The sequence below is a fragment of the Quercus lobata genome, chromosome 8 (assembly GCF_001633185.2).
Source record: "Quercus lobata isolate SW786 chromosome 8, ValleyOak3.0 Primary Assembly, whole genome shotgun sequence".
NCBI lineage: Eukaryota > Viridiplantae > Streptophyta > Magnoliopsida > Fagales > Fagaceae > Quercus > Quercus lobata.
The window spans coordinates 44,717,408-44,845,078 of NC_044911.1; the positions used below are offsets into that span (position 1 = coordinate 44,717,408).

At 33.6% G+C, this 127,671-nt stretch overlaps 4 protein-coding genes and 1 pseudogene across 6 annotated transcripts; 4 read left to right on the plus strand and 1 right to left on the minus strand.

Moving 5' to 3' along the window:
• The first annotated feature begins 46,840 nt into the window (after positions 1-46,840).
• Positions 46,841-47,601, plus strand: LOC115957920. Its single transcript, XM_031076260.1, has one exon. It carries the CDS (start codon positions 47,006-47,008, stop codon positions 47,348-47,350), a length of 345 nt encoding a protein of 114 aa, XP_030932120.1. The 5' UTR covers positions 46,841-47,005; the 3' UTR covers positions 47,351-47,601.
• A 1,408-nt stretch (positions 47,602-49,009) lies between these two features.
• LOC115957919 lies at positions 49,010-52,524 on the plus strand (annotated as a pseudogene).
• A 10,602-nt stretch (positions 52,525-63,126) lies between these two features.
• Positions 63,127-77,544, plus strand: LOC115956042 (gamma-tubulin complex component 2). Of its 2 annotated transcripts, none has more exons than XM_031074500.1 (22): positions 63,127-63,262; positions 63,354-63,486; positions 64,295-64,353; positions 64,629-64,674; positions 65,408-65,542; positions 66,189-66,320; positions 70,261-70,344; positions 70,418-70,516; positions 70,832-70,923; positions 72,561-72,633; positions 72,705-72,857; positions 72,988-73,107; positions 73,253-73,306; positions 73,586-73,669; positions 73,813-73,887; positions 73,969-74,100; positions 74,518-74,643; positions 74,730-74,837; positions 75,996-76,058; positions 76,273-76,347; positions 76,924-77,105; positions 77,196-77,544. In XM_031074500.1, the coding sequence occupies exons 2-22, from the start codon at positions 63,391-63,393 to the stop codon at positions 77,320-77,322; spliced, it is 2,115 nt and encodes a 704-aa protein (XP_030930360.1). In that variant the 5' UTR covers positions 63,127-63,262; positions 63,354-63,390; the 3' UTR covers positions 77,323-77,544. The 2 variants fall into 2 exon arrangements, with proteins under 2 accessions (XP_030930360.1, XP_030930359.1); XM_031074499.1 differs by having other exon boundaries at positions 63,132-63,262; positions 63,367-63,486.
• A 1,615-nt stretch (positions 77,545-79,159) lies between these two features.
• Positions 79,160-97,598, minus strand: LOC115955002 (tobamovirus multiplication protein 1). Of its 2 annotated transcripts, none has more exons than XM_031073020.1 (13): positions 97,187-97,598; positions 92,351-92,401; positions 90,314-90,347; positions 89,152-89,238; positions 88,989-89,040; positions 87,449-87,623; positions 87,228-87,323; positions 85,577-85,637; positions 84,698-84,762; positions 83,375-83,449; positions 83,199-83,274; positions 81,424-81,590; positions 79,160-79,766 (listed from the first exon to the last, which is right to left on the minus strand). In XM_031073020.1, the coding sequence occupies exons 1-13, from the start codon at positions 97,313-97,315 to the stop codon at positions 79,743-79,745; spliced, it is 1,092 nt and encodes a 363-aa protein (XP_030928880.1). In that variant the 5' UTR covers positions 97,316-97,598; the 3' UTR covers positions 79,160-79,742. The 2 variants fall into 2 exon arrangements, with proteins under 2 accessions (XP_030928880.1, XP_030928881.1); XM_031073021.1 differs by having other exon boundaries at positions 90,314-90,367; positions 97,187-97,228.
• Positions 97,599-117,969: 20,371 nt separating this feature from the next.
• Positions 117,970-124,009, plus strand: LOC115955624 (conserved oligomeric Golgi complex subunit 5). The gene is made up of 4 exons (XM_031073827.1): positions 117,970-119,149; positions 121,192-121,665; positions 122,505-123,589; positions 123,682-124,009. Exons 1-3 carry the CDS (start codon positions 118,067-118,069, stop codon positions 123,435-123,437), a joined length of 2,490 nt encoding a protein of 829 aa, XP_030929687.1. The 5' UTR covers positions 117,970-118,066; the 3' UTR covers positions 123,438-123,589; positions 123,682-124,009.
• Positions 124,010-127,671: the final 3,662 nt, after the last annotated feature.

The window sequence follows — 127,671 nt, forward strand, 5'->3', positions numbered from 1 at the left end:
ATCCTAGAGCAAAAAACCATTGATCAATTTCACCAAAACAGGTTTGAATCATCAAAAACCCCAATATATAGAAAGTGCCGAAAATACCCACAACAATGCATGAAAAATGCATGAAAACAATAAATAAAATGCAAAAGGAAGGACAAAAGAGACTTACCGGCCTTCAAGGACAAAAACCTTGCAAAAATCTTGGAGGAAAACGACAAAAAATCATTGGTGGAGCCTTAGCCAAGTCGGAGAGAGAGGAAAGTTTGAAAATCTTTTTGAAAAATGCCTTTGAAAAGTCCAATCTGACTTTTTAAAAAACATGTTTCACGAGTTTCGATCGATCAAAAAACAACCACGATCGATCGAAACAGACAGAAACTTTATCTAAACAATTTGAAACAAGTTCGATCGATCGATGATAGTTTTTAGACTCCTTAAAAACACAATTGGATAAACCTAGGTAATTAGCCAAGTTGTTACTTAGTCCAATTAAACAAGTCTAGGTTATCACAATATCAAAGATCAAATCATGCAAAGCAGTAGAAAAAAAAAACACAAGATATGATCACCCAGGAAACCAAACCGGTAAAAACCTAGGGAGGATTTGACCTAGATATCCTTAAGGTAAACTTGAATCCACTATCTTGAAAGAATCGAAATTTATATAATAAAACTTACAAGTCCCCATGCTCAACTTCTTATTGCTGCCAATCAGTAGAACTTATTTACACGACCACGTGCAAGCTCCGAATCCACAGACTCCTTCTTTCTTGGATTCACCACCAGATACAATCACACCCGCTTGTGTTTTCTTTAAACTTCAATGGAAGAAACTGAATTGATCATCAACGCGTAGATAAATCTTCTCCTTGAAAACTCTAAGTTTGTGTAAAGGAAAGTTCCTCTAGATCTCACAAGAGATTTACACAAACCGCAATTATGAGCAACACTAAAACGTGGTTAGGGTTTGCCTTTTATACTTAGGACAAATAAAAAACCCTAAAAACATTTTAAAACACCTAGGACTGAGTTGGACAAATCTGCAAAAAATCATTCTGCCCGAGCTTTAATCGATCGAGTCTGTCTTTCGATCGATCGAGCCAGGCCGAAAGGCACATTACTTTCTAGCTTTAACTCGATTCCAACTTTACATAAAAGCACAACTTTGAGCTAGACTAAAACACTTCTAAACACATTGTTTTGATCATGGTTTGCCAACAATACAAATTAGAGTTCTAAATACATAAAATCCTAAGACTTTAGAACCTAACAAACTCCCCCTTTGGCAATCTGTGACAAAACACAACGAGAAGCTCAAAGTTTACAAAATAAAAAGCCCTTTACAAAATAATGCTCATAAAACAAATTCAATCCCAACTACTATCCATCAGTTGCAAGTGTAAACAGCAGCTCAATTGAATCAACCTGTATATTTCCTGAAATACTAAACAAAATGCATAAACGCATGTGTGGAAACAATACAAGTAAACAAATTAACTTCTTGATTTCAAACAACACATAAATAAAGACATATATCAATGAATAACTCATAAATATAAATCAATAAGCAGTTTGAAACAATAAACATATAAAGTACCAACAAAACATAAAACTCCCCCTAACATGAATATCTCATCAAAAACATGGCAAGAGCTAAAAATGTAAAGTACAAAGTGAAGCACCTAGATACAATCTAAACTCCACAAGCTCCAACCAAAAACATATACTCCCCCTGAAAGCAAAAACTCTACAAAGTACTCTCCCTTTTTGTGACGGAATGCCAAAGAGCAAACAGAATCTATCATCAAAAGGGAGGTGGTCTAAACTACACCAACTCCGCACGCAAGGCACGGATCTCATCGAGCATGTCCACCAAAATCTATCCATAAGCCGTCTGAACAGTCAAGACATGATCCAACATGTTACGAATGTCTGAATCATCTGAAGCAGTCGGTGGAGGAACATCATTATCAGCAACAACACTGGATGTCTTAGCAGCATCAGTACCTGTAGAAGAGGGAAGAAGGGGAACACCACTAGATGACGCACCTCAAGGACGAGAAAGAGCAACTTACAAGTGAGCAGCCCTCTGACGAAGAAAGGTGGCACCTATGGGAGCAACAACATGAACAGGCTCACCAAATGGAAAACCATCTAGACCTAAAAAGAGCAAAATCCTATGAATTAAAATAGGATGAATCAGCGAATGCCCTACGGCAAAACTCTTATGAACCTCATTCAAAGAACGAATGAACAAATGAGGAAAGCTGATAGATGCTCCAGAAACAAATGCATACAAAAACACACATCGCTCGAAAGGGATGGTGTGGAAGTGAGAAATAGGCCAGAATGAATGACACACTATCCTAAAGAAAAGATAAGCAGTCTCGATAAATTCAGCGGACGTGATCCGAGGATCAAAACCCCATTGGATAGATGACCCAGTGATGTATGACATGACTACATCTAATAAGGGTGACTTATCATAGGGATAGATAGGCTCCCGAATAACCGGCACCCCAAGAGCCTCAGACACTACCTTAGGGGTAATGGTGAACTCAACACCTCGTATCCAACTCCTAACAAGGGTGTTGGAATCATAGACGTGGCAAGAGAGGTTCGAGAAGAACTATCTAATCAGGGCGGTCGGGGGTGGATAATCTATCCCTAAGAGAGGCAGCCAACCTCTAGACTCAAAATTGGCCCTAATGGACGGATCAAGCCCATTTAAGACAACAACTCGTTCAGTCCAAATCTTACGCTTACGGTTTAAAGTCTCATAGGCCTCTCTGCACTTATCATTCCTAAACTCCTTAACCCTAGAGGGAGATATAGAGGAAGTGGAAGGGGTCCTATTGGCTCTAGTTTTCCTAGGCATGGTGCTAAGATAAGGACCAAAACACAGAGCAAAAAAACAAAACACAAAACCAAGGGCAGACTGCAAGTTAGCACAAAAAAAATATAGAATTAAAATCTATATGATGGATGACAAATTTAAATGGTATGATGCATGTTCTAATGTAGTGAATTAAGTCCAAAAAGTTCAAATTCATAAAATTGACTTGAACATAGAGATATTAAGACAAAAACCCCCAAAATTTGGAAAACCACTTGATCATTTTGAAAAATATTGACGAATTGATCATCACACATGATAGAATTCAAAAAATAATGACCAAATACATCAATTTGACAACTCAATTTTATCAATTTAACCCAATTAGACAAAATCCCCAATTCAGATCAATTTCAAACCCTAGAGTTTCCAATTTTTCAAAAACGAAAAAATTGATCAAATTAAACTACAAAAATCATCATTATAGCATCCTAGTACAAAAACCCATTGATCAATTTTACCAAAATAGGTTTGAATCATCAAAAACCCCAATATATAGGAAGTGCCGAAAATATCCTCAACAATGCATGAAAAATGCATGAAAATATGAAATAAAATGCAAAAGGGAGGGCAAAAGAGACTTACCGGCCTTTAAGGACAAAAATCTTGCAAAAAACTTGGAGGAAAACGACAAAAAATCGATGTTGGAGCCTTAGCCAAGTCGAAGAGAGAGAAAAGTTGAAAAACGTTTTGAAAAAGTCCTTTTGAAAGAGACAATCTGACCTTTTTAAAAAACATGTTTCACAAGTTCCAATCGATCGATATAGACAGAGACTCTATTTAAACAATTTGAAACAAGTTCGATTGATCGAAAATCAGTTTCGATCGATCGAAACAGACAGAGGCTCTCTCTATCAAATTTAAAAATTTTCGATCGATCAAAAAACAGAATGGATCAATCGAAATGGCAGAGGCTCACCAAATTTGAGGAAAAAACACAGTTTTTGGAAAAGACATTTGGAATCAACTCAAAGTATTGAAATTTAAGAACAATAATGCATGAGTATAAGATGATATGATTTTCAAAAACAAGAATTTTAAGCCCAAATTCCCCAAAAACAAAATTTTTTGCATTCTCTACAAATTTTCAAGTAACAAATTAATTTTACACAAAATTCAAGGTATTTGCCAAACTTGGTTGGTTAGACCATAAACACACACAATAATATGTACAAAGTTTAGCAAAGAGTAACTCGTGTAGTGTGTGTAACTAGCAAAAGTTTGAGATACATGTAAGGTGATATGTGAATAACAATCAATCACAAATGTAAGGTTGAATTTATTCAACCATCTAATTGGCTTTATTCCGTGCCAAATTTGCTTGTAATTCAGCATTTAGTAACCCTGTATTTAGGTGGGTTTGATGTAAGGGTAGTGAGTGAGATAGAGTGAAGTTTGCTCAAGAGTGTGCAAGAAAACAGAGTCTCGCGGCTGGGTCTCGCGGGTGACTCGCGGCTTCAAGCCGCCAGAAGCAACCTCACGTGCCAAGCATGCTGGAAGGTGAACAGTCTGCTAGCTGGAGCACTACAGGACAAAACAGGACAACTGGCCATACGGTTATCTCGCGACTGGATCTCGCGACTCAGTCAAGCCGCGAGGTCAAGCCGCGAGCCACCCCTGTTTTATAGAATTCTGACGTTTCACATTCCTCTCCACTCCAGTATAAATACCCCTATTACCCACGATTGAAAGAGAGCTTCCAGAGAGAATTTTGAGAAAGAAACCCTAAAGAAAAGCCAGATTGTTTCACCCACAATCTCTACCTTAGAATCTCTTCAAATTCCTCATCTCTCTTCCTCTCCATTGTCAAATCCTTGAGAGGTATTATACCAAACCTGGTTCTCACCATCATCATCACTGTGAGACAGTTGTTTGGATTTCTGGGAAGCAGTTAGGAAGGAGCCAATCTTCATTGGTTGATGCTACGGTCTAGTAGCGGAATCCGGGAAGCTAGAAAAGAAAAAGGTTCGGCGCAACCTCGTTGGAGCAAGAAGCTTGGAGGGCTTAGGTGCACTGGGTAGATTAGGCTTGGAGGGTCTATTGCTGTCCTTGTATCCCAACTATATTTTCTAGTGGATTGATTACCGCTTGGAGGGCGGCGGAGAGGTTTTTCGCCGAGGACTTCGGTTTCCTCTTCGATAACACATCGCGTGTTGTCTTTGTGTTTGCATCTTCCTTCCTCTATCTCTGCCTTTAAATTATCTGCTGTGGATTTTAATTTGTTATGGCTTAGATAGTATTTAATCAATTTCGTATGTTAGCATATGTTAAGTTTCCGCACACTTGTTGTTTGACATATTGTTTGAATTGATTAAGTTTTATTTTGGGGGTCTAAACGTTCAAAGGTGTTTTTTTTTTACACGTTATTGAACTTTCAACAAAGTCTACAAAATTCATCACAAAGAATTAAAGAGACTATCACATAAAGAGTTACATCATATAACTCCTACATCTCCTAGATCATAAGCTTGTAGTCATGTAAGTTTCTTGTATTTATACCTCATAATATACATACCAATTTTAAGTCATGTGAGTATGGCATCAAGCCTAATAGTACACACCAATTTTAAGTATTAAGTAGTTTAAACCGAGGCTTCACCTTATGTTCTTTTTGGGCATGTGCTACACTTTCTTAAGCACAAAATCTTAAGATATGCACTAAGGTGTTCATGATTGGCTAGTGAACAGTGGTGAGATGGTTATTTATGCCTTTCTCTAAAAGTTCAAGTTCAATATTCAAAAACATGTGACTTCAAGATTAAGACAGTATAATCAAAAACTATAAACATCTTTCCACCACAACATGCACTACAAAGCTTTAACTAGTAAAGTGCAATAAGTAAACTCATCAAAGCTAAACAAGGTACAAAAGACATGTTATGTGAAAATAAATTGACCAACCTTGTTTTCAAAAACCAAGAAGAATGGTACAAAACAAAATTTGCTTCCTTTTTTTTTTACTAAAAAAAACACCTAGAATGAAATGCATGAATGTTATGCAATGCAAATCCTAGAAAACAGAAACACAATAAAACCAAAGAATAATGGTCACAAAGGATAGAGCAATGAAGCACAAGGACCAAGAAGACAAAGATAGATCAGGGACACAGAATCACACCAATCACTTGACGAAGAGTCTCAAACTTACTTCTATCAAGAGGTTTGGTGAAAATGTCGGTATTCTGACGTTCAGTAGGAATATACTCGAGACACACAATCTTTCTTTCAACAAGATCCCTAATGAAGTGATACCTAATCTCTATGTGCTTAGTCTTAGAATGTTGAACAAGGTTCTTAAATATGTCAATAGCATTAGAATTATCACAGTAAACCACCATGGTATCTTAGGATATCCCATAATCAGTTAAAATCTTTTTCATCCAAAGAAGCTGTGAGCAACAACTTCCAACAGCAATATATTCTGCCTCGGCAGTAGACAAGGACAGAGAATTTTGTTTTTTTACTCATCCAAGCAACAAGATTAGCACTAACATAAAAACACCCATCAGTGGTGCTTTTTCTATCATCAGCATTACCAGCCTAATCAGAATCAGAAAAACCAACAGGAGACAGATTAGACTCTTTACTATAAAATAATCCATAATCACAAGTTCCAGCAACATATTTAATTATTCTTTTGACAGCATTTAAGTGTGAAATTTTAGGATTAGATTGAAATCTAGAGCAAACACCAACACTAAATGCAATATCAGGCCGACTAGCCGTCAAATATAAAAGACAACCAATCATACTTCTGTATAATGTAACGTCAACAGACTTACCTGATGGATTATTTGTTAATTTTGTATTGGCGACCATTGGTGTTCTGGCATGGGCAGCATTGTCCAGTCCAAATCTCTTAACTAGATTCTTTGCATATTTTGCTTGGTTGATGTAGATCCCTGAATCCGTTTGCTTCACCTGTAATCCTAAGAAATAATTTAGTTCACTAACCATACTCATTTCAAACATCGCCTTCATTTCATCTGCAAAAGAATGAGTAAGAGAGTCATTAGTATTACCAAAAACAATATCATCTACATAAATTTGAGCTACAACAAAACTGTTCTTATGAAGAAAGTAGTGTTTGTAAATCCCCTTTTGAAGCCATGCTCAGTGAGATATGCAGTCAATCTATCATACCAATCCTATAGAGCTTGTTTCAAACCATATAGTGCTCTCTTCAACTTATACACATCATTCGATATGTGAAGGTCAACAAATCCTTTAGGTTGTTCAACATATACTTCTTCTTGCAGCATTCCATTCAAGAAAGCACTTTTGACATCCATTTGATATAGCTTGAAGTTCATATGACTAGCTATAGGCAACAATATCTTGATGGATTCCAATCTTGCTACCGGAGCAAAGGTCTCATAAAAGTCAATCCCTTCCACTTGTGTGTAGCCTTGAGCAATAAGTTTTGATTTATTTCTGATGACAGTGCCATGTTCATCTGACTTGTTCCTAAAGATCCATTTAATTCCAATTACATTTACACCCTTTGGTGTAGGAATTAATTCCCATACATCATTCCGAACAAATTGTTGAAGTTCTTCATGCATAGAGTTTACCCAATCAGCATCTTGAAGTGCCTCATCTACCTTTTTCGGTTCGAATTGGGACAAATAGCATGAGTGTGTAGTTACACTTAAGGCTTTTGACCTTAATCTCATGTTGTCATTCAGACTTCCCAATATATTTGAGGAGGGATGATTAAGCCTTACTCTAGAGGAAGGACCTTTAACTAGAGATGTGGATGTACCTTTCTGTTCTGATGAAGGACTAAACTCATATTGAACCTGTTAAGTCTCATGAATTGGAATGGATGGTTCAGGACTAGATGGCACAGAAATTGCATCATTTAACACCATTAGCTCCTCATCCCTATGTTTCCCAACATAATCAACAGGAAGAGAGTCATTAACCTCCATAGGCTTATCTTGAACCTGAGTAGTACTTTCTGAATGTGCTTCTAGACATACTTCATCATTGATCACAACATTTGACAATTCCATGACAGTTTTGGTTCTCAGATTATACACTCTATATGCTCTACTAGTAAAGGAGTACCCTAGGAAATTACCCTTGTCACTCTTTGCATCAAATTTCTCTAGATGCTCTCTATCACGTAGAATATAACAATCACTGCCAAATATCTTGAAATACTTAACGACTGGCTTCTTTCCTCTCCAAAGTTCATAAGGAGTCTTCTTAGAATCAGGTCTGAAATACACCCGGTTAAGTGTATGGCAAGCATTGTTAACTGCTTCTCCCCAGAAAGATTTTGGCAATTTTTTATTGTGTAACATGACATGTGTCATCTCTTGAATGACCCTATTTTTCCGTTCAACTATTCCATTTTGTTGCGGTGTCTTGGGTGATGAGAATTCTTGATATGTGCCATGTTCATTGCAGAAAGTAGCTAGCTTGGTATTCTCAAATTCTCTTCCATGGTCACTTCTGATTCTGGCTACCACAATATCTTTTTCAACATGCAATTTCTTACACAAATGTATCATCTTCTCAGGAGCCTCAGCTTTATCTTTCAAAAGCACAACCTAAGTATATCTGGTAAAGTCATCCACAACCACTAGAATATACTTCTTTTCTCCGAAACTCTGAACTTGAGCAGGACCCATAAGATCAATGTGCAGTAACTCCAAAGGTCTTGAAGTTTGAACACTAGCCATAGACGGATGTTTAGATTTTATCTGTTTACCTATCTGACATGGTCTACATATGCACTTATTTATCTTCTCAAACTTAGGTAAACCAACAACAGCATCACATTTGGAAATCTTTTCTAACTGCTTATGACTTGCATGCCCCAACCATTAATGCCACAAATCAACTTGATCAATCTTTGTACTAAAACACTTGTTGCTTATGCTTGGTGTCAATCCATAACAGTTGTCCGCTGTCCTTACACCAACACACATACAGTCACCTCCTCCATTAAGTATCTCACATTCATACTTAGTGAAGAGAACATTTAGTCCATTGTCACAAATCTGACTGATGTTGAGTAAATTTGCCTTCAATCCTTCAACATACCAAACATCTTCAAAGATCGGTAATCCTGGGATGTCCACAGTTCCAATGCCTTTGATGATAGATTTGCTTCCATCTCCAAAAGTGATTGTCCCAATCTTTCCTTCAAAGAGGGTCTTGAATAATCCTTTGTTTTTTGTCATATGCCTAGAACAACCACTATCCAAATACCAAAGACAAGAATCACGTGTCTTTAAGGTGGTTTAAGGCAGTATAACACAAATAATTATTACCACATATGATAAGACCAAGACGTTCAAGAAAAGATTTAACAAACTCAACAAGAGACAAATACACAAAGTAAACAAGTTGATGAATAAGCAAAAAGAATTTCGAAGAGTCCATAACAAAGGGGTCAAGGATCAGCTCAGTGATAAAAGGATCAACAACAAAAGAGCTACCCACTCTGATACCACTTGATAGTTTTTAGACCCCTTAAAAATACAATTGGATTAACCTAGGTAATTAGCCAAGTTGTTACTTAGTCCAATTAAACAAGTCTAGGTTATCACAATATCAAAGATCAAATCATGCAAAGCAAGGAAAATAAATAACACAAGATATGATCACCCAGGAAACCAAACCGGTAAAAACCTAGGGAGGATTTGACCTAGCTATCCTCAAGGTAAACTTGAATCCACTATCTTGAAAGAATCGAAGTTCATACAATAAAAATTACAAGCCCCCACGCTCGACTTCTTATTGCTACCAACCAGTAGAACTTATTGACACGACCACGTGCAAGCTCCGAATCCACGGACTCCTTCTTTCTTGGATTCACCACCAAATACAAGCACACCCACTTGTGTTTTTTTTAAGCTTCAATGGCAGCAACTGAATTGATCATCAAGGCGTAGATAAATCTTCTTCTTGAAAACCCTAAGTCTGTGTAAAGGAAAACTCCTCTAGATCTCACAAGAGATTTACACAAACCGCAATTATGAGCAACACTAAAACGTGGCTAGGGTTTGTCTTTTATACTTAGGATAAATAAAAAACCCTAAAAACGTTTTAAAACACTTAGGACTGAGTTGGACAAATTTACAGAAAATCATTCTGCCCGAACTTCGATCGATCGAGCTTGTCTTTCGATCGATCGAGCCAGACCGAAAGGCACAATGCTTTCCTGCTTTAACTCGATTCCAACTTTATATAAAAGCACAACTTTGAGCTAGACTAAAACACTTCTAAACATATTGTTTTGATCATGGTTTGCCAACAATACAAATTAGAGTTCTAAATACATAAAATCCTAAGACTTTAGAACCTAACAATCGAAAATTAGTTTCGATCGATCGAAACCGACAAAGTCTCTCTCAAACATATTTAAAAATTTTCGATCGATCGAAAAACAGAATGGATTGATCAAAATGAGCAGAGGCTCACCAAATTTAAGGAAAAAACATATTTTTTTTTTAAAATTTAGAATCAACTCAAAACATTGAAATTTAAGAACAAAATGCATGAGTATGAGATGATATGATTTTCAAAAACAAGAATTTTATGCCTAAATTCCCAAAGAATAAAATTTCTTGTATTCTCCACAAAATTTCAAGCAACAAATTAATTTTGCACAATATTCAAAGTATTTGCAAAACTTGGTTGGTCAGACCATAAACACACACAATAACATGTACAAAGTTTAGCAAAGAGTAACTCGTGTAGTGTGTGCAACTAGCAAAAACTTGAGATACATGTGAGGTGATATGTGAATAGCAATCAATCACAAAGTTTACAAAATTCATCACAAAGTCTACAAAATTCATTACAAAGAATTTAAAAGAGACTATCACCTAAAGAGTTACATCATATAATTCCCACATCTCCTAGATCATAAGCTTGCAATCATGTAAGTTTCTTGAATTTATGCCTCATAATATACATATCAATTTTAAGTCATGCAAGTTTGGTATCAAGCCTAATATTACACACCAATTTTGATTTTCAGAATTAAGCAATTTAAACCGAGGCTTCACCTTATATTCTTTTTGTGCATGTGCTACACTTTCTCGATCACAAAATCTTATGATATGCACTAAGGTGTTCATGATTGGCTAGTGAACAGTGATGAGATGGTTATTTATGCCTTTCTCTAAAAGTTCAAGTCTAACATTCAAAAACATGTGACTTTAAGATTAAGACAGTGCAATCAAAAAACCATAAACATCTTTCCCACACAACATGCACTACAAAGTTTCAACTAGTAAAGTACAATAAGTAAGCTCATCAAAACTAAACAAGGTAAAAAAGACATGTTATGTGAAAATAAATTGACCAACCTTGTTCTCAAAAACCAAGAAGAATAGTACAAAACAAAATTTGCTTCCTTTTTCTTCCTTTTTTTTTTTTTTTTTGAATAAAAAAAAACACCTAGAATGAAATGCATGAATGTTATGCAATGCAAATCCTAGAAAACAGAAACACAACAAAACCAAAGAACAATAGTCACAAAGGGTAGAGTAATTAAGCATAAGGACCATGTCAGAAAGACTCAATTAGTTCAAGTCTTTTGCATCCAAAACCTTTTAGATGCACTATGAGCATTGGAGTTCTTATTCACATGAGAATGATTACCAACTCCAGGATTGGAATAAAGGTTTAAAGCCTTTACCAATTCACTAATAAGTACCATAGGATCTTATGCTTGAGGCACAGATACTTTTGGTTTATTTACTCTCTTTGCAGCTTGCAGCTTGTAACAGTTTGGACGAATGTGTCCAGACTTTCCACAAAAGTGACAAACCTTTGCAGGCTTATCATGTGTCTTGTCCTTAGATAGGGTAGACTTTTTAGACTTATACTCTTTCAGATCAACCATAATCTTCCTAGATAATGAACCTTCTATGGGTTTAACAACCTCACTCATAAGGGCTTGACAGTTTCACTCACTATCTCACTCACAGAAGGTTTAGAAAAAGATGAAGGAATGAACTTTGTGGAATGGGAAGCAGACACAGAGATGCTTTCAACATAACCTAATCCAGTTTTGTCAGAAGAAGACTTTTGAACACTCAGCATTTGATCAAGTTTGGAACTAGCAGATCTAGCAACAGATAAATCAAGTTCCAAATATTTAACTTTATCAAGCAAAAGCATATTCTCAGTTTTCATATTGTTTAAAAGTTCATTAGCATCAAACAGTTTAACAAGAAAACTCTTCTTTTCAAGCTCAAGAGATTCAATTTTTTCAGGACAAGTTCAACATTCATAGCATCCTTTGCAGCAACTTTGTAAAGTTTATTATAGGTCTCTTGAAGATCTGCATCTTCAGAGAGTTTCCCATCAGAAAGGTTCTCTTCAACAGATATGCTCTCATCGACTACAGCAGTAGCGGTGAAAGTAATGAAGTTTCCATCCTCATTACAATTAGACTCATTATTAGAAACTTCACCATCACTAAAGGTTACAGCCATAGTCTTACCCTTTGACTTCAAATAGGAAGGACATTCAGATTTCATGTGTCCATACCCTTGACATCCAAAACACTGAGAGCCCAAAGAATTATTGGAAGATTGACCTACTTTTTCTCTAGGTTTATCATTATTGTTAACCTTAGTGGGATCATACTTCCTAAAGTTTCTAGGTTCAGCAGTGTTTATGCCTCTTGCCTTTCTATCACTATTCTTAAGAAAATTTCTAAAGTTTTTGGCAAGGTAGGTAATCTCTGTAGCAGAAAGCTCATCATCAAATCCACCACCTTCAACATCATCAACTGACTTAAAAGCCATTGATTTGGATTTGATAGTTTTGGGTAGATCCAACTCATAAAATTGAAGAGATCCTACAAGTTCATCAATAGGGATGGAGTCCACATCCTTGCTTTCAGTAATGGCAGTCACCTTGAGTCTAAAGTTTTCAGTTAAAGATCTAAGAATCTTCCTAACAATTTTAGGTTAATCATAGATTTCACTCAAGTTAAAAGCAGAATTAACAATATCATTCAATTTAGCATAGAATTCATCAAAAGATTCATCATCAAACATCCTAATACTTTCAAATTTAGAAGTCAATTGCTGCAATTTATTGATTTTGACAGTCTTTGTGCCTTCATGCACAGTCTGGAGGATATTCCAAGTAGTATGAGCAACCTCAACATTAGAGATTCTCTTAAATTCCTCCATAGAAATAGCGTTAAAGATCGCATTCATAGCCTTGCTATTAAATGCAGCTGCTTCTTTTTGAGAAGTTTCCCACTCACTAACAGGAGTAGTGGGCTTCTCCCATCCGTATTCAATGGAGTTCCACACTCTCTCATCAATGGATTTCAGGAATACTTTCATCCTTACTTTCCAATAAGCATAATTATTCCCATCAAAGTGAGGAGGAATAACTAGAGAGTGTCCGTGTTCCATGACAACAGGAGTCAAGGATTAGCTCAATGATCAAAGGATCAACAACAAAAGAGCTACCCACTCTGATATCACTTGATAGTTTTTAAACCCCTTAAAACACAATTGAATTAACCTAGATAATTAGTCAAGTTGTTACTTAGTCCAAATTCCAAATCTAGGTTATCACAATCAAATAATCATATCATACAAAGCAGCGGAAAATAAATAACACAAGATATGATCACCCAGGAAACCAAACCGGTAAAAACTTAGAGAGGATTTAACCTAGCTATCCTCAAGGTAAACTTAAATCCACTATCTTGAAAGAATCGAAATTCATACAATAAGACTTATAAGCTCCCACACTCGACTTCTTATTGCTACTAACCAGTAAAACTTACTGACATGACCACGTGCAATCTTCGAATCCACGGACTCCTTCTTTCTTGGATTCACCACCAGATACAAGCACACCCACTTGTGTTTTCTTTAAACTTCAATGGCAGCAATTGAGTTGATCATCAGGGTGTAGATAATCTTCTCCTTGAAAACCCTAAGTTTGTGTAAAGGAAAACTCCTCTAGATCTCACAAGAGATTTACACAAACCGCAATAATGAGCAACACTAAAATGTGGTTAGGGTTTGCCTTCTATACTTAGGACAAATAAAAAACCCTAAAAACGTTTTAAAACACTTAGGGCTGAGTTGGAAATGTTTGCAGAAAATCATTCTGCCTGAGCTTTGATCGATCAAGCTTGTCTTTCGATCGATCGAGCCAGGCCGAAAGGCACAATGCTTTCCTGCTTTAACTCGATTCCAACTTTACATAAATGCACAACTTTAAGCTAGTCTAAAACACTTCTAAACACATTGTTTTGATCATGGTTTGCCAACAATACAAATTAGAGTTCTAAATACATAAAATCCTAAGACTTTAGAACCTAACATATAATATAATAAGTGGGTCCCAGTTAGTTCAACTGGTAAAATCTCTGATGATTGAATAAAACCTGAAGTTCAATCCCTGCCTACACTAAAAATCAATTGATGTTTTGGTTTGATGATAAAATATCTATCATTAAGAGCGGACGTCATAGGTTGAAAGGAAATTGAAACTCTCTCACAACAAAAAAAAAAAAACTGTAAGATAATAAAATTTAGTTTAATTATGCATTTAGCTTTGTTTGGGTCCAACTTGTTGAGATTAATTTTTAGGTACCCCCGAAGCATGGTGAGTAGTGCTCCTTCCTCTCACACATAAGATGGGTCCACTCATTAAATTCATAGTAGGGTCCACCATGAATGTAAGAGGAGTGACCACCATTTCACTATGCTCCAAGAGTACTAAAGTATTTTCCGCTTTTTGGCTAGTTTTTAGCTTTTATGTACAAATTTTTGAAACCTCACTTTTTGTAACTTTTTTCCAAAATAGAAGCATACTTTGGCACACATTTAAAGTGCATTTGGATAGCTTATTTTTTGCCAATTTATTTTACTATTCAACTTATTTTTGCAACTATTTATGAGTCATACTACACTTTTTAGTATTATTTATGAGTCCCATTGTACTATTTTAGCTAAATTTTACATTTATATACAGTACTTTTAGTAAAAAGTTTTTAGTTTCAGCAAAATAAGTGGATCCCAAATAGACCCTTAGTAAAATATATAAATTTTTTTTTTAAAAAAAAAAAAGCTAAGTAAACTGATCCCAAATGCAAGAGTAATCCTCAAATTTTTATTGCATATTTTAAGATGGTATTCATCTTTTGAAATGTATCTTTTTTTTGTTGATTCTTGCTATGATATGAGTAGTATTATAGATATAACAAGAAGTTTCAACAATTTCACAATATTCTTAAATTAAGATGCCAACTCACACATGAACTCTCCACAATTTCTAATTTAAATTATGTGGCATGTTAGTTTGGGAATATTGTAAAATTGTTGTAACTTTTTGTGTTGTGTCCATTGCATTCTATATGCATAGATCTTTTCACTCAAATAACACCAAGAACACTTTTAGGCTTTCATTATAGATATTCTTTTCTTTGGCCACCAAGGGCTAGACTAGCCTTTAATAAGTCATCCCTTGCCCTATTTCTTATGCATGCACTATGTGTGTGTGTGTGTGTTTTATGAATGGTCATTGTCCTCATTTGACAGGGATGGCTTTCAGAGCTTAAAATCGAAAAAGAGATGAGGATGGGTTCAAAATCATTTCCCATTAAAGTAGGGCACAATATTATGGAGGGGTTTAGGAGATTCCCTTTCTAAGCATCTACCTCCAACTTATGTCATTACTTTTCCACTTGTTGAAATCAAAGTTTCCAAATAATTTTGACGATGTTTACATCATAGTTATTAGGCTGGAGGGTAACCTGTATAAAGGGTACATTAATGATTGGGCCACCCTATCTATAGTCAATGGATAGAGTTAGACCTAGTAAATGGTTTGGGTCAAGCAAATTCAAGTTTGATTTAATTGGGTTTAGAGCATAAATGAGCTAAGCCTAAATGGGCTTTAATAATAGTTATTCGATCTTTCACAAATTGGATTTACCTATTTTTTTTTTTTTCAATTTAAAAAAAAGTTTAAACATATTCTTTTATTTTTATTTTTTAAATAAAAACTAGTATATAACCTGTGCTTACACATAGGAATCTATATCTATATCTCTAAAAACTGAAACATAATATTTATTATTGCTACACTTCAGTTGGGCAACATCGGCATCCATGTCATTTTCTTTTTTCTTTTCAATTTTCCTATAATTGTTTTTAACTTTTATTTTTTTAATGTTTACACTTCTCCAACCTTTCTCCCTCCCTTACTTTTTCATCTCCTAACTACCTCTCCAACCTTTCTCCCTCCCTTATCTTTTCATCTCCTCACTACCCTCTACATTAATATCATTCTTCATCTTTCCCTTCATCTTTCTTTATTTTTGTCTTTTCTTATTCACACCCTTTTACTATAAATTCATCGCTATTTCTTCGATTTTATGCATAGTTTTCCCTCACAAAAAAGATTCTCTCTCTCTCTCTCTCTCTCACAATTTTTTGATGGATTTTTTTTTCTTATATCTCTGCTTTAGATTGATAATTTTTTATATTCTTTAAAACTCTAACTTAGGTTAATGCAATTTAGTTTTGTTTTTTTTTTTTTTTTTTTGGGTTCTCTTTGACTATTAAATTTTATCCTATTGCGTTATAAAGAATTAAATATAGTATATAAAAATATAATATTATTCTATTACATAGCATGATTTGAATAATTTGGTGTTTATATTAATTTGGTATTTATTCTATTACACATCATAATTTTTTATGGTGCTCAATTTAGATATTAAACTATTAGACTTTACTAATTTTTGTTTCTTTTTTATCCTTTGTGGTGGATAACGTACTCTTAATAATTGTATTAGAAGTACTCTATAATGCCCTTTATTTAGAGAAAAGCAAAGATTAGCCCAACGAAAATAATCAAATGGGTGACAAATTTTAGCTTTTGCAATTTTACTTTAATTTTTATTTTTATTTTATAACAATGCATATATAGAAATTTAATTCTTAGATTTTACTAATAATTGTTTATTTGATAATATGCTTTGGGTGGATGAAATTACAATTTCCCAAAGAAAATAACCTTAATAGATTATCAACAACATATTATTTTTCCTAATTGATCCAATTAATCATTGTTAAGTTTATTAATCAATATATATATATATATATATATATAAGCAGAGGCCTCATACGGGAGTGTATGAGGTCTTGCCAAGAGGCACTCTAATTTTGCATTTAGCATTTTTTTACCTTTTTCATTAAGCTTTTCTATTTCAATATGTGCTATGATGGTTCCAAGCATTTTCACTTTTCAGTTTTCTATTAAAAAGTAAGAATACACAATTTGACCAATTCACCAATATTTGATACTTTTTTTTTTCTTTTTTGATGAAGTTTCATACTTTTCTCACAACCCATAATTTTGAGAAAATTTTGTGTTATAGAAATTTTCTTAGCATAATCCTTCAAACGGTCCCATTATTTTTTTTCAAAGAAGACCTTTCTTTCGAAGAAATTGTATTAATGAAATCCTTCTATGTACAACTCTCTCTTCTTCCTTTTCCCTTCCTTACTTTTTCCTTCCTTCTTTCCCTTTCATCTCCCTTACAACCAAACAGGATATTAGTTTCCAAATTCAACTAATAAAAAAAAAAGTGTTTTGAGGATATTAATAAAAAGAGTCTGAATTTGGTAAGAATAGGGTGTAAAATCCAATAAGAGATGTTACCTCAGCTTTTTACTTAAAACTTAATACATCATACCACAATTGATAACATCTTAATAAACTCCCAATATGGTTGAATTTATCAGATGAGTATTATAATTAATTGAGTGTGATTGTGCTTATTCTTTAATACATGATAAGATGATGTAGTATGTTGAGATTGGAGGGTGTAAAACTTGGGTTTTAAACCACATCCTTATAGAATTTAATCTTTAATAAAAATATGTAAAAAACATGTTTGATTACTATGTATCAAAATGGTTTTTAACATCTTACACGTGTCAATTTTGTTTCTAAACTTCTAGTATTGTGTCAAAGTAATCCTTATTATTAAGCGGTACATGAAAAGAATTGATTTATCTAATATTAATATCAAAATAATATTTTTATGCCATCTAAGCTATCCTTTGAATTATCATGTGTCCTTAATTAGAAAATAAGATAAAATATTTGAAAATATATTAATTGCATCTCCATAAGTAAATGAGATGTCATTTTATTAGCCGAAATTGAAATTTTCTTTTCTTTTCTTTTTCTCTGGTTTCTCAGCAATCAAATGGGGTTTAAGTCTTGACTTTTAAGTTAAAGTGCTCATGAAGATCATCTAAGAAACATACTATTTACCTAATTTTAAAATGAAAATTTAAAAAAAACAAAAAGTCAAATGTCAATTTTTTATATTATCATTTTTTTAAGAAGTTAGAGTTATTACCAATTATATTATAAAAATATTGTAAACTAAAATGGTAATGAATATAATTAGTGTCATGTCAACAAGGTAATAAATCAATTTACTAATTATTTTTATATTTTGTGTTTAAAAATTGATACATCCATTAAATAAAAGTAGTGTGTAACTCCGTGCATATGCATATGTACATTTAAAAACAATCATAATTATATATATATATATATATATATATATGATTTAGAATCTAATTGGATCTAGACTCTTCGATTTTTGTACCAAATAATTCACTTGCTACCAAAATTAAAAATTAGACGGGATACATGGCGCAAAATTGAACTCCAATTAAAATTCAATTTAAATTTAGACTCTTTGATTTTTGCATCTAAAAATTCACTTGACACATAAATTTAAAAATTAGATGAGACGTGTGGTACAATTGAATAGTATTGTGTTTATACTTTTTTTAAACTACAATTGATAATTCATAAAATGAGTAAACAACTTATTGAGTATTGCAAAAGATACAAATATGAACATTAACATGAGGATGAACATGAAGGGAGATTTCTATTCATTTTCTTGAAGAAAAAATGTACTTACGAAAAATTCCAAACTTTATTAGGTAAAGAAGAAACAAGTTATAGACAGCAAAATCAATAAACCAAAAATTTTAGGAGCCTAAGAGGAGACATTGCTCGTTTTAAACAACCCAAAATACTCAAGGACTAAAAAAAAAACAAATAAAAAAATAAAAAAAACCATCCACTCTACACTTCCATCGCAACTGCTTTAGCTCAAGCAAAACAATATATATATATATCCTTTTTTTTAAGAAATAATTACAATATGTATACTATCCCTGCAACTTAAATCTTTTCTCCCTAATTCCCACAATTTGAACATTTTCTCCTTTAAACCCTAGACACTTTGTGTTTGGTTCTAAAGACTTAGGTATTTATGTATTTAGAACTCTAATATGTATTGTTGGCAAACCATGATCAAAACAATGTGTTTAGAAGTGTTTTAGTCTTGCTCAAAGTTGTGCATTTATGTAAAGTTGGAATCGAGCTAATGCAGAAAAGTTTTATGCATTTCAGCCTGACTCGATCGATCGATCGAAGCTCGGACAGAATGTTTTTTATTACAGATTTTCCAACTCAGCCCTAGTTATTTTAAAATGTTTTAGGGTTTTCTAATTTGTCCTAAGTATAAAAGGCAAACCCTAGCCACGTTTTAGTGTTGCTTATATTGCGGTTTGTGTAAATCTCTTGTGAGATCTAGAGGAGCTTTCCTTTACACAAACTTAGAGTTTTCAAGGAGAAGATTTATCTACACCTTGATGATCAACTCGATTGCTACCATTGAAGTTTAAAGAAAACACAAGCGGGTGTGCTTGTATCTGGTGGTGAATCCAAGAAAGAAAAAGTCCGTGGATTCGGAGTTTGCACGAGGTCGTGTCAGTAAATTCTACTGGTTGGTAGCAATAAGAAATCGAGCATGGGGGCTTGTCTTATTGTATGAACTTCGATTCTTTCAAGATAATGGATTCAAGTTTACCTTGAGGATAGTTAGGTCAAATCCTCCCCAAGTTTTTACCAGTTTGATTTCCTGGGTGATCATATCTTGTGTTATTTATCTTTCCGCTGCTTTGCATGATATGATCTTTGTTATTATGATAACCTAGATTTATTAAATTGGGCTAAGTAACAACTTGACTAATTACCTAGGTTAAATCAATTGTTTTAAGGGGTCTAAAAACCATCAAGTGGCATCAGAGCGGGTTGCTCTTCTGTTGTTGATCTTTTGATCACTAAGCTGATCCTTGACCCCTATTGTCATAGAATACGGACACTCTCTAGTTATTCCTCCTCACTTTGATAGAAATAATTATACTTATTGGAAAGTAAGGATGAAAGCATTCCTGAAATCTATTGATGAGAGAGTGTGGAACTCCATTGAATACAGATGAGAGAAGCCCACTACTCTTGTTAGTGAGTGGGAAACTTCTAAAAAAGAAGCAGCTACGTTTAATAGAAAGGCTATGAATGCTATCTTTAATGCTGTTTCTTGGAGGAATTTAAGAGAATCTCTCATGTTGAGGTTGCTCATATTGCTTGGAATATCTTCCAAACTGTGCATGAAGAAACAAAGGCTGTCAAAATCAATAAATTGCTGCAATTAACTTCTAAATTTGAAAGCATTAGGATGTATGATGATAAATCTTTTGATAAATTCTATGCTAAATTGAATGACATTGTTAATTCTGCTTTTAACTTGGGTGAAATCTATGATCAACCTAAAATTATTAGGAAGATTCTTAGATCTTTAACTGAAGATTTTAGACCCAAGGTGACTGCCATTACTGAAAGCAAGGATATGGACTCCATCCCTGTTGATGAACTTGTAGGATCTCTTCAATTTTATGAATTGGATCTACCCAAAACTACCAAATACAAATCAATGGCTCTTAAGTCAGTTGATGATGTTAAAGGTGGTAGATTTAATGATAAGCTCTCTGCTATAGAGATTGCTTACCTTACCAAGAATTTTAGAAACTTTCTTAGGAATAGTAACAGAAAGGCAAGAGGCACAAACACTGCTGAACCTAGAAACTTTAGGATCCCACTAAGGTTAACAATAATGATTAACATAGAGAAAAAGTAGGTCAATCTTCTAATAATTCTTTGGGTTCTCAGTGTTTTGGATGTCAAGGATATGGTCACATGAAATCTAAATGTCCTACCTATTTGAAGTCTAAGGGTAAGGCTATGGCTGTAACCCTTAGTGATGGTGAAGTTTCATATAATGAGTCTGATTGTGACGAGGATGGAAACTTCATTGCTTTCACTGCTACTGCTGTAATCAATGAGAGCATATCTGTTGAAGAGAACCCTTCTGATGGAGAACTCTCTGAGAATGCAGATGTTCAAGAGGCCTATAATAAATTTTGCAAAGTTGCTGCAAAAGATGTTATGAATGTTGAACTTGGCCTGAAGAAAATTGAATTTCTTGAGCTTGATAAGAAAATTGTAAAACTGTTTGATACTACTGAACTTTTGAACAATGTGAAAACTGAGAATATGTTTTTGCTTGATAAAGTTAAACCTTTGGAACTTGATTTATCAGTTGCTAGATCTGCTAATTCTAAATTTGATCAAATGTTGAGTGTTCAAAAGTCTCCTTTTGACAAATTCGGTTTAGGTTATGTTGAAATCATCTCTGTGTCTGCTCCCCATTCCACAAACTTTGTCCCTTCATCTTCTTCTGAACCTTCTGTGAGTGAGATAGTGAGTGAAACTGTCAAACCCCCTGTGAGTAAGGTTGTCAAGCCCATAGAAGTTTCATCATCTAGGAAGATTAGGGTTGATCTGAAAGAGTCTATGTCTAAGAAGCCTACCCTATCTAAGGACAAGATACATGATAAGCCTGCGGGGGTTTGTCACTTTTGTGGAAAGTCTGGACACATACGTCCTAACTGTTACAAGCTGCAAGCTGCAAAGAGAGCAAACAAATCAAAAGTACCTGTGCTTCAAGCACAAGATCTTATGGTACTTATTAGTGAATTGGTAAAGGTTTTAAACTTTTATTCCAATCTTGGAGTTGGTAACCATTCCCATGTGAATAAGAACTCCAATGCTTATGATGCATCTAAAAGGTTTTGGATGCAAAAGACTCGAACTAACTGAGTCTTTCTGACATGGTCCTTGTGCTTCATTGCTCTACCATTTGTGACATTTGTTCTTTGGTTTTGTTTTTTGTTTTCTAGGATTTGTATTGCATAACATTCATACATTTCATTCTAGGTGTTTTTTTAATAATAATAATAATAAATAAATAAATAAAAAAGAGAAGAAAAATTAAGCAAATTGTGTTTTGTACTATTCTTCTTGGTTTTTGAAGAACAAGATTGGTCAATTTATTTTCACATAACATGTTGTTTGTACCTTGTTTAGCTTTGATGAGCTTACTTTTTGCACTTTACTAGTTGAAGCTTTGTAGTGTATGTTGTGTGTGAAAGATGTTAATGGTTTTTGATTACTCTGTCTTGACCTTGAAGTCACATGTGTTTGATTGTCGGACTTGAACTTTTAGAGAAATGCATAAATAACCATCTCACCACTGTTTAATAACCAATCATGAACACCTTAGTGCATATCATAAGATTTCGTGCTCGAGAAAGTGTAGCACATGCACAAAAAGAACATAAGGTAAAGCCTCGGTTTAAATTGCTTAATACTTAAAATTGGTATGTACTATTAGGCTTGATGCCAAAATCACATGACTTAAAATTGGTGTGTATATTATGAGACAAAAATTCAAGAAACTTACATGATTGCAAACTTATGTTCTAGGAGATGTGGGAGTTATATGATGTAACTCTTAATGTGTTAGTCTCTTTTAAATTCTTTGTGATGAATTTTGTAGACTTTGTGATTGATTGCTATTCACATATCACCTCACATGTACCTCAAGTTTTTGCTAGTTGTACACACTACACAAGTTACTCTTTGCTAAACATTGTACATGTTATTGTGTGTTTTTATGGTCTAACCAACCAAGTTTTCCAAATACTATGAATTTTGTGCAAAATTTAATTTGTTGCTTGAAAATTTATGGAGAATGCAAGAAATTTTATTTTTGGGAAATTTGGGCTTAAAATTCTTGTTTTTGAAAATCACATCATCACATACTCATGCATTTTGTTCTTAAATTTCAATGCTTTGAGTTGATTCTGAATTTTTTTTAAAAAAAAACTGTGTTTTCAAAAAAAAACTGTGTTTTCTTAAAGTCTCTGTCTGTTTCGATCGATTGAAGATGTTTTTCGATCAATTGAAACTCGTGAATAATGTTGTTTTAAAAAGTCAAATTGGATTGTTTCAAACTTATTTTTTCAAACTTTTCAATCTTTCCTCTCTCTCTCTCTCTCTCTCTTCGACTTGGCTAGGCTCCACTAAGGATTTTTTGTCGTTTCCTCCAATATTTTTGCAAGGTTTTTGTCTCCCAAGGCCGGTAAGACCCTTATACCCTTCTTTTGCATTTATTTTCTTGTTTTCAAGCATAAACTCATGCATTTTAAGGGAATTTTCGGAACTATTCATTTTTGGGATTTTTGTTGAATCAATCCTCTTTTTCTGAAATTGATCATTGGGTTTTGCTTGTATATTGTTATATTCATGATATATGTTGGTTAATTTGATCAATTAGGGGATTTGTGAAAAATTGAAAATTCTAGGGTTTGTAATTGATCCGAATTGGGGATTTTGTTCAAATTGGGTTAAATTGATGAAATTGGCTTGTTCAATTGATGTAATTGGTCATTATTTTCTAAAATCTATCTTGTAAGATGATCAATTAGTCAATATCTTTCAAATTGATCAAGTGGTTTTCCAAATTTTGGGGTTTTTGTGTTGATACCTCTATGTTCAAGCCAATTTTGTGAATTTGAACTTACTTGGACTTAATTGCACTACATTAGGACATGCATCATGCCATTTAAATTTTTCATGCATCTTATAGATTTTGTTCTATATTTTTTTATGTACTAACTTGCAGTCTGCCCTTGGTATTTTTTTTTTTTTTTTTTTTTTGTTCCTTTACTTTGCGTTTTGGTCCTTAGCCTAGCACCATGCCTAGGAAAACTAGAGCCCATATGACCCCTTTCACTTCCTCTGAGTCTCCCTCTAGGAGTGAGGTGTTTAGGAATGATAAGAGCAGAGAGGCCTTTGAGACTTTGAATAGTAAGCGTAAGATTTAGATTGAGCGTGCTGTGATTTTAGATGAGATTAATCCGGTCATTAGGGCTAACTTTGAGTGTAGAGGTTGGTTGCCTCTCTTAGAGATAGATCATCCACCCTCGACTGCCCTGATTAGAGAGTTCTTCTCAAACCTCTCTTGCCACATCTATGATTCCAACACCCTTGTTAGGAGTTGGATACGAGGTGTTGAGCTCACCATTACCCCTCGGGTAGTGGCTGAGGCTCTTGGGGTTCCAGTTGTTCGGAAGTCTGACTATCCCTATAATGAGTCGCCCTCCTTAGATGTTGTTATGTTATACATCACTGGGTCATCTATCTAGTGGGGTTCTGATCCTTGGGTCACGTCCGCTGAGCTTACTGAGATTGCCTATCTTTTCTTTAGGATAGTGTGTCATTCGTTGTGGCCTATTTCTCATTTCCACACCATCTCTCTAGAGCGATGTGTGTTTTTGTATGCTTTTGTTTCTGGTGCATCGATTAGTTTCTCTCATCTGTTCCTTCGTTCTTTGAACGAGGTTCATAGAAGTTTTGCCATAGGGCATGCGCTTATTCATCCTATTTTCATTCATAGGATTTTACTTTTTTTAGGTCTAGATGGTTTCCCGTCTGGTGAGCCTGTTGATGTCGTTGCTCCCATAAGTGCCACTTTTCTTAAACAGAGGGCTGCTCACATGCGAGCTGTTCCTTTGCGTCCTAGGGGTGCGTCATCTAGTGATGTTCCCCCTCCTCCCTCTTCTACATGTGCTGATGATGCTGAGACGTCTGGTGGTGCTGCTGCTGGTACTGATGTTCCTCCACCGACTACTTCAGATGATTCAGACGTTCGACGTACGTTGGATCATGTCTTGACCATTCAGGTGGCTCATGGACAGATTTTGGTGGACATGCTTGATGAGATCCGTGCCTTGCGTGCGGAGTTGGCACAGTTTAGACCACCTCCCTTTTGATGATTGAGTTTGTTTGCCCTTTGGCATTCCATCACAAAAAGGGGGAGTATTTGTAGAGTTTTTTTTTTTTTTTTTTTTTTTTTTTTTTCAGGGGGAGAGTATTTCTTTGGTTGGAGCTTGTGGAGTTTAGATTGTATTTAGGTGCTTCACACTGTATTTTACCTTTTTAGCTCTTGCCATGTTTTTGATGGGGTATTCATGTTAGGGGGAGTGTTTTTTTTTGGTTCCTTATATGTTTCTTGTTTCAAACTTTTATTGATTTATATTTATGAGTTATTCATTGATATATGTCTTTATTGTGTGTTATTTGAAATCAAGAATTTAATTTGTTTACTTGTATTTTTTCCACACATGCGGTTATGCATTTTGTTTAGTATTTCAGGAAATATACAGGTTGATTCAATTGAGCTGTTGTCTACTCTTGCAACTGATGGATAGTAGTTAGGATTGAATTTGTTTTATGAGCATTATTTGTGTAAAGGGCTTTTATTTTGTAAACTTTGAGCTTCTAGTTGTGTTTTGTCATGGATTGCCAAAGGGGGAGTTTGTTAGGTTCTAAAGACTTAGGTATTTATGTATTTAGGACTCTAATATGTATTGTTGGCAAACCATGATCAAAACAATGTGTATAGAAGTGTTTTAGTCTTGCTCAAAGTTGTGCATTTATGTAAAGTTAGAATCGAGCTAATGCTGAATTATTTTATGCATTTCAGCCTGGCTCGATCGATCGATCGAAGCTCGGGCAGAATTTTTTTTCTACAGATTTTCCAACTCATATTTGTTTTAAAACGTTTTAGAATTTTCTAATTTGTCCTAAGTATAAAAGGCAAACCCTAGCCATGTTTTAGTGTTGCTCATATTGCGGTTTGTGTAAATCTTTTGTGAGATCTAGAGGAGCTTTCTTTTACACAAACTTAGGGTTTTCAAGGAAAAAATTTATCTATACCTTGATGATTAACTTGGTCGCTGCCATTGAAACTTAAAGAAAACAGAAGCGGGTGTGCTTGTATCTGGTGGTGAATCCAAGAAAGAAGGAGTCCGTGGATTCAGAACTTGCATGTGGTCGTGTCAGTAAGTTCTACTGGTTGGTAGCAATAAGAAGTCAAGCATGGGGGCTTGTAAGTTTTATTGTATGAATTTCGATTCTTTCAAGATAGTGGATTCAAGTTTACCTTGAGGATAGATAGGTTAAATCCTCCCCAGGTTTTTACCGGTTTGGTTTCCTGGTGATCATATCTTGTGTTATTTATCTTTCCACTGCTTTGCATGATATGATATTTGTTATTGTGATAACCTAGATTTGTTAAATTGGGCTAAGTAACAACTTGCTAATTACCTAAGTTAAATCAATTGTTTTAAGGGGTCTAAAGACCATCACTTTGTGTATTGGGATGTGCCAATTCAATTACATGGCCCTCGACATATATATATATATATATATATCATTAAATAAATATAGAGCTTCCTTAAAAATAAATTAATATGTTTATCATAATTAAGGAAAATCCTAATGGGTACTTCACTTGAGCATATGTGAAAAAGGCATATACATATCACAAATAGTAAAGGAGAAAGAAAAAGTTGCTAATCCTTTTCAATATGGTTAATTTCTTTGCCTTATTTAGTCACCCAAACAACATACCATTTATTCATACCACAATCACAAATGACAATGCAACATTGGTCATCGGTAATTGCTAATCTGAAAGTAAAGATTTCTTTAATAGCTCTACCTTTGTTTCTTTTGGCTAATATTGCTTTACTAAATCAAAATCAAACCACAAAAATCATAGAAAAATCACCAAATTAGAGTTTAAAATTATAATTAAATTTTTAAAAGAAATCTAGGCACAATTGCACAAAAATTCCATGTAACTAAGTCACACTTAGGAATATTGGACCCTTTTTCCTTTGTATAAATAGGGGGGGTCCTAATGGGATGAGGGGGCTAACAATTTTCTCTCCAAAACATTTATTGTAGGAACATAAAAGTTTTCCATTGTAGACTATTCACACTTAAAGAACATGACTTGCCAACTAATCAAACTAGAGTTTTTAGTACCTACAGCAATTTCACAACATCAAGAACAAACCCTAGTGTATACAGTTTCAAACTCCATAGTTTCTTGATACATCAAATGAGTGTTTAATTTTTCAAGTATTGAATAGTAAAGCTTTTGGGCCATAGTCTCAACTACAACTCTTAATCATGTTAGACTTGGATGACACATTTCCACAACGTATCATTATGAGATGCAGAAAAAATTTGGAGTGTACACAACATTTAGTGTGGATGGGAGGAAATTTCATCCTATTCCAATTGGTTAGGTCAGTAAGGGACCTATTCCAATTTAATGATCCTGAAATTTTGTATAGAAGTAATAATCAAGGAAACTTCCGCCTAAATAAGTTGAACTTTTGGCAAGAGAGAAAATTGATGTCTAGACAAATCAAGCTAAGGCTGACCGAAATGGACCGTATTCTTAATTTCTTATCTCAATTTGTTCCATGTACTCAATGCTTGGTGTATAAAAGTTGAACATCTTATCTAAAGTCCATCCTCTGAAAGCTTGAGAAAAAATTCATTTAAACCAACACAATATATAAGTTATAAAGGAGTCAAAGAAAAATTGTCAAAAATAATGAAAATTTAATCTATGGTTAAATTATTATAAGGATGAACACAATAGCAATATCTTTTTTTTCAAAAAAATAATAATAATAAAGATAAAAAAAAATATATATATATATGTGCTTATTTTGTACGTATGATAAAGTCCTATCACAAAGTTTTTTTAGACTCTTGCTGATTAGTGATTAGGGGTTATAAAGGAATAATCATCAATATATATATATATATATATATATATATATAAGCAGAGATCTCATGCGAGAGTGCATGGGGTCTTGCCAAGTAACACTCTAATTTTGCATTTAACATTTTTTTTTACCTCTTTCATTAAGTTTTTTTTTACTATTACTCAAAAGTCTACATTAACTTATTTTACTATTATCTCATTAATCTCTCATTAATTGCCTAAGCTTACATCATACATTTCTCTCTTTTTCATATCTTTTAGCATACCCACCATTTTAATATATTTTTTAAAAAGCAAAAAAAATGATAATTAAGAACTAATAGTAATAACTAACTAGGTGAGACCTTGAAGAGAGATAGAGAGACAAAAAAATGTTGTGGATTGTTAAATAAAACACATTGTTTCAATACATATTACCAAAATAAAAGACCTAGGATTGACAAAACATTTGAAAGAGAGAGAAAGAGAAATTTGAGGGGCCACTGCCTCCATCATATTGGTCTCCCACCTCCATCAAGACGTCAAAACCCCAATGGGTTTTTTTTTTTTTACTTTCTTTTTCTTTTTGAATTACAGGATTAAATCTAATTTAGGTTTGGGTCATTTGGTTGGATAGTTTTTGTTTTGGGTTATATTAGTAGAGAAAATACTTGGTACGCAATGTAAAGCCATATTCCACAATGGTTTTAAATCATCTATAAGACACATGCATACACACTTGCCCACACCATATTTTAATGTTGCACTATCGATGAGTCGAAGACCGTGAGAGAGTTGGAGATACTTTTATTTCATAGTATTAAATATGTGAACACAACACAAATTAGTTGATTTTCATGGTCTCGTTACTCTTTTGCATTTATTTTTGGTTTCATGATTTAAAAAAAAAAAATTAATCTTACCTTGAAAAGGCTATAAATATGTAGTGATACTACTAAATTAATTTTTAATATCTCAAAATGTATATGTTTCTTTACTCTAATTTAGTTTACTTTTTTTTATAATATATGTACAACACTATCTAAAACCGTTTTATATAAAATATTACAAAATTATCCGTACATCATAGGCAACTAACTAGTTTTCTTAGTTATGTTAATCAGTCTATTGGATTGTAAGCAGAAAAAATAAGGTTTGAGAAAATTTGTTTAAAACTAAAAGAATAATTTTCAAATTTTATATTCTTTTTAATGATTCACAAAATTTTATAAATAAATTTTATTAAAAAATGAATAATTTTGTTAACTTGCCTTTTGAATTTCTAAAAAAAATTATATTGTTTTCATTTTGGTACCACAAAATTTATATTTATGATTTATGATTATTCTAATATTACATTTTTTGATGGTTCTTATAATAAATAAAAATATGATTATGAAATACATTATTCTTTATTAAATTAGTTTAAATTGTAAAAAAAAATTTAATAAAACCACCATAAAAATGAATATCACGCACAACGCGTGGGTTTGCGGCTAGTGATAAATTATAATGGTGCTAGTGATGTTAGTTTAGGTTATTAAATATAGGTCGACATTAGTTCGACTAGGAGATTTGAAAGTACTAAAATGATTTTCCCTTGCAATTACGCCAAGTTTCTTATTCTACCATAGAGAACAAACATAGTTTACTGTTCAAAATTTTTCATGTATAAATATATGTTGCTTAGACTTTAAGAATGAAGAATAAAATTTTTTCTATTATACACAAATCCCACCACACAGTCTCATTAAAATTTTAGTGGTCTCTATATACTTGAGCATCATACTTTAATAAATTGAACCATTATTTTAGTACTCAGTATGAATTAAATTACACTTTCTTTGTATCATACACATTTATTTGTGTTGCGTTATCACGCTAAGGGATACTATGCTAAAGACTATGTCATGGATGCATCCACATATACCGTCTATAAGCCACAACAAATTTTATACATTTGTGGTTAATAATATTTGTGAACTAGTTATAGGCCCGTACGTGGTACGGTTTTATCAAAAAATTTATAAAATAAATATATAAATAATTATATATTTTAATAGATTCAATAAATAATTATCTCACTAAAATAAGGGGTAAGATTTCTTCCTAAAACTAAATTAAATTGATTTCCAAATTGAATTTTAAATTGATAATTATTTAAAAAAATACTAAAAAATTGATAAATCTAAAATTAATATAATCTTGATAATATTATAAATTAAAATTAAAGTTAATAATTCTAGAATACATGTGTAGAACATCTTGATAATTTGATGTAACATAAAAATCAAATAAGAAAATTGTTAAAATTAATCTATTAATTCTAACTATATTTAATCATTAATTCTAAGACCCTAACCCTAAGCATATAAATTAGATCAAAGCTAAGAAAATTAGTTTAAGCAAAAGGCAACCAATACACAAAACCTAATCAATTAAATAAAAACAAAATACAAAAACAAAAGATTAAAAACTTGACAATGTTTTGCAAGCTTTTATGAAAAAACTTATAAAATATACGTATAAATAATTATATATTTTAATAATTATTATAACAAAATAAGAACTAATTTGTTAGTGACTTGAAGTATTGTTAAAAAATAATATCGATGATTAAAAAATGTTAGAAGTATTTTTTTCCTTTGGAAAATCTTTAAATACTTATTTGTACACTATGTTTTTAGAGTATCCTTGTTCTTCTTTGTCATTGTTCTTTTTTAAAATTTCAAGACATAGTATTATAAAAATTGGCCACTTTTAAGAGATAGAACTATTCGAAGAATAATAACCTTTAATTTGTTCTAATTATAGAACCTATCATAATTTTTGCTTCCTCTATGTTGCACGATTTTATACATAAATTCATATAATACAAAATTTATTTGAGAAACAAAAAGCAAATGAATAGTTTGAATTATAAGAGAGACACTATGTGTAAATGAAAAAAAAAAAATTGCAGAGCTCTACATATAGATTACACATCTTTCTTAGGATCCTTGGAATCTTTTATGACAAACCTGGAAAACAAAATCAAGGAAAAAATTAAACCGAGTTAAAAAAAAAAAAAAAAAATTGAACCATATAGATTGTAAAATTGCATGAGTCTATGACCATTTAATACCAGGCTTTAAAATAAATCTTTTTCTATAAAGAGCTATCATTTCCACTTTGATTTTACTACTTTAGTCAAATAAGTTCCATAATAGCAAGGAAAAAAAAAACCTATTTTATATAATGATGGTCCAAAATTTTGCAATTTAAAACCAAAAATATAAAAAGATTAATGAAGAATTTGTTGGGAATAGAAAATTATACTAATAATTAGCAAAAAAAAATATTAATTAATGTTGCAAATGGATACATAATTCTATGCACACTTTACATAAATAAATGCTAATATTCAAAATAAAAAGTAAAAAGGAAACAACATGAATAAATCATACTTGGAAAAATTTATTTCATTTTGTTTGATAAATTATATAAAATAAATTCTATTAACTTAGTTTTAGTGTATTTAAATGATCTAGAAAAATAATGAATCATATACTTTTGAGCCTAATCACATCTAGCAAAATAATAAAGCATTCAAAATATTGAAAGGCAATTTAAGTTCATCTATGCTTGCATGAGATACGTACCTATTCATAGTAGCAATGGAAGCCTCATCTTTGAGATGAAGAATCAATGTAATGCTAATAAAATAAAAAATAAAAAATAAAAGAGAAAGAGAATAAAATATTTTGATAATATAATTAAATTTAATAACAAATAAACTAAAAAAATAATTAATTCAAAAAATTAATGGAGATATTTTGATTTGTAACTTGATATTCTGATAAAATAATATTAATTTAATAATAACAATAATAATTATTAAAATTTAAGTTGCAACTTGAGGAAAATATAATTTTAGAATATAAAATAGATTAACATTGATAGAGTTTAACAATCAATTAGTAAAAGGAACTGTAGGGGCACAATTTCAGCGGCCCAATCCTTGTCGACCAAGGCTTGGCCCAAGAAATCCCATACAATGAATTTTTGTAGAGTATGGGCTAAAGAACTTGGTTTCAGTTAGCTTAAACGGTTTGTTGCATAGGTTAAGGAAAGACAGAAAGAAAAACGAAAAAGATGGACGTGAAGAAAGACCCCTCTTAAGTAATTAGGCTCGAAACTTCATTCATAGGCATACACAGTAAAATTTCTCTTCCATGTTCCTTCCCTCTATTTTTTCTCTGTCCCCTTCTCTTGGGGGACTTTTACATATTATATAGGCCCTCTTCTATCATCTGGGCTTTATACTTGTTGATCATCCAAACTCCTACTTGAACACCTGTCTCATCAGACACCCTTATCAGTTCTTTGTGAGTTGCAATGGCCAAAGTAGCACTGTTTATGGGTCTTCTCTTCATTAATGCGGCCAGGAGAGTAGCTGTGGTGCATTTAATGTGATGGTGGCAGCCTTTGCTAAGATATTTTGGATTTCCTTCCTTTTTACGTATTTGGTGGGTGGACTACAATGGTTGGGACGCACCTTTGATCCGGATTTTGCAAGGTCCGAGGAGGAATTTCTCCTCAAACATGTTCTCTTTGCCTCAGTGGGCCTAAATAAGGATTCTGGGCCACGACGTCTCTTCAGAAGGACTTGTCCTCGGACGGGCCCAGGGCCCAGCCAACCTATTATTCTGGGCCGACCCCCACAGGAACTAATTGAAAAAAATAAATTAGTAAAGGGATTTTGGGTGTCCCATGTTTTCCTTCTTTATATTAAACTTCCTTTGACATAAGATCCATGCATGCAACTTCTGGAAAAAAAGAAAAAGAAAAAGAAAAAGAAAGTAAGATTAATTTATTAGATCAAAGCTATAATATAGCTATACATATTAGATCAAAACTATCAAATACAAATACATATGCTTAAGTTGTTAATTAAAATTTTTCAATTCTGATAATAATTAAAATTGAAAACATAAAGCACCACAATACACACAAACATATGAAAAAGCCCTAGATTGAACAAATAAAATAAAATCCATAAAATAATTTAAAACATGATTAAGTAAAAGCTTCAATTGCAAATAATAAACAATATAAAATTCTTAACAATAAAAAAGGTTGTTGAGTTAAGAAAAGGGGGACTTGAACACTCCCTTTTGATGCAATGAACATGAACAGAATGTAATTCGTGATGTGATGGGCTAAAGAAAGAGCTTTGCTTCCTTGCCTACCACTGAAGGTGTGCAATGGAAAAGACTTCTCAGTATTATGAACAATCTGAGAGCATTAAAAAAAATAAGAACGATTTGAGAACGATTCTAAAAAAAAGAGAGCAATATGAGATTGAGAATTTTTTTTTAATCACCACATGGGAAGAGAGAGCCACTGTATTAATAAAGAATCTGTATGTATAATGTTATGATTAATCGTAGTATTTAGATGGAATGATTAGCATTGACAATCTGTTGTGATAGACATTGCCAAGTAATAGATATCAATACTTTAAATGAAGCTAACATGATATAAACAAATAAAGATTCCTATATGAGTAAACTATTAATTAAAAGTTAATAGTAAAATTAAAATATAACTTAAAACTATTAATTTTATTTAATGATAATCAATTTAGAAATTCTAGGAGAAGAAAATAAGGACAAATATATATATATATATATTTATATATATATATATATATATATATTTTTTTTTTTTTAAATCTAAAAAAATTTCGGCAATTTGGTCAAACCACTTGGCGTAACCATAGCGTTTAAGCTCAACTTTTATTATATAACTGTGGGATGAGATTTAAATTTAGAAATTTTTTAAAATAGACTTTTAATTAGAGTAGAATTAAAATTTTCAAAATTTAGATGAGAAATATTATCTAAATTAAATTTTTGTATGTTAAATATTAACCCTTAATTTAAGAAATATATCCTAACAAATAAAAAATAATAATTTTATTTGATGATAAGAAAGAATTAAAGTCCTGATAGTATACTATTCCTTTTTAGTTCTTTAAAAATCTAAAAATTTAACAAAATTTCTGCAATTTGATGAAGCCAGGTGGCATAACCATGGCGTATAAGCCCAACTTTTATTATATATATAATATGATATGATTTCTTACTTGACAATGTTGCTCCAAGTCTAACACTTTGCGCAGTAAAAGTACTAGACTTTTCACTAGTGTAACTAGATGTTAGGGTACATTTTTTTTCTACACCTAATTTTATTTAAATACCACCTATTTATTTTCAGACACCACTCATAAGTTATTGGGCTTTCCCAAATATTTTTTGCCCTATTATTATGTTAACCACAAATATTTCATATCTTATCATCTAAATTGGGTCATGATATAAACTATCACAAAAACTCATATCTTATCAAATTTTATTATTCTTATTTTGTTTAAGCCCAAAACCAGCCCTATGAGCCCAATACACATATCCCATTCTATTTAAAGCCCAAGAATACTTATGCTTGGCAAAAAAGCCCATGATTCAATTCTATGACAAAACAATTTTATCAATAGAATTCAAATCTATAATCAAAACCCATGATTTAAACCCATGCAATTTTATCAATGGAATTCAAAGCCCATGGTTTAAACCCATTACAATTTATTTATCAAAAACTCAATTCACATTGGCAACATCATCAAAAACCCAATTCTCATTGGCAACATCAAAAGCCCAATTTTCATTAACAATATATAAAACCCAATTCTCATTGGCAATATAAAAACCCAATTCTCATTGGCAATATTAAAAGCCCAATTTATATTGACACTATTAAAAGCCGAAACTAACTACTTGGCACTATTTTATCAAAAGCCCAAAGATATTAATACTTGGCAAAATACTATATCATAATTATTTCACTTAAAAGTCTAATAATGAACAATACTTTAAGTTCTTAAACCTATTACTATAATATTATAAGCTCATGGAATTTATGGCAATTATCTATTCTCAACCCATGGCAATCATCTTATAAAAGTCCATGGAAAGTTATGATTATCTTAAACCCAAGACATTTGTTTATTTATATTGTATTATAAACTCATGGAATTTATATAAGAACCCATGGTCACTATTTATCTTATACATTCTTAATATCTATTTCCAAAACTCATGATAATTATTCACCTTATTATGATTATCTATAAATATATATATATAATAAAAATAAAAATAAAAAAACCATGAGAATATCACATTACTCTACTATAGTGGTTGTTACCATATTTTATTTGAAACTCATGGATATTGCCTCTATTTAAAATCCATGGTAAATATTATTCTCAAGAAATATTGGAGGTCATTATTTAAAAACCCCAAAGAAAATATCATTTACAAAATAATCCATTGCAAAAATTATGAGAAACCATTCAAATTGTTATTTGAAGCCCATGTAAATCAATACCCAAAACCTATCATAAATATTTATTAACGTTCATGAATACATTTCATTTTTACTAACAACTAAAGCCCATGTGGAATAAAACTTCATGGCAATATGTGGTAGCTTTGTCCATTTTGTAGGGCTCACAAAGAGAAAGCAAAAGGATAGGTCCAAGTGGAGAGAACTACCAAATCAGAGGCCCACCAAAGTGCTCAGCCCTCATGGCCAAGCCCAACATGAAGTGTCAACCAAAACAGCTCATGTGTGCAAACTAACCCAACTGGAGAACTCCATTCAATTTTGCCTTCCGCTAGAGGTCACCTTATGAACAACTAAGCTCACAAACTAGATTAGGAGCTAGCCACTTGTCCTAGCAGCCTTTCTACCACTGCCAATTATGATTTGAACAACACTAAAGGCTGGGATATCACCTAAAAGCTAATGGGCAATAAATACCCTTCCTCTCCAAGTTTTGGTCACAACTCAAGGAAACCATAACCAAGGTCTCCAAGCTCATGAAATCTTCAACTAAATAGTTTATTTCATTACTAAAAATGTATGTAATTGATTCATGAACCAAGCCCATGAATCCTAAAGGGGAAAATTTGGGAACATGTGGTTTGGAGGGCATAAAGAGATCTTCAGCAAAACCCTCTGAAGTGGGCTTAAACTTTGACATTTGGCTTGGGGTGTTAAATCCTACTTCCTAGGGTTCAAATCTCAGTTGCAGCACTAGGATTCCTCCTTAATATCTACCTTAATCCCATTGGCTAAACACAACCTCATAAATTGTAGCATTTAATGCAAGATTACCCCAAATACTCACCATGTGTCATATTACCCAAAGTAGCAAAGCAGCCCTAAAAGCAAATCTCCCATTTATGGCCAAATCCTAGGATAATTAAGTCTATTATTTTGCCCCCTGTTCAGTCCTATGTTTTTGGACTTTTGTTAATTAATACATTCCTCACCACTATAAAAGGGTAAGCATACCAGCCCACAAAACACAGACCAACCCCTCTAAAATTTCTGATTTTCTTGTCACTTTGCTTGTGGTTCAACTCTCCCTAAGCTCATAAATCATTCCCGTTAGTCCACACTCACTTAGCCTTAGACATTCCTTTTACTTTTCTACATATTCCAAGCCCATAAATGCTTCCTAATCAGTCGCAAACAACCCTTTACCCATTAAAGCCTTAACTTCAACGTTAACTCCATCACACCACCACAAGCTTAAATATCCACTCACTCAAAAATAGCCTACATTCCCCCCCACAAACACACAATTATATATATTCCCCAAAAATCTTAGTTCAATATATGTTGCACTAAGCTGGAATCTCTCTCTCCCTTCATTCCATCCTATTTTTCCTCTTTTACTCGTAATTATGAAGCCTTTAATCCTTGTTTATTATTATTATGATGAAAGCCATAATGTCTTGAATGCTATGAAAGTGTTCCCTCTTGTTGGCTTTTTTTTTTTTTTGATAAGTTGCCATGTATTAATCAAAACAGAGAAGACACAAGGAAGGCCTCTTCCTTACAAACATCAACTAGACAATGTGGAAGGTTGGCCGAATTGAAAAAATAAGACGAATTTGAAGCCAGAGCAAACTTGGCTATAGTATGAGCAGCAAAGTTGCAACTTCTACAAACCCAAATAAAATCACAAGCTACAAAATTAACAACTAAGTCTTGGATGTTCACGACGAAATGGGAAATGGACCATGCAGAGCATGGATCATTGGCAATAACAGCTTCATAACAAACTTTAGAGTCCTCTTCAAATTGGATGTGGGCCATTTTTCATAGCTTAAGTTGGACTGCCCAGAGCAACACCATGGCTTCAGCTTGGAATGGCATGAACTTAGGGGCTATCCTTGCCCATACTTTTACAACAGCTCCCTGAGGGTCCCTGGCTATGATTGCTAGTACTAATTTGGAGCTTGAAAAGGTAGCATCCGTGTTGACCTTGATAAAATTTAGTTGGGGGGGGGGGGGGTAATCACCTTGGGACAGTTGGCATGGGGTTGGGATGCTTAGGCTGATTAATGATGATGAAAAATTCATAAGCCCTTGACTAGATGCTATGGATAGAATGGTGTAAGTGTACCTTGCCCTCTTGTTGTAGAATAGCATTTCGGTTATGCCAAATCTCCTCGATGGTGAGAGCCATATAAAGTGATACAATCCATTGATCCTGGGCTTGGCATAGAGAGGCAGGGGGGCTAAGGATCAGATTAACCATATTAAGTTTGGAGTTCAAAGTTACCTGGTCAGATTTAAATCCCTAACAAGTAGCAAACCACAGGGCTTGGGCAGCAGAGCATTTGAAGAAAAGGTGGATGGGTGATCGAGATCATGATTACAAAGTAAACATCCTGGATTGTCCAAGTCCATTTTGACCATGAGGTTATCTCTTGTGGGTAAGGCGTTGGCTCCAATTCTCCATAGTAGCATCTTAATTCTTTTCGAGGCTTTGAGCTTCCAGAGCTTTTTCCACTCTATATTCGTAGAGGGCAAAGTGGTATCTTGGGTGACTATCTGTTTGTAAGCTTCTTTAACAAGGAAACACCCTTTCATACAAGCTTGTCAGGTCTTGGTCTGATGGGATAGGTATGGACAGGATAGCCTGAACATCTTGTGGGGTGAGCAGCTCATGAATTAAAGGAGCTTTCCAATAATGAAATTCATGATTTATAAGTTGGAAGACTAGTAGAGGTGTTATGGATGGTGAACCGATCCTAGGGGATGGGATAAAGTCCTGAATCCATGGCACCCATGGGTCAAGCCAAACATCGACAGATTTGCCATCCCTAATCATGTAACAAGCTCCTTTTTTGATGATGCTCTTTGTGCTTTCAATAGCTTTCCAAATGGGAGATGCCTTTTTTAAAGCATCCGCTCGAAGCCAATCCTTCTTGACTTTGTATTTTGATCTTAGGATCCTCATGCGCAGGTTGTCTCTATTAGATGCAACCATCCAAGCCAGCTTTGCTAGGAGGGCTTTGTTGATATTTTTGACCTTTTTAAACCCGACTCCACCCTCTTTAATTGGGCAACAAAGGTGATTCCAAGCTTTCTAGGTGATAAACTTGTTGTCTTGTTGTTTTGGTTTCTACCAAAACCTTCTTGTGAGGGAGTCAAGCTTGTCACATACCTTGTTAGGGATGTTAAAGGTGGACATTGTGTAATTTAGTAAGGTTTGTGCCACTAAGTTAATCAGGACCTTTCTACCAGCCTAAGATAGGCTTTTACTTCTCCACCCCATAAGCTTTGCTTCAAGTTTGTCTTGGAGAAAGTGAAGTCTTTGGAAGGTGCTTTGATAGGAACACTGGGGCACCAAGGTAGATTGCATCTTTTTTCAAACTCCTTACTTGTAGAATGCTTTTGACAGCCCTACGAGTGTGGCTTTGGGTGTGCTTAGAGAAGAACACACCGGATTTGTTCCTGTTAATGGCTTACCTTGACCAACTGCAGTATTTTCCTAAGACCCAAACCAGATTTGAAGCATCTCTCCTGGTTGCCTTGGTGAACAGAATAACATCATCCGCGTACATGACGTGGGTGATGGTTGGGCTGGAAATGCTCATTCTAATGCCACTTATGTTTTTCGATCTTAGCTCATAGTCAAGCAACCTGGATAAGACCTCTTGTCCCAATATGAAGAGGTGTGGCGATAAAGGATTGCCTTACCTAACGCCATGACTAGGCTTGAAGCTTGCTATTTTACCTCCGTTAACAAGGACCTCGAAGGAGACTGATGAGATGCAAGAGATGATTCAGTTTGTGAAAGTGTCATTGAAGCCGAAATGGAGAAGAATGGCTTGAATAAACTTCCAATTCACCTTGTCATACGCCTTTTGAAGATCTAGCTTGATGGCCATAAGTCCCGAGTTTGTTTTCCGAGATTTAAAGCTATGCATAATTTCTTGGACAATGATCTGGTTCTCGGCTAACCATCTGTTAGGGATGAAGGCAGATTGCGTAGGAGAGATGAGTTTGTCGAGGAGAGGTCTGAGCTTGGAGACGAGCAGCTTGGAAATGATCTTGTACACAACATTGCACAAACTCATAGGCTTGAAATGGTTAGCAGATGTGGGGTTAAAGACCTTAGGAATCAGTATAACTAGGGAATAGTTTACTTCCCTCGGCATAGAGCCTCTTAGGAAGAAAGAGGTCATTACCCTGATTACGTCGTTGCCCACGGTAGACCAAAGTTTTTTGTAAAATAAAGCCGAGAATTCGTTGGGGCCAGTAGCTTTCAAGTCATGCATCTAGAATAAAGTGGATTTGATCTCCTCATAGGATGGGATTTGCATTAGAATGTCGTTTTCATCCTTTGTGATGCAAGGGAGGATCAAATGCTCCAGGTGGTCAGGAAAATATGTGGCTTCCTCTCTAAAGAGGTTGGTAAAGTTGGTGCAAAACAAATCACGAATTTGTTTTGGGTCATGTAACCAAGAGCCATCTTCTGCCTTAATTGCATCTATGCTATTACTCCTTCGAATGATAGTGGACAGGTGGAAGAAATTAGAGTTTTTGTCCCCAAGCTTAAGCCAAAGCTCCCTGGATTTTTGGCACCAAAGAATTTTGCTTTTAAAGAGCCATTTTGTGAGCTCGAACTATAGTGCCTGCTCTATGAGTTCATTGGTATGAGATGGAGGCAAACCTTGAATGTGCTTGATTTTTTGGATGAGCTTGTTAATTCTATCTTGATAGCGGCCAAGAACTTCTTTATTCCATTTTTGGAGAGCATCTCTAGTTGAAGCTTGTTTTTTGTAGAGCTTAATAAACTCTGAACCGGATGCTTCAATATCCTATGACTTGCTAATTACTGAAGAGTAGTTCTCATCTCTTAACCAGGTTGCTTCAAATCGAAATGGTCTGTGAGCGAAGCTATCTATTGGATTAGTGTCGAGGAGAATGGGGGTGTGGTTAGACTTAATGGCACTGAGTTGGGTAATGGAAGCTTTTGGGTAAGCCAATCTCCAAGAAATACTTGCGATACCCTTATCAAGCCTCTTTTTTATTACAGCACTGCCCCATTTTCCTTTGGCCCAAGTGAATTTATTCCCTGAGTATCCCAAGTCTACAACATTAAATTCAAACAGTAATTCTTTGAGGAAGTTTATGGCTGAGGTGCCTCCCTTTTTGCTTCCTGATTTCTCCTCATCATTGATGATGAAATTAAAATCTCCAATACAAGCCCAAGGGCCATGGTAGGCTTCCAAGAGAGCAAACAAATTTCCCCATGCCTTCTTCTTTTTGGAATGATAAGGGGGTCCATAAAAACAGGACTAGAAGACAATCAAGGGCAGAATTGGCTATTTTGACAGCTATGAGATTCTTGTCAAACTCAACTTCCTTTATGGACATGCCATTCTTCTAAAGAATGCATAAGCCACCTGCACTTCCTTTAGACTCAACCACTAGCTTATTATCAAACTCTAAATAACTTCTAACATATTCCATATGACTAACATCAACTTTTGTTTCAAACAGAAAAATAAAATTCGGCCTACTGCCTTTTATTTGAGCCCCAAGGGCTTGAACTGTCGAGGTGTTGCATATGCCTCAGCAGTTCCAACCAAGGATCTTCATGGGAAGGTTGGGGGCATGATAAGGCCCGCCTTTTTAGTCGTAGAATCAGTATAGAGAGTGCTAACAGAAGCAGAAATGCTAGGTAGGGTGGAGAGGGACTCATCATGGTGGGATGACTTTTCCTTTTCATTGAGGATGAAGGTGTCAAGCCTTGATTGTGGGATGAAGGTGACAACAATGGGGTAGAAATACACTGACTCGAGACGCTCCATAGCTTTCCTTAGTCTTTTGGAGAAAATCTCTAGGTCTAGGGTGCCAATCTTTCTTTTTTGGTTACAATGGGGAGATGATGGTAACTATTGATTTAGGGATGGGAGGATATTTTGAGGATTATGTTTGCTTTGGGGATTTGGCGTGTCTGGATGTGGTGGAACTGAGACATGCTAGTCATAAGGTAGGTTATCTGTTGAAAGGGTGGGTGAAGATGAGCTAACGAATGGGATGTTGTTAGGAATTGGGCTTGCTAGGGTGGATGTGGGCTAGGGAAATGGGTCTGAATTCACAATTGGGTGGGATATGTGGGTTCTGCTTGGTCCAACATGGGTTAAAGGAGAGAGGCCAATTATTATAGGGGTTAAGAGGATAAGATTGCGTCTAATAGCGTTAGGTGTTGAGCTTGGCACGTGGGTGGGAGCAATGTATGCATCAGGTGCTGCATGTACAGAATCTAAGTCTACCTCTTTGTCAACATTCTTTGTGCTGCCCTTTACTGTTGTCTCAATGTTGCTATGGACAGGTTGTAGGCCAGTAAGCTGCCACGTGGTGTGAGGGTTGTATGTGTGGTAGTTGTGGAGGCCTAATTGTGTTAGAGTGGTAGGGATCGCCAGGGAATCCTCCTTCACGATGGAATTTTGCTGAGCATTTAGGGTTACTGAAGCACGGGATATGCCAAAGCAATCTTCAAAGGCCCCCGGCAGGATATCCTCATTGTCTATACATAACCAGGGCCTCGCTGCTTTAAAAGGCTTACCTGAGGAGTTGTAAAGAAGGAAAGGCTCGGCAATGCAGTGGTTCAAATCATGACCAACAACTTCACATTTGTAGCAGAGGTCAGCGATTTTTTCATACTTTAGGCTTATCCATAAATCACTTCTTCCTGGGCAAGGAAGAAGTATGCCTGGAAGAAGTGGGCTGGTTATGTCTACTTCGACTCTAACCCCAATGAATTTCTTCCAAGCGCCACCAAAGTCTCCGATTAGGTCCACATCCACTACTAAAGCCGATTTTAGAGCCTATTTTCTTTGGGTTATCCTCTATTCTCTAGAGGTTTGGAAGTCCATGACTCTGGATCTAGATTATGGATGTCGAAAAATCTACCTCTTGCCATGTTAAATCGGAGCTCCACTTCTTCAGCACAAGATGTCCACCTCTGATGGACCAAGGTCGCTTATGATAGACGTTGTAGAGGTCTACCTCGTGACCAAAGGAAAACATGAGCTAAGCCTCTTGATCTCCATTGGATACGCTGGCTTCCATGCTTTTTGAGTGACTTCTTTAACCACATTGAGGCTGATGTTTGTCGACTTGACTCATGCTAGCACCAACCTCCACAATGGAGGTGTCTAACCTAATATCTCGCATAGAAAAAATATCTTGCTAGGACATCAGACTTGAGCTCCCTCCAAACCAAAAAATGAACCCAGCACCGGAACTCATACTCCTAGCCAAACTTTTCACCACTAAAAACATCAGCCTCAATATGGTTAAAGAAGTCATTCAAAAAGCTTGGAAGCCAGCATATCCAATGGAGGTCAAGAGGCTTAGCCAAAACATCTTCATGTTTTCCTTCAGTCATGAGGTTGACCTCCATAAAGTCTATCATAAGCAATCTTGGTCCATCAGTGGTGGACATCTTGTGCTAAAGAAGTGGAGCTCCGATTTAACATGGCAAGAGGTAGATTTTTCGACATCCATAATCTGGATCCAAATTCATGGACTTCCAAACCTCTGGAGAACAGAGGACAACCTAAAGAGAATAGGCTCTAAAATCAACTCAGTAGTGGATGTGGACTTGATCGAAGACTTTGGCGGTGTTTGGAAGAAATTCATCAGGGTCAGAGTCGAAGTAGACCTAACCAGCTCCCTCATGTTGACTTGATAATAATAAAGAAACTATATGATTTTTTTTATCATGTAATCACATTTATTGACTAATCAAACGTTACTATGGGAGGTTTTTCATATTCACTGCTGGACCATTTTTCCTCTTGTGTACTTGTTATAACAGGCCCACTTTTATATTAACCAACTATGGAGGAAATGCATAATTTTTACTATGCAAATACATTTATTAATTTTGCAAACATCTACCGCTAGATGTTTATCTTGTTTACTGGTAGATTATTATTTAAGCACTTATTGCGGTGGGTCATCTTTTGTGCTAGCTTACCTTTATAGGAGATATTTTTGGGGTTTTATTATGATATTTGTTGGATGCAACTCGTACCTTGAGCAAAATGAGTCTTTCACACTTCACCAATAGCCTTTAGGCCATATTCCAAGCCCAAAGTCAAGTCTCGGTCTTAACTCTCCTAACATCGTTTGGGTGACAAAAAACGCCCTGGACACTAGACTAGCTTGACAATACCTATATTTTCGAGTCTCTAAGCTTTAGAATAAGAACTTGTCAAGAAGAACCAGCCAAGAAAGAGATTAAAAAAAAAAAAAAAACTCTTAAGTGGCAAAGGGGAATATAGCCAAAAGTTGTGAAAATTCCATTGATATCACAAATGGCGAGTCAAGCCCCAATAGCTTTGAAGCCAATATCAACCAAACAAAAAAGAGATCGTTGAAAAGAAATTAGCTTAGAAGGGTACTAGAATTACCACACACACACATCTAAATCACTTGCCATGTGAGCAAAGTGGTTCTAAGCCAAGCATGCTTGTTCTAAGATCTTTGCAAAGTTGGCCTCAAGATGTTCAATTTTCAAGTAAGATAGGCTCAAACCATGATAGGTCATTCCTCTAATCATCAATAAATGAGAACTTCACCTTTCATGTTTGAATAGGGCAACAATGTGGACTAGTTTTTACTTCTTCAAAAGACTGAAACAAAAGAGATCTAGACCTTAGACATGAAATATCATGTTAAGCTTAAAAATATTAAAAGAGCAATGCTCATCAATAAGATCCCAGCAATGAAAAATCTAGTTCCTGCACTTACAAAAGAATGAAGTAAAGTAGATCTTGGCCACAAACATGAAATATCATGTTAGGCCTAACATGGAAGATATCTTAAAGGAGGGAGAGCCCGCCAAGAAGACTACAAGAATGAAAAGATCGAGGTATGTACAAAATATTATTGAGATTTAAGGTCTTCTCTCGAGGTAACTCATTTATTTATTTCTTTATAATTAGCCATGTGAGATATTATCTTATTGGAACTAAATACATATCAAGCTTGCATGATTATTTACAAATAGGTATATATAGAATATGTTGAAAATATTGCTATAAAAATGTTACAAATTATCACAACTAATACTTTTTCTATTTTTTGCATTCTTACTTTTCAAAACAACCTACATCAAATTATCTATTTTACACTACAATTTATTAAAATATCAATAAAGAAAGAAAGAAAAAAAAAATCAAATTATCTCTTTCTTCACACACGACTACTATCCACGCTTTTTTCCTTCATCTTTGAGGTATGTAAAAAAAAAAAATAAAAAATAAAAAAAAAAAGTAAATGCAAAATGAATAGTACTGGTGTAAATATACATTGTTATTGTAGCATTATTGTTGTTTTATATAATTTCCATAACTTGATGTGGGTGAATTTTAAGCTTAACTGACTAAAATGTAAACACTTTCCTATTACACAAAGAACTTATGCTAGTGCTCTAAAACCAACTAAATGTTGGCGTTTGCTCACCACTAATGGTCTATTTGGAATCCATTTATTTTGCTAAAATTAAAAATTTTTTGCTAAAAGTACTGTAAATAAAGGTAAATATTTGTTGAAATAGTACAATGGGACCCATGAATAGTACCAAAAAAGTGCAGTAGGGCCATGAATAGTAGCAAAAATAAGCTGAATAGTAAAATAAATTGGCAAAAATAATTTTTGCTAAACACATACTAGTGTGTGCGTTTGGTACTATTCATGAGTTTCACTGTACTATTTCAACTTGCTTTTACTTATCTATAGTACTTTTAACAATAATTTTTCAATTTTAGCAAAATAAGCGGTATTCAAACACATCCTAAATGCGTGTTTGGCAAAAATTATTTTTGCGAACTTATTTTACTATTCAACTTATTTTTGCTATTATTTATAGGTCCCACTATACTTTTTGGTACTATTTATGAGTTTCACTGTACTATTTCAGTTAACTTTTATCTTTATCTATAGTACTTTCGTTGAAAAGTTTTTAGTTTCAACAAAATAAGCGGATCCCAAACAGACCATAAATAAGTCATATTTGTTACTGAATAAATTGTGCTTTTTTTTTTTTTTTTTTGGCTAAATAAAAAGGGGGGTTTCCGTAGACACGTGACGGTAATGAGTAATACCACATGTACTACACGGGCCTTACTGGGGCTGTCACTTAAATCGCTCCTCTTTGAATACAGAACAAAAACTCCTACCATTAAGCCAAACGTCGTCTGGTCTGAATAAATTGTGCTTGCGATTGAATAGTTCCTTGTCAGAAATATCATTCTCGCTTCCTTTACCGCTCAAATATTGTCCGAGCCTACAATTAATTATGAACCTGCTTTTTTAAGTTGAATTAGGTCCAGGAGGCCCCAGCATTTCATCTATGTGATGTATTCCTTGTCAAAAATATAATTCTCGCTTCCTTTACCGCTCAAATATTGTCCGAGCCCACAATTAATTGTGAACCTACTTTTTTCGTATAATTAGGTCCAGGAGGCCCCAGCATTTCATCTATGTGAAGTATTCCTTGTTAGAAATATCATTCTCGCTTCCTTTACAGCTTAAATAGGGGTGTGTAGAAAACCCGACAACCCACCAAACCCAACTCGACCCAACCCAACCCGTCGGGTTGGGTTGGTTTTTAAGGCTTGGTGGGTTGGGTTGGATTACAAATTTTTTTTTTTTAATAGCGAGTCGGGTTGGGTTTTGGTCATAAAATTACAAATCCGTCAAACCCGACTCGACCCACCCATATTTTAATATATGTTTAAAATATATTATATATTTAATAAAATAAAAAAAAAAAAAAAAAAAAAACCAGCTGTAGAGCACTTCCTCGGTTCCTACTATAATATATAATATAAAATCCTATTAGTTCTTTTAATATATATTTAAATATATTATATAATTCATAAAAAAAATTAAAAATTTTAGATATATTTTATTTATAACTAAGTTAGGAACTCATGTATATTTTGTTTATAAGTGAATTAAGATATTTATCAACTCAGTTGGATACTTAAACATATTTTGTTTACAACTAAGTTGGAATATTAGTTTATAGATTAATGTATATTTGATTTATCAACTCAGATGATAAGTGTGATATATTTTTTTTCTTAATTTAATAATAATAGTAATTAAAAAAAATTGTTTAATCTATAGGTTCAATCCGATCCAATTCAACTCATGTGGGTTGGGTTGAGTTGGATTAGACTTATGTGATGGGTTGAGTTAAATTGAATTTTTTTTTTTACCCACCATAATGGATTGGGTCAAAAAATTCCCCCAATCTAATCCAGCTTGAGCCATACACATCCCTACGCTAGCTCAAATATTGTCCGTGCTCACAATTAATTGTAAACCTACTTTTTCCGTAGTATTAGGTCCAGGAGGCCCCAGCATTCCATCTATGTGAAGTATTCCTTGTCAGAATTAATTGTGAACCTATTTTTTTCCCTAGAATTAGGTCGAGAGGCCCCAGCATTAATTCATCTTTGTGAAGTAATATGACAGGACCCTCTAGTCTGTTTCAAATACTAATTGAATGAAAAGTTGAAGGGCAAGGACAGATTGCTCTACCCCAAGGTCTAATCACGCAATGCAATATGCATGAACGCGTGGTCCACAACAGACAATAAATATGCTTTTCAAGTCCGGTACCAATGAATGTGATTATCTGGTGAAGGGAGATCACTGATCGCTCACTTTTGTGGTCTTATCCTGCTATTCCTTTCTTTCTGTTACACTCACCTTTTTATTAACTATAAATGTAATCACTCAAGGTCAGGGAGGACAGTGTATACGGAGGGAGATCACTTGCGAGAGTTGAAGGAAAACACAAATGAAAAATGGAAGCTTATAATATTAAGGGAGGGATTATTATATATTATCCTCTGGCATTGTTTGCGATACTGATTCTGAACGCATATTGTTGTTGTGGTTCTCCTGTCATTGTTGAGAGCAACACCACTAATTTCCTGGGCAATGACGTCCTTGGTGAATTCCTGACTGACGACGACTCGGAGTTCCCGGTGCATTCCTACATAAGTCGGATGCTTGCTGGCTCTCCCAATGCTCCACTGAATCCCAGAAAACCAGCACCTCCTTGTGGGCAATATAACGACGGTCGTTATTGCGTCGATTCTTCCCGTAAAATACCGAGAAGTGTGTACGATCGCTCAAAGGGTCGTTGAAACTTGGCAATGTGTTTACTTTCAGCTGTGCACTTGTTCTTCTCTTTATAACCCATTCTTCTTGGTTTTTATTACTATTTATATATATATATATATATATATACTGTATTTTAGATCCAATAAGGATGGTGAATCCGTGTATATGCGCGTTAGTGAATGTATCGTTTGTCGGAAACAATTCCTGACTAGCATAATGATGATTAAGGTAGATTGAAGTAATAGTAGTTTAATGAAAAAATGGTTGCGGAGGAGCTCGGTTGATTCTTTTTTTTTTTTTTTCCTTCAATTAACAGCATGTTTGCTGCTCAACCAAGAGTACATTAAGAATAATAATATTTAGGTCGAATGATAAACTATACTCTTAAAGGTTAGGAGTCTTTTAAATTTTACTCTTTGAAACTTCAGAATTATTAGGATATGTTGCTTAGATCATTACCCGTCCATTCATTTTTTTGCTAATGTGCCCGTTAAATGCCATGCCAAGTTGTCATGTGTGTTTCGTTGATCCAATTAAATTGTGACATATGGATTTTAGAATTAAATGTAATTAAATAAATCTTAAAAATACTTAAAGTAAATTTTCTAAAATGAAAAATTAAATAAATTAGAAACCCAGCATTTTTTTTTTTTTCATTTTCCTTGATTTTCTTAGCAACCAAACAAAAACACAAGCATCAAAAGCATAATTTACAGGCATTCAACACATTTTTTTTTCTTTTCATTTTCCTTATTTCTTTAAGCAACAAATACATAAAAAGATCCAAACTTTATGAGTTTATCAACAGCCAAGCAAAACAAAAAACTCGGATAGAAATAAGCAAAAGGAAGAAAGAAAACCTCTAGAACCCATCCACAGTCGAGAAGGTGTAGATGGATCTTGCCTTATTAATTTATTTATTTTTAAGTTAAAATACACTCACTTACCACGTGGTTTGGAACAATGCCAAGCAAATCTAAAACTTCTTTAAAATAACCAATTTGGTCCTTGAAGACAAGTCATTTGTGCACGGGGAGAAAATGCACGAATAGCCTTACACGCCGTTAATGTTTAAAGGACCAAATCAGACATCTTAAATAAATTTTGGATATTTTTGGCATTATCTCAATTCTCAGGTAGGTTATTGTATTTTACCATTTATTTATTTATTATTATTTTTGTGATTGGTCACCGTGTGGGAGAGAGGCAAATGGCAAATACTCTATATAAATAGAAGACATTTTTGCTAACCGTGGATATTGAGAAAATGGATTCAAAATCGAGCATTCGTTGTATATTTTGTGAAATTGTAATCACTGAGTTTCAATTGTGTTTTTTCACAAATAGCAAATAATAAATTCATTGTATTTGAGATATTTTTGAACTCTCTACAAGTACCAATAAGTTGTCCCAAACCTAATTTCCAAGTTAACTGTTCAAATGGTAGGTCCAAATACCAAATTGATGTTAACATCAAAATTAAAAGGTAAAATTTGTAAAAGTCCTCACTTTGTTTTCACGTTCTAAAATATCCCAGTTTCGCAGAAACATATATAACTTTCTGATTAGGACAACAAGAAAACCTCCAAATGTTTGACCGAGTCCAAAAGGCAAGGACTGGAAGGAAGCACAACTATTTATTTTTAGTTTTTTAAATTCTGTATCACACAAGGCACAAACAACTTCGCAGTCCTCACTCTTCACCCCACCCTTTATTTTTCCGGCATATACCAGTCTCTACAAACCTAGCTACAAAATATTGGGGGAGATAGCTTGATCGAATAATTCAATAATTTTGATGCTATTATCTTTCTATTGTTGGAAGAAAGTAGCTTTTCCTCTAATTTTTCTCTCAATTTGTTGGAGTCAGTAACCTCTTTCTACCATGAAGACCCACCAAATCTTCTGCTCATTTGTCATTCTTTGTCATATCTTAACCGTAACCTCCACACCTCGTTACATTGCTGAAGAAAATATTACCATCAACTGTGGCTTCTCTGGCAACTCAAAGGCGGATGATGAGCGTGAATGGATCGGAGACAGGCTCCAAGTTCGCTCCCACAGAAGAACCCAATCACAAATCTAATACCTCTACAGCCGAAATCCAAGGCACCTCTGTTGCTGTCCCCTACATGACTGCCCGTTTATCTAACTGGCAATTTACATACGTGTTTCCGGTCACCCCTGGCCCGAAATTTGTTCGGTTGTACTTTTACTCGGCTTCTTACACAGGTTTTGAAAGGTCTAAGGACTTTTTCACTGTCAAAGTGGGTTCCTTCACCTTACTTGCAAACTTCAGTGCTTCCATTCTTGCTAATTCATCGCGCCACAGTGATATTTATAAAGAGTTTTGCATCAATGTCGATAAGAGTCAAAAACTGAATTTGACCTTCATCCCTTTCTCTAGTAATTACTATGCTTTCATTAATGGAATTGAGATAGTTTCCATGCCTGAAGACTTGTACTATAGGCCACATAATGTTGCTAATGGTGAAGAACTCATCCCTGTTTATGTCGGCCAAGCTCTTCAGTTCTACATAAACGACAGCATGGCACTCGAGATGGTTTATCGATTAAATTTTGGTGGGGGCTCGATATCACCAAAGGAAGACACTGGCATGTTTAGACAATGGTCCGACGGCACTATTTATCGGTTGAGTGAAGGTGTAAACCCTCGTTTAGTATCTATGACACTCCATTACTTATATGTACCAAATTACACTGCACCTGATGCTGTCTATCTGTCTGCAATTTCAATGGGCCCAAACAGCACTAGGAACTTGATGTCTAATTTGACATGGGGATTACTTGTTGATACGGGATTCAATTATCTGGTGAGGCTCCATTTCTGCGAAATAGAGCCTAACATATCCATCCCCGGGGTAAGAAGATTCAACATCTATATAGACTGTCAGCAAGCTGAAGAAGCGGCAGATGTAGTATTGTGGACTGACAGTAACTATAGGCCTTACTTCAAGGACTACGTAGTAATGATCAGAAACAAGGGTGAGGACAAGCATCTTCTTTCCATTGATCTACAACCTAGATCAGACTCTATTTTGTGGGATGCCATTTTAAACGGTGTGGAAGTGTTCAAGTTGAGTGATCAATATGGAAATCTTGCCGAACCCAAAATGGTGCCTCCACTGCTGGATCAAGAACCTGCTCCAGCAGCCAACGAATCCAAGACAAAGAAAACAATATTCATTGCCATTGGAAGTGGTTTGGGCATCTTAGTCGTGCTCACTCTAGTGTGTTGCATGGTTCTCTGTAAACTGAAGAAGACTAGGCGTTTTGGTTCTTGCCATCCTCTAGCAAAGTGGTGGTGTCGGTCTAGGCTAGATCCTTACAAAAGAGAGTTCTCAAGGAGAGCAGCTTCATCACTGCCTGGAGAACTGTGCCGCTACTTCAGACTAGATGAAATCAAAACAGCATGCAACAACTTCGACGAAGATCTAATTATCGGTGTAGGTGGCTTTGGCAATGTTTATAAGGGTCTGATTGAGCAGGGTAATGTATAATGCCATGATTATCTTTTATTTATAGCTTTTTTTTTCCTGAATTTGTCCTAATTGCAGTCTATTTACATATAATCAAGATTAGTGATACTATATTTTATAGAGATGTTTAATAATTTGATAAAATCCGATTTGTGCTGTGTCCAGTTCCTATACGTATTGGACATGGCCATATATGAAGGGAAAATATTCTTTTAAACTCATTTTACATAAACTATTTTAAATAATATCCAAGATCGATGTGCTGATATACACATTTTAGAAAATAAAGAAAAATGACAATATTTAAACATGAAAGTGGATGTGGCAGTATCATTGCCCATATATATGAGCAATAAAATGTAATTAACATGTCCTATTTTAGGACATGTCTTCACATCTTCTAGTTTCTAAATACATAGAAACTAGACATAAGTCATACCCATTGTTTACACACAATAATACAAGAGTGGTGCTAGAGATAATAAAAATTTTAATTTTATTACATAAAATTTATAAGCTGATTTGCTCCCATAGGTATTAAGATCTACCGATTGCATTCATGGCAATATTTATTGGGTTTTAGAAACATAATGATACAATATTCCATCCTTCAGGTAATATGATGGTGGCAATCAAGCGCATGAAACAGGAATCTCAACAAGGTGTTTGTGAGTTTTTGACAGAGATTGAGATGCTTTCTCAACTTCGTCATGTGCACCTTGTGTCTCTCATCGGATACTGCAATGAGGAGGGTGAGATGATACTTGTTTACGAGTACATGGCAAATGGTACCCTCCGCCACCACCTCTATGACACCCTTAATGATCCCCTCACCTGGAAACAAAGGCTCCAGATATGCATAGGAGCAGCACGTGGTTTGCATTACCTCCACACATGTTCAAAGCACCCTATTATCCACCGTGACGTGAAGACAACAAATATTCTATTGGACGAGAAATGGGTATCCAAGGTTTCCGATTTCGGATTATCCAAAATTGGTTTAGATAACACTGCGGTTAGTACACTAGTAAAGGGGACATTGGGGTATTTGGATCCAGATTATGCTAGGCGCCAACGATTGACTGAGAAATCCAATGTGTACTCATTTGGTGTAGTGATGTTTGAAGTGGTATGTGCCAGAAAAGCATTGAATCCGAAACTCCAAGAAGAGCAGCGAAATTTGGCAAGCTGGGCTCAGAAATGCATTGATAGAGGAACCATCAGCCAAATCATTGATCCGTATCTAACGAACAAGATAGCACCAGAGTGTTTAAAGGTATACATGGAACTTGCAGAAAGTTGTGTACGTGATCAGGGAATCCAACGGCCCACGATGAATGATGTGATGGAAAAGCTAGAGTTTGCATTTGAACTCCAGGAGAATGCAGAAACAAGAGTAGAAGCAACCAAGGATACTGATTCAGAAGAGGTATCATTATTCCGTGTTGCGACTACCAATGGAGCTCCTTGGTTGGAGTCGACTAGTGGAACTGAGTTAAGTACAATTAGTAGTGGATTAAGTTACCCTAGTCTTGATTCTGTCACTACTATTAGTATCACAAATCAAGATTTGTCCTCGGCCACTAAAAACAGTAGTTCTTAAGCTCTTTTACTGTTTTTAAGCTTTTTTTTATTTTAATATTTTAGTATTGTTGTCTTTCTAAAGTCGGGAATACTTATGATATGGTGTGAATGTTATTGACATATTGTTCTAGAAAAAAGAAACATTAGAAGAAAAAAAATACTATGAAGTCAAAAAAATTTCCCATTTTTCGGATTTTTGTCTAATAAGTTAAAATTAATATTGGGAGACAATTAATTGACCTGTTTATTACGGTACATGACATTTTTTTTTTTTTTTTTTGGTAAGCGGTACATGAGATTTGAACTAAATGAAATGTTGTTTTTAATTAAAATAAAAGTTCCTCATATTAATATAAACTTCTTCTTTTTTTTTGGTTTTCTTGAGGAAAATATCTATATCTTATTCTTAATTGTTTAAGATGGAGAAAATTCTTTCAATCAAATAAATAAATAAATAAAAGATGGAGAAACTTCTCGGTTAGCACATATACAACAAAGATAAAGGCTACCATTGCTAGTTGCTACCATTGCTTTGGATGATTTAACTTATCCTTCACGCTCTGTTTGTTTCAGAAATTATGTTTTCTAGAAAATGAGTCATTTTTCAAAAATCATTTTCTATAAAACTATCTCATTTTCCAATGTTTGGTAGCAACTTTAAATGAGTTGAAAAACAATTTCCTAACTTCCCTTATTTAGCTTGCTATGAGATAGAGTTGTTTTCCAAAAAAATTTAGTGGAAAACAATGTCTAAAAATAAGCCATACTTTTTATGTTGGCCAAAGATAGTTTTCCTTTGACTCATCTTTTTTATGCTACCAAACACTGGAAAACACAGAAAACTATCTTTACACAAAGTTTTCCATCGACTCATAAAAACTATCTTTTTTATGAGTGCGTGTTTTGCACGTATTTGTTGAATCTGATTTCAAACCTTTACTAGTTAATTCGATTTAAACTATATAACTTATTCTAAGGAACTCATATTGTTACTAACATACTAATCTTTTCGAGGTAAATCCATAAATGCATATCTGGTAGGAGTTTTTCCTAAAATTTCAGTGAGGAAATTTTGTGATGATATTCTGAATTGCGTAAATAAATAATTATGAGCTTCAAATATGATTATGCTTTCAATTAATGCATATTCCTTGCGGCATGACACTTTTTCTCTCATGATGATTCCGTTCTCATCCAATCTATTTGAATTTTCTAAGATAAAAAAATTAATGGTTTGTTTCGATTGAGGGAGAATATAGTAGAGTAAATAAAAATTGGCCCAAAATTAGTCTGTTTTCAGCCAACTCTACTCTACTCCCTTACCCTCCCTCCTCAATCCAAACAAACCCTTACATACACCATGAACATTGATTTTAATGACCAATGTTAACATATTAATGTACTTAGGAAAAAAAATTACTATTGTTGTTGATATTAAAATAATAATATGTTGGATCAATTTATAAATAATAAAATAAATTATACTTCACAATTACATAATAAGCTCACAACAAATTATATAAACTTTCACTTTTTTATATATATATATATATATATATGTATGTATATTAAAATTCAAACCTCTGAGAAAATTAAATTAAATTCCAAATTGAATTTCAAATGGAGTCCAATTAGGCGTCATTTGTTCCATATAATTTTTAATTTTTGTGCCAAGTAAATTATTGAGTGTAAAAATCGAAGTGTCAAAATCCAATTAGATTCTAAATTAGATTTCAATTTTGTGCCACGTCTTAATCTAATTTTTTAATTTTTGTGACAAGTGAATTATTGGGTGCAAAAATCAAAAAGTCTAAATCCAATATATAAATAAATAAATAATAAGAAATCATTACATATTTTAGAAATTTATGGTTTAAAAAATATGTAAGTTAATACCATGTATAATTTTAACTTTTTCTCAAAAAAATATATAATTTGAACCATGTAATAGTGATTGTTTTTAATTGTACCCGTGCATATGCATGGGTTACACACTAGTTATACTAATCACTCAAATAAATAATCACATATAATGTGCAAATAAACTTGAAATAATGTGAATAGTAAGATAGATACTATCGTGATACATGGCTTGGAGAAGGGGTGACACTCACTCTCTTTAAGGCATTTAGCACCACTGTGGGAGGATATTAAAAAGACATCTCAACCAATGCAACGGGTTCACTAGCACAATGCCCCTAGGATATAGCAGCCCAACCACGTACATTGTAGGCTCCTTGAATATGCACTACTTCATTAAACAAAAGCTCCACTAGAAAAACATCCTTCTTTGTCAAAATATTCTCAAAATATGTATAATTATAAATAACTTCTTACATATTGTTATACATATAGTATTGTTATCAACATATGAAGAATGGTGTACATAGGTCTATATATATAAGTTCATTACTCAAGAATATGAGCGTTATCACCATATTTATTTTCACAAATATAATACTTATTATTTTAATGGTAGAAGTTTCTAAAATTAAAGATTGAAGTTATTTCTTTACAATAACTTTCCATTATATTTGAAACTCATGCACCTTTTCAATTACCACAAAAATCAATATAAATAAATTGTATAGAAATATTTCAGTTCATTTGTCAATTAATATTATAATGCACCAACGTAATATAATTATTTATGTTCTAAATCATATTTTAAAGAAATTAAATTATGTAAAGACATGGTGTAAAACTCATATTTTACCCTTCCAATCTTAACATGCTACATCATCTTATCACATATTTAAAAATAAGCACAACCACACTTAATCAATTCTAATACCCATAACCATCGCACATCCTTAGTGCAGTGGTCACTCCACAAGCAAGTATAAATGCTTGTGGAGTGTGGGGGGCAAGGGCCAGGGGTTCAAATCTCTAGGAGGGAGCTTTACATACATATATACTTAGATTAGGTTAGAGTAAAAATTCTATTTTGTATAAAAAATAAAAATAAAAATAAAAATCTAATATCCATATATAAATCCAAACAAATTAGGAATTTATTGAAATGTCATTAGGTGTAGTAGGATGTATTGAATTTTAAGTATAATGTTGATGTTGCAATCTCTTATTGGATAGTGTAAAACATGAGTTTTACACCCTATCCTTACCAAATTCGGACTCTATTTTAAACGATAATCTTACAGAAGCATGATACCCGGTTAAAGGAAATTTAACACCAAATGATATTTTCAACAAATAAATAATTCTGCAGAGAAACAAATAATAAAGATAAGCCATAAAGCCGCACAAACAAAGGACATATGTTGGATTTTTCTTTTTTAAACGTATGTCGGACTTGCCTAATGGTTTGCTTTAGTGAAAAAGAAAAAAAAAAAAAAAAAAGACATCTACATTTATTTACTAAAATTTTAAAATAAATAAATTATTAAAACAACAATCAAGTAAATGATTCAAATATGTATAATAAACCAACATTTGGGTGGCCTAGTTAGTAAAATATCGGGCCAACAAGTCTCATGACTTGGATTTGAGTCTCAAACAACTAACTGTATATTGGTGCTCCTTATATCTCATCTCCATTTCAAGCAGTCGACTAAAAAAATAAGTGAGTTCCTCACACAGACCGAGAGTATGGAGTCTTTTTCGAGAGCAAGTAAAACTGATTGGTGCATATGACTTTTTATTTAGACCGTTTGTTTAGACTGTTTGATATATAATTTATTCATAGACTTTTCTATCTTCATAGATGAGGCAAATTAAGTGATGAGAAACGTATGAGTGACAAGACTTTTCAATAGGACAAAGACCCTGGACCCACAATCTTGGAGACTTTTGTAAGGGACAAAAACCTAGATCACATCCGCATAAGCATAATAAGCCCAGACTAAATGGCGATACAATCAAGACAGGTAAGTACACTACACTTACCACTACAAATATGCAACATGCATGATCATACACATCTCAATTAATACACAAGTGGATGTAGTTTTAGCACGTGGTGTTATTCACAATCACATCACAGGGGTTGATCCTAATGACCTAATTATGCAAGATGAAACATGTGAGACAAAGTCTAGTGATCGAGTCCAACCAAGCCGACTTGAAGCTATAGAGGAAAGTAGAGAATGGAATCATAAGGGGGATAAGATATGTTAAGCAATGTGGGCTAACTACATTAATAGGAGACGTGTAAATTTGTTCATTTATGTTGTTTAGAGTTATTTGTTGATGATGAATTACACCTATCTATGATTATCTACTGTCAAGTTTATTTGGCTTTGTATCCGGTTGCTAACAGAGTATAAGTAGATATCTTGTACGGTTTTTAAAATGCAATACTTGATTATTTTTGTGGGCAAATAGTTAATATTGTTATTTGGTTCCTCAAGTTCTAGTCAACATGGCTTTGCATTGTTTTTGGATGATGAATTTTTTGTCCTATAGCTTTTGTAATAATATTTTAGATTGTTATTATCATATTGGTTGGAGAAATTTGTCAACAAAACCTTCTAACTTGAAGTTGTTGGATATGTTTTGTGATCCATGTTAGTGGTACTATGGTATTCTTTAGGTTATTAATAATTGTGGAACAATTCCATATTTTGGAAGGTTATGTGTTAATGTTAGCTATACTTTGGAAGGTTATGTGTTAATGTTAGTGGTACTAGGGTATTCTTTAGGTTATTAATGTATGATTGGATTTTTGCGGTATTGATGTTGTCACCATTTGATGATTGTTTGTTTGATTTAGCTTCTAGGTACTCCCACATCTGCTTAGAATTTCTTAATATCATATTTCTTATGAGTTTTGCCCAAATAAGTGCTGAGTGTCAATCGTGTGTGTGTTTATGTATATAGTGAATAATTGTCATATGTAGAATATGTATGTCTGGTTTGTTTTTTCCTCTTTATGTCTAGTTAAGCTTTCATAATTTGGAATCATATGTAGAATTCAAGAGAGGCTCAATTGAGAATCTGTTGAAATTTTACATGTACATATATGCAATTACTAGGATAGTGATTGAGTGGGGGCTTTATGTTTCAATTTGTTAGAGATTTTAGGAATTTCTAGCATATTTTTATTTTATTTTATTATTTAATTTTTTTCCCTAGTGTAGCACTTGATTTTCAAGAATCAAGATAGTCCTCTTTGTAGTCCTTGTAGAACAAAAGTGTTTTGTCTTCAATCACAATGGTTTTAAGATAGTCCTCTTTGTAGTCCTTGTAGACATTGATGCTCCCTCATTCGTCTCTATGTATTTTTTGGAAGTTAATAAAAAAATATTTTAATTTTTTAATAATTTTTTTTTTTTCATTTTACATTGCGTCAAATATCGAAATATATTTTACACAACATTTTCATGTACACAGCCAAACACTGTAAAATGAAAATATTTTCCTGCAAATATTTTACATATAAAATATTTTACCTCTACAAATATTTATGTCGAAACAAATAGAGTTAAAATACACAAATTTTAAATTGTGTAAAAAATTGCATATATTCAATATACACAAATTTCCAATTCTGTATATTCAATGTACACAATTTTTCAATTTTGTACATTCAATGAATCCAATGTTTAGAAGAATGTACACAATTTCGTATAATCAACATACACCATATTAAAAAGATCTACACAATTCAAAGCATTCGACATACATAAATTTTCAAAGAATGTAAACAATATTGTATATTCATTGTATACAATATTTCAATTTTTTACAATCTTGGAACATAATTTTTAAGAGATTGTACACAATTCTATACGTTCAATGTACACAATTTTTCAAAGAATGTTATTTTCAAGAAATGTATCCAATTATGTATTTTTATCCTACACAAATTTTTAAAGAACGTACACAATTTTGTATACTCATTGTACACAATTTTCCAAACAATATACACAATTTTGTACCTTCAATATGTACAATTTTGTTTATAAAGGTAAAGATTCTGTTTATTCAATGTATACATTTTTTCAATTTTGTAATATCATTATACACAAATTTTCAAATTTTGTACATTCAATGTACACAATTTTTGAAGCATGTATACAATTTCGTATATTCAACGTATACCATTTCAAAGAATGTACACAATTATAAGTATTCAAATTACCCAAATTTTCAAAAAAATATAAACAATTTTGTATATTTAATATACACAAAATTTCAATTTATTACATACCTTAAATACATTTTTTCAAATATTGTACACAATTCTATACATTCAATGTACACATTTTGTTAAAGAATATATAAAAAATTATGTAGATTCAAAGACTAAATTTTTTTTCAAAGAATGTACGTAATTTTGAACATTAAATCAACACAAATTTTCAAAGAATGTACACGATGGTTGTGTTTGAAAGGTTATAAATCAATTGGCAAGTTCAATCCCAATATCTTGATTTCTAATGGAAATGCATCGTGGGCCCATATATATATAAATATATATATCATCTGCTAATACACGACCAATTGTATATTCAAAGTACACAATTTTCAAGTAATATACACCATTTTGTATATTCAATGTAAGAAAATTTTCAAAAAGCGTATATAATTTTGTATATTCAATGTACCCAATTTTTCAAACAATATACACAATTTTGTACATTTAATGTACATAATTTTTTTAAATAATGTACAAAATTATGTATGCATTTGGAACGCACATTTTATGTGCGTTTCAGCGTTTTGTTGAAAAATGGTGGGTCCCGTGTACTGTTCATGGGACCCGCAAGTACTTTTTTCAGCAAAAACAACTTTAAAACTAAGTCCCATAACACTATTCACACATTTAAAAATTATTTTGCTATAATATTTTTAATTTTCAGTAATAAGCGGTATTCAAACAGACCCTATATATACTCAATGTATACAATCATGTATATACAATATACATACTTTTTCAATTTTGTACATCAATGTACACAAATTTTCAATTTTGTGCCTTCAATTTACACAATTTTCAATTTTGTATATTCGTTGTTATACAATATTTTGATGAATGTACATAATTCTAAATATTCAATGTATACCATTTTTCAAATGATGTATACAGTTTTTAGCATTTAGTGTACACAAATTTTCAAATAATGTCAAATATTTTTATATATTCAATGTTCAAAATTCTTCAATTTTGTACATTCTTTGAACTCAATGTTTCAAAGATTGTACACAATTTTATACATTCAATGTACACAATTTGTTAAAGAATATAAACAATTTTGTACATTCAAAAAATAAAAAATTTCAAAGAACGTACATATGAGAGATTGGGATTTGGTTGGGCTTTGAAAAGAGACGTGGTACCTCTTTGGGTTTAATTGTGGAATCACCACTTATTTTTATTTACAAAAAATAAGAAAAACATAATTAAATTTGAATTTTATTGAATGTATCAAATTTACAATTAATAAATAATTTACATCGCTTTGGTCTTAATTACAATCTAAGTAAAAAGATACAAAACTTTGATCCTAAATACAATCTACCAAAGAAAACAATAAAACACTAATCTTGAACCAAAAATCTTAGGTTTGAGGGCTAGGTTATAGAATGAGAAGGTATTAAGCACTTATGTTGCCAAAACAGAGTTCGGTCTTCTAGACGATGGATGACCATTTATGTACCCGCAATTAACGACATATGATACATACAACCATGAGATGCAACATGAAATTTGTTAGTTTCCCTAGATCTATGGTTGAAATTTATTTAGAGATCTTAGATCTACATCTTACTCCATGCAAAAGATTTTAGAAAAAAATGTTTAATTTATAAAAAGATGACTATTTTATGAAAAACGTTTAAATTTGTTTTTTTTTTTTTTTAATACAAAGCATGATATTTTTGACAAAAATAATCAAATCTGATGTTTAATGTAAAAAACAATGTTTTGAACGAAGAATATTCATATATGATATTTATTATGAAGAAAACTATGCTTTAAGTGAAAAATAATAAAATCTTAGAATTTAGAGATCTTAGATCTACATCTTACTCCATGCAAAAGATTTTAGAAAAAAATGTTTAATTTATAAAAAGATGACTATTTTATGAAAAACGTTTAAATTTGTTTTTTTTTTTTTTAAATACAAAGCACAAAAATAATCAAATCTGATGTTTAATGTAAAAAACAATGTTTTGAACGAAGAATATTCATATATGATATTTATTATGAAGAAAACTATGCTTTAAGTGAAAAATAATAAAATCTTAGAATTTATTACGTGAAAAACAATGAATTTTGATGACAAAGTATAAATTTGGTTTTTAATGTGAAAAACAATGAGTTTTGAATATTAAAAAAAATACAGATATGGTTCTTAATGTAAAACAATGAGTTTTAATGAGAAAATACATATATGGTTTTTAATGCAAAACAATGAGTTCTAATGAGAAAAATTGTAGATCTAGTTTTTAATGTAAAACAATGAGTTTTTAATGAGAAAAATTGTAGATCTATAACCTTTAATAACAAATAATAATCATAGATCTAAGATTAACATTTATGAACAACCCTAGATCTACATATTTGAATATATGAATCAACAAAACATCATATTCTCACATCAAAAAAAAAAAAAAAAAAAAAAATATATTCTAATCATGGGAATCAAAATCTTAAAAAAAAAAAAAAAAAAAAAAAATCATGCAAAAGACTAGTATCTACGTATTAACATGCATGTTATTAAAAATAAAATCTATAGTTGCATGAATTAGAGAAAACAAAATGATCTCTTTAGAAACTGGAGAGAAAGGATTTCTCTAATCTCTAAAAATGGAGCGATAACAATAGAAAAAAGTTTGAAGGAAACTTTCTACAGAAATCATGGTCTAGTGAAGATCATAATAATGGTAAAGCTTCAAAAGTCTCGCTAATGTTAAAAGGTTAAGGGTACTTAATGATGGGTGTTTCCCTCTAATTATAGAGGTGTGAATGGCTTAAAAAATAAGCTAAAATTTTAACAGCTAAAGTAAACTTCAATTCTCTACAATTTTGCCAAAAATCGCCTGGTCCGAATTTTGATGTTTATTATGTCAAAATCGTTTTACAATGTGAGTTTGAAAACTGCTACTTGATTAGCATGTTTTTAAGTGTTTTTCAAGTCTGAAACTGTATTTGGATGAGTTTTTAATGTATTTTCATGACAAAGCAAATTCCTAAGTGGTAATTAGGATCTTTATAATAATTATCTTGAAGATAATTACTTTAAAATCGTATTACCTGGCAATCTTTAAATCTTATCATCTAGCTTGTTTTAATCTCATGCAACAAATTATTTTTTAAGAGAAAAATACTTAATCAATCACAATAATTCATTTAATTCATTTTTATTAACAACCAATCAAAATTGATTTCAATTAATCTTACGTGACAGGTTTCACTCAAATGAATACATACATACCATTAAAACTTGATCTTGCAATATATTTCGATCCAATTGTTCGATTTGGAAACCGAACGTATTGTTGTAATCGTTGAAACCTCAAGATCATTTTCATGATAAGTGATGAATAAGTTAGTGAATAAAAGGCAACCATGATTTTTGGGTACATAAAATGACCATTTTGCACTCTTTCAAGATTAAATTATGGTTGAAAAATGAAGTATTTATAGTACATAATTTTGTACATTCAATTTACATGATTTTTCAAAGAATGGACACAATTATGTATATTTAAAGTGCACAAAATTTCAAGAAATATACACAATTTTGCATATTTAATATACACAAGTTTTCAAAGAATGTACACAATTTTATATATTTAATGTACACAAATTTTTAAACAATATACACAATTTTGTATGTTCAACATACAATTTTTTTTAAAATAATGTACAGAATCCTGTATATTTAACATACACAATTTCATATATTTAATATACACACATTTTCAGTTCTATACATTTGATGTACACAATTTTTCAAATAATATACATAATAATGTATATTCAACATACTCAATTTTTAAAATAATGTATAACATTATGTATATTAATGTACAAAATTTTGTATATTTAATGTACAAAATTTTGTATATTTAATATACAAACTTTCTCAATTTTTTTACATTTGATGTACACAAATTTTCAATCAACATACATAATTCGATACATTCAACGTACACAATTTTTATATAATGTAAAAAATTTTGTATATTCAATGTACACGATTCTGTATATTTCATACACACAATTTTTTTAAATATGTACATAATTTCGTACACCATTTTTTGAAGGTGTTCACAATTCTTAGCATTCAAAGTACACAAAATTTTGAAGAATGTAAACAATTATGTATGTTTAATGTATTTAATTTTTCAATTTTGTAAATTCTTTGAATACAATTTTTCAGAGGTTGTACACAATTTTTTAAAGATTATATACAATTCTATACTTTCAAAAATCACTTGACCACATTTTTTCTTTATCTTATTTATTTATTTATGTTTGAGGCATTTGGCTGGAAATTGAGTGAAACAACAAAATAAATTAATAAAAACACCATATTCTAACACAATTAATTATTGAACAATGATGCTGTTGAAATCATAGTTTTATAACACGTTTCGAAGGATTGTAATTTTTTTTCTAAAATCGTAATTTGAAATCACAATTTCAAGTGCTGCCTTGTTTACTCATCATTACTGATCTGACGGATTTCATTCTAACCTCGTGATTTCAAATAGCGATTTCATACTTTCCTTTTTCTTAAGGATTTAAAAATTTTGAAGTTGCTCCCCTCCCCTTTCATTTCCTTTTCTACACACACTCTCTCTCACAAGCACCCACTCACCGGCCGGCTGAATCTCCGGCAGAAGCTCCTTCACCGGCGACCAACACACATTATCAAGGCAAGTTTATTTTATAGTCAAATGAATCAAATTTTGCTTCAAAATCTTTTCTTTTTTGTTTGAGATCACACACTGATGAGGATACGAACAGTGTTTTGTATCAGTTAAGGGTTTTGTTTTGGTTGGAAATGGAACCAATGACGACGACGACGACGACGTCGTCTTTCCCCTCCACTCCTCGCTGGAACATCGATCGCCCCTTCCTCACCGGCCGATTCCACCAGGTTCACCTCACCACCGCCACCACTCTCTTTCAAATTGAATTCAATGCTTGTTATATATTTGTGGAGAGGGAAAGTTATTTTCTTTGATGTTAATGATTCGCGGAAAGTTTTTCATGAATTTGCAACTCTAGTTGTACAATGCAGGGGTTTTTTTTAGAATAGGCACTGCTAGTCTGAGTGAAATGCCATGGAAAAAAATTGATAATGTGTGTTTGTGAAGAGTTAGGGTTTGTGAATGTATGAATTTTGATGTTGAATTAAACAACCTTAGTGGTGTGGTCCGTAATTTGCGTTTTTAGTTGTGCAAGCAAGCACAAATTTTAGGCTCTCTCGATATTTGCGGAGATTGCCAACTAGTAATGTTGCCGAACTGCCAAGAGCTTTATAGTTCAATTGGTATCTCCTGGTTTCCAACGGAGGATGATCTATTGAATTATCAAAAATAAAGTAATGTGGCCGAACTTGTATGCTAGATTTTGTACATACTCATAGTGTGTTAATTTTCTGAAGAAACTGAATTCTTAGGCTTTTTGTAGCATTTTACATTTCGTGAATGAATGATCTCTTACATCACCAAGAAGAAAAGACAAATTTTTTTTTTTTTTTAATTGTGGTTTTGTTGATAAGTGGACCTATTTGATCTTGGAGTTAATGTGTAATGGGTTGTCTTTCATAGCTATTTTTAGTGATGCAATCCTGGCTACATTTGATCCATGTAATAAAGAGTAGATAATTTCCTTTCCCCTGTTTTAATTGGTTACCAAATGGTGAATTTCGAGCACTGAAGATCTGATTTTGGGTTTTGTAGGAAGCAAAGGCGACGTCTCGGTTTACAGAAGCAAAGGGTTTTTCAATGGATTCCTTTAGGTATGGATGTTGTGCTTTTTGTTCATTTGTTTTAAATTTTATATAAGGGTTGGTAAGTTTCAAGTACCTGGTGGGTTTGAGGTGCCATTTGAACTAGAGTTCATTGGCTTAATTAGGCTTTAGTTGGTTATATTACCATTATTACTCTCTTCATACCAGTTAAATTTTTACTATAAGTTTTTATTGAATAAGTTAGGTAAGGAAACTATAATCATTTCAGAAACATAAAAACAATATTTGATTATACGTTTGTGATTTTGCATGTACATAAGCAGTGCTGGACCGGACAAGGCCATTGGCTGTTTTGATGCTGCAGTGCAGGTATGTTTTACACATCCTAAGATAATGTGAATGGTGTTGCATGCCTTTTTTTGTGCTTATTTTCTAAATTTTCTTCTTTAAAAAAATATAGTGTCACAAGTATGAAATAAAAACTAAAATCAATGTCAAAAAATGGTGAAGAGTATAAAGAGATGTTTTCTGGAAATTATTTATATTACCCTCTGTTGCATAAAAGCTCTTGCATTGGTCCATGCCAAATGGCCTAAATGTAAAATTTTGGCCAATCAATGTTAAAAATCACCCACTTATTCATTCTTTGCGTTTGCCAAGGATGAAGGAAGAGAGTGAATGGTGGTTGTGATGTGTGAAGAGAGAAACAATTAAAAAATCAAGAAAATTTGATATTTTAATAAAATAGACAATAGAATAGATAATCTAATGTGAGTGTTTTTGAAAAGTGGTCATGTAAAATAGAAAAAATAGGTTCTTATGTTAAAATAGACAAAAACTTTTGCAAAAGCTGATGCAAATGCTCTAAGATTGGATAGAAATATTGGAGTTTGACAAGGGTAGAAGGAGTTGGTGGTTGAATTTCTTGGAAATAGTATTAACTTCATATAGATTCATGCACACACAAGCACACCACTCCACTTTGAATACTTTCTCTTTTAAACAGCCACTGATAGTATAGAGATATTCTAAGTTTCATAAGCTGTTAATATTGTTTGAAATTATATATGGATTTCAGTTATTAGTCTGTTCCGACATGTAGGAGCTTATTGTTATTGATGATCTCCTCTCTGCTATGGTCGGAATTGAAGGACGATACATCTTAATCAAAAGAGTTCGTGGAAAGGAGGATAATGTTACCTTCCAGGTTGATCCATCTATGGATTTAGCATTACAGGTATGAATTAGTGAGGCCTCTAATTTGTTTCAACAACCGTTTTTTCTTGTAAGACTTCTCTGTTATAGTGTTCTGGTTGATTCTTTTTTCATCACTTGGGCATGCTATGCTGTAGCTTTTACTGTGAAAAGAAATGTGGCTTTGTTAATTCTGATTGTTGTATTGGGGTGGTGGTTGAAAAAAACTGGAGGGCTTGAACTGAACTGAGTTGCTGTGTGAAATGATTTGAACAAAAGGGGTTTGTTCTATGACTTGGATTTAGATTTCTGCCTCTGTAGTAGTGGAATATATCATAGCTTGCAGAAGTATACTAAATTTCTTTTCCACAGATTAATGATAATCAAATTATGTTCTAAAATAGAATTGGAGTATACTTGGTGTCTTTGGAAATGGATTTGACCATTTTGCGCATGAAAGTTTATAGAATTTTATAAAATTGGCAAGGTGCTTGAGAGAAGAAATGACATAGCTGATATAGTATTTGTAACCTAAAAGGGTTTGCTGTCGCTGGTCCCTATGACTATAATAGTTTTATGGGTATTTTAAAAAGTAGAGAATTTGATCATGCATATTATGGTGTTATCAGATTTGAGCATTAGCCTTTCAAAACTGTTTGAAGTTTGAATACCAACACATATTATTGCAGGAATTGGCCAAGAAGATTTTCCCTTTGTGTGAGAGCTTTATGATGATTAACCAGTTTGTTGAGTCGAGGTCCCAGTTCAAGAATGGCCTAGTGAATCATGCCTTTGCTGCTGCACTCAGGGCACTCCTTCTGGTAGTTTCTTTCAAATCATGTGATTATTCTATGTTGCTTTGCTTTTGAACAATGTTTGTTTAGTTCAATATGTGAGTGAAATATCAACTTTTTTTGCCATTTATTTGTTTTCTGTTGACTTATTAATTATTATAGATTTGAATAGCCATTTTTTTTCCCTGATCTGAATACTGCCTTTTATTACATAGTCCAAATACTTATAAAAAAATCTATATATTCCAATCAGAAGTTAACAGCATCTAAAATGCAACTTTAATGGTATCAGTTTTCAATCAACATTCTACTTGGAAAAGAACTCTAAAAGGTAGCACAATCAATTGGGGAACACACCTCATGAAGCGGAGGCCACTAATTTGAATCTCTCATTTCCCTTCCCCTTGGGCCAAACTTATAAAAAATAAGATCTACTTGGTAAAAGAAGAAAGACAAGAGGAAGAATGAAAGGGAGTCCCTCAACATGTATGAATATTGGGAAGAGACAGTATAAATTGAAGGCGAGAGAAACAATTAATGAAACCAAGAAGTGTATATTCTTCATTGCACCTACTGTTTTCTATCCAAGGTTCAAAATGGTCATGGGTGTGTATACCATCCTCTCAATACAATTTTGCATCTAGCTACTGAGAAGTTGGATAATTTGGTTCTGAATGAATGTCAAAAAAAAAAAAAAGTATGTGTTGGTATTTGAACTATAGAATAGGAAAATGTCCATCACTCTAACTTTGCTGTTACTATGTCTTTGGATTTTTTGGTTTGTACCTTTCAAGCCCATAATACTTTATTAAGTTAGCTGGTCATTTGAGATATGCTGGTGAAAAATCAGCTGCTGGGCTTTCCAAAGTCCTTTGGTTTGGATCTATGGAAGAATATAGTTCTTACTTGTTTGGTTGGAGAGGTCTTCAATAAAAGCAGATGTGTTAACTCGTTGTTTTTTTTTTTCTATTAATTTGGAATTCTTGAATTAATGAGGATGGCATGGCCACAACTTTATGATTGTTGTGCTAGCAATTGTAGCTGCTGATGGAACTCTTTTACCCTCAAAATTTGTGTTTTTTTGCCTAAGAACGATCTTTTTCTTCTTTAGAACCCTCTGGTTTGTTTTTCATCTGGATGAACTTGATATATGGTGCAATTAAATTCAAATGTTCATCATTCTTTTTACGGTATGGATGCCTTTGTTTGGAAGATGTTCAAATGGATCTTTGTAAATTTCAAAACTTTTGTTTATTATATATTCAATTTTGAACAATCGTTTTAATCCCATTGAACAATAGTAGAGGTAGTTAAGGAGAGTGTGATTGCTTTAAAATTCAGGGAGGAATGGGGCGGTGGTTCTCTAAGTTGCGTAGCAGGTCACATTGGTGTGGTTTATGGTGGGTATACAAAAAGGTTGGGGTTGGGAGAGTTTTAGTAAGTTTGTTTACTTTGAGATTGGGATGGGAGGTAGGGTCTGGTTTTGGCATGACTGCTAGTGTGGAGATCACCCGTTGAAAGTAACTTTCCTAGCTTCATTTGAGATTGCTGCTTATACGGAGACATCTGTGGCAGAAATGTTGGTGAGCCATAATATGGAGGAAGGGATGAAGGGTGGAGTTGGGATATATGGTTTCAGCGTGATTTTAATGATTGGGAGATAGAATTGGCGGGGGCCTTTTTTCACACCTTGGAGTCACAAAGTCCTCCAAGTGTGGATGGGGTTAGGATGAGGTGGTGCTTAGGGTTGAAGGGGGAGTTTGACACCAAGTCCTTTTATGAGGTGGTCCTTTTGTTTGGACAAGTTGCATGGGCGAAGATTCTCACAGATGATCATTTGAGGAAAAGGGGCTTCACTATTATGGATTGGTGTTGCCTTTGCCGAGGTAGTGGGGAGAGTGTTGATCATCTCTAGTTGCATTGTGGAGTGGTATCTAGGTAATGGAGTTTTGCTTTTAGATCATTTGTTGTTACTTGGGTTTTACCTAAGAGGTTTAATAATTTATTGGCCGGTTGGAGGAATTGGTTTGGCAAGCACTCATCATATATTTGGAATTTGGTATCAAATTGTGCGATGTGGATTATTTGGAGGGAGCAAAATATTCGCATTTTTGAAAATTTGGTGCTTCCTAGAGACAAGCTCTTAGCTTTATTTGCTAGAACCTTGTTTGATTGGTCACGTGCATGAGGATTCCCTTTCCTCTTAGCTCTAGGGAACTAGAAAGCACTGATGCGGCTATAGGGGTGCCGCACCCCGCCTCGGACGCGGGGTGCAGTGGACAACGCTGCTGCCTGCACGTTGGTGCCGCGTTGGAATTTTTTTTTTCATTTCCAGATACTCGCCGACTCGGGCTGATTCGTGCCAAATCGTGCCGATTCGGGTTGAATCGGATCGTATCAACTAGATGAAACCAACCAATTCAGGCCGAAACTGGCTTTGAATCAAGCCGAAATTCAAGTAAAAATTATATATTAAAAAAAAAAAAAAAAAGAGAGTGCAAAACGCACCGTTTGAACTTGAACATCTTTAAACCAAAACAAACCTCTAAAATCTCTCATTCTCTTCTCACTGCCTCCTTGCCTCTTGGCTCTCTGCCTCCCTCCCTGTATTCTAATTTTCGAACATCATGGAATGTTTTAGTTTTCAAACTTGTGGGTTGTATTTAATTTATGAACATCATGTTTTAGTTATTATTTGCTATTGCTCTTAAATTTGGTATATGTTTATATAATGTGAAAAAGTATGCTAGGCAATATATAGAAAATATAAATAAAAATATTTTTAATAATTTTTTAATCACCGCACCCCGCCGCACCCGCACCCTACTTTTTCAAAAATTGCCGAGTCCTACACCTGCACCTGCACCCGAATCCAGAAACACACCCATGCTTCATAGCTAGGGAATCCATTCAGCTGTTCTTAGATTCCCTTTCCTCTTGTACATAATTTTCTGTTTCTGTTTTTTGATGTTGCTTGTAAATATTTTCTTTGCCTACTTCATTTTTTTGATGGAGTAGTCTTCTATTTATATAACTCTTCTTACCTATCCAAAAAAAGAAAGAAAGAGTAGAGGTAGTTAAAAAGGACATGTCAATTAAGAAAGTAACGGAGACTATGACTTCAAATAGAATAAAATAGAGGAAATGAATACATGTGGCTGGCCTTGACTAATTTGTTGAGGATCCATAGTCGACCTGAAAATTTGGGACTAAGGCTTTGTCATTTGTTTAATCCCATTGAAGGATTAGGTAATGTATTCTGGATGTCTTGTAGATTCACCAACTTATTCAGTTTCTTTGGGTGCAATTTAGATGCCATGGACATCCATTTCATTTCTCACCCCACTTTGATTATCTTTTTAAATAAATGATAGGATTTACCACCAATTTCCCAAGTAGTTAAATTTAAACTTTATTGAATGAAGTTGATTCAAACATTGAGAGTTCAGTTTGATTATATTAATTTTCTAAGGTTCTGTGGCCGTTCTTACTAATTTCACTTTCATTTATTCATATTCTTTAATAAATATAATGTTGAGGAAAATAATTTTTTGTTTAAAAAAAAATTACAAATCATATTCATGAAAAGTTTTATTTCAGTATTAAAATGTCTACTAGAGAAATTAAGTATAGAATGTTTACAAGCAAAATAGTAATTCTTTTATATCCTGTAAGAGCAATACGTACATCTTTAACTGTCCTTTGTAACCAATATTTAAGTTAAAACACCAAGTATATTTAATCTTGGTACTTATCAAAAAAATATATATATATATATATATATATTTAATCTTGGTTTTGCATGTTAATATTTGCACCTTCCTTGACTTAGTCATTTACTTAACCAGTTCTTTCAATTCCATTTCATTTTAGGGCACCATGCTGTTTCAGTTAAATGTCCTTTTCTATTTATGCTATTTACAATGAATCTCCTTTATTAAAAGCTTCTTCAAAAATTTCTTATCAGGATTACCAGGCCATGGTGGCACAGCTTGAGCACCAGTTTCAACTGGGAAGACTTTCCATGCAAGGATTGTGGTTTTACTGTCAGGTTTGATTTTGTCTTAAATGTGCTCAGCCATTCCTAGGATGCTCACTGAAGGAGTTTTCACCATTTGTTGCAGCCTATGATGGGGTCTATGCAGGCATTATCCACTGTAATACAAAAGGCTTCAACTAATAATTTTGCAGGTTCTGCAGTTCTTAACCTGTTGCAAAGCCAGGTTAGACCTTATATCTGAGTTACCTTTGTTTTTGTTTAAGTAGTAAAACTGCTCTTAGATGGCTTTTCTTCTCAGCAGTTAAACTTCGCAACTTGTTTAACATTAACTCTCTCCTCTATAAATGTTTTCCACTTTAGAAAAACACAGTTCGGAAAGTTGCATTAAATGTTATCTCAGTTACTTGTGCACAGAAATACTCTGACTTTAAAAAGGAACAAATATAATGGGTCATCCAGAAATGGAAATGTTGACCATTATCATGGCATGGGGGTTATATGTTTTCTTAGTTCTTTACATTGCTTTTCCTATATTCAGGCTAAGGCCATGGCTGGTGATAATGCAGTGAGATCATTGCTTGAAAAGATGACACAATGTGCAAGCAATGCATATCTTGGCATATTGGAAAGGTATAATTTGCAGCATCCCTGTTTGTGCTTTTGACAGCCTCTGCTTCCGTACTATAATGAACTCTAAACATTAGCTTATTTGACCAAAATTGCACAGATACTTATCTATATATGCTGTTTGTTTTTAGCATAGGTACCTTGTTAATATTGTTTAAACCCATGGACTGTCTTTTTATAAATTGATGGTTTATTTCTTATCCTTTTGCATAAATATTCATATAAAGGGAAAAATGCCACACATTTTTTTATTCCCTTTTCATTATAAGTTTTTGTAGGGGACGGAAATCCATAGCCCAACCCAAGTTAAGTGGGTAATTACTATTTTAAGGCTCAATACAATTAATTTGTAGAGGTAGGTTTTCAAGGTCAACCTTTTCAGGCCTCAATAGTTTCGTTAGGGAATTTAAAAAGAAGTCCAATTCTTAAGTCATTAGAAACACGAAAGATTACTAGTAAGAAAGGCAAAAAATTTTGTATTAACTCTTCCTTAGATTAGTCCGAGGATCACTTTTTATATAACATTCAATTCTCGGTTACAAAGCTTCTCATTACACTTTACCTTCTCCTTTCCAATTTTCTTTCCCCTTTCTTAAGGGAGCCTCTTTCCTTTTTATAGTAGTTGGGGCCTCATCCCAGCCCTCCACCTGGGCTGCTATGGATCCTTGCTTGGATACTTGTCCCATCAATGCCTTGCTGGTGGTGGTAAAGTAGGTTGCAAGCTCTAAGAACACTGTTTAGGGGTCATTTTGCCATTAAATGAGGTAGGCTGAGTTGTTACAGTGCATTTAATGCGGAGGTGATGGGTGCTTTATTAGAAAGCTTCCGACTTCTCCTACATGCATGTCTCTACTCTCTTCCGCAATCACCTATCACGTTGGTTTTGGACTGGGACCTCGGTTCCTTGGGGTAAGCTCGCTCCTCAGACTGAACATTTTATTCAGTTTTTGGCATTTGGCTGCTTCGTCTGGCTGAGCCCAATCCGATGAAGAGTGAGGCCCAACTGTCTCTTTGGGATGTCCTAATGCTTCGTACCTTTGCTCCTTGGATTCCTCTCTTCCACAGTTTTGAATCTAGGATAATTCCAATGTCAGCTCACCCTTTATTCTTGAGGTAAAAAAGGCCTTAAATATTATATTACAATTTTCCTGTTATCCAGGCTCTACCTGTATTCTTTTCCTTTTTCTTTTTCTTTTTTAAATTAAAATTTTTGGGATAAGTCACTAGTATTCTTTTTATTGTTTGTCTCCACTTGTAAAATAATCAATAGGTGTAGTTCATACAGAAACACGTAAACATGGACAACAATATGTTACTATTGTGTACTATTTTCCCATGAATTTCCCTGTTAGTGTGTCTCTGTGGTGTCATATCGATTTCTCTTGTTCTTGTCCATACTTCATAAATTCAAAGTTCAAAGTTAAAGCTTAAGATATGAGGTCAAAAGTTAACTTGGATTGTGTTTTGTTTAAGTTGAGTTTACTTACCACGTACTCAATGACCAGGGCATTTTAGACATTTTAAAAAAAAAAAAAATTCTTCAGTAACTTGCAGCTCTCTCTACTTCTGTTTTCTGCATTGTGGTTTTATGATTCAGTCTAATTCATTTTCTTGCTCAAATGGAAAACAAACAATTTTAGGTGGGTCTATGAAGGAGTGATTGATGATCCTTATGGTGAATTTTTCATTGCGGAGAACAAATCTCTTCAAAAGGTATTTTGCCTTTATTTGCAGAGTTCAACAAAATCTTTCTTTGGATGCTTACAACCATTCAATTTTTATAGGAGAGCCTCACTCTGGATTATGATGCTAAGTTTTGGAGGCAACGATACAGTCTCAAGGATGGGATTCCTAGTTTCCTTGCAAATATAGCTGGAAAAATTTTGACCACTGGAAAATATCTAAATGTCATGAGAGAATGTGGGCATCATGTTCAGGTTTCGTTATGAATAGACCCTTGCAATATAGACTATTAATGTTTTTTAAAAAACAACAATAATAAAATAAACCTTCTGGTCTTCTATGTGGTTGCGTTAGTACATGCCTTTGATCTGTTCTTATTTGTAGGTCCCCGTATCAGAAAATTCAAAATTAATGATTTTTGGCTCAAACCATCATTATCTTGAGTGTATAAAAGCTGCATATGATTTTGCAAGCAGTGAGCTCTTAAATCTTATTAAAGAAAAGGTGAGGTTTGGTCAGTATCACTAAATAATTTTCTTGCCTATAGACTCAGTTGTTTATGGTTCTGCTCATTTGCTTGTCATTTATGGCAATTGGTCTACATTATTGCTTAATCTTCTGTTGACAAATTATGTTTTTATCATTGTAGTATGATCTAATTGGAAAGCTGCGTTCAATCAAACATTATCTTCTTCTTGATCAGGTATTTGTATCTTATAAATTTATAATCCATTTGGTCTTTTACTTTTATTGTTCATATGCCTATATTTGTACATATATTGCTTTGGGAAATGGAACTCAAATATGAATGCAAAGCAATTATTTATGATTTGTGATGTGCTATACTATGCTTTCTTTTCGACGCACTTGATTTAACTAGGCCTTTTTTGTTAAATATTTTAATGTGGGAACAGCATGTAGTTTCAACACATGGGAGATACTTCTTTTTCTAATACAAAGTAATTATGTGATTATATTACAGGGTGATTTCTTGGTTCATTTTATGGATATATCTCGAGATGAACTAACAAAAAAGATTGACGAGATTTCTGTGGAGAAGCTGCAGGTTGTCCTTTTTCTCTTTTCTTTTTTATCATTAAGCGCCTTGAGGCTCATAACTTTTCTATAATTATATTAGCAACTTGAAGAACCTTTAATTATAAGAGCTATGTTAAACTTAAATCTCTTTCTTTTTTCCCCCCTAAATAGTCCCTACTAGATCTTGCTTTACGTACCACAGCAGCTGCTGCAGATCCCTGTAATGAGGACTTAACATGTTGTGTGGTAAGCCACTGGCAGCTTCTGTGAGTTTAAATTTGTGGAGTTGAGTTTGCCTTATTTCTCATTTTGCCTTTTTGATTTCAGGAAAGATCATCACTGCTTAAAAGATTGGGTGCACTCAAAGATCTTGAAGCTAGCAGGACTTTCTCTGATGGTAATGATTTAGAGGAGCCAGTGAGCGTTACTGGCCTTGAAACATTTTCTTTGAGCTACAAGGTATATTCTTTCGGGATTTTTTATTTTTTATTTTTAACTTTTATTTTTAGTTTTACTTTCCATTTCTAAGTTTGTAATATATGTCAATGATGGTCTTAGATGGGCCGTCAAATGTTTATGTAGTTAACATACACACAAGTTGACCTACCATTTGGTGAACCTGAAACTCTCAAAGAAGATATGCTTAGAACAAGTTCCATCCTTATTGTTTTTTTAACTGCGTCAGGCCCTCTTTTCTGATGTGATGTAGTAGATGGATCCTTGTAGTTTCTTGATCACTGTATTTTTGGCCAAATGTTCTCGTTGGTGTCATTCTTCTCAATCAGAGGTTCATGTCTCTAGATGATGCTACTCTATACTAATCTAGCCAATGGTATCACTGCTAGTTTCCAATATATATATTTGCTTTATTTTCAGGTACAATGGCCATTGTCTATAGTTATATCAAGAAAAGCCCTAACCAAGTATCAGTTGATTTTTCGGTTTCTTTTTCGCTGTAAACACGTTGATCGCCAACTCTGCGGGGCGTGGCAAGTGCATCAGGTACAAATAAATTTCCTTTAATTTATCTTGAGACATTACATGCCTCTTTGTGCTTTTCTAATTCAATTGCAATATAATTTTTCCAGGGTGTTCGTGCCCTTAAGATGCGAGGAACTGCAATCTCCAGATCATCATTGCTGTGTCGTAGCATGCTCAAATTTATTAATAGCCTTCTGCATTATCTAACATTTGAGGTCAGTCTTACCTTAACCTCTACAGCAAATTTTGTTTTAAATGCTGAAGACATCATTAATACTGCTTCATATATGCCTTTTGTGTTTATTAGTCTGTTTCTTGTTATTGGATTTTTTTATCTCATTCCAAGGTCTTTGTTTGAAAGTTGAAATAACATTACGTCAGGTGGTGTGTTAAACAACATTACATCAGGTGGTGTGTTATTGGACCTTTCAAAATAGTGAAGTTTTTGGGAAACAGTTGAATCTGATGTTTGGACCTAGTACTGTTTGTAACATAGTTACATAGGTTTAATTGTACTTTTGTTCTTTCTCTTTTTGGATACATAACTTTTACCTCCCCTTTGGTTTTCCCTTAATCTACCTTGCGACACTTACGTTTCACCCATGGTTGGAGAAATGGGATAAATGGCTAACACCATTAATAAAATGTTTGGAATTACAACTATGTTCTCCTTCAAATTTCCTATTTTTATCTGAATAAAGGAATGATCCCTCTATTTGAGACGTTTCTCTCTCTCTCTCTCTCTCTCCCATTTTAGCTGTCTAGTGAGGTGATGAAGGAATTTTGTATCATTTTCTCTCACATTTCTGATCATATCCACCATGTGCATATCGCATCCTATATTTCCTTTTATGTTAACCCTAAAGTGTAATGGAGATAACTGCAAGATGTTTAATTGTCACAAAATAAACCACTAATGGAGCTCCATGTTTTAAGGGACAAACCCCAGGGGAGATAAAGATAATTTTCCCTTTCTTTCCTATAATGTGGTTAGGCCTTTTTTTTTTTCTTTAAAAAAGTTCCCCTGCGTGTTTTCCCCCTGCCCCCCCTGCCTTTAGACCTTGAATGTTGCATGCTCTTGCAAGTTCTCTTAGCAGGTAATAAAATGGAAATCTACATAATCATCTCTGACCTGCTAAAACTGTCTTGTCATGCTTCAGAAGGTTTCTGGTCAGTTGAGGTGGTCTGAGGTTCAAATGTTTTCCTGTTGATTGGGGTGGGGCCAGTATGTGCCCTGCACCGGGAAAGGGGGGAGGGAGAACATATGTTCCGACCCTAATGTGAATTCCTTTTGGTTTCTATATTACTTTCTAAGTTCAAAATTTTTTTTTCACATAATTTTTTTAAAAGCTAAATGTACTTATGTGTGTCAGGTTCTTGAGCCCAATTGGCACATAATGCATAGCAGACTTCAGACTGCAAAAAGTATAGATGAGGTATGGTCTTCATTTACTAATATGTTTATTTCCCACAGCCAAAGGAAGATTCTATAGGACTTGAATGTCCTCCAGATGTACAATTTCTTAAGTAAAAGTTGCATGTGCATAGTTCTTTTAGACAGAGAGCTGTGTATCATCAATTATTTTGTGCGTTGCTGTTTTGAGTAAGGGCTTCATGTGTGTATATCTGATAATACTCTTTTTGAAACAGGTTGTACAGCATCATGATTTTTTCCTTGATAAGTGTCTCAGAGAATGTTTGCTTCTTTTGCCTGAAGTGCTGAAGGTTAGTCTTGTTTTTATTGGTGATCCTCCAGTGCTAGTCCAGTTACCTTTTGGATTAATTCCGAGGATGGTTATTAAATATTACATATCTATAATCTTAAAAGGTAAAGGAAGAGGAAAAATGTTGGGGAAAAAAAATCTTGTGATGTAAAAGTGAAAATGTGATAAAACTCCTAATCAGCGTGTTAAGCCCAAGAAAACTTGCAAAAAGTGGCTCCCTATTTGGTACAAATACCCCAAATACCACATATCTAAGTAAAAGAATTGTGGAGAGAAGAGAAATCACAGTGTCTCAAAATTCAAGCCATTTAAAGGTTTTGTTTGCATGCTTATTATAAATTACTACTGGCTTTGACTTGAGATGTCAATGCACCTTGATAAAGACAAGCTTCTAATCAGAATCTGAAATGTTCATTTAGAAAAGTAATCTGATGATAACTGGGCACCACCATTGAAGAACACTGTTGAAAGGAGGAATAAAAAATTAATTTGTTATGCCAATGTTCAGAACTTGATTTCCAGCTTTCATGGGCCATCTTTTAGGTTTATTCTAATTAAGCTAGATTTTGAAATGCAGAAAGTGGAAAAGCTGAAATCACTGTGCCTACAGTATGCAGCAGCAACTCAGTGGTTGATATCATCTTCCATTGACATTCCTAAGCTAGGTGAATTGTCTGATGGTTCAGTTGGGAATTCAAGAAGTCCATCAAGGGCACTTAAATTAACTACAAGAAATCCTTCAGTTGCTGATTCTATTCTGTAAGTGACACATGCAGACCTTTCTTTTTTCTCTCGCTGTGTGTGTGTGTTCATAGCTGTCTGTCTCTTTCTCATTCACATTTATTGCAGTAAATTTGAGAAGGAATTTAATGCTGAGCTTCTGAGCTTGGGACCAATATTGAGCAGTAGTTCTCAAGCAGAGCCATACTTGACTCATCTTGCACAGTGGATCCTTGGTGTAGGAAAAGACCAATAATTTCTGATATCAGGAGTTTCTTTGGACAAAAAAAGTGTAAATATGTTCAACACGCAATATATGTTGGGTTTGCAATTTGCGTGTACATACTTTTTATAGATAATGTTTGTGTTTAGAGGCTGCTATTTTTTAAATATCTGCAACAAACACGAAAATCTTTAGTTTGTACAGATTTCAATTATTGTTGTGTATTTGGTATGATATATGTGTTTCATTCTGCAAGCCACGTTACATATCTAGCTGCTAATGAAGATGTGTCACCTTTATCCTTGTTATGACGGGCTGCAGTGGGAGAAATGTGTTTTCAAGTTGATGCTAAACATGGAGAATACAAATCAATAAAGTACATTAAAAAAATATATATATCGTCTTGTGTATTGACAGATTAATTTTGGCGACAATCTGAGAAGTCAAATTGAACCAAATAGATAAAGGGATGGCATACCACAAACTACACTAAAAAATCATGGTAACTTTTATGACATGTTTGGATTGAGGGCTTCCAATTACTCTCCCTCATTCCAAACAAGTCATTAAGGGAGTGTAGGATAAGTTATATTACATGCAACATACTCTCATACTTTCTTAAGCAAAGTGGGACAATTATTATTATTATTATTATTATTATTTTTTAATTATTTTTGAGAAACAAACTCAAACACTCAAGGGAGAGGAAAAAAGGGATTTAACACATTGTGTGTGTTTCCCAAAAATCTCACATTACTTAAGAGTGTATTGTGTTATGTGAAGTATAACTTGCCTTCTCTCACCTTAAAAGCTTTTATGTTTTTTGAGTGGAGTTTGTGGTGTGCTTTTGTGTTAGAACATATATTCCTCTCTTTTTTGTGTATATGTGTGTGTTTGTTTCTCAACAAAAAAAACCAAATAATTTTTTTTTTTTTTTTTGCCTCCCATCTCAACGAATAAAAAAGCAAAAAATTGGTGCAATTACAAAGTCTAAATGTCAATGAGAGCATGTGATAAGAGCAATGATACATACACATGAAAAATTTGACAATAGTTGAGTTGGTAAGCTTATACTTGAAATCATAATTTTTGTTTTTGCCTCCTTCCTCAAAGAATTTAAAATAAAAAATTTGGCACAATTACGAAATCCAAATGTCAATGGGAGCATGTGATAAGAGCAATGTTACGCATGAAAAATTTGACAATAGTTTAATTGGAAAACTTATATTTAAAATTACTTTTTTACTTACTATTAACGATCAGTCACATTAACAAATGTTAAGGTTTTTGTCTATAGACTTTCTTATGCGATAATATTGCACCACCACTCAAAAGCAACTGAAGAGTGAACCCACTACATATTGACTAAGAGCTTTCTTTCAAGCGTTTAGAAAGATCTCCGTTTTTTTTTTTTTTTTTTTTTTTTTTTTTCCAAAAGAAGAAAAGAAAAAAGAAAGAGCTATGTTCAAGCGTTTAGGGGATCCAAAGGTCAATTAAATTGGACAACTTTGGCTCTTGATATAAGTCACCATATCAAGAGCCCCACTATGCTAATGCGACAAAAGTAAAATACATACTAATGGTTGGTTAAATCTAGACCAAATTTATATAATTTTTTTTTGAGGAAAAGGTATCTTGATTGAAGAAAATAAGTAATTACAGAAGTATTCATGTTTGAGTCCACCATGGAACCAATAGAATGATGAAAATCCTCTATCCAAGCTTGATATAATTTATGACTAAATTATCTGATCTAGAAAAAAATTATTAAATTCAAACTAATTTTTTAACATATAAACCAAGACTTACAAAAAAGAAAATAAAAAAATAATAAAAAAATTATCAGCATATGATTACTTAGAATCTTCAATCTGTAACCAACAGAAACTTAAATTTGTATGAAAATTTTGGGTCAAATAGAGTTCAACAATTAGCTTGGACAAAGTATTCCCACCCTTGATGTATGAGAGAGAGAGAGATTTCTTGCAATGTCAATAAACTGATAGAGAAGGATACATCACAAGAAGTTTGCAAGTCTTATTTGTTTCCGGCTTCTATACAATACCAATTTACCTTCTATTTCCTTCACTATCATGTTATACAAAACATTTACTTTGTGTTGTATCCATACATAAAGTGGATGTATCCAACCATTATCAGAGGATGATCTACAACATGATGGGTAAAATCTAGAGCTTCCATTGGGAAAAGTGGACTTCTTTTTCCCCTACATCAACCTGCACTAGCAACTATGTACATGAACTGAAGCTGGAAAAAACATAGGATTGTGTTTCACTGCTTGTAAAGAACATTGAGCCACCAGCTTCTTTAGATATTTGGAACGCACCGTCGAAGTTCCAACTCATTTTGAACACTAGGTTTGTGTGTCCAACATTTCTTTTCTAGGCCTGGCAAAAGCATGGCACAATGTTTTCCAACTCCATTAGATTTCCTTATATGGGACTTGCTCTTGATGCCTGCAATGTAAAGCAAAACGACTTTGATAATGTCTTCTCCACTTTTATCATCATGTAATACACATTATGGTGATAATAAACAAAACATACTGAGAAGTTGAGGACATAGCTCTGTTCCTACTTCGACCAGGATATCATAGCTCTAAGTAACATATGCATGGAACAAAATATTGCTACTCAGTCTCTATCTCTACTACCGGGTCAACAAAAGGAAACTGCAATTCGAAATTTGAACAGTGAAGCAGGATGCCATCCTTTCAAATCTAATCTATGTGACTTCTTTTTTTGCTAAGCAACTCTCAAAGAATAAAGTTTTCTTGAACCCATTACATGAAGATTCAGTAGACTATCCATTTACTTATAAAAAAAAAGAAGATTCAGTAGACTATCCACATGTATTTTAATCACATAACTCATTAAGTTTTCTAAACAAGTCCCATGACTATCAAACAGGTTATGTGATTGTAAGTACACATGGATACTCATTTGAGTTGCCATGTAGGGGGGGTTGGAGGAAAATTATATCAATCTAGATATGTGACTAATGGGATAAAAGGATTTCAGACAGTATAAGATAATGTGTTGTGTTCAGTTAATTGCACAATAACCAAAGAATTTCTTCAGAGTAGTGGGGCAATAATGTCACACAAGAATATGTACTAGGTATGAAAAAGTCATTTTTTTTTGCCTCCTATTGGCATCTAAAGGAGAGGTTAGTAGTGGTGAAGGTTCATTTTACCATAAACATGAAAACATATTTAAAATAAATAAAATAAAAACTAATTCTGGATAGAAAAAAGCATCTCTGGATTTTAAATTTCAATTTATTCAAAAGCTTCATCGTATATTTGCTTCAGTTTTAAAGATTCACAGGGCTAAAATGACATGTGTAGCAATCACCATAGAGAGTTGAATGGAAGCAAAGTCCCTATGAATAAGAAAGCAGGAAAGCTTCAAATCGAATTTGAATCCTACTGGAAAATCCTTGGGTGTCCAGCCTAGGGATTTATCACCATAGTTGTCTGTTGAGTATTGGATGAGGGAACAACACATGCCCATGAGCTCAAAATTTATTGTGAATAAGACACTAGACTTCGATAATCAACCTGAGGTGGCAAGATTAAGTATGAATATTTCCAATGAACTCAAGCTGAAATGCCATCTCCCCCTTGAAATTTTTAGGAGCAAGATGGAGGGTAGGTCATGAATTCAATAGCATTGGGTGTGTATATTTTACCAATAAAAAAAAGAACTAAGTACAAATTTAAGTCTATAAACTTAAATTTCATATCAAAAATGAAAAGTTATATATTATTATTATTATTATTGATCAGTCAAGCAATATACAGAGGATAATGTTAAAATACATTGTGGAAGGGAAATAAGACTTGCTCAGATATTTACCTACAGAAAAATAAAACAGGAAAAAAAAGGAGAAAAAATGCCCCAGAATTCAATACATTCTCAATCACAAAAACACAGCCTAAAGGTCATGTTTTGGAACAACTCAAATAAATAAATAAATATTTATACATATATATTTATTTATTTATTTATAACATAGGGAACCCTGCTAAAGAAGAGTCCTTTGGACTCGCCTCACCTTAACTCAAATAAATAATTATATTCCAAAAGAAACAGTGGGTAATGGATAAACCTGATTTTTTGAACTCGTTGCATTGGTCCAACGCTGAGGAGGATGAGTGGCCACTGCTCCATGGCTGATAAAAGCGATTGCTCTTGATTGTTCTTGTTTATGAATTTTGATTGGTGGTGGCAGTTCTCTCATATTCCATAATACAACAGCTGAAGGCACCGAACAACCTAACAAGGATAACCTCATAACTTAATTAAAATGACATAAATGCTAACTCTTTATTGAGAATGGCAAATTTAGAAATGCAAGCAATAAACACAGAATTGTGTCCCAACAGCAATAAATAAAAACTATTGTATTTATCAAAAAATAAAAACTATTGTACTATACACAGAAGATACACACACACATGCACCATATATGCACAGTAAGAAATGAAAGTTCCCTTAAAAGTTCCTATTGGGATAAAGCTTAAACTAAATTGAAAAGAATTTCAATAGCCTTCTTCATTAGATATGTTGAAAACCAAAGTTCCACCAAGTTGTTTTACAAGCTCATAGAAGCATATCCTCACTTCATATGAGTACACTATATGTGCATCAATGAAATGTGTTTGATCAGCTCACTATCCGACAATCACTAATTCACAAACAATAGGTTTCATTTCCATCTCATGGAAAAACTTTTGCTCTGCTTAGTGATATTGTCTGTAGGAAACTATTTGGCCAAGCAACTATTGAAAAAACTCTGGTGCTCCTTTGGTTGCAGCATTTCTGAACAAATTCCCTAGTGACAATCTTAAAGGTTTTTAAATAGTGATAGTGGTGGAATTGATGATAGTGACAGTATCGATTATGACCTTGATAAGCTGGAGTTTCTACTTACAATTAATGAGCTGGCTATGGGTAATGATGATTGATATAAACTGATTTTATATCACCTTCATTTTGAAATATCAAGCTTCAACTGGATAAAATTCTCACTCACATTTTCTGAAAGGCTTAACAAATGACATTATAAGCAAGAAAGGCATGATAACCATCTTTCCACAAACTTCAGGGGAACTTCCTACACAATCCGTGTAATTATCAATTTTTTTTTCTCAACAGAGTTGATACTCTCCACCACAAATAATGTACATTTACATATACATATATGCATATAAATTGGATGTTTGTCTGTAAAATAGCTTTTTTGAGCTATAACAAGTAAAAATTTTAAAAAAAAAAAAAAAAAAACCAAATAATGAGGATTAAGAGTGAGAATATTTTTACAATTTCAGTAACATATAAATGAAACAAATAATCATGGCACTATCTCTAACTCCACTATTCTCACAGTTCCAAAATGTTCAAGGGAAACAGTATGTGTGTGTGTGTGTGTCTATATATGTATTTATGTATGTAATACAGCTTTTTTGAACTATAACAAAAGGAAGATTCTAAGTAAAACATAACCAAATAATGACGGTTAAGTGCAAAAATATTTTACTAATCCAGTGACATAAAAGAAATGAGTAATCATGACACTATCTCTAACTTCAACTATTCTCTTGGTTCCAAAATGATCCAAGGGAAACAATGAATGTACAAATGAAATGACATATGAACAAATAGAAAAGAAACTTAGCTGATAACGTTGATATACAGGTTCATAAGCTCCAATTCAGTTTGGCAACGATATTAATGTCAAAAAACTTACAAAGCACAGGCTAAGGTAATGTGTATTATGGATACTAATGTGAACCAAGCTTTCACAAAACCATAATATTCAATTTTTTATAATGTTCAAATATTTATTAGCCAGCTTGATCCACAAAAGGTAGATGAAAGTACCTATAAAGTAGTATAGAATCAGAAGAACAACTTCTTTTACTCTATTTATTTTCTTCAGATGCCAGTGGTAAAAAAGCTGCAATAAGTTTAGAGTGATGTCAGAAAGGTAGTATGCATGCTAAAATCAGGAATGCAATCAAGGGAATTGTAGAAGGTCTATGGCCCAACAGTCTTACAGGAATATCTGTCAGAAGAGCAACTGACGCACTTGATGTAAAGCATACAACAGAGACAATTGCTAAACCAGCAACCTGCATGTCGTATCAAATTTTCCAAGACTTCAAATCAATATATATATATATATATATATATAAAAGCAAAGACCTCACGCGGAAGTGCATAAGGTTCTGCCATGTGGCGCTTTGTATGAGTACTTTTTTGTTTAGCCTTTCACCTCCCATCTTCTTATCAATGATTAGTTTAAGCCATAAATGTAGAAAATTAAAAGATTTAGTTTTACTCCCTTTTCCAACTTCTTGAACACTTCCACTTTTAATTTCATTAATTTAAAAATTGAAAGGCTTTCTTCATTTAATGTTAGTTTTCATGTTCTTTTATATATTCCAGTTTCACAAAATATCAAAAGGCCAAAAGAAAAATAAGACTAGAGAGAGAGAGACAAAGAGTGAGAAATTAGTGTCAAAAAGAGTATGAAATTGGCTTTGATTTCAAGCGCATATGATCTAAACTTCTTAACTACACTATCAAAGCTTGATACAAACATATGGGGTTTCTAAAAGGTATGTGTTTTTTGTCTTTATTTATATTTTTGGAAAGTGTTTAATCTTTTTAAGTGATTAAGGTACTTAGATTTAAGTAAAATTAAACATAAGATATGATAGTATAAGTTTATATTTCCCTGTTCAATTATTGATTTATTTTTAATCTCTTGGCATGTATATTTAGTTTTGTGAATTAGAAATTATAAACCTTAAATCTTAGATGTTTAGCCTTCAAAAGTTCACTTGTTTTCCTTTTTTTTTTTTTTAAAAAAAAACTTCTAAAAAAAAAAAACTTCTAAAAAAGAGAAAAGGAAATAATAAAAAATTTTGCATTGGAAACGGTCAAATGTAAGAACTAAATATACATGTATTCCTGATCAAACAAAAAAGGGCATATAGTGGCATTTTTAGAGTAATTAATTATGGTTACTTGTGGATATATTGTGTTACAATTTTTTTTCATTCATTATTTTAGTGGCGTATAATACATAATCAAAATTAATTTTCCAAATAGTATAACACATATGAGTATTATAAAATAACTAATAACAAACACACGCATCGCGCGGGACATCCACTAATTTATTCAATAGGTCTGCCATTTTATGCAAGGCTAAAATTTATTTTCAGGCAAATGAGTATTGCAAAGTCCAATAAAGTAAGCACAATATTAAGTTTTTGACAAGAAATTCTATTAAACTAATTGAAAAACATAATATTAATAATAATAATAAAAATTTGGCTGAAAATAATAATAAATAGTTTAAAGTAGAATACCTTCCACACCTCTGACGAACCTTTCTCAGACCGTACTTTCTTCAATTTAAGGAATAGCATAAGACCTGAAATATTATAACGAATCAAGAAAAAGGAATGAAGTTAAATCACTGACAGCACTCAAGTTCTTATTATCAACAGGAACAAAATATCACCATTTACAAATCCAAATTCTACAAATTGGAGAAACAAAAGAAAAATATAATAAAGTACTAGGAGCGCTGAAATTGGCATTCAAAATTTCAAGGGTACTTATGTAGAGACCATCCAATTTAAAATGCAGATAAATACGATATCAACATTCTGTCACCCCAGATATCTTATAATAAACAGAACTATTTGACCTGTCAAAATTTTCAAGTGAATCATATAAGCCACCATAGCTTCCCATGCAGTCCAATAAACTTTCACCTGAAATAGCTATTTTTGCATCCCGAAAACCATGACATATTTTGCCATAATAGAAAGTAGGATTAATAAACAAGAACTAAACCAGAATCAACACAAAGATAGATTAACATATAAAAAATTTTGGGCACTATAAGGTGCATGATTTGAGCATTGTGATTACCAAGATTGCTGTTGTGTTGCTTAAAAGAGAGAAAAATAAAATAAAAATTACAAGTTGAAACTGACATTTAGACATTGCAAAAGTCATGACCATTACAGAATATATTAATGCCTAGATTAAAAAATTTAACCAGTCTGCCAGAATGCTCTGAAACAGCAAGTCATTGAATCAACAAGCCCACATAAAGAAATGTGCTTATAAAAAAAGCGGATGCTTGCAAGGAATTTAAGGATATAAAAGTATGAACTTCCTATCAAAACAAATGCACAATGTACTAAAAACACAAGACTCAGGTGAAATTTACTCACCATAACAACCTAATGCTCCTCCCAGAGATAGGGAAGTTACAGCAAGAAAATCCTCAAATACCTGCACAACAATTGCAGTTATTGTCCAATAATAACCAGTCATACCAAAAGAATACATAAAAGACGAAATCCAAAGATTTAATAAAGATTTTATTGAAATAACAACTCAAAAAAAAAAACAAAAACGTCTCCTTGTGCCAGCCAGCATCAATGTTAAGAATCACCCATTATGCAAATAAAACTATTAAATTACCAATTGTCCCAAAAGCCTAAACTATTAAAATATGGTAAATTTAATCATTTAACCACATACTTTTAACAAAAATTATGCACTGCTCAATATGTTTTAGCACAAGCAAGAACAGGGAAGAATATATAGTCAAACACAAAAATCAAGAATGTACTAGACACTTAGCTCGAGTAAGGGTTATTAACTAAATGAATCATAAGAGGTATCACTGAATCACCAATATCTATATGCACTTGTTGATTCATAACTGAAACATAGACTGATGAAAACATATACCAAAATAGCACAGCAAAGCCTGAGGGTTTGTATGTACAAAAAAATTCTATTAACTTCCAAAAAGAAATGATGCTACACCGTGAGAAGACAAAGAATCACCTTCATAAAAATTAGTTTCTCTCATATGCTGATGTTAAGAAATAATCAAATGACAAAAAGCTGTCCACATAAAAACGCTGGTAATAAAGGAGAGAAGCTTTTAGTTTTTCTTTTTATATATAATTCACTGAAACAAGAAAACTGTGATGAATTTTTCTTAGAAGATTGTGCATGAGAACTGTGCTACTCTAATCATGCTAAACATTTTATATGTTGTTATCACTGATCACAGAATATCAAAAGCTACTAAATTGTATAGCTTATAGCTGTATAGCAGTACTTTGACACCAGATTTAGGTTCCTTTATTAATAAAGTACAAGATAAATATTTAATTTCATGATTGATGAATTACCAATTGTCCAAAAAATGTAAGCTGTTAGAAAATGGTGAATTTAATCACTTAACCATAATTCTAACAATCCCCTCACGTGTGGGCCTAAACTCCAACTTAATAACTAGGGCCCAACACATGGGAACATTTTAAATGGGAGGTAGAAGGAAACAAGGATCAAACTCAAGACCTACTGCTCTTACATCATGATAAATTACTGAATATCCCAAAAGTTTAGACTGTTAGGAAATTGTGAATTTAATCACTTAACCATAATTCATTAATTAGTTAACCATAATTCTAACAATGACTATAAGACAAGCAGTGCCTGACCCATTAACATTAGTCGGTAACCCAATGAAGTCGAACTTCAATTAAATGATGCCAAATAACTTATCTGCAAAGCTGATATTAACATAACTAAATCTTCAAATCCCAACATTATGTGTAATGTGTAACAAAATCTGGCAAGCTTTATTGGTATAAGTCTCTCTCCAACTAAGTAAAAGGACCTGGCTTCAACTGAACCATATTTACTTAAATTCATTAAACCCTTATTGCTTGATTATATGTCATAAGCAAGCTTCATGGTTTAAATTGTTCAAATTTAGGTAAAAATATATATAGATTCAATGGACTTAGTAATTGCATGTTAAGGCAATTTCACACATGATAAACAGAAAAATATACATACCCGAGCAACCACAGAGGAGTCAATAGGATTCTTTCCCGCACCAATCCAGATTATGACAGCAAATGTCATCATTAAGACAAAAACAAGCACAACAACCTAGAGGGAGAAGAAGCCCCAAAATTAGGTGAACGCAAAAAAGGTGACAAAAATATTCCACAGCAAGCGACTAATATAACCCAAGAAAAGGAGAGAAAAACAACCGAAAATTTCTATTCCATTACCGTGATCACAAATTTTTGCCTGGTTCCAATATGAATGCCATGAAATGAGCAACATCTCCAATGACTATCTGTGTTTGATGATCTAGGTTTACTCAACTTTTCTAACAAGGTCTGCTGAATGCTAGTCTCATCATCATCATCCTCTTCATCATTTGCCTGATGGCAGAGGTCAACCCTATAAAATCATTATGCATAGAAACATAATTTCATTGCATTGTGTCAAGTATAAAAATTTGAACCTACTAGCCCGAGAGGGATAAAGTTCATATAGACTTTGCAGATTGTATCAATATGATTCATAAATATGCACCACTACATATTTAATTTTCTATTTTATTGATGCAATATGAACATGAGATCAAATATAGACTTCAAAAACCAATTTTCTTTCTATGCTAAATACTGCCAATGATGAATTTGAAATGTTGAAGGCAACATCATACAATATAGACGTTAAAATTATGGTTAAATGATTAAATTTACATTTTCTAATAGCTTAAGCTTTTGGGACGGTGATTTATCAAGTTATCAGAGCGGGTGGTCCTGAGTTTGAACCTTGTCTTTGTTTTACCTCCTATTTAAAAGTTCCACGTCTTGGAGCTCATTTATTAAGGGGGAGTTTGGACCCACATGTGAAGGGGATTGTTGAAATTATGGTTAAAAAATTAAATTACCATTTCCTAACGATTAAAGCTTTTGGAACAATTGGTGATTTATCAATAAAAAAATATCCAAAAGCAGTATAACACTCATGATAAGCTTCTAATGCTAAGATACAATAAGATCAAAATTTACAACATGTACAAACAAGAGAAATCTAAAATGATAAAACCTGATATCATTCAAACACTATTTACTAATGAAAAGGTAAAGTTTGTTAATCCTTTAGAATGGTAAACTCATAACATATCAAGTCCTCTTGTCTGCAAAACTTAATTTTACTTCAGTTCCAGTATTAATTATGAAAAGTATAAGTATATAGTTAGAACCATGAACGATACCAATTAGTTTCTTATATGATTACCAGTCCATCAATTATATAATTACTAAATCCTTAATACAGGGAATTTGCAATATTAACAATAAATGTGTGATTCATCCTTGAATGTTCATTTGTCTGGAAATTCTGATATATGATTTTACCATGATGAAAGATATAGGATTCAAGAAGTACAATGGGCAAGATGCTTGAATGCAGAGCATAAGCATTATGCCAGTCTGTTGCCAAATGTACAAGCAATGATATATGTTGATGGAAGCACATAATTAAGGAAAAAAAATCAGAAACACAATATTGATAAAGACAGAGATTATTGCTAATTCACAATATTGAATGACAGAATTTCTATGATGTCCTAATTGTACTGACATCATATGATAATAAACTTCATGAAATTCTGCTCACATAACTAACACATACAGTTTTTAATCCAACAGAAAATGCAAAAAATATCAAGTAATGTCAAAATTAATATTACAAAAATATATAGCTTCCATTATCCGAAAATAAAATTGTAATTTAAAATACAATAAAACTTACCAGAAGGATAGGACGAGGAGAAATGTTGCAAGAAATAGAATTTTGGGAAAAGCTGCAGCAATATTTTCATCATTCAGAACCACCAGTAAACCCTTAATTAAAGGACTTCAAAAGAAGATATTTATGCCCACATAATAATTTCAAATGACTAAGGGACACATACCCAAGAGCAAAAACCCGCACACATTAGACCAGCAAATCCACCCTTCGCTGGTAGCAACAAGTGCAGATATAAAGTATACAAAATAACCTGCCAAAAGATAAACCAGATCCCATGACTAAACTATGCCTACAATATTTAGGACAAAAAAAAAAAAAAAAATACAAGCATGACATGTCAGATAATCTTTTATGGGCTCTTATTCAAAAGTATTCTGCCATTATTACAAGGTTTACATTTCTATAAACTGGTTAAGTGTGTCTAAGAATCAGTAGAAAGAAGATTTCAAAGGGAAGCTATGGCTGGTCATGAAGGTTATCTTCATGGGATATGTTTTCAACACACTACATATTGTTGCCAATGAGCTATAGCTAAACTAACACTTCTCTTTTGGTAAGGTTGTCAATGCAAGACCCATTCATTGTGTTTAATTTAAAAGGTCGTACCTACTGCATAAAACTCCTACTTTTTTTGTGGGGTCTAGGAGAGGTGATTGGTAGGTAGTCTTAGCCCCATATTTTTTGGAGAGGCTAATTCTCAGACTTGAATCCGTGACAAGACAGTTTCAATGGAAGGCACTTGCCATTGCACCAATGCCTAACCTCTTGTGTGTGTGACTTATCAATGCAAGGGCCTGACTTATTGTGTGTGTAACTTATCAATAAAAAAATAATAATAATAATAATATGAATTGAAGAAAAGTACATATGTGTGTGTATAACTTTTTCTTCTCTTCTTTGTCGTACTTTTCTTTCATGTCACACACACACACACATGTATCAATCCCCAAGTCTTTGTCATGGGTATGTCAACAGAACTAGGACAATTGTCCAATTCTATCATATAGCAGCATCCACGAGAAGAGGATTTAACATGCTCAATGCATTTAGTACATTAATTCCATATTTGAGTGGAAAACTTAAGCTTGCTACTTAATTACATCAACTCAATCATACATCTAAAATGACTGATGCTCAGTTCGAAACTGAGACTTAACATCTGATTAACCTATGCAAGGCTATGTTTTGAAACATTTCTAAAATTCCAAAATATCTTTAAAATGACCCAATTCAATCCAAATTAGGGTTCAGAACCTTGTTTTTTATTCCAATCAAATGTGACATAAGCAAAATTATCATGATATATGCCATGACCTCATCCTTACCCAAGTTGGAAGAGCCGATCATGAGATGGAGTACCTGCAAATGAACATTCATTCCTGTAAAAGAGTATTTCTAAATAGTGAAATGATATACGACTAAAATCACTATAACAATACTAATGATAATTATACTACTACAACAACAACAAAAACTATAATCAAAATAATAATAATAATAATAATAATAATAAATTGCCAAAAAATGAGACCAAAAAAACAAGAACAAAAAAAATCACCTCAGTCGCAAGCATATAATTCTAGTTTAAAACTAAATAGGCATAGAACCTAAAATGTCACCAGATAAAAAGTGGACATTGAAAAATGAAAATCTATAAAATTGTCTCTTAAATACCTAGAGTTCCATGTGCTATAATATATTCATTTGTAAAAATAAACAACAAAAGTCCAACAATTTAATCCAGAAGAGACTAACCTTTTTGTTCTATATGAAATCATGCAAAAGAAAGAGAGAGAGATATAAGAATCATGCACTAAGCTTACAGATATGTACAACTAGAATAGCGAAAATCAGATCTTCAAATTACTCATTAACTAGTAAATACTCAAAAAGGATCTTTACAAATTATCATGAAGAGTAGAAGCAATGTTATACCCAATTCTTAAACACAGCCCTTGCTATTAGCCCGTGGGCTTCCAACTTTTTTACTTTAATAAGAAATCATATTTATTCAAGGGTACAAGAAGGGTTACAACTCAAGTAGACGGGAAATTTACAAAAGAAACCTCAAAATGAGAAAGATTAAAAGAGAAAAGTAAATTAGGACCTAAAACTCAAAGAACAAAACAATAAATGCAAGAAGGGAGGGAGAAGCAACTAGATGACTTAGTAAAGCAATCTAAGAAATACAGACTTCAACTTAATCATTGAAAGCTCTATGCTGTCATAAGTTGAGCTTTCTTTTGTGCAAGATTCACCATGAAATGCACAATAAATAATGCTTAAAAATATGAATACAAACACCACCTACCATAGCTACCTTTCCAAAACTCTACCACAGTCTTTATAACCCACAGAATCATAACCAAGGAGAAGACAAGAGACAAGAGCTCCCCAGCCCCGCTTTTTTGATGAAGTGAAAATAATTTCATTAAGACAAAGGTAGCAGTCTGAATACAGAGAAATGCATACAAAACTACACCTAGAGAATTAAACTCGTGTTTAAGGAGTCTACAAATCATTTTTAAAAAATGACAAAATGAATACTACCAAGGGCAGTCATCCATTCATACAAACATCCCAGCCTAGACTTTTTGACAACATGGCTAGGATGCTTGACCCCTTCAAATGTTCTGCTATTACACTCATGCCACCAAATAACACATAACAGAGCCATCTTCCATATTTTTCCGCCTCTACAAGAGACAAATCCCAGGGGCAATGAAGTAAAAGATGGCCCATTATCTCCCCCACTACATTTGCAAAAACAACACAACTCTGAGAATATATTTTCAATTTCTTAGATTATCCAGCATTAGGAACATACCCAGGGCCACTGACAAATTGAAAAAAAGACCTTTGGGGAAACTTTAACTTGCTAAATTCTTTTCCAAGAGTATCTGGCACCCTATTTTATTACTCATTGCATCTCTATACCCTACAATAACAAAATTTCTAAGAACGTGTCTTTTAAAAGGGCGTTCCTACACCACAAGTCATGGAAAAATTGAACTCCACCACCATCGCCTATTTCAAATCTGATGATTAGTGCCTCCATGCCCCTTCTAATACCCTTCAACACATCCCAACCACATGCAGTCCCCTCACTTCAACCAAACACCACTGTCCCCACCCACAAGTCACCTCACCTACCTGCCCATAGAGTTCCTCCTATGTACTCCAGAAAGTGAAATTCATAATTGCACTCAACAAAAGTCCAACTTTACGCTTTTAAAAGTTCAAATATCATGTAGTGATACTAAAAATGTTACTTTATTATACATTTCATTCTCCCCACCCCCCCACCCCCCCTCCCTTTTTAAACAAATTAAGTCTGAGAAGTAACAAAAGACGTCACTTACTTTTTGACGTGTCCATCCATTTTGTTGACTCCGCAAATGAATTCTGATGAGCTGGAAAAACAAAGAGCAAAATACATCACAAGATTTGAAACAAATAAAATTAAAACAAAATAATACTTTTGAAGCATTTAGTGACTAAATTAGCAGATGAATTGGTATCTATAGCATCAACAACAACAATATGAAACAAAAATTTCCAAAATTTACCACTAATAACATGGATTGATTGGCCACTCTAATCTATACCTAACAAGGGAATGAACATTAGAACCAAGACATTAGCACTTTTCCCACCCAATAGAAAGCCCCTTGTCCTAACAAAAATAAGCCAAACTGGTAAAATTAGAATTAATGGGAACTCATAGGTAGGTCGATGTTGAGATGGTTGACGGACCTCTTCTGCATCCCCTTCAAAACAAACTATAGATTTGATCCTAGGCATGGTTCAAGTGGAAAAGAGGTGGGATGGGATTAATATACTTCTTCAATTCTTACCAATAAAAAAAGTGCGTGTGTATGTTGGGAGGGGTGTTAACTATAGTGTTCTGCTTCTAAAGGGAAACTCTTTACTTATATCCATCGTCCATATGATCAAAGACTCCACACTTAAAATGCATTCTAGCTATCCATCCCAATTGCACACTAGTAGCAAATGTGATTAATTATGCAAAATAGATTAATTGAAGGAAAGGATAACACCATGAGTGGTTTTTTAGTGAAGGGCTAAAGACACCTCCATTCAATGGCAAAGGCAGAAAATTTTTTCAAAGGGTGACAAGCTTTTATATTGATTTGAGAAAATCTAGAGTTAGTTACTTATCTACTAGTCTATTTCAACAATTTATAGACTAATGAAAAGGAGATAAAAGTCACAAACTAATTTAACCTTACGTATGTAAGCATGAACGTAAATTAATGCATACTTTCCTAGTGTGCATAATTAATTTAAGAAGAAATTGATGTCACCTCACATGAAATATAAGCAAAATCATTGTCAAAAACATTTTACAAAAATTTTTAACAGTGTCCCACATTTCATGATATATGCATTTTGGCTTTAGAAGTAAATGTCAAGAATAGAGTTTGTGAAAGGTTTGTCAACATGCTTATTTGTGAAAATAACATCATTTTCAAATAGTTCTGCACTTATAGAATGTAAATCACATGACACATATAATGGCGAAATATGAATTTTTTTATTATTATTTTTATAAGTAATGAAAATATATTAAAAAAAGAAAAAGGGTATCACTTGAGTATACAGTAAATATACATGAGGGACAAAGAACAAATCAAGAGCATAAAGTACAAAAGTCCATAAAATCATGAACTGGAAAAATAAAATAAAATAAAATAAAAAAATAAAAAAATGATGGCCTAACACTACAACCTAGTCCAGAAGAGTCTTAAAAAAGAAGAGTTTAAGATCTAAAACTTTTTCCTCAAAATGCTAGTTATTCCTCTCCTGCCAAATGCACTACATCAAACAATGAGGGACAACCATCCAAATAGCACTATTCCGATAGACCAAAACAAGGTAAACACCATAGATTTGCCAAATCAAAAGCAAGAGGGCAATGGATAAGGAGGTGGTCTACTGATTCCCCATTTCTTTTACATATACAACACCAACCTAAAATCAAAATCCTCTGATTCCAAAGGTTATCAATAGTTAAAATATTCCCCAAAACTATAGTCCAAACAAAAAAAAAAAAGCAACTCTAGAAGGGACCTTGGGCTTCCAAATAGTCTTCCATGGGAAGGACTGATCGGTACTGTTTGTCCAAATCTGGTAATATGAGTGAACTGCAAAACCTCTTCCTTTATCAGGATTCCAATAATTCTTATCGTCCCAACCCCCCTCAAAGAAACTCCATAAATACTATCCAGAAAATTGGATAAGGACTCTAGTTCCCAATCTTGAATGGCTCTTACAAAATTTAAATCCCAAAAGAGAACACCATTTGAGAACCTCCTCAAATCAGCCACACAAGTCTCCTTACTTCGACTTACAACAAATAATTCTGGATAGCTCAATATCATAAGGGTGTCCCCAAACCAAATGTCCTGCCAGAATCTAACTAAAACCCAGCCCCAACCACAAATTGGATGTGACAAGCGAAAGAAGGCTAGCCACGGCTAATAGACTTCCACAAACTCACTCCACGAGGGCTAGTAATGGGAAGAGAACACCAACCTCCCCCTTCACAACCATACTTTATCCCTATCACTCTCGTCCACAAGGCCTATTGCTCATTACCAAATCTCCTTAACCATTTTCCAAACAACACTTTATTAAAATTTCTCAAACTTCTAATAGCCAAGCCCCCAAAATGAAGAGGAGCACAAACCATAGCCCATTTCACCAGGCGAATTTTTTTTTTTTTTTTTTTTTTAATCATCCCCATACCACTCCAAAGAAAGTTTAGTTCAATACAGTTTGCAACTTCCACCGAGATAGGAAAAAGAGAGAACATAAGTTGGAAGATTGGAAAAAGTACTCTTAATTAAAGTAACTTTACCTCCTATTGAAAGATACAACCATTTCCATCCCGCTAATCTCCTCTCCATCTTCTCAATAATTGGATTCCAAATAGAAAAATCTCTGACATTTGCACCTAACAGAAGACCTAAATATTTCATCGGAAAGGAGCCTTGCTTGCACCCTAGCACATTCACCATATTTGCTATATTTGGAACCACACCTACAGGGACTAATTCAAACTTTCCCATATTAATTTTCACCCCATAAACAACTTCAACCAAAACATCACTAGCTGAAGAAATAGAATTTGACCAAGACCAGCATCACATAAGACCAAGGTATTATCAACAAAGAGAAGATGGGTCACCTGGAAAGAGTTACCCGTGGGACCCACCCTAACACCAGACATGAGATCATCCCTCACTGCCTTATCCAACTTTTTACTAAAAACATCCATAACAATAACAATAAAGGGGATAACGAAGCACCTTGTCTTATACCTCTAGAGCTTTCAAAGAAACCACAAGGAGAACCTTTAATAAGAATAGAGAATTTAACAGTAGAGATGCAAAAAGAAACCCACCTTCTCCATTTTTCAAGAAAACCACAACAATCTAACATATAAATGAGGAAATCCCAGTTCACATGATCATAAGTCTTCTCTACATCCAGCTTACACAACACCATGGGAACTCCTGATTTTTGCCTACTATCCAAGCATTCATTGGCAATAAGAACGGAATCTAAAATCTGTCTTTCTTTAACAAAAGAATTTTGAGACTCATAAACAATGTCCCCAAGCACCATTTTCAACCTGTTAGCTAAAACTTTAGCAATAATTTTGTACACCCTCCAATCAAACTAATAGGTCGGAAATCTCTTACCTCCACTACATAAGATTTTTTAGGAATTATGGAAATAAAAGTGGCATTCAAACATTCAAACTTTTATCAAACTGAGCATTATCAGGAAAAAAAAAAAAGAGTCCAGAAGATCCGTTTTGATAATGGCCCAACAAGTCTGGAAAAAAAGCCATGGGGAAACCGTTAGGCCTATGAGCTTTATCTCCATTAAAATCCATGACCACCCCAAAAATCTCGGTTTCCTAAAAAGGTCATTCCAACCAGCCAGCCTTATCCTTAGAAATCCTAGAAAAATTTAGCACATCCAGATGAGGGCGATGGAGCTTATCTTCCGAGTAAAGACTCTTATAGAACTGAGCAATATCATCTTCAATAACTTCTTGATCTGATGTCAACACTCCATCAATATTGAGATTGTCAATACTGTTATTTCTTCTATTACAATTAGCCATCCCGTGAAAGAATTTCATATTGCTGTCCCCCTCTCTTAAACATAGCATCCTTGATTTTTGTCATGGTATGAATTTATAATGACATTTTATAATCCCAAATGATAAATAATTAGTTATTAGTTTTGAAAATGAACATGCATAAAAAAGTATATCTAAAAAAGGAAAAAAAAAAAATCAATTTAAATTATAAAAGATTATGAAAACTGTAAGAGAGGGGCCTCCCTCCGCCATTTCTTCCTCCATTAGCTCACTTATTTTTCCTTTTTTTTTTTTTTTTTAAATAATCTGCGATTTAAATTAAGGAGAAAAACTAATAGAGGGTAATCCCCCTTACAGACAGACTCTAAGATACGAGGTAGATTGCCATTATAGAAACAAAAAGACTTAAAGACACCTAAAAGAAAGCTTACTTCGCAATTTATTTTACTATGCCAAAAAAAAAAAAAAATGACAAATTTAAAGTGCCTACTTGCTGTATTGTTTGGGAAAGCATGACGTTTTGAAGTCCAATTTCTGGTTTAATTCACATGAATCTTCTACAATCAAGTCGGCTACCATATATACCAAGATTCCCATTAGGTCACTACCCCGCTGTTTGATGCTCGTTTCTCAATCAAGAAATGGTTCTCTTTTCTTCTCATTAACCTACTAACTAATTCTTTCCTAAAAAACCAAAACACACACAGTATAATGCTCCATTTAATTGCCCACAAGATAGTAATCAAAGAAATGGGAATTGGGTATCTCTCTATAAAGAGGGGAGAAAAACGCTTCAAACTGTCAGAGCAGGCCCTTGTAAAATTCCAGAACCGTTCATTCTACTATACTCTTCCTTAAAAACCAAACATAGCACAAAATTCAAATATAAACCATCTAAATTCAATTCTATTCAAAACCAGGACAAACATATGCACAACATTTCTCATCAAGAGACAAATAAAGGAAAGAACTTTTACATCAAGAGCCTAACAAAGCCAACAAACAAAGAGAAAAGAGAGATTACAAAAGAGAATTGGGTGTGCAAAAGAAAAGACACCTGAGAAAATGCAATAGTAGCAAGAATGCCATTGATGGAAGCCAGAACAATATCGAGGATTAGCAACAAGTTCCCATGAAAACAATCTCTGGTTTGCGCTTCTGCTTCCAAGTCCAACAACATCATCATCTTCTTCCTAGCTCAGGAACACACGCACAGAGAGACAGAGACAGAGACACAGTTTTAGTTTGGTTTGGTTTGGTTTATAGTTTGTTGTGTTTGGTCTAAATAGAAGATGGTGATTATAAGTGTGTAATGGTAGACAAGACAGGAAAACTGAGTTTGTTTTGTGTTTTGATTTGTGAAGTGAAATCTGGGAGTCTTTGTTGCAATTGAATCAAGCATGCACCTTTAATAACAATTAACAAAAGAATAGGCTTATTGACCCATTTGGAGGCTTTTTTTTTTTTTTGGCTCTTTGGTGGATTGGTTTGCTCCTCCACCAGTAAATTTTTGTCTTATATATAACTAAATCAGGTTCACTCAATTGGGGACATATAGGCAGGTACATGCCTTATAAAGGGATTAAACAATGTCTTAAATAATATCTTTCTAATATTATTAGTTACTTAAATGGATGATATTTTGAAGTTATTTGGGATTGGGAGTGTGACACTTTCTTTAAAATCATGTTTTAGAAATTTCTACACGGTAGTTTTTACATGCAATTTTCTTTTTTTGGAAATAAATATTACTTGAAAAGTTCAACAGGAGATACAGAAAAAGAAACCGACATATATGCCTTCAATAACTATTTTTAGTGAAAGAAATTTCTCTAATATCTTCATTGTTCTTTTGATTGTATTGTATTTATGATAATCATAACCTGTATTTTTAAAGTGTTTTAATCTCCACTATTATTCATTAATGGGAAATGCTTAACGAGTGCCCTTAGGACACTCGATAACAATCCAGTTAAAGAAAATTTTTATGGGAAAAGAAAAAAAACAATTAATGTTTTGACCTTTTTTTCATTTTCCATAAAAGTGATGTCAAAACTTTCCTAAAATAGATTGTTAACGAGTACCCTTAGCATGACCCATTTAATTTGGGCAATCTTGTATTTTTAGAATTGCATGGATGGAGAAACTCCATCTCTCATTTTCAGCCAAGTGGTTAAGGATAAGGATGTACTCATTGCATAATTTGGTTTCCAAATCAATAATAATAATTATTAAAAAAAAAACTATCATTTATCTAAAGAAAAAATTCAGTTGAAAGTTGAAACCATACACCATAAACAAATTTTCTAATAAATTAGAGAATAATTGAAATATTATAAGATCAAGTCCGTAGTACTTTCTCAAAAAAGTCTGTAGTAGGTTCTAAATATTTTGTGTTTATTGAATTTTGTAAAATACAAACTCTGAATATAAATTTCTCATCAAAATCAATATAAATATTTTTCCATAAAGCCTAAAGTATTATTATATCAGTTTAAATTTCTTATTTTGACACAAATACTGCAAAATGAGAGAGGCAATTTTCAATAGAGGAAAGAGAATATCCCAATAACTTGGTAGTTCATTTATGACAATGTCCTAAGATTATCACTTCATAATAATTCATATTATTTTAATCCAATATCAATTATAGTTTGACCAGATCAGTTAGTACAAATTTAAAGTAATAGTTTTTAAAAAAGATATTCTTACGTCAAATATCATAAAACAATAAATAAATATATAAAATAAGATAACTTCCTTTTCATTGAAGGGAAATATCTAAGAGAGCCCACATATAGATAATTGGAACTAAAATTATGGCATTATCTGCAATACGCGGCGTTTGTGAGTAACGAGGGCCCAAGTAATTTGACTACTTTCTGATTTGAGCAACGTGTTAATGATACCAAAGATATGTATGATCATGATAGAAAGGTTTTGTTGGGCCACAAAGACCATTACAATTACTACGACCACAAACCACAAAGGGCTAAAAGTTACGATTTTGTTTGGGCCACAAGGTCCTCATTTATGTTTCTGAACCTTCATCATTTCTAACATTCACTAAATTTTCTTATCCGTCAATTTCTTAATTGTCAAGAAACTTACAGTAGAGCAAGAAATATAAAAAGAAAAAGTGTTACCTATGTAACATTTTCACAACACTTTTGCACCAAATTTTATATCTTAAGTTGTTACTGATTCTAATTTGAACCTATTTTGAACCTATTTATCATTGGAATTACTTTTTTTTTTCCCACTAATAACAATAAGTAACAACTTGCTATTTAAGATTTAGCGTGAAATTGAGGTAAATACAACATTTCTTGTATTAAAAATAGGTATATGATGTTAACGGTTTGTCTACCATCATCTATTTATTCTATGACCAGACTAGTTACTCATGGATCCCACAAAATGTTGTATGTATCCTTGTCAAAAATTGATGGGTTGCATATTTCTGTCATGGCATTTTCATCAAATCTTCAAAGGCAAAAAAAAAATCTTATCCTCGTAATTGTGTGGTATATATAGAACAGAGTAATTGCATGGTACATACTTTCTAAAAGTTAGTCAAGCCTTTAAAGAGCTATGAACACATCATATGAAAAAAATCTGTACAGATGCCATCTTTTGTTAGATGGCCACTGATGCCTAGTTTGCATACTTGTACAATTTGCATCTTAATTAGCCACATTATCTTTAGGTGTACAAATGTATTCCAAACTAATTAAATAATAAGTTTTGTCCCATTTTTCATTTGTACCCCCACCAGAATTACTATTGAAAGCTTTAATTGGGATGTCACATTCTTCAAGAATAATGTGTTAGGCTGGCATTGATAAGAAGACTGACATAATTGGTGTTTTGGAGTGTTGTAAACGAGCCACTACAGGTCAATAATAAAAAGTTTGATTTAATTTTCAACGCAAACTTAGTTTCATCTCATCACCAAATAAGATTTTTTTGGTAAGACAAGATAACATTAAAAACAACTAAGCAGGAACAAGTCTATTACAAAAGGAATTCTCCTTATCAGCAAGGAGTATATCAACCACCACAGGCGGTGGGTTCAAAAAAACAACAAAATTAGAAATGGAGCTTCCCCCAAATCTTGTCAGCATATCTGCACATTGGTTTGCCTCACCATCACCAAATAAGATTACATATTCAAATTTGATTCATTTTTCTTTTGTTAAACAAGTTTGAAGTTAGTCACGTGCTACTTGATTAATTCATTATTTTTCTCATATATAGTAAAATCATGACTAAAAATGTTTATCCTTTTACAAATATATGAATTTTTACTATGAATGGACTTTATATTATTTATTAGTTAAAAATAATAATTTGAAAACATGTGAACCAATTTACAAACTTATACAATTCAATCTTAAGTCCATATAAAGTATATTTTTAGACATGTATACATATAAAAATATAATTTTATATATAGTTAAATCAAATCTCGTGTTCAGGAGCTTGTTCACCAACACAATATTATATTTCAACTTAGCTTATTTAATTGTCAAATTTAAAGTTAGGCTTAAACTTGACTTATTTACTAAATAAACAAACATAAATAAGCATTTTCCAAGCTAAGTTTAAATTGTTCATAAATAGATTGGTTAATTTACAATGCAAAGTATTTGTCCTTATTACTTAGGATAAGGTTTTCATTTTTCACCATTGTAACCTCTTCTTTTCGAATAGTATATTCCTTGAGCCCAAATGTTAGGAGAGGCATAAAATTGTGCCCCTTGTACAACTAGAACATTGCTATTAACCAATAAGTTAAAAGTAAAAACAAATTTTACAATATTTTTCATTAGTGTTAATGTGGGATGTTATGATTGGTGTGTACAATAAATTAATTGTTAGTAGCAGTCTTAGTGAAAGTGATGTTACACTAATCTTAATTTATTCATTTATTATTTTAAAAAAAAAAAGTGAATATGTCGTGTTTGTATCATCTATACTACTATTAAAGGGGTTTCCCCTGTTTGGGTTCCTCATTTTTTGTGATTCTAAAATACCTTTATTGTATTCACTTGCAAGTTTTCAACTAACAAGGATAAATATGTAAAATAAAACTCCTATACTTTAAAATTTACAAATTCACGTACACTTTGCCAGTTTCTATCTCAATTTATATCTGTCATTTTTCTTTAGATTGAAGACATTCAATTTAGCTCTACATCCTCTTCTTTCTTTTTCTTCTACTTTTGGATTTGGTTTCTAAACAATTTAAACAGACACTCTTAGAGGCTCCAACAACTTTTCAGGTTCTATCTTTTGCAAGTTTCTCTTTCTTTTCTTTTATTTTCTTTTGTTTATCATTGACTTTCTTTGAGTTCTTACCTGCCATGGCTGCCAAGTACTTACCCGTGGGTGAATATGATTAGGGATTCAAGGATGTTTGATGGTTGCTTATAGGGAATTATGCTACTTGGTTTGGCCTTTTTTTTTTTTATTTAGAAATTCACGTTACATTTTTTTAGGGGATTACGCTACTTAATTGGTTTCCCAATTTAAAACTAACACAAACTCTTTTTTTGGTTTTTTTTTTTTATAGGAATTTACACTACTTTTTTTTTTTTTTTTTTTTGAGAAGGAACAACTTGAAACATTCTTATAAACTACATTACATGCTACTTTGTTTCCCAATATCCTAAAAAAAAATTAACTTCTCATTCAAAATGTATCAGTAATTGGTTTCCCTATTTAACCCAATAACCTAATCTCTCATCTACTTTCCCATTATTGTTGATTAATTTAAAGTCATTCAAAGTGTTTGTGGACGAAAAGAGTCGTTCAAAGCCATTGTTGATTAAAGTTTCATCTTTTAAAAAAAAATTAAAATACTTGGTTTATTCAAAATAATGTTAACCTTATATTTAACCCTAAATCTTTTATCTCTCTCAGGTTGATGTATGCACAAATTTATTGGATTGCATTGAGGAGGCATTGGAATAGAATATTAGATAAGTTCGGGTGAGAGAATTTACAAGAATTATTGTATGATTCAAACCTCACATCAAGTGGTTGTTATCTAAAAAATTGTTGTAAAAAAATTTCTTTTGTAACAGAAACTATATTTATCATTTTTATAATTCTATGTGAAATTCAATTTACATTTTTTTTTTAATTATTAATTTACTACTTCATAAAAAATGTTACGTACCTTTTCTCGGTTTTAAAGGTAGTTAATAAATTTTAATTTAAGCTCTTTTTCACTTTTGTTATGGATATGTAGTAAGTGGCTAACTTTTAGGATTAAAAAACTAAAATTTTGGATTAAACAAAAATTGATAATTGTGAGCCTTTCCTTTAACACCAAAAAAAAAAAAAGAAAAAAAAAAAGAAGGTAGTTGCAAAATTTTAAATTTAAGCTTTTATTTACTTTTTTTTTTTTAATGGATGTGCAGTAAGTGGCTAAATTTTAGGATTAAACAAAAAAAGATAACGGCCATAAATAAAATTTATAAAAAAGAACAACAACAACAACACACACCAAAAAGAAAAAAAAAAAATGTGGATGCCACATCCTAGAGCCTTTCTTTTAACCCAAAAAAAAAAAAAAAAAAAAAAAAAAAACACTAAGACAATAAAAATTTGAGCCTTCTACCGTAAAAGATAAAAAAATGGTAGTTACTAAATTTTAAATTTATGCTCTTTTTAACTTTTCATTATGGATGTATAGTACATGGCTAAATTTTAGGATTAAAACACTACATTTTAAATTTTTTTAAAAAAAACAACAACAACACCCAAACAAAGACAAACGTGGATCTTGGATGTTTTTCATTTAACAAAAATAAAAGACCAAAAAAAAAAAAAAACCTAACACAAAGAACTGGCAACCTTTTACCGTAAAAAATAAAAATAAAAACTACTAAAATTTTGTACTTTGTTTTGTTATGGATGTCAGGATGTGTACTAATAAGTGGCTACATTTTAGGACTATCATAAACAGACTAGCCTCTAAGCACGCGCGTAAGAGACTTTTCTATTTTTTTAGGAAAAAGTTAATTGTAAGGGTATTGGGCCCAAGAGCTCATCATCTATGTTTATGTTGGGCCTGAGGCCCAAGCCGAGGATAAGGGATCATCTGAGGAAGGGTAAACATTGTCAAGGGAGACCGTGCTAGTAAATAAAGGAGTTAGTTTTGATCATAATGGCCTAGGAGGTTGGGCTGAGGATGAATGCCTCCCCGGCCAACCAAAGCTGAGGTTCGTAGAGGTGGTCTGCCGTTCGGAGGAATGTTCTAGGAAATTCTATTGATACAGATAAGTATTGCAGAAACAAAGGACAGAGGGGATTCCTAAAATATCTAAGGGAAAAGCTGCTATCACCACATTAAATGCTCTGCAGCTAACTTTCTGACCGCAATAATGTGGAGGTGATACCTGAACAGTGGTTTTCAGTCTTATAGCTACTACACAAAGATTTCAGAAAGGTACTGATGGGACAAATATCAATACCAACCATCTAAACTACACGTGGAGGGTAGAAATGAAAGGGGAAGATAGTATAAAAGAAGAGGGAGGCAATGAGAGAGGGTGATGGAGAAATCAATAGAGAAATACTATAGCAATTAGGAACCAAATTTGTAATCAAACTTGTGAGAAATATATAAGAATTGATCTCCTCGGATTGTGCCGATGATGTTTTTTTTTAGCTTAAACCAATCCATCTTCTTGTTTTTGTCATTTGAGTCCATTTTATTTGTTGTCCAACTCATTTTAACCCAGTTTTCCAACCCACTCTCTACAAATTCATTGTTTTGGGCTTGTTGGGCCTGAGTCCATCCATCGTTTGGGCTAGAGACTCAAATTTGGTCCTTACATTAATAATTTGTATCCACTATAATTTGGAATTACTAAATTTTCCAATTACCAAAAAAAAAAAAAAAAAAAAACCTAAAGATATGATGAAAATTTATTTCACCTACAAACACATAATACTCATCAAGCCTTTTTCTTTTTTTTTTTCACATCTTCCATGACTGTTAAGTATTTATTTGGAAATAACTTATTTAATTTTTTGTTGAATTCTTTTTACTAAAAGTGTATTATAGTACATTTTTTCTTAAAAAAAAAAAAAAGTATAAAATAAAAAATAAAAATGAAGTTCTAAAAACTGTAAGGACACTACGTGTCTTTTTACAAGATTAATCAAAGAGCATATAATATTGGACAACACAGGACTTCGACTTATCCAGAAACAAGATCCAAATAATCCGGTGCTTCTTGTTTGTTTCTCGAACTTGATCAATTTACGTAATCTATACATATATATGTTCTTTCTTTCATCACGTGTACGTCCCCAGTATTTTCCTTCAGAAAAGGGAAAGCATCTTTGTAAGAAGCATGGTTTAACACGAAATCATTATGGGTTTTCTAGCTGCCACTTGGGCATGTGAATTAATTTGTGATGGTTACGTTAATTAACACATTGGAAGGACGAGTAACAAAATAGCCCATGAATTAGCCCAGCAAGCAAAAAAAGAGTGAAGGATGCCATGTGCTGGTTAGGAAGAGAACCAGACATAATTGCAGATTTGCTTAGACGTGAGGAAGTGTTGCTATAGGGTCTTGTTTGTGGTCTATTTTGTTGCTGGTTTGTTTTCCTTTGTGTCCTGTTTCTAGTTGCTGCTTTCTCTGGCTGTATTGTTCTTGCTGTTTTAATGAAATTTCAGTCATCTTTCAAAAAAAAAAAAAAAAGAAGAAGGTTTCTTTGTGTGTACTATGAATGAACTGCCTCTAGCTTTGTAAATAAAATCTGATCCCGGCCTAGCTAGCTTAAGCAATTAGAAAGAGAACTCACCTAACATACTATTTTAAACAAAAGTAGACGGGCACCGGCTACATTATATTAGGAAAACCGTCCTATGGAGTTAATTGTTACACAATTATGTTAGAAATATTGGGTCGAGCCAAACTCAAATAAAGTAATGCCCATTAGTGGGTCTAGTCTAGCTTATTGCTAAAGAGTTGTGCCCATTACCAAAGAGCTGTATATCTTGGCTTCATACTCTTTGATTGTCTATATAAAATGGGTGAGGACTCATTTGCGCAACTGATTGAATTAAATCACTAATGTGTGGTGTTATTGTGAATAACACATACAAAAACGATTTCATCACTACATTTAGATTGTGAATAGTGGATACTATGTGTTTTATTCTCGTAACAAACACCACTATTAAGTCTCAAATATCAATAATAATACATGTGCTTGGAGACTTTGATTTTCAACAAATGGCTTCTACATAAAACAATACCAAGGATTAAGTGTTAGGAGCAAAACCTTAGGCGGATTTTATGTTTTAGGAAAAATTACATGAATTTTGTGAACTTTAAAGAGAAAATGTAATCATTATATGAGCAAAAATATATGGTTGTCCAGGAATTATGCAACTCATATAAAAAGTAAAATCCCAATGAAAGAGAAATGTATATTTTATCTTTTGCTCTTTATTAGAAAGAGAAATGTATATTTTATCCTTTGCTCTTTATTAGAAAGAGAAATGCAAAATTATGTTGTTGTTTTGTTACAGGGTAAAGGAGGAGCATATGGTCTTCCACTGAGATGTTAAAAAATACAGTAGAGTATGCAGCTGGTGGGATTAAACCAACTAAAGTTCCATTTGGTGCATTAGACTTGCTTTGAGGGCACATGCTGCCCCCAGTATGTGTTTAAAATATACAGAATGGACTTGTATGTCACATTCTAAAAACTCCATTTTGTATTTTTTATCCTTTGCTCTTTAGATTATAGATTTAATAAAGTGGCCAACCCCAAATATTTCATGGCCCAAAAAGATGAAGCCCTTTATGTGGGTGGATACTTCATTGATAATTTTCCTTTTTTTTTTTTTTTTTTTTTTGCCAATTATTGATAATTTTCTTTTTTTTTTTTTTTTTTTGTTGCCAATTATTGATAATTTTCCTATCATCCACCAGCAATAGGGTTGTAAATGAACCAAGCCGCTCATCAACAGCTCGGGTTTGGCTTGATAAAAAGCTCGTTCATGTTTGTTTGTTTGTTTATAAACAAGTCAAACTTAAGCCTTAGTTTTAGGCTTGTTTAATAAACGAGCTGAGCCCAAGTACAAAATATCGTTCGTGAACAAGCTTGTGAACACCAAGGCTCAATACAAAAGTAACAAAACAAGTTAAGCCTAGGCTTATTTATGAGTTTGGTAATAAAATTGATATGAGCTTGACAAGTAAACTCATATCCTTCCAAGAATCTAATTAATTATAAGTTGAGACCACTCATCTAAACCAAATAGGTTAGATAATAAACTTGATATAAGCTTGATAATATACTTGAGTTGGATCTCAAGTTCAAAAACATGATATTAAGCTTGAGTTTGGGCTTGATATCGAACTTGAGCTTGGCTTGACCAATGAATCAAGCCAAGCCAAGCCAAGCTCAAGCTTTTATACTTTATAACAAGCTCAAGCTTGAACATTATTTGTAGACTCGTATCAAGTTCAAACCGAGCTTGAACATTCTACTTTTGTTGTCGAGTCGAGTTTGAACATTCACTACTCAACAAAGCTCGGCTCGTTTACAGCTCTAACCAGCAAATCCATCCTTTAATGAAAACTTCCCTAGATTATTGTTAAATTAAAGGTTCCACACCAACCCACATTAGGAGGGACCTGTAGCACAGAAATATTTTAATGGCAACAAAAGTAGAAGGAGACAGAGGGACAGAGAGAAGGTTCTATGTATGAAAAATTATGAAAATCCATCACTAAAATAATTTTAACTTTCTTTGGCTCGTAAAAAAAGGCTAAAACCCTCTAGAAAATCCAAAACAACCATGCAACAATTAGGACTTCTGTCTAATGTCTCAAGTCTCAACACTCAAGGTATTATGTGTCACACATTCATATTTTATGGGTCCTATATTAACGAGGTCTTCTTCCCAAATATGTTTGAAGGGTGATTTAGATGCAACAAGGGTGATTTAGATGCAACAAAGTTGCTTATAATCTAGTTAGACTATGATAAAGGTTTCACATTTTTTTGTGTAGATACCACCACGGTTTCAATACATAAGAGCATCTACATTGATGGAGCTATTTTTTTAGCTATTTGGCACCACAAAGAGTTACTTTATCTATTTTACCTTTTCACTTTACAAAATATCCAACATCAGTGATTTTATTTTAACTTTCAACACAATAAAATAATATATCTATTACATTAAACCATTTATTTATTTATTATTTTTTCCCTATTCTTCACCGTCTTCATCACTATCTTCAGACACCACCTCCACCACTAGTGTGAAACTCAGCACCCAGCAACCCCAAATCAGCACAAACTCAACACACAAACACAAACACAGACTCGGCGAAAACCCAGCACAAACACAAACTTAGCACACAAACACAAATCCAACACAAACTCGGCGGTGATGCGGCTTGGGGAGATGGGGTCTCTGCGAGATGGGTCTAGAGAGATAGGGTCTCAGCGAGATGGGTCTGTGGGTCAGCGAGATGAGTATGGGGAGATGGGTCTGTGGATCGGTGAGATGGGTTGGCAAGCTGGCTGGTGAAGTAGAGAGGAGATGAGGGAGGTGCTAGAGAGGAAAAAAAAATGAAAAGGAAAAAAAGAAAAAATGAGAGAAGCCGGAGAGAGAGAGAGAAAGAAAGAAAAAGAGAAAATATTTTTTTAATGAAAGAAGAGAGAGAAGTTTAATAAATTTTTTTTTTTTTTTTTTTTTTGTTTTAGCTTCTTACTATAGTGCACAGCCATAGTTAATGGCTATGCACCGTAGATGAGGAGCTAAAATTTTTAAGTTTTAACTCCACCATTGTAACTTACTTTTTAAAATTAGTGGTGCTAAAATAACTATATAATTATTTAGTACCATTAATGTTAGTGCTCTAATATAGACTGAAATAGCCCGTTTTTCTTGATAAAATTCTATTCTTTTTCTCCAAAAAGAATGAAAGATATGTTGTGCATTTCACACACAAAGCAAGCACAGCATAAAATGATTATATAACTTGCATTAACAACAGTTTCGGTTCAAGATTACTCATCTCCAATAGTGCACAAAGTGCTTTCTTGGATTTTGCAAATCATCGAATTGATTCCATATCCATCACATTGTATGAAGCACTAAGCTGGCGGAATGTAGCAACTTTGTCTTTCCATGTGTCGGAAAGCTAACCCCCCACACCAAATGAAGAATAATGAACTGGACCATATGTTCCACATGATTATTATATCTTTTTTTACAATTCAGCCAAAAAAATAAAAATAAAAAAACGATTTTTAAATTAAAAGGACTAGCCGTTAGAAAACTTTGACCATGTCAAGAGGAGAAGAAAATTAGAAAAGGTCTAAAAAGCTACCAAACATGAGGACCACTGACCGTTTGAGAGCAATTAGTAAAAATTTACAACATCCAGTACCAACCGGTAGTGTCATTTTTGTCATTACACTGTCTCTCTTTTTTGGGTAATAATTAACACTGTCTTAATGAGCCGTAATTGTATGCATATATAGAGGACAAGGGAAAACCTAGAAAGTGGTTGGGAGGTTGAAGAAACCAGCTGGTTGTACAGTGTACATGCCCTTTGCTTTGCTTTGCACCAAATAGAGAGAAAAAAACTTTCTCATTGGAAAAAAAAAAAAAAAAAAAAAACATGTTTTGGGCATTGTGATTGAAGAGGTAAATGGAGGACTTTCATTTGATATCAGTTTTGACTTGTGGGTCAGTCTTACAAAATTAAAAATGGTTCAAACTGGCTTGTGAAAAATAAAGATGCGGTTCTTGAAAACAGGAAAAGAGAGTAAAGAAAGTGAAATAAAGATGAGATTGAGAATGAGTTAGACCAATGCTTTGGGTAAGAGGTCCCTAACTTTTTACACATGCATGAAATGAATATACCTTTACCTCCAAAAGTTTTTGTTTTTTTTGTTTTTGTTTTGATAACCTGCAATTTTCATTCAATCAAAATAAACAGACAAACAGGCAGAGTTTGTTTTTAGTACATTAATTCTTCTTGAAAATATATAGCTGTTTCAAGTTTCAACTAACAATATTGGCCAAAAAACTGATTGTACCTAGCTGTACAAACTGAAAAAAAAGAAAAGAAAAAAAGAAGAGTTTATTAACCATTAATCCAATTCAGTTGAGCCAATTCCAAAGGGAACATTTAGTACCGAACCCTTGTAGGAGGCTTCAAACCATAAACCAACTCTTATGATCAACAACAATTATTTACTTAACAAAGAATTACTTACACACACAGGTAATCAAGAAGATTTATATTTAAATGACATAAAAATATGAATTAATCTAGACTAACTCTTTTTTTTTTCCCTTAATAGAATATTTTCATTAAAAACATCAAAAATCTCATCTTACATCTGTCATATATAACCTCATTTGTCTAATCCTTGCCATGCATGTTACACACGGTAGAGTTTGAAATCCACCATAAATATGAGAGAAGTAAATATTATATCATCAAAGTAATTTCAAATTACCTCATAATTTTCTAATAAATTAAAACCCGACGAAGACGCTGCAAAACAGGTGCAGATTCTTCTTCGCTGTAAGATTAAGACAACAATACCCTTTTCTTTTTAGAATATTCCACTCCCACTAACCCATTTGAAATCACAAAGATACCCTTCAATACCCCATAATCATCTTAGGCCAGCCAGTACCAACCCACACCCTCTTTTTGAAGCATCCAATGCATTACACACATACATTTCTGCATATTTATATACCCACACACCTAACAGCTTTTCCTCTCTCTCTATATACCAACAAAAACCAAAGAAACACACAAACACAAAGAGAAAGAAACAGAGTTTTTTTTTTGGGTGTGTTTGTGGGGTGTGTGTTAATATTGTTCTTTTGTGTTTGTAATGGCAAAGAAGTTTTGGTCATTGAAGAAAGTCATGAGCAAGGAGCTACGTCCAGGGAAGTTTTTCCCAACTTTCAAATGGAAGCGTTTGGATTTCCAGATGGCCATCGTAGACGGAGTCGTGTTCAAGATTGTCTCTGTCGTAGAAGCTGTTGTTCTTGTCTCCACCCTCTGCTTCTTCTACCTCTGCTGTGGTTGTCACATTTGATTTTTATTTTTATTTTTTCACCATTTCAATTGTTCATTCTTTCTTGGATCTTGTTGTGTTCTTAGCTGATTTTGGTTTCTTGGCCGGGATTATAATTTTTTTTTTCTTTTTGAGTTCTTGCTTTTGTAGTCATAGTACAATGTAACTATAATCTGTATCTGGAGTTTTATAAATTTATATGTCTTTGCATTTCACCTTTCTTTTGGTTTAAGGGTTTTTTTTATTATTATTAAAAAAAAATTATAATTCCATTGTTCTTGAAATGCTGATCAAAGGTATATATAATGGCACATTGGCACCTAACTTTTCATACAAAGAATGAATGAGGAGGACTCAATAGGGTTTTCATACCGTTTGACCTGTTTTTAAACCTAACATTTTTCATAATTTTTTTTAGCACTATTTTAAATGATATGTTGTGATTGATATTAATATAACTGATGTTAATAATGAGGAAATTGCATTAAAAAAAAATACATGAGAAAAATTATTCAGTGCTCCTTGAGAATCACATCAGCCATGTTTAATAATCCTCTCTCACTCATAAGAAGAAATTGTACTCACACACTCATTTGTGTCATACTCCAAAAAGAAATAACCCTTCACGATTATATCTACCACCACTGCTACCTTCATGGTCATAACTGTCATGGATGATTGGGTTAAGGGAAAAAAAAGTTCTAACTTATTCTTTTCTCAGACCAATCACTTTCTTGAAGGGAATATCCCTACAAAAAAGTAACTAAGCATATAGTAATTTCAGTGAAGGGTTGATTTTGTAGTTTATACATAGTATATTCTACTTAAGAGAATGAAGATAATATAGAATGTCGGACAAGATGATATTGGAAACCACCAGTGAGTGTGGTGCAGTAGTAGAAGCTCTCCAAAAAAATCCATCACTTCAAATCTAGTGTCAAAAGGTCGTGGGTTTGGGTCCTACTATCCATAATTTATGGTAGTGTGGCCGAGTAATGGCACACCCTATTGTGCACTTGTGGAATCCATAAGATTACCAAAAAAGCCCAAATGACAATGTACTGTGGAACGTGAGGCAATAACTACACGTACAAGCTCTTTTTTTTTTTTTTCTACTTTTCAAAAAAATGATATTAGAATTTAATTGAGTAGAACCAATATGATACGCTAAGACATGATCCCTTGGAAATATAATGAAGTGTGGCATATGAGTTGTGAGTGGTGGAATTGTGGATCCATCATTTTTTTTTTCCATCACTCACAATTCGCCATGTGGGTGAGTTGTGATAAAAATTGTAAAAATTGAAAAAGTTATCAAACTTTTTTAACAGATTTTTCAAATTTCCATCAAAAGTTTTCTAAAATAGATGATTAACCAGACCCATTTTGGAAAGTAAATCAACACCAAAACAATGTCGTTTTGGTGGTGACCCATTGTAGACACTCGATTTTGCACCCATGATTTAATTAAGGAAGATGACTGGAATGACCATCCGTGTACCCCAAAAATCACGATTGCATTACATGCATTAATTCATCCATTGCATATCATAAAAATGATCTTAAGGTTCTAGCAGTCGCAATGGTGTGTCCGGTTTCCAAATTGGACCATCGGATTGAAAGATATCGCATGATCAAGTTTGCACAGTCAACATACATTGTGTCTAGGTAAAATCGACCATGCATGATTAATTTAAATTAATTCTGATTGTTAAACATTTAAAATTAATTAATAATTCTGTGATTGGTTGATAATTAGTGTTTTAAATAGGATTGCTTGCATAGGAATAAAATGAATGATTGGATAACAATAAAATTGTGGATAATCTGAACTTTATCGAGATTTTATTTTAGGGTATTTATCTATAAGATAATTATTTCTGAAAAAGCCTGAATTATCTAGAAAAGAGATAAAAATCTTAGAATACAGGTGAAAACACGTCTAGGTGCAAGGACCGGCTCAAGAAAATCTAAAAAGGAAGTCCAAAATGCACCCGAACACGAAAGTATGTTCGGAGGCCAAGAGTACCATTCGGCACTTTTGGAGTGTCAAATGGCACTTTAAAAGTGCTAAATGGCCCAATTTTGGGCTTTGGCCCAATTTCCTTCAGGTGCCGATAAGGCACACCCTTTTCGACATTAAGGATGCATCCTGATTCGTATTTTAATCGTCTGAGCCTATTTTTTAGGGTTTTCTAGCCTTTATAAATAGAGATTGGATCTCATAATTCAGTAGACTTTTTACGCTCTGGGAGGTACACTCTTTTAGGCTCTCAAATTGCTCATATTTTCTATTCTCCTCTTTGATTTTCCGTTGAAGCTAGGGTTTTTAGGTTTCAAAGATAATTGCATAAATTTCTTTGAAGCCTAAAACATCCTCTCAAGTAGAAGAGTGCTCATGCAAGAGGTTGCTTTCTAACCCTTTTGTTTTTATGCTTCTCTTATCATGATGATGCATGTTTAATTGTTTCAAATATTCATATTCTACCTTGTTAATTTAATTTATGAAAATATGTTCTTGATTCCTTTATTTTTGCTATAATCAGTTTCTTAGTTTTAAAGATCTGCATGTAATTAACTCTTTATCTTCAAAATAAAACAGATCTGCATCTTCCTTAGATATAGATCTGAATTTTTCTTCAAAATAAAACAGATCTGCATCTGTATCTTCCTTAGATGTAGATCTGAATTTTTCTTCAAAATAAAACAGATCTGCATCTGCATCTTCCTTAGATGTAGATCTGATTTTTTTCTTCAAAATAAAACAGGTTTGCATCTTCATTAGATGTAGATCTAAATTTTTCTTCAAAATAAACAAATTTGCATCTTCCTTAGGTGTAAATCTGAATTTTTCTTCACAATAAAAAAAAATCTGCATCTTCTTTAGATGTAGATCTGAATTTTTCTTCAAAATAAAACAGGTCTGCATCTTCCTTAGATGTAGATTTGAATTTTTCTACAAAATAAAATAGATCTACATTTTCCTTAGATGTAGATCTGAATTTTTTGCTACATAAAACAGATTAGCATCTTCCTTAGATGTAAATCTGAATTTTTCTTCCAAATAAAACAAATTTGCATCTTCATTAGATGTAGATCTGAATTTTCCTTCGCCAAAATTGGCTTGTGTCTTCATTAGATGCAAATCTTAACATCTTTTATAAAATTAAAAAAAAAAAAAAAAAAAAAAAAAACTGATTTGTATCTTCCTTAGATACAAATCTGATTTTTTTAATGCATACAGATTTTTGAAATAAAGAAAGAGATCATGTATTGTTATGTTGGTTGTTTGTTTTGTTTAGTCCAGGTTGCATAAATTTATTTATGAATGAAATTCTCTTCATAAAAAAATCTTTTCCATATTTTTAAACATATAAAACATATCTGACTTTTTCTGTTATCAACAAACTTTTTTTATCATTACAACACAGATCTGATCTTTTGCAAAGTTAAAACTTTTTTTTTTCTTAAAAACAGATCTGATTATTTTATAAATCAAAATCAATTTTTATTCACAACAATAGATCTACATTTTTTAAAAACAAAGAAGAGGATCCATTCATAAATTAACTTGTGTGATTTAGTTTTTGTCATATACAACATATCATTCATTTCATGCATAAAAAGGGGTACATAGGTCATAAGAATCTAAAATACCAGACTTTGTCTAGGTGGAATGGGTGTCTAATACCTTCTCATTCTTTAACCTAGCCTTCGAATTTAGGTCTTTGGATAAGTAGATCTAAGTCTTGTCTTTACTTTTTATTTTGGGTAGTTTGTATCTAGGACCCAAAGCCATGTAATTATTTGGTAGATTGTAACTAGGACCCAAAGCCAAGTAATTTTCAATTTATCAAATGTATTTTTTTCAATGAAAGGAAACAATTTAGACATGTATTTTTATATTTAGTTTTTTTTTTTTTTTTTTGTATAAAAAATAAGTGGTGACTCCACACCACTTACCCAAAAAGAGAGCTGCCCTAGAAAATTACCCAAATCTCTTTTTGAGAGACACCCCAATTTTGGCGGTCTCTCACACCCATGTGTAACAATTAAACCATATATATCATTTAAATGCCAACTAAGATTTAAAAAAAAAAAAAAAAAATGGCTAAAACACAAACTACACCTATAATATTTGGGGATTTTTGAATTTTATATTTTGAAATTTTAAATTTTGAATTTTACTCCTTAAAGTTAAATTCTGTTTGTATTAGCACCCCTTCAATTCATATTTTTCGTTAAATGCCACATAAGTTTGTTATTCTTATTTTGTTCACTCAATAAAATATTGCCACATGACATAATGAAGGAAAATTCTTAGGTACTCTTGAAGTATAGAGAAATGATGCTCCCTCCTCTCATATTCATGGTGGATCCCACCATGAATTAAATGAGTAGACCTCACCATAAATGTGAGTGGAGGGAGCACTATTCTTCATGTTTTGGAAATACCTAAGAATTACTCCATAATGAGAATGATGTTGGCATAATGAAAATGACGTAACATCATTTTATTAGACGAACTAAATACGCGTGGCAAGCTTATGTTGCATTTAATGAAAAATATGGATGGATGGACTGCTGATGCAAATAGAATATAATTTAAGGGATAAATTCCAAATTCTAAAACTTATGGTGTAAAATTCAAAGACCCCTAAACATTAGATGTTTAGTTTGAACTTTAGCAAAAAATTATTAATTAAATAATTAGCATAAACTTTTAAAGGAGCTAAATTAGTGCGTAGAACAAACTCTCCTAAATTTTACGAGAAATACTGTGTTGAATGTTAATGGTGGGCCAAAAAGTAATTTCAGTAGTGGATTCAAAATAGAACCAATTACAACTTACCACTTAGGATTTGTTATGAAAGTATTGTAGAAATGTTATGGACTAACACTTCTCAAGAGGAAATGTATAAAACTAGGGGTGTTCACCAAACCGCATGACCGCACTTAAACTAACCAAAATTGCCATAGAGTTATCAGTATGCACTGCAAGTAGCAGTGAAAAAATTGTATGGTGCAGTGTGGTATGCAGTCTATGTTAAGAAAACTGCACAAACTACACCATACCACACACCCACACATAGTCATTTCACACCTAAAATCTTGTTGTGCTACAAACTTAAACCTTTTCTAAGATCAAGATCTACATAGAACCCATGGAGATTAAACGAGACAATCAAACATTCTATGAATTATTGTTAGTTTTTAGATGGAAGGTGTGGTGGTTCGTTCCCAATAACTTTGGGTTGTTAGGCGTAGACTCCCAATTTACTTGTACTCTAGATTGGACTTATTCTACAATGGGAGGTCCAAAGAAGTGACTGGTGGTGTCACTAATGGTGTTATTGTTTTTCCCTTAGTGCTAAATGACCTTAATTTTAGCTTGGCTGTGGAGGCTACCAAGCAGCTAAGCCCCATCTTTGAGATCCGAATAGGACTTCCTTATTCTCAAAATGTGTTTTTCTCACGTCTCTTGTGTCTCTCTCCCCAATTCTTGTTCCAACCCCCTATTCTTACCCCTCCCCTCTTATTTATACCCTTCTTTGAGTGGGGTAGTCATGATGAAGGAAAATTTGGCATGTCAGTGGGTCCCTCCATATTGTATCACTTGTTAGTGGGTACTTACCTTTTGCTGTTGAAATAATTCCCTAGTAACTTGTGCCTGATGTCGGGTTTTATTGCTCAGCGAGTAGATTCCCCTAAGGAATTATCTCTTGTTCGCAGCATATCTCAGATACTTCCTTATCTGCTCGGTTAACTCCTAATAGCTTGACTATTTGAGCCTGAATTGGGTCGAGGTTGTCCCAATGGATGTGGGTTTGACAATTCAGGGGCCGATCTACCATTCTCGGTCCATACAGAAGGATTAACATTGACAGTAAATATGAACTTCAAGGTTTTTTTTTTTTTTTTTTTTTTTATAATTTTTAGAATACTAAGTATTTTAACACACACACACACACGGGGAAAGGGGAGAAGGTTTAAAGTCTGTGCTGTGTATCCAAGAGTTAGACCCTTTTGAATGAACTTTAAGTTCATCACAATGATTTTCTCAAAAAAAAAAAAAAAAAAAGTCACAATGAGTCCATTGTGGTCCAAGTTGACAAGAAATAAAAATTCAAATTTTTTAGAGTGTTACCAAGAATTAAACTATCATTAAATCTTATCATTTGATTCAAGGAAATATATCCTAAAACTTAGGGTCCGTTTGGATACCGCTTATTTTGCTGAAAATTGAAAACACTATAGCAAAATAATTTTTAAATGTGTGAATAGTGTTGTGGGACTCATTTTTAATGAAAAAGTTGCTGAAAAAAGAGGTTTGTGGGTCTCATGAACAGTGCACGAGACCCACTAATAGACCAATTCCCACATAAAATGCTTGCTAGTCAAAGAGGTGGTGGGTCCTGTGCATAGTGCACATGACCCACTAATAGACACTCCACGTGAAATGCGCACGTCAAAAAAAAGAAAAAAAGAAGAAGAAGAAAAGGAAAACGCTGAAAACGCAGACGTGCAGGAAATAAGCCCAATTCAAACATATACTTAGGCTGCGTTTAGTTCAATGTAAATTGAATTCCAAGTGTAAAATGAATGCAGGAGAAAGTGAACTCCTGTAAAGAAAATGAAATTCGAGTGTTTGGTTCTGCAATGGAAAATAGTCCAGAAAATGATTTCCAGTGTTTGATAACATTCTGAAAATGCTATTTTCCTATAAATTTTTCACATTTTTTCAACCATTTTCTTAGCTCCCAAACAAATTTTATAACAGAAAAATTCAAAATATACACTTAACACAACCAAAAATTAAAATAAAAACATCTTTTATTAACAAACTCGGTGAGAGGAGGAAGAAAGAGTGAGAGATTGAGGGAAAGAGAGGATCGGAGTGGATGGAGGCAGTGGCGGCCAGATCGGGTGGGTTTGGAGGTGGAGTGGAGTGATCTGGTGATTGATGGCGACTAGATCGACGATCGGTGGTGGTGGCCAGATCGACCAGTGCGTTGGAGAGGTGGGTCTTAGGTGTTTTATGGATCGGTGATGAGGGAGGGGTGGGCTGAGATCTTCAAGTGTGTGATGTCTGTGAGGAGTGGGTTGGTGGTCGACGATGTTGAGTAAGAGGGAGAAGAAGCGTTGAGGAATAAGAGAGAGAAAAAAAAAGCTTGGCTGGCGTGTGATCTGGGCGGTGGGGCTGGCATGATCTGGGCTGGCCAGAGCTTGGCTGGTCGGAGGGGTGTTCTCTCTCTTCTTGCTCTCTCTCCCTCTCTCTCTCTCTCTCTCTCTCTCTCTCTCTCTCTCTCTCTCTCTCTCTCTCTCTCTCTCTCTCTCTCTTTGTCTGTGAGTGCTGGAAACCATTTAAAGGTAAAATAGAAACTGAAATTGATTTCTGGCTTAGGAGGAGTATTTTACAGTCAATGCGGAAATTGATTTTCGTTTGACCCAATTTTCTGTGCTTACCAAACATATAGGCTGGTATAAAATGATTTCTTGAAATCATTTTTAGCCAAAACAAATGCAGTCTTAGTATAATTAATTAATTTAGTAATTAAAGAGAGTGTAAATCATTTATTGGAGAGATATAAATTTAATTTTTAAAATTAACCATCTAAATTATTATTTTAAAAAAATGTAAATGAAAAAAAGAAAAGAAAACGAGATCGAATTGCCAAAACGAAATAGCTTTGAGTAAGCTGTTTTTTTATTTTTTATTTTTGGTGTAAACTTTGAGTAAGCTGTTGAGTACAGATATGGTGTTCAAATAAAGCGAGAAAGAAAGGAAACGCATTTCCTTTCCGGTACCAGAAATTAAAAAAAAAAAAAAATGGCCTCACCGGCATCTCCACTTCAGAGATCCAACCCTTCTCCTCTCCAGCGCCTCTCCACCTTCACCAACCCAACCTTCTCAACCACCACCACCAACATCGCCACCGCCACGTCAGCACTCGACTCCATAGCCTCCGACCCCATTCTCTCCGCCTTCCTCTCCCCATCCTTCTCCACCACTTCGTTCTCCTCCGCCGCCCTCTCCTCCGGCTCACCAGCCTCCACCGCCGAGAAACTCCACTCCGCGATCCGACTCCTCGACTCTCAGCTCCGCCACGAGGTTCTCTCTCGCCACGACGACCTCCTCTCCCAGCTCTCCTCTCTCCACCACGCTAACGTCGCACTCTCCACCCTCCGCTCCTCCGTTTCCTCCCTCCAATCCTCCATCCGCAAAGTCCGATCCGATCTCTCCGACCCGCTCCGATCCATTAACTCCCAAACGATCCAACTCTCCAACCTCCACTCCACCTCTCACCTCCTCGGCCACTCACTCCGCGCTCTCCGCCTCTCCAAGAAGCTCCGCGACCTCGCCTCCGTCGACGACACCGAAAAACTCGATCTCGCCAAGGCTGCACAGTTCCACTCCGAGATCCTCGCGCTTTACAACGAGTATGACCTCGCCGGCATCGATGTAGTCGAAGAAGAGCTCAAATTCGTTAAGGAAATCGGGGAGAAACTCCGATCCGAAGCAATGAAGGTGTTGGAGAGAGGAATGGAGGGATTGAATCAAGCTGAAGTAGGAACAGGATTGCAGGTTTTCTATAATTTAGGGGAACTGAGAGCTACAGTGGAGCAATTGGTGAATAGGTATAAGGGAATGGCAGTGAAGAGCATAGGTGCGGCATTGGATATGAAGGCGATAACGGGATCTGGGGCGGTGTTTGGGCCGGGAGGAGTGAGAGGAAGTGGGACGCCGCAGATAGGCGGAGGGGCGAAGGCGAGGGAGGCATTGTGGCAGAGAATGGGGAGTTGTATGGAACAGTTGCATTCCATAGTGGTAGTAGTGTGGCATTTGCAGAGAGTCTTGTCCAAGAAAAGGGATCCCTTTACTCACGTTTTGCTGCTTGATGAGATCATTCAGGTAGTAACTGATAATATGAACCCTTCAATTTGCTTGTTCTTAGTTCTTGTTTCTTTAGTTTATGCCAAATTTATATCTTTTAATATATATATATATATATATATATATATATGTCCTGCATATCTAGAATCTTGAACAACTAGGATTTTGATTGATTGGAGTGATCATCTAATGAATATTGTGGTCTATGGCTTGAAGGGAAGATTCTCACTATAGAAAATCTAGTTAGAAGAGGCATAGTGATGGTAAATTGGTGTGTAATGTGTGAAAATTTTGATGAAAATGTCAATCATTTGCTACTATGTGTCTAGAATATTGAGCAACTAGGATTTTTTCAATGATTGGAATGGTTATCTAATGAGTAGTGAAACTTCCGAGGTAGGTAGCTTGTTGTGGTCTATGGCCTGGGAGAAGATTCTCACTATAGATAATCTAGTTAGAAGAGGCATGGTGATGGTGAATTGGTGGTGTGTAGTGTGTAAAAATAGTGATGATAATGTCGATCATTTGCTACTGCATTATTGTTCAGTAGCTATGGATTAATGGAATTCTATATTTGTAGCTTTTGGAGCGAGGTGGGTGATGCCTGAGATGGTGAAAGGAGTGCAATGTTGCTCCCTGAGATGGTGAAGTTCCAAGACTATCAGAAATAGGGTGTGCAATGTTGCTCCCTGTTTAATGTGGCATGTTGTATGGAGAGAGAGAAATAGGGGGACGCTTGAAGAACATGAATTATCTATAGAGATATTCAAATCTCAGTTTGTACGGTCTTATTCTATTGGCTATATATGTAAGGTTTTGTAGGAATTAGTATCATAGATAGGTTGCAGTTCATTATTTTTCAAGGAGTCTTTTGGAACATCTTATAGGAGCAATTTTTCAAATTTTGTACTACATTGGATCATGGGGTTGTGAGGCATCAAAGTTTATAATTTTATGAAGAAATATTATTGATGATAAAATTTCCATTAAAAGTGCATGTAAGTGTGTGAGATAATTAGGTTGGTACTCTCTTTGCATCCACTCTTATGTTACACTGTCTGCTTCTTATGCGGATTTTCTGCCAACATTTTTGAATCTGTGGTGTTACCAACGTCTTTGTATTTTGAGTATAGGGCTTTCAAGAGTGTGTAGGTGGTTATTCTTTCCTTCTTATTGCTCTTTTACATTTGTAAGTCTATTATTGAAAAGTGCTTCTGCTTCCACATTGTAATTCTGTTTTTTGCATCTTGCTTCCACATTCCCTCCCTGTTTCCACCCCTATCTCTCTCATCATTCTTGTGTAATAGCTATGCATTAGTTAAGAGAAACATTGTTAGCTTACATTCTCTGTGTCTGGGGCTTGTCTTTATTCAATTGTGTCTGGCATTATGTTGGTTAAAGAGTTACAATCTCATATGAGACTGTATCAGCTGTCTCGCAAGGGTACATAAATGTCAAGGTTCATGAAGTTCTTGTGTCAAAAGTGACAAGGGAAAGATATGGTTATTAGATAGGTTTCTCACATGCCATATGTATCCAACAAATGTTTCCAGCAGTGGAATAGGGAAAAATTTTCATTTATTTTAATTTTAATATTGAATTGTTGAACTAGGAACACATCTCATTAAGAATTATTTTGAAACTCAATCAGAGGTGACTACTATATAGAAAATTCATCTTGTTCTTGGCTTTGTGTACCAACAAACCTTTCATTAAGTGTCTGTTGTTCTCACTTATGTTTTCATTTCTTTTAATAATCTCTGCTCAGTTTTCCTTGTACAAAGTGATACACATGCACCATATACCTACAGTTATCAATGAATAGTTAATATTTGTCTTGGATTTGTTTCTGAAATATATTATAATATTCTGCTTGCTTGAGTTGTGATTCCTTTCTGATTTGCTCTATTGACTTGCTCTAAGATCTTCCATAAGAAATATTATTTGACTTATTATGTTAATGCGCTTGGCAGTCCTCATGTCTTTTTTGCTATTAATTTTTTATCTTTCCAGGATTTTTCCTTTATTCCTTTCACTTACATTAGCTGCTACTTGGTTAGGAAGGTGATTCTATGTTAACAGATCGAGTCTGGGAGGCACTTGTGAAGGCTTTTGCAAGTCAAATGAAGTCAGCTTTCACTGCATCAAGTTTTGTTAAAGAGATATTTACTATGGGATATCCCAAACTCTTCTCCATGATAGAAAATCTTCTTGAAAGAATTTCACGTGATACAGATGTCAAAGGGGTTTTACCTGCTATCAGTTCAGAGGGGAAGGATCAAATGGTTGCAGCTGTTGAAATATTCCAGACAGCATTCTTGGCTCTGTGCTTGGGTCGCCTGTCAGATCTTGTGAATACTGTATTTTCTGTGTCCAGCCGTGGAAATGTTCCCACCAAAGAGCACATCTCAAGGATCATATCACGCATTCAGGAGGAGATTGAAGCTGTTCAGTTGGACGGGCATTTGACTCTTCTTGTCTTGCGTGAAATTGGCAAGGTTTTGATCCTGCTCGCACAACGTGCTGAGTACCAGGTAAATTTTATTTACATGAGAAAAACCAGATTTTACCAATGGATGTAGATGCCTTTTTAATGACTAGAATGCCTAATGTGCCCAGTAACTCAAGTTGTTGCCTTTTTTCATCATGCTGGTTGAATACATTGAGTTGTTTGCATAAATAGTATGATCCTTATATCTAATGATTTGCTTACCTTGTAAGTAGGAATTACTTGAGCTGCTCAGCATTGTGTCTTTGATACACCTTACCAGTCAGACTGCAAAACCTGCAACCCCAAACTGAGAGAACTTTGATTTTAGCCTCTTTTTTTTATTTTATTTTTTTATTTTTTTAAATTATAATTTTTTTTTTTTAAAAAACCCCTGCCTTCTGAAAATTCTACACCTTTTCCTATTTCACCTTCTATCAAATTTGTATTAGTAATATATAAAGAAAACTGACTTGCATGTGTTCTTTTATATTCTTAACGCATCTTATTAATCACCCTACTGGTTGGTGTGAAACTTGCATTTGTGAGCAAAATGTCCAGATTTATTGTGCACACTCTTTTAAATGAATCATCTTCATGTCTATCCTTTTTTTTCCCCTTCTGAAATCTTTCTACTGTTAAGGTGTTGATTAAATATTTAAATCTTAGGGAGTAGGTTCTGAGATGGAGCTCATTTCTTACCATCTTATCAAACCATGGGTCTATTTTTTTGACGATTAAACCATGGGATTATAATTTAATCCTTGTTTGCATAAAGGATATATGTAAATTTTACTGGATATAATAAATTTCAGAAACTTATTCAACACTGTTTTTCTTTTAAGTCAACTTGGCATGATGGCTTAAAGTTTGTTCCAATGACAGATATCTACTGGTCCTGAAGCACGTCAAGTAAGTGCTCCTGCAACTGCTGCCCAACTCAAGAACTTCACATTATATCAGCATCTACAAGAAATTCATACCCGCATATCATCAATGATTACAGGACTGCCAAGTATTGCTGCAGATGTGTTGTCTCCCTCATTAGGTGCAATATATGGGGTTGCCTGTGACTCAGTGACATCCTTATTCCAAGCAATGCTTGAGCGTCTTGAGTCTTGTATCTTGCAAATTCATGACCAAAACTTTGGTGTCCATGGCATGGATGCTGCAATGGACAACAATGCATCACCTTACATGGAGGAGTTGCAGAAGTGCATTCTTCACTTCCGTAGTGAGTTCCTATCTAGGCTGTTGCCTTCTTCAACAAATGCAGCCTCTGCAGGGACAGAAACCATATGCAGTAGGCTTGTTAGGAACATGGCTTCACGGGTTCTAATATTCTTTATCAGGCATGCTTCTCTTGTTAGACCCCTTTCAGAATCAGGCAAGCTTAGGATGGCTAGGGATATGGCTGAACTGGAGTTAGCAGTGGGCCAGAATTTGTTCCCAGTAGAGCAACTTGGTGCACCATACCGGGCCCTTAGAGCATTCCGACCTCTTATTTTCTTGGAAACATCTCAACTGGTATCTTCTCCTCTTCTTCACGATTTGCCACTGAGTGTCATACTTCACCATCTTTACTCCCGAGGCCCTGAAGACTTGCAGTCACCACTGCAAAGGAACAAACTTACAAATGTGCAGTATTCATTGTGGCTAGATTCTCAAGGAGAAGATCAAATCTGGAAAGGCATCAAAGCAACTCTGGATGATTATGCTGCCAATGTTAGGGCCAGAGGAGACAAGGAGTTTAGCCCTGTATATCCTCTTATGCTTCAATTAGGATCTTCTTTGACCAAGAATGCTCCAGCATCCTGAAAGCCTTAATGTCTGGTATACCTCTTGTAAAATAGTCACTCTCAAACCAGAATGGTGTTCGCTAGGTTTTTGCTTTTAGGTAGATGTTGCAGATGGGGAATAGTTGCCCAAACTTCATAAAAGATCGTGCTAGTTCTGCTGAGAACTTTGAGGTACACAATTTTTTAGCTTACTATTATTATTATTTTAAATTTTTTTTTACTGGAACTTACACTTTGTTTTGTCTTTTTAATTTTTGGTTAAGTTTTCTTCCTGTAGTTTCGTACTTGGTGGCTGATTAAATCTGAAGAATGGCAGCACCGACTTCATTTGTATACTATTCAAGTTCGATTATTATATTCATTGGTTCACCTTCTTCTCACCCTTTCATGTAGTGTTAATGTTCCCCAATATTTTTCGTGTGATATAAATTTACATATGAAAATGGTCGATCTTCGTTTCTATTTTACTTCGGTTTTGTAGATCATGTAGGACTTTTCAAACTTCGAGCCAGACTTCTTGTAATAGTTACATTATATGAACATTTGGGGAAAAAAAACAATAAAAATAATACATCTTGGATATTCTGATTGTGGCTTGTTTGAATATCAGTTATCATTGAATTTTTCCTTCTTGGAAGATAACTATTTTGCAACAGCTCATGCATAGTTTATTGAAATTTTAAAGATTATTACCATTGCTAGGTTTACAATTCAGCTAAAGAAAGCTTGAGAAATAAGATGATGTGAATAAGAATTTTCTATGGAAAAAAAAAAAAAGTTTCTTTTAAACAAATGATGACTTGGTGAAGGACTTGTAGCAGTTCTGTTCTAGCCAGCTTTGGAGTGTTTGCCGGTAGGACCTGATTTTACTCCCACGAACTAGCATAATAAAGTGTGTAGTATCAAACAGTATCTTTGGGATAAAGTAAAATCGATGAACATTGCATTGCTATCAATGGACATTTGAGCTTCGAGTCTTTGACATTGTGAATTTGCTGAGAAAGCAGAAGAGGATGCAATAGAATCTGAAAACATATTTATTGTAACGATTCAGGAAGTGAGGCATTAAAATCCTGATGTGGGGGATGTGTTGAGGTTAGAACTGCTGTAGTCAAAAGGACTTCTGGTCGAATGTGTACGCCTTGCAGCTGGTGATCTTCGAGGTTTTAGTTTGGGATTAGGAATCAGCACCTTGCAGTTTATGTACACCCAATAATCTGAATCTGAAATGATATTTCAAGGAGAGATGCTGTTGGTAACAAGAAATAGTTAGACGTTGAGACAGGGACGAAGGTGCCCATAAGCTATAAGTTATGCCTCAGTTTGCTCCAAGGAGTTCTTATACTTGATTTCATCAAGGTCACAAAGTTTGTACTCTTTACGTGGCAGGTGTTCTATTGGATGATTTTTTAGATAATTTGTTACACAATAGGCTTGTCAAAAGGGACCTATAATTTGGTTAACTTTTCAACAAAGACATTCAATATTCAAATCTCTTTTCATTTTTTTTTTTTTTTTTGAATAATTCGATAGTTAAAATAATAGAGGAGGATAGATCATAGATTTGAAGTTTTGAACCCTGGTTCACATAATAAAGAAAACTAGTTTATGTTATTGAGTAACAAAGCTCTTAACAAAGTAAAGTAATGCAGAATTAAACACCAACAACCCTCCAATATTTGCTTTTCCATGAGTCTAAAGGCATTGATGTCTGCTTGTTACATGTTTGGCGTTACCGAAGTTTCTTATATGTTCGTTAGGAAATAACCGTGGTTAGGCTTTCTGCAATAATACATAGTTAGGCCTTTCCAGATTGATTTTTGGACTTTTTGTTGCTCATTGACCGATTCAGTCGCAGTTTGGGCCACCTCTTGTAATACCCATGCGCCCCTGTCTTGTTATAGATGGGCCGATTCCTTTGGGCTTCTCCTTCCCCTTTAATTAAATTCCTCATATTTACTACCGTTTTTTAAAAAGATAAAAAATAAAAATAAAAAAGAGAGAGGAAGAAGACCGGTGGATAAGGCTTTGTCGGGTTTTTGATAATTTGATAGTTGGGAGGGGGATTTGAAGTTGAACATCGTTGTTGGAAATATCATAAAGTGACAATTAAGCTATAGGGTTTCATTGAGTTGAACAATAACTAAAGTGACAAATGAAATTTATTATTGGATAAAATACATAAACCACCATTGAGATTTGGGCTAATACTAGGCATTGCCAAACTTTTCAAACAAATAAAATTTAACCCCTGTGCACAATTTGTACTTAAAACCGTTTGAAGGCATCCTTGCTCCTCCAAGTTTTCTTTTGTTTCATTCCCCATCTGACTGTTATCTATTTACTACTTACTACACAGACACTCCCTCATGCATATAGTTTCCACAATACAATCATTATATGACTGCATTGTGACAATTAACCTAACCACACATTAGTTTTTGGAAAATGGAGCACAAATGCATTTAGTGTAGTTTGTGCTCAAAAGGCAAATTGGATATTTTAAAAAAGTTTGGTGATGATTGGCTAAGCCCAACCTCAGGGATGTATTTAGCCTTTATTTTACTCTGTGTAACCATTGTTTGCAATATTACCCCATAAGTGTGGGATATGTCCCATTGAATCATTGAGAGAGATGTTGCATGCAACAATTACTCATAATGCCAACTCCCATTTAAAAATATTGTAGGACCTACCTTGCTTCATGTGAAAGGGAGGTTACATGGAACGATTATCCATAATGACATTATAGGTGAAATTATGTTTACCAGCCCCAGGTATTCTTTTAGTGCGTTTAGAAATAGCTTGTTTTCATAATATTTATCAAAAGATATAATTTTTGGTAACGTTTATGTTAAATATGTGACAAAAAGTTCAAAGTTAGTTTATTTATATATAATAATAAAAATTATAAAAGTTAAATGATCTGTAAAAGAGTTAAAGACAAAAAAAAAAAAAAAAAAAAAAAAAAAAAAAAGGGGCAAAAGAGCTTTTCCTAAATACACTTGATCATACAAGGATTTACCACATAGCTATTATTTATTCTTCATGTATTACAAAATCATATAAGTCTTTTTCCTCGTACAACAAGGGATGGAGGGAAGATTCATACCCAAGTTCTTTCATAGGAGAGCTAGATATAATACCATTTAGGCTTAAGAGCACCCATAGCAGATGTGCTAAATATGCCAAATGCCAAATTTTTGGCACATTTAGCACACCAAACACAAAAACGGAGCTTTATCAGATGTTCCAAATGGTAAAAATTATACCACATATGAACAGTACCGTTGTAAATTTGCAACGATACGGACAGATGTTGTAAAATTTTTATTATTTTATATTACGTTTTCTCTCTCCTCTCTCTCTTCATTTTCTTTCTTTTCTCCTCTCTCATTCTCCGGTTCCCTCTCTCTTCTTCATTTTTTTCTTTTCTCCTCTCTCACTCTCCGGTTCCCTCTCTCTTCGACCAGTCCGAAATGTTTACCGTCAGCGACGACGGCGTAGCTCTGACGACGACTGCGCGCTCCGCCAAGCTCGATCTCGCTCCAGCCACTCGATCTCACGCTCAGCCACGCTCCAGCCACTCTGCCTCTCTCTGGTTGTGGTTTTTTTTTTTTTTTTTTTTTTTTTTTGCTGCAATTTGGGTTGATCTGATGGTGGAGGTGGGCTGTGGGCTATGGGCGGTGACAGTGGCAGTGGTGGTGGGCTGTGGGGGTGATGGCCCTCTCCTCTCTGTTTGAATCGATGGCTATTTGTTTGTTTGAATCGGTGCTGAATCGGTGGTGGTTTGGCATTTGGGTGGTGGCTGTGCTTGGTGATTGGTATTTGCTGGTGTTTTTTTTTTTTTTCCTGTTTTGTTGGTGGTTTCTGCCTTGTTGGGTGTGTGATGGTGGCGTGGTGGTGGTGGTGGTGGTTGCTACCTTACTGGGCATGTGTGGTTGTGAAGTGGTGGTTGTGCCGGTGGTGGCTGGTCGGTGTTGTTGCGACAGTGGTGGTTGGTGGATGTTGTTGCTTGGTGATTGGTATTTGTTTGTTGTTGGTGGCTGAGATAATATATTATTTTAATGAGTAGTATATATTATTTTAATGTATAGAATTGAATGATAAAACATCTGATAAATGCGATGTTGTAAAATGATGTGGTAAAATAATAAAGTAGGTGTTTGGTGTGGCAAAATAGCATTTTTTTTACAACATCTGCTCTAAGACTCTTGTCAGGTAGGAATTAATGTTAGTGTTGTTTATATTTT

Coding starts and splice junctions, on each gene's coding strand:
- LOC115955002 (XM_031073020.1), bottom strand. CDS start 97,315: ATGATGATGTTGTTGGACTTGGAAGCAGAAGCGCAAACCAGAGATTGT. Junction 87,624..88,988: donor CTCCTCGTCCTATCCTTCTG/GTAAGTTTTATT, acceptor ATGATTTTATAG/GGTTGACCTCTGCCATCAGG. Junction 81,591..83,198: donor GATTCTATACTACTTTATAG/GTACTTTCATCT, acceptor TATCCTTGTTAG/GTTGTTCGGTGCCTTCAGCT.
- LOC115956042 (XM_031074500.1), top strand. CDS start 63,391: ATGGAACCAATGACGACGACGACGACGACGTCGTCTTTCCCCTCCACT. Junction 64,354..64,628: donor TTTTCAATGGATTCCTTTAG/GTATGGATGTTG, acceptor GTACATAAGCAG/TGCTGGACCGGACAAGGCCA. Junction 70,517..70,831: donor TTAACCTGTTGCAAAGCCAG/GTTAGACCTTAT, acceptor TCCTATATTCAG/GCTAAGGCCATGGCTGGTGA.
- LOC115955624 (XM_031073827.1), top strand. CDS start 118,067: ATGGCCTCACCGGCATCTCCACTTCAGAGATCCAACCCTTCTCCTCTC. Junction 119,150..121,191: donor TGCTTGATGAGATCATTCAG/GTAGTAACTGAT, acceptor CTACTTGGTTAG/GAAGGTGATTCTATGTTAAC. Junction 121,666..122,504: donor CACAACGTGCTGAGTACCAG/GTAAATTTTATT, acceptor TTCCAATGACAG/ATATCTACTGGTCCTGAAGC.
- LOC115957920 (XM_031076260.1), top strand. CDS start 47,006: ATGGAAGCTTATAATATTAAGGGAGGGATTATTATATATTATCCTCTG.